The sequence below is a fragment of the Dryobates pubescens genome, chromosome 4 (assembly GCF_014839835.1).
Source record: "Dryobates pubescens isolate bDryPub1 chromosome 4, bDryPub1.pri, whole genome shotgun sequence".
NCBI lineage: Eukaryota > Metazoa > Chordata > Aves > Piciformes > Picidae > Dryobates > Dryobates pubescens.
Genome location: NC_071615.1, coordinates 3,123,987 through 3,262,361, shown reverse-complemented (window position 1 = coordinate 3,262,361; position 138,375 = coordinate 3,123,987). Strand labels below are relative to the sequence as shown.

At 52.2% G+C, this 138,375-nt stretch overlaps 4 protein-coding genes across 9 annotated transcripts in view; 2 read left to right on the top strand and 2 right to left on the bottom strand.

The window, feature by feature from the left end:
• MMD2 (monocyte to macrophage differentiation associated 2) overlaps positions 1 to 15,399 on the bottom strand; it is a 17,631-nt gene extending 2,232 nt beyond the window's left edge. Inside the window, exons 1-2 of the mRNA XM_009897674.2 lie at positions 14,944 to 15,399; positions 671 to 752 (exon numbers count right to left, since the gene is read on the bottom strand). Coding sequence (XP_009895976.1) covers positions 671 to 752; positions 14,944 to 14,990 — 129 coding nt within the window. The 5' untranslated portion in view covers positions 14,991 to 15,399. The remainder of the gene's footprint in view (positions 1 to 670; positions 753 to 14,943) is intronic.
• A 3,359-nt stretch (positions 15,400 to 18,758) lies between these two features.
• Positions 18,759 to 45,567, top strand: WIPI2 (WD repeat domain, phosphoinositide interacting 2). 2 transcript variants are annotated; one of them, XM_054180328.1, is made up of 12 exons: positions 18,759 to 19,020; positions 28,916 to 28,998; positions 33,560 to 33,729; positions 35,752 to 35,848; positions 36,464 to 36,561; positions 37,003 to 37,095; positions 37,897 to 37,967; positions 39,680 to 39,787; positions 40,767 to 40,931; positions 41,930 to 42,037; positions 43,547 to 43,644; positions 45,215 to 45,567. In XM_054180328.1, the coding sequence occupies exons 1-12, from the start codon at positions 18,947 to 18,949 to the stop codon at positions 45,325 to 45,327; spliced, it is 1,278 nt and encodes a 425-aa protein (XP_054036303.1). In that variant the 5' UTR covers positions 18,759 to 18,946; the 3' UTR covers positions 45,328 to 45,567. The 2 variants fall into 2 exon arrangements, with proteins under 2 accessions (XP_054036303.1, XP_054036302.1); XM_054180327.1 differs by having other exon boundaries at positions 43,547 to 43,677.
• Positions 45,568 to 59,223: 13,656 nt separating this feature from the next.
• Positions 59,224 to 70,661, top strand: SLC29A4 (solute carrier family 29 member 4). 3 transcript variants are annotated; one of them, XM_054180324.1, is made up of 11 exons: positions 59,224 to 59,255; positions 65,961 to 66,130; positions 66,788 to 66,919; positions 67,036 to 67,149; positions 67,230 to 67,358; positions 67,863 to 67,937; positions 68,269 to 68,534; positions 68,627 to 68,762; positions 68,962 to 69,149; positions 69,413 to 69,653; positions 69,729 to 70,661. In XM_054180324.1, exons 2-11 carry the CDS (start codon positions 65,971 to 65,973, stop codon positions 69,869 to 69,871), a joined length of 1,584 nt encoding a protein of 527 aa, XP_054036299.1. In that variant the 5' UTR covers positions 59,224 to 59,255; positions 65,961 to 65,970; the 3' UTR covers positions 69,872 to 70,661. The 3 variants fall into 3 exon arrangements, with proteins under 3 accessions (XP_054036299.1, XP_054036301.1, XP_054036298.1); XM_054180326.1 differs by lacking the exon at positions 59,224 to 59,255 and adding an exon at positions 62,813 to 62,905 and having other exon boundaries at positions 68,630 to 68,762; XM_054180323.1 differs by lacking the exon at positions 59,224 to 59,255 and adding an exon at positions 62,813 to 62,905.
• Positions 70,662 to 73,401: 2,740 nt separating this feature from the next.
• On the bottom strand, positions 73,402 to 132,730 carry TNRC18 (trinucleotide repeat containing 18). Of its 3 annotated transcripts, none has more exons than XM_054180320.1 (28): positions 132,468 to 132,730; positions 114,520 to 114,645; positions 112,293 to 114,092; positions 109,011 to 109,113; positions 108,311 to 108,516; positions 107,958 to 108,104; positions 107,271 to 107,455; positions 106,134 to 106,557; positions 104,673 to 105,620; positions 103,856 to 104,031; positions 102,904 to 103,040; positions 102,253 to 102,381; positions 100,188 to 100,362; positions 98,749 to 99,112; positions 95,888 to 96,172; positions 86,325 to 86,564; positions 83,617 to 84,059; positions 82,711 to 82,875; positions 81,738 to 81,879; positions 81,225 to 81,342; positions 80,853 to 80,928; positions 80,435 to 80,543; positions 79,439 to 79,555; positions 79,004 to 79,171; positions 77,170 to 78,470; positions 76,188 to 76,424; positions 76,015 to 76,089; positions 73,402 to 75,326 (listed from the first exon to the last, which is right to left on the bottom strand). In XM_054180320.1, exons 1-28 carry the CDS (start codon positions 132,667 to 132,669, stop codon positions 75,120 to 75,122), a joined length of 8,805 nt encoding a protein of 2,934 aa, XP_054036295.1. In that variant the 5' UTR covers positions 132,670 to 132,730; the 3' UTR covers positions 73,402 to 75,119. The 3 variants fall into 3 exon arrangements, with proteins under 3 accessions (XP_054036295.1, XP_054036296.1, XP_054036297.1); XM_054180321.1 differs by having other exon boundaries at positions 82,711 to 82,872; XM_054180322.1 differs by lacking the exon at positions 102,253 to 102,381.
• Between the last annotated feature and the right edge of the window lie 5,645 nt (positions 132,731 to 138,375).

Below are 138,375 nucleotides of genomic sequence, written 5' to 3'. Positions count from 1 at the left end.
GGAGAAGCAAATCTGCTGTTGACTCTCTGTGTTTCCACTGAGCAGCTACCATACAGTTTCTGCTTTTCCTTTCAGGTGTTTCTGGTCAAAGCTAGCAGCCAGAAGGGGCAGGTTGGCCACCTGCACTGGCCAGGCAGGGGTTTCTCACTGCATGCTCCAGCTCCAAAATCAGTTCTCCAGGAGGAGACAGTAAGGAGAAGGAAGGCACAAGGAAGAGTCTACCTCTGAGTCAGCTTCCAGGGCTTGGAGTGGAAGTTGCCAGCTCCTGAGGGAAACCCTGATGTGGGCAGTGTTCATTTCCCCTGCCACATAGGCAGCCCCATGGGTGCCTGCCACCATTCCTCCTGTGAAAAGCACTCCTTTTTCAGGGAGTTTTACAAAACACTCCTGCACCACTAAGCCCACAGCCAGCACCTCTGGGGACACAGGCCCATGGTGGGTGAGAGCAAGGGAGATGAACATCAGCTGCCCAAGGCAGGAAGAAGGCTTAAAGCATCCTGAGTCCCTGGGGAGCCCTTGGGGCACATCTGCCTCATCACAGCCCCAGCAGCCTCAGCAGCTGCTCCATGGCTGAACACAGGCATTTCAGGTGTTTGTTGAGATTCCTCAGGGGATCCTCAGAGAGCTGGACACCATCCTCCCTCTCCCTGGGCGGGGGACAGGGACTCACCGCGTGGGTGGCACAGTTGGCTGCGTGCTCGTACTCGGTTGGCTGGTACCTGCAGTTGGATGGGACACGGTGGTTCATAAACCTGCAGCAAGAAGCAGCAAGAGAAACACTCTCAGGGAACAGGGTGGGGGAAAGTCCTTTTGGAGGAGTCTGCACTGAACACCCACCAGCCCCCCAGAGTGGTCCCCACTTCAGCTCAGCTTTGCTCCAGCCGCCCTGCAGATGTGACCCCAGCACTGGACATGGCTTGCCCACCTGACTGGCCCTAAAAGCCAGGACCTCTGCTCTTGCTCAGCTGCATCTCAGGGTGAAGCTTTTCCCAGCAGCTGCTTGTTGAACAGAAGACAGGAGCCACCTCTGCCCACTGCTGCAAGCAGGAGAGGACAGGAGACAGCAGTGGTGGGAAGGGCCCCAGAAGTGGATGGAGGCACTTGGGGTACCACAGAATGACAAAATGGTAGGGGTTGGAAGGGACCTCCAGGGACCATCAAGTCCTACCCCCTGCCAAAGCAGGATCACCTAGGGCAGGTCACACAGAAACATGTCCAGATGGGGCTTGAAAGTCTAGAGAAGACTCCACAACCTCTCTGGGCAGCCTGCTCCAGTGCTCCATCACCCTCACAGTCAAGAAGTTTTCCCTCATGCTGAGATGGAGCTTCCTGTGTTCCAGTTTGCTTCCTTTGGCCCTTGTACTATCACAAGGGGTAGTGGAAGGACCTGCTGCCTGTCCCCAGTCCATCCAGCAGTGACAGCCTTATGTCACAGTAGCATCCCTGACTCCAACAACTGTATCCCTGCGATGTCTTTGATTTCTGGGTACCACCTGCATCTACCTCCTGCCAGCAGAGCCTGGTGCTGGGGGCACCTGCATCTTTATTTCTGTTTCTCTGTGGCATCAGCTTGCTCTTGGCACTCAGAGGAACATATTGATTGCCCCTGTCAGATCAACACACAGCAATGAAAAATGGTGTGGGCTTGGCTGGACACTGCTGGGTACATAATGCTCTATAAAGAGCCAAATTAAACGTGCATCCATGATAACAGGTTGGAGCTGAGTGCTGCCTTGTCCAGTGGCCTCTTTTGACAGGGGCCAGCCTTAGTGAAAGGGAGAAAGAAATGGGGAAATAGAGTGATCCTACCCTGGCTGCTCCTGGTGCTGAAGGGGTTGAAGGCTGCTGCTGTGGCTCAGATCAGGACAGCCAAGCTAAGTGGGCACTGATGGGGCTGTCCTGCAGGACCTGGGCTAATTGTTTCCTGACCTTGTTTGCTCTCACCCTGGCACCATCTGCAGCATGTTTCACAGCTGAGCTGTGCCCAGTGAAGGGGTTTGAGGTCTGGCAGGACCTTGCTGTTGGGCACAGAGTGACCCCTCAGTCTGGGACACTGAGAAGGGCAGCAGAAGTCCCTTCTCCCCATCCCCAAGCCACCCGCATCCATAGGGACTCCCCTGTCTCCCCTTGCATGCTCAGCCCCACCACCTGAGCCCCTCAGTCCATTGAAAGTGAGCCAGGATGGATTGAATCCTTCAAATGACGAGAGTTTGAGTGGAGAGGAGTGTGGCCACAGCAGGAAAAGGTGTGTGAGGTTCTCCCCAGCCAGTGACAACCCACACAGGCACCTCCCTGGTCCCTGCCCTGCCTGCTGCTGGGCCCTGGCGCTGCTGGACCCTGCACGGTCATCCTCACCCCAAATGTCTTGAATTCAGTTGGTGCAAGTAGAGAGGTCAAACTCCCCCTGCCCTGCAAATCAAGGGAAACCAAAGCTTAGCAAGGCTGCTGTGGCTGGGAAGCAGCCAGGCATCCCTGGGGATGTAGTGGTGCCCAGCATGCTGCCACCTCCATCCCAGGAGGCACCAGGGATGCCCTCCCCGGCCCGCCGGGAGAGCTGGCCACGCTCCCAGTGCTGAAGCCACGTCCCCCTGGCAGGAGAACATCGCCGTCCGCTGGGCTGCCGGGACACTGTCCCCAGCTCCCCTTCGCTTTCTGCTTCCCTTCCTTCTGCCCTTACCGATAAGGCGCTGGGGGGGGGGGGGCAGCCCCCCCGCGTGACGTCATGGTTGCTGAGGAAACCTGTTCCAGGCCTTTTCCTTCAATTTATTTGTTCTCACAAAGCCATGCATCATCTCCTCTCCAGCCTGCTGGGTGCTGTTCAGAGCAGTAATAGGGAGCAGCAGTGGGGCCAGCTTCCACCCCTCACCTCCCTCTTAGGAACAAGGAACACTCAGACCTTTTAGGAAGGGGTCCCTGGGGTGCAACTATGCTCCCTAGCTCTGGCACAGGCATGGAGAAGCCTGGAAGGGCCACCCCAGCTGTCTCCAAGGGATGCGGTCAAACAGCATGTGTGCCCCCAGGCCTGATACCTGCTTTTCCCAGGGGGAGAAGTAGCCTTCAGAAGGAAGGGTTTTTTCTGAGCTGGGGAAAAATCGTTCTGGTTTTCCAGCCCTGCTTTCTAATAAGCATCAGCCCATGAAGGATGGGAAATGGAGCATCACAGATGTGGGAGCTGGCTGGAAGTGCTGAGCCAGCCCAGGTACAGCAGGGCCCTCCAGGAGCAGCCCCATTTTGGGGCTAGTTGGACACATTTTTGTGGTCCTCTATGCTCAAGAGCAGTGCTGTGCAAGCAGGCACAGAGCAGCCAGTGTCTGCACATCTGGCAGGGCAGGATGAGTCCCTGGCTCCCTGCAGCCCCTCACTCCTAGGGGAGAGGAGGCAATCCTTTTCTCACCTTCTCTTCTCTCCTGAGATCTCAAATCCCAGACCATCCTAGGATGCCAAGTGACCATCCTGGGATGCCAAGTGACCATCCTGGGATGCCAAGTGACCACCCAGCTCATGTCATCCCTGTGCATGCTGGCATGGGTGCAGGGCAGAGTACAAGGAGTCCCAGCTTGCAGAAACTTTCCATATCAGTGTGTAAAATGAGCCTCAGACCTGAGCTCCTTCCCAGAGAGGTGGGACAGACACACTTGCAGAGGGCACCTGCAACTCTTATTAGAACTGATGAAAGCCAAGAGCCCTGGGAGTGGCTGCTGTGTGTTTCCCAGCCCCAGCCTTGTGTGACTGGGGTCGGGAGAAGGGGAATTGCTAGCAGCCAGGGAGAGCTCCAGGGGGTTTCAAAGCAGGAGAATAAGGAGAAAAAGGGATACACCTCTCCAAAAGTCTCCTCCATGGCTGGCTGAATTCATAACCATTGCCAGCTCTGTGTTGTGCTCATGTGCTTGGGGACACCTTGGCAACGTCCCTGGGGTGGGAGGGGACAAGAGCAACTTGTCCAAACAGCCTCCAGCCTATGCTGCCACCTGCCCAGGGACCAAGCAAAGCTATGGTGATGTGGCTCACTCAACACACTCCATCTGGGAAACCACAGGCAGCTGAGTGCTCCAAAGCATTGTGGAAGGTGCTCTAGGACTGCAAAGTCCAAAAGACACAGAGACTTTCAAACCCTCCTGCACATCAGGAGTGAAGCATCTTTGGAAGTCTCAAGCTGCACCAGGGGAGGTTTGAGCTGGATGTTAGGAAGAAATTCTTTGCAGACATATTTGCTACTGGAATGTGCTGCCCAGGGAGGTGGTGGAGTCACCATCCCTGGAAGTGTTTAAAGAGAGCCTGGCTGAGGCACTTGGTGCCATGGTTTAGTTGATTAGATGGTGTTGGGTGAGAGGTTGGACTGGATGATCTCAAAGGTCTCTTCCAACCTGGTTAATTCTGTATTCTGTAGAAGTGCTGTGTCCAGCTTTGGCCTCCTGAACACAAGGAACACACAGACCTGTTGGAACACATCTGGAGGAGGCCACAAAAACCAGCACAGAGCTGGAACCCCTCTGGTTGTGAGGCCAGGCTGAGAGAGTTGGGGTTGTTCAGCCTGGAGAAGAAAAGGCTCCAAGGAGACCTTCTGGTGGCCTCTCAGTACTTAAAGGGACCAGTAAGAAAGATGGGGACAGATTTTTCAGTAGGCCCTGTTGTGACAGAACAAGGGGTGATGGGTTTGAAGCGAAAGAGGGAGATTTAGACTAGATCTAAGGAAGGCATTTTTCACACTGAGGTTGGTGAGTCACTGTCCCAGGTGGCAGATGCCCCATCCAGGTGAGGTCATCTGGGGCTCTGAGCAACCTGCTCCAGCTGCAGATGTCCCTGCTGACAGCAGCAGGGTTGGTCTAGGTGACCTTTAAAGATTCCCTTCCAAGCCAAACCGCTCTGAGATTCTATGTTCATCTTCAGGGATGGTGCATGGGAAGCAGAGACCCAAGGAGCTCCCAGGCTCTCTCTCCCAGTGTTAGCTCTGGCAGCTGCTATACAGAGTGGCCATATGAAGGTGGGGGTCCAAGCAGGGGTTATTCACTGAAGCCCCAGGGTTTTTGCTGCCCTGCTTGTGCCTGATTCCCCCTGGCCCCTTTCCCAGGGAGAGAGACAGAAAAGGGCCAGTGCACCGGGCTCTGGCCAGGGAAACAAAGAGCCCCTTGTCCCAGGCAGCCAGGGCAAAGTGCAGAGCCAGCTTCCCAGGCTTGTTCCTTTCTCCTTCTCTCTCTCCCACCCTGGTTTTTGGTGGTTTCTTTTGGGTTTTGTTGGTTATTTGGGGGATTTTGTGGTTTTTTGTGACTTTGGGGTGGTGTTTTTTTAGAGTTGGGAGGTTCTTTAAGACTTTTATCCAAGAACAAAGTTCTGACCTCAAAAATCATGGAGATCTGCCTGGCTGATGCTTTGCCAGGGTAAGGCAGAAGAAGGTAAAAAGGGAAATACATTGAAGTATTCCTGGGAGTGGCCCATGTGTGAGCACCTGAGATGTCTTGGGGACACCAAGACAACCTCCATCATCCCTTCCCTGGGCACCAGGTACTCACATGGGCAGAGCCATTGGGGCACTTTGGAGGAAAGCTGTCCTCTACACACATGGAGGGGCAACAGGCCTGATGGGCACCCAGGCTAGTCTGCAGGTTGGGGGAGAGGGTGTTTAGTCCTACCTTCAATACCAACTCTCTGGGCTGGCCTTTGGCACATCAGTTCTCTCTTGCCCCCTTTCCTCTCCTCCAAGTGACATCCTTTAGGCAAGCCAGTGGAAGAATAATGTGAGGAAGGTGTAAAATCACCACTAAGGTATGGATGGAGAGGTGTGAGTCGGGCTCCCACTGAGCAGCTCCTCCCAGTCCTTGGAAAGAGCAGGTCCAACCCAACCATGCTATGAGTCAGGCCACACGTGGCTGTGTGTCTATGCATTGAGGAACTGAGCTCCCCCTGCACAGTGCTGAGGCTGTGGCCAGGGCCATGGCACTTGAAGAGACAACACATCCCCTTCACAACCCCTGAGGCACTAAATGCCAGAGCTGTGTGCTGCACCACAGGCTGGGTGCTGTGGGGACAAAGGAGCAGCTGGCACGGTGGTTAAGTAAGAGGAAACAGCATCATTGTGCACCAGGGGAGGTTTAGGTTGGACATTAGGAACAATTTCTTCCCCAGAAAGGTTGTCAAGCCCTGGAATAGGCTGCCCAGGGAAGTGGTGCAGTCCCCATCCATGGGGGGATTGAAAAGCTGTGTAGATGTGGTGCTGAGGGCCATGGTTTAATGGTGACCTGGCAGTGCTGGGTTAATGGTTGGACTCCACGAGCTGGAAGGTCTCTTCCAACCAAAACAATGCTGTGATTCTCCAGCCAAGGTTGCTCCCAGGTGATGTGAATCTCCCCAGGCCAGCTAATGGCTACAGGTTTCACCTGCAAATGGCTTATAAAAGTGCTGGGCTTGGCCAGCCTCTGCTTGTGTCTTTGCAGGGGGGTTGGTGACTTGTTGGGTGTCTACTCTCCTGCCCAGGAAGCTGAGGCACTTCCAGGCTGTGTTGCCCCCAAGGAATCTGACTGCAAAAGAAGAGGATTTCTCCTTCTCTTTGTGCCTGGGTGTCATAACTGCTTTTAGAGTAACAGAGAAGGATTGTATCCTCATGATGGTTATTGTCAGAGAGGAAGGAAGGAAGGAGAAAGCATTTGCTGGACGCTGACTGGCAGTGGGGGTAAGTTCTACTAGGGCCCTCTGGGCTGTTGCTTGGTAGAGCAAATGTTGTGATGCCTGAGGTGACAGTGATGGAGCAGATGTGTCCCTGCAGAGCAGGCTGGCTCCAGATCCCTCTCCAGGGCATGGTCTGGATTTGCCCTAATGAGCCCAGAGGCTGCACACACAGTGCAGATGCTGGGGCTTGGTCTTCAGGCTTGTGCTCACGTGTGAGCTGCTGTGGCAGCAGCAGCCCTCATCAGCTGGGGCTTGCTGTGTGCTCTGCCTCTGCCCCATGATCTGGTAATCTCCAGCTGTAGTCCCTGGTAGAAGCTTCCTCCCCTTGAGTTCCTCTGTGCTTTGTAATGCTCTCAGTCCCTGGGAGTGGGGTGTGGTGTTGTGGGGCAGGACCCAAAGTGTTGCTTACTCATGGGGGACAACCACAGGGGACAGAGTAGGGCCACTCAGGGTCCCCCCTCTAGTCCATCGTCAGTTATTCAATTTGCTAACATGGGAAAGGTTCATCAGCCCTTCCCTCTGTCCCCGTGGCTGCAGCTCCCAGTGCAGAGCCCTCAGGCTCCACAGTGCCCAAAAGCTGCCTTGTGAAGCTCAGGAGCACACAGGGAATTCTGTTTTTCCTTCCTCCCTGTTGGCAGGGGAGCATGTGCCCCTGGGAAGCAGAAATGCAGCAGCTCAGCTTGCTGCTGCCCAGCATTGCCATCTGCAGAGCCACCCCCACGGGCACGTGTGTGACTGTGTGGCACCCCAGTAGGAGCTGAAACCTCTCTTTCCATGCCTGCTGCTCAGGGCCCAAATGTTCCTACACAAACATATGGAGCTCCTGGTTTGGAAAGCCAAGCTGTGTGTGCTGTAAGCTCGTGGGTTGGCTTCCTGGGCTGAGGGAGAAGGGGCAGCTCTGGAGGTTTGCTCCTTTGACCCCAGCCCATCCCATTGAGAAGGAGCAGGAGGGCTGATGGAACAAGACAGGGTAGTGTCTTCTGCACTGCTCCCTGGCACTGTGCAAAGAGCTGGCAGCTTGGGTAGGGCACAGAATGTGAAAGGCTTCTCATCTAAACCCCATAGCACAAACCCTATGAGGAGAGGCTGAGGGAGCTGGGGTTGCTTAGCCTGGAGAAGAGGAGGCTCAGAGGAAACCTTACTGCTCTCTACAGCTACCTGAAGGGAGGTTGTAGCCAGGTGGGGGTTGGTCTCTTCTCCCAGGCAGCCAGCACCAGAACAAGAGAACACAGTCTCAAGCTGAGCCAGGGGAGGTTTAGGCTGGATGTTAGGAAGTTGTTCTTCCCAGAACGAGAGGTTGGCCATTGGAATGTGCTGCCCAGGGAGGTGGTGGAGTCACCATCACTGGAGGTGTTTAAAATAAGACTGGATGAGGCACTTGGTGCCATGGTTTAGTTGATTAGATGGTGTTGGGTGAAAGGTTGGACTGGATGATCTCATAGGTCTTTTCCAACTTGGTTAATTCTATTCTGTTCTTTCTTGTGGGTAAATCTTGCTTGGTGCCATGGTTTGGTGCTTGGTGCCATGGTTTGGTTGATTAGGTGGTGTTGGATGATAGGTTGGACTCAATGATCTTGAAGGTCTCTTCCAACCTGGTTTATCCTATTCTACATTAGCTGATCACCACACTTCTGGAGCAGCCTGCCCAGATGCTGCAGTGCAAGCCTTGCTTCCACAAGCATCATTCATCACCCTGATTGTGCTCATTCCCAGCACTCTAACATGTGGCAGCATCCTGGGCTGGCTGTAGACCATCCCCTGGCACTACACAGCCTCCATGCCATGAGAAATGCTGAATGAGTCTGCTTGCCAACTCAGAGATGCTCCAAGACAGGGACCATGTGCTCAGCTGCATCCATGCTGTACTTGGCTCTAAACTCCAGGCACAGATGTCCCCCATGGGAGGACAGGGAAGACATCCCCCCAGCACATCCTGCTGCCACAGGAGTTGGGTACACAAGGGGCCCAGCCTGGCAGGAGGCAATGTCACAGAATCCCAGCATGGTAGTTGTTGGAAGGGGCCCCTGGGGATCACTTAGTCTGATCTCTCTGCTAGAGCAGGGTCACCCAGAGCAGGTTGCCCAGGATCACATACAGGTCTTGAAAGTCTCTGGAGGAGACTCCACAGCCTCTGTGGGCAGCCTGTTCCAGTGTTCTGCTGTTTCCTTGACCATACCAAGGGCATAGCCCATTCCTGTTCCTTGCTTCTCAGCCTAGTAGAGACAGTGGGAGGCTCCAAGCCAGACTGGACGCAGGCACAGACCCTCTCTTCAGCCATGAGAGCCCATGTAGAGCTGGGGGGTGGAAACTCAGCAGGTAATTCCCAGCAGGGCCACAGCTGTCCACATTCCCATCCTTCATGAAGGGATATTTATTTTCCTTTCCAGCAGGCTTTCCACTTTGTCTGTAGATGGTATCTCTGACTCTTCCAAGACAACTACAGCAGAGCTGTTTGTTTATTCACAGCAGATGGGATTGGTGAGTGCTTCCCAAATTACTTTCTGAGCAGGGACTTCTTGTTTCCTTTGGTACTCATGAGACCTCCAACAGCAGCTGATTAGTCACAAAATGACTCTGATGTCCCAGGTGTTCCATTAATGTTAGGAGGCCTCTTTCCAGAACTAAAATGTCTCTGTTGTTCACTGTTTGCTTGCCTGGAATGTCATTGTGAATGTTCCTTGCTGCCTTCCCTGCATGGCCCTGAGCACTGAAGTTAGTGGCACAGATCCTGCCTGCTTAGACTCTGCCACCACCCAAGGTGGGCAGGAGTGAGCCTGACCAGCAGCCCCTCTGCCAGCTGGCTGAGGTTTTGGGGCTACAGCCTTCCCAGCCTCTACCCCTGGCTGCCACTGTGGCTGTAAAACTCCAGGGGCACATCACAGTTTTTGCAGGTCCATAAGGTCTTCCCATAGCATCCTCTGAGAGACAGAGCCAGGCTCTCCTTGGGGATTCCTGGATGCTGCTCAAGTACAAATGGTATTTGTAAATTATTCAGCAGATGTCTCTGGATCACAGAGGCACAGGAGGAGAACCATGGATTTCACCAGCCAGGCCAGCACATAGTAGGCTTTCCATTAGTATTACTTACAAGGGAGAGCAGAGCTGTGTCTGGAGCTGTGCTACCAGCTGGTGCTGCTCAGCACAGCAGAGGAGGTAGCTCCTTGCCCCTGGCTTACTGATTATTTCCTTGCATAAAATCCTTTCCTCAGCCACAGCAAGCCTGGCCTAGGAACTTGAACAGGAGCACAGACTTGGATCCAAACTCTCTTGAAAGTCAGCAGTGCCCAGCTCAGCTAACTGGCATCTGAAGCAAACATCAGGAATATGCTGCTTGTGGATTCATGTTAGTATGCTAGAGGTTGGAAGAGACCTCTGGAGGTTGACTCCAACCTTCCTGCCAAAGCAGGGTCACCTGCAGCAGACCACAAACTGTGTTCCAGATTGTGTCCATTGTCCCTCATCCTACTGCAGGGCACCACTGAAAACCACAAGAATCTGCAGTGCGTCATATTGAGTCCATCCAGATCTGGATCTTCACTGCATGAGAATGCTGAGGTTAAATTACACCTGGAAAACCCCAAAGGGAGACCTGAGCTCTGTGTCATTGGCCATGTCTTCTCTGCTTTGCTCAGCCCCTGCCCTAAGCATCCATGCCCTTGCAGCATCTCTCTGGGTACTCTACCAACCTCCTTCAGCAGCTGCAGCCAAGCACCCCCCAAGAGCAATGAACTGAAATAGCCATTGTGCTCTTGTCCTTTTCTTTCTGTAGGAGTTGTAGTTGGTCTGCATCTCTTTGTCTCACTGTGGAGCTGGGGCTGTGGGAAGAGAGGAGGAGGGAAGGCAAGCCTGGGAGCAGTGCTGGCAGAGCCCCACTTCGGGCATTCACTGACTGCCGCTCTGGGCAGCAGCTCGAGTTTCCCATGCATGGTGTTGGCTGATACCTCATGAAGCTGGCCACAGTGAACTGTGCCAAAGAATCACATCAGGCTGACATCCAACACCAGCTGAAGGAGGGAAAAGACCATGGTGTATCCATCTCCCAGCCAGCCAAGAGACTGTCCTTCCCCCAAAAGCACAGGACACAGGGCTTGGCTTGCCTGCTGCTGCACAGCTCCAATGTGGTGATCCCCATGTGAACCTGCCCTGCCAGGTCCTTCAACCCTCCCAAAGGAGGAAAAGGGGCAGTTTTAGCAAACATCCCACTGCAACTGATCTCAGAATACTTCCTGTCTTCTAAAGACCTGGTTCAAAAGAGAGCTGCCCCTGTGTGAGGTGAATCTTAAGAGGGTATCTGAGTCAACCTGACCCCACAGAGCAAACAACATGGAACTGGTCAGAGACATCAGATGATCCTGGTTTTCCCTAGGTATTTGGGGGGAAATACCATCTCCATCTGTTGGAGCAGCACCTTTTGTAGCAAAGGGTTCTGCTCAGCTGGAGGCAGCCTGGCAGGTCTTAGTGGGGATGATGGGAGGAACACAGTGAGGAGCCCCTGCCTCTTGAGCAGCTCTGAGCTGTAACATCAAGGCTTAAAAGCCTTTTCCTTCTCAGTGCTTCTTCCTACATGGGCTGTGGGGGAAGCAGAGCTCTTGGAAAGCATCTTGGCATGTGTGGGAGCAGGCAAGGGCTTTTTGTGCTTTCACTGCAAAGCAAATGGGGACCAGATCTCCCCAGTGGGGTACCTCTGTTCAGGCTGTCAACACAGTGTTGTTTTTCTTGTGTTTGGGGTTTGAACCTCCCAGTTTTCTCTCTTCCCTCCTATTCCAGTTGGTTCTCCTCTCCCTTTCTTGCCAGGAGATGCTGGAGGAGGAGTCAGCAAATGTCTCCTTGCTTAGTAATTGCAGGGAGCAACAAGGAAGGTCTGCCCAGCTGCCTTCCCCCAAACTCGGGAGCAAGTGTCGAGTTCAGATCTCCACACCTTTGTGCTGGTGAGGAGGTGGCAGCGTCTACACTGCAGATGCTGAGAAGGTGAGGATAAGCCTGGACCATGCACCTACAGAGACCTTTGCTCTCCATAACTGAGAAATGAATGTGGCTTTTCCTGGCTGCTCCAATCTGTTGCTCTGTGCAGGGCATGAGGAACAAATGCTTTAAGACTTGTAGCCTTTTACATGATCACATTGGGAGCTGTTATCAGTTTATTAGGATGATTCAGTGTCCTGTGCAGCCTGCAGTTGCCAGCAAACCCCTCTCCACCAGCTGTTCCAGAGCTGCTGAAGATGGCCAGACACAGTAGCTCCCCACTTAATCATGTTTCCTTTCAATTACAGGTCTGAGTGGCTGAAGTCTTGGGAGTATTTTGTGTTCTACAGGGAGGCTGGGGCTGAGCTGTAGCCTCACAGCAGCTGTGTGGGCAAGAGGCAGCAGACCACCTCTGAATAGAAAAGGAGGCAAAGCTGGTGGTTAGGTGAGGGAAAGGATCAGATACTGGCTTGGTGTAACCTGGATGATGAGTTTAAGTGATGAAGATGTTATGTACACCAGTCTGTGCTGTGGAGAAACCAGTATCAGTTTGGTGATCTGAGAGGAAAGGAGGAGGAGAAGAAAGAGTGGAGGAATAACTGCCCAGTAAGTGGATAAAGCAGGAGGAATTACATCTGCTTGCACCCTGGCACTGCTGCCAGCACCGTGGGTGAGTTTGGCCTGATGGGCAGGTGATGGATGTCACCTGCCATGGCGTGCAGGCTGTGAGTGACAGAGAAAGCCTTGCAGCAACTGTGCCTTTCAGCTCGCTTTCCCCGTGGTGGAAGAGTCTCTTGGACCCCACAGAAGAGGAGAAACCACCAAGAGCCTCATTTTTAGCCACAACCTACTCAAACAGCATTGCCATGCATCGCTCTCTCCACCCCAGGGACAGCCTCCTCTCCTTGCACTTTTCCCTTCTGCGTCAGCTATGATGCTCCATTCTCGAAGCCCAGCCAGGAGGAGGGGACACTTCAGTACCCTTCCAGCCCCAAGTTTTCTGCTGGCAGATCACAAAATGCTCCCACATTGATTGCTGCCTTTCATCTCTCTGTTCAAAGCCCAGTGCCTCTGCTGCAGCTTTCACACAAGAGGTCTTTCATCACCACCTCGTTTTATTTAGTCCTTTTGGTGGCTGCATGGCCAAGTTCCTCCTTTCTTGGTCCTCACTCAAAATTAGATAGAACAACATTAAAAGTGAAGCTGTTCCAGGCTTTTCTACCACAGGGTAAACTTTCTGCCTCCTCTTTATTTAAGAATGACCACAAGTAGGAGTTTCTCATCCTCTCAAAAGATATTGTACTATGCTTCTGATGCCTTGAAAGACATGTGCCACTGCAAGCCCCATGGCTCCTACTCACCCCAGTCCCCATCACAGAGCCTGGCTCCTATTTACTTGCAGTCCAGTTGAAGCAAAAGATCCTCCCCAGCACACAGGAAAGGGCAGCTTTTAGGGTTTCTTTTGGGATATGTCACAGCAGCAGAGCATTTCCTCAGGGATAAGAGCTGGTGTGTACAGGGTGCAGGGGGGACAGGGATTAGCAGCTGTTATTTTTAAGCACTAGGCTAAGAGGATCTCTGTGGTGATGTAGGAAGCTCTGGGTTGACATCACGTGCTGGCAACTGCCTTGGGGTGAAAGCCAAGGGAGTACCTGCCTTCTGCTCACTGTCCAGCCTTGGCACCCACTGAGGGGTGAAGGATGCCCAGGTGGACATGACCCTTCCCATGCCCTGCAGCCCCCACCCTGCACTCCCTAACACCTTGCCCCATTCAGCAAACCCCCAGAAAGGACCCTGACAAGGTTTGGATGTGCTGATTGGGGATAAATAAAGCAACAGGTTGGCAGATGGGTTCTGCTGGGTTAGAATTGAAGCAAAGAGGCAACCCCTGCTCTGCTGCCCAGCTCCCAGAAACCTTTGCCCCATGGCAGTGGTGCAGAGGCTATGGTTTTCCTCCTGCTCTGGGAGTGTAGAGCTCTGCCCAGCTCCATCTCCCCTGGCCCTGTCCTCTGTATGCCAGTGGGGAAATACAGTTCTGAATTCTGTTTTCATCAGTAGTTTTGCATCAGATGCATGGTGCAGTCTGGGTACCTCCTGCATCTCTCCCAGGCAAAGGTATTTAGGGAGCTACAGCATCAAAATAGTCCCTGAGCATGTGCCTACACATTTCAGGCAGCTTTTGGAGGTGCAAGTATGGATTCTTCCCATGGAACAGCTAGGAGGAGAGGAGATGCTAGCTTGTGGGGGTGGGAAAGAGGTCTTCTCCCCTTATCCAGCTCAGGCAAACATCCTTCAGGGATGCTCATGCCTGGAATAGGGAAGAAACACCATCACCACTTGTTTTCAAACAAGTTTTCCCTCTGCTATCTGCCTCTAACAGGACCACTGGGAGTCTGCAGCAGCAGAGCCAAGCGCCTCCAGGAGCTGCACCAGCCTGTGGGACCATCCACAGCCATGGAAATATCCCCACCACAATCATGGGGAGCTGTGAGTAAAGCCTGGTCCTGGTACACAACTGGCATGTCGTGTCGTCCCCCCTCCACCCCCCCCCCACCCCCAGCATTGCCTTCAGCCCTGTCTGGCCATGAAATGTCCAGCACTGTGTGATCTGACTCAGCCTCGGTCACCCAGCATGCTGGCGAGCTGCAGGCAGCTGTTGTCCCCACGTCACCCACCAGCTCCCTGCTAGAGGCCACATCTGATCCCGCAGCAGCTTGTGGCCGACTGATCTCTGACCTGTGCCTGGCGATCCTCAGGTTTCCCCCGCCCCGTGCAGGCAACATCGGGAGGTTCCTTAACGCACCTCGAGCTTTTAAGACAAGTCCCTGCCGCTGGAAAATCTCCCAGGGTAGTTCCTGGAAGGGCAGAAGGATCCACCACCCGTGCATCCCACGGGAAGCCCCATGGAGCTCCCAGGTCCAGGTTAGGACCCAGCCGGACGGTACTTCCCCTGGGTACGGTGGGACCTCGGACACAGAGGGACCCTCCAGGGAAGGTTTGCAACCAGCAGCGGGGTCTGTCCCCAAAAGGAGCTGGGTTCCTGGTCCTTCAGCAGTGGGTGAGCAAGGGTGACGTTAGACCCAGAGAAAGGCAGCGAGGGCTCCTGAGGATGCTCAGAATCCCTTAGGGATGCAGAAAAGCAGGTAACCTTCTCCCAGCAGACCAGCCCCGCACCTGCTCTGGGCTTTGGGGCACTCAGCAGGTTTTGAAGGTCCCTTTTGGGCTCCATCCCCGCCGGAGTCGAGGCAGGGGCTGGGGCTGTCCCGGGGCTCGGCAAGCCCCCGTGGAGGGCTCAGGGATCACCGGCACCGGGGGTTTTACCTGGCGTAACGAGTCTTCTGGAAATCCAGGAGTCGGGACACGAACATCGCGGCGGTGCCATGGGGGGTCCCGGGTTGGGGGGCGGTGGCTGCTCAGCCCCGGGCCGGGGAGGAAAGCAGCGCCCAGGGGAACCGCGCTAACTCCGCAGGCTCCGGCGGGGTGAGGAGAAGGGACGGCTGGTCCAGCCCAGCCCAGCCCAGCCTGGCCCCCTCCCACCCCGCCCCGGCTGCTCGAGAGAGCGACAAGGGAAAAACAAAGGCGACCTCCGGGATGGGGGGGCTAGCCCCGCTGCCGCCCTCAGATGTGCGAGGAGGAAGAAAAAGGGGAGGGGAGGGAGATCCCGTCCAACTCTGGCCGGCCACAGCAACCTGCACGATCTCCCGTAGTCTCCCCGGCAGCTCTAAGCTCAGCTAAAAATATTCCTCCCCCACTCCTCCCCGCCGCCACCCCCGGAGGATCAAATAGCAGCAGATTGGAATTGAGAATGTGATTAAAGACTTTGAGGGGGGGGAGGAAAGGGAGGGAGAGAGGGAGGGTGCAGGCAGCCTGCCCGCCCCTCTCTGGCGACGCTGCCCACGGCCGGGCCCCCCAGGAGGGGCACCGAGATCTCCCTGCCTGCATCCCTGCCTGCCCCAGGGCAGGGCCAGGCCACCCCGGCATCCCCAGGGAGCTGCTTTGTTTGGCTTAGCTTTTATTTATTTGATTTTAATGATTTTATTTTGTTTTCCATTATTTTCCAGGGGCCCTGGCAGGGGCGGGAGGCTCTGTCCTTGTCCCAGCGCTGTAGGGTGCCTGTGGGTAGGGAAACGGCTCCCACCAGCATGCCAGCATCCCTCCCTGCTCGGGAGATGCAGGAGGATAGTAAGGCGAGGACGGGAGACACCAGGATCCTCACCCTATCACCATCGTAAGTCTTCACCTCTCCATCCTCTACACCACCAGGGAAATGAGATCTCAACACACATCTGAGGTTAGACAGATCAGAGAGGGGATGTAAAGGATGATGAGAGCTTGTCTGCAGGCAGATGGGCATCATCCATGCCCATCCTGTGCCAAAGGCTGCAGGTACCTTCAGTGAGCAGCTAAGGGGCAAGAAAGGTGACGTAAGCCCAGCAGCAACTGAAGGAGGAGAGCCCCCGGGGGAGAGATCTCCCCAGTACAACCCCTTGCTGATGCTCTAATAAGGTTGGTGGGAAGAAGGTGGGAAAGCTGATGACGTCTCAGCACAAAGGGCCACGTTTCCATGGGAATTCTCACACACACATATCTTCCAAGAGCCAAAAGAGACCAAAAAATTAAGAACTCTTAATTCAAGAGGTGAATGAATCCTAGCACCCTTTGCAACCTCTTCCAGAAGCAGCTCATCCTCCCAGGGGATGGGAAAAGGGTGATGCTGCAGGTGCATGCTGCGTTGTGGAGTGTCCTCAAGAAGAATCCCAGTTCCCTGAGGCCAAGGGCTGGCAGCAGGATCAGCCTTCCTGCACACTTCCCATCGTGGATGGAAGATGGCTTCAGGAACCAGACTGGTGACAGTGGGATCCAGGAGGTGCAAGAGGAACCAAACCAACCCCACCTTTGGTAGGACCTTCCAGTCTATCTGGGACAGTGAAGCCCTGGCTGAAAGCAGCAGGTCCAGGCTGAGATGCAGAGTGAGATCATCTCCAAAACCCTCACCCACGCTCTGCCACTTAGCTGGGAAGATTGGGGGTTCTTTTCAAGTTCCTTCCCCAGCCTTCTAGATGATGAGGCTTTGGCAAAGGTTATTTCATGCTGCCTGTGTGCACCCTGCTTTACCTTTTCTCTGGGCCTAAATAGAGGAGGGAGAGAAAATGGCGATAAACCACTTATTTTAGCAGAATAACACCCTCAAAGCCCCCAGTCTGCAGCCAGGGGTGCTGGGGAGGGACACCTGAAGTGAACCATCAGTCCTGAAATAGATCTGTCTCAGAGGGCAAAAGGCAAATTGAATGAAAAATAAGTTACTATTTTTAAAGCCTGAATCCAGTTGTTATGGCAACCAAAGCCTCGCTCACGGTGCTGGGGGATGGCTCCAGCCCCAGTGCTGCCTCCAAACCCCGAGGCTGGAGAGCTGCAGGCAGCCAGGAGCAGCCAGAGAGAGAGGCAGAGATGTCCACGCTCCCACCACCTGTATCCCACTAGGACATGTGCCCTCCATGCATGGCATCTCCCTTCACACACTGGCTGGCCCCAAGCCTTGCTTTTCTTTCCTCCTCCTCCATTCCTGGTGCAAAGATCTGGGTAATTCTAGTGATGTTAAGGAGAGTTTCCAAGGTTCAGGGCAACCTGACTGCAATGACGTTTTTCTGACACCCAAAGGGGGCAGGAGGAGCTTGCAGAGTTTCTCTTTAAGAGGAGGAATGGGTCATGAAGCCCAGGACTGGTTCCTCCCCAAAATCTGCAAACTCCCAAACCCTGCACAAATTCCATAGCTGGAAATGCCTCTGTGTATTGTCTGCTACTCCCAGTCGTGGGTCCCATCTGGATCCCAGCTGTGAAGAGTGTGACTATTTGCACCTTGAGTGCTCTGAGCCCTGGCAGTGCCCACCCTGACTGCATTTCCCTAGGGAGAAAGGTTTCCCTGTGCATTAAGAGATAATTTGAGATAAAAACCTGCCCTGTCTTAGCAGGAAAAATACACCCCACAATAAAAGAAACTTTGGATGGATAGAAGGAGTTATGGGACACAGATGGGTTGGCAACAGCTGTTGTGGAGGCAGAGCTAGGCATGGGGGGCAGGACCAGCTGGGGTGTGGCTGTGGGCCACCATAGCAGGGTGGACAGAATCACAGAATGTAAGGGTTGGAAGGGACCTCTGGAGATCATCTGGTCCAACTCCCCTGCCAAAGCAGGTTCACCCAGGGCAGGTTGCACAGGAAGACAGACAGGCAGATTTTGTATGTCTGTTGAGAAGGAGACCCTGCAACCCCTCTGGGCAGCCTGTTCCAGTGATCTGCCCAGGCAGTGGGACAGCAGACACAAGGCAGTGCTGTGCTGGGCAGGGCTGCTTGGATTGAAGACATTTGGAGCAGCTAGAGAGTGGTTAAATGTGGGGGAGCCCAGAGCAGCAGACTGACGAGCTGAAGCTCCATCACTCCCCACCACTGCATGTGCATCACTCACGAACGCCCCCGGAGGTATGACCCCAAGCACCCTGGGCAGCTCATTTCCCCGAGACTAGCTGATTTCAGGACAAATCCCTTGATTTCCATCCTCTCCCCAGACATTCCTAACTGAGTTGCCTTGGGGTTTTCCCCTGCAATTTATATTCTCTCCTGACAAGCCGCCCCCTGCACTGGAGTTGTCTCTCGCCCATTCCCGGCTGTCCTGCAAGCTGGGGACACCCAGAGGCAGATGCTCCCCTGACCACCACCAGGCCTTTGCGCTCCGTTGCGAGCTGCGCCCGGGAGCGGAGCTGCGCCCGGGAGCAGAGCCGCGCTGCGCCATCTGCTGAGCCGTGGGGACCTCCCGTGGTACGAAGCGGAACTGCAGAGGTTGGTACGGCGCAGGCTTCGCTCCTGCCGCGCCTGGAGAGACCGTGACGGTAAGGCGGCAGTCACGCTCGAGGACAGCGGGGACGCGGCTGAGCTGGCGACCACCGCCCGCACTCTCCATCTCCCATCCAGTCGCCGACCCCAGCGGGCCCTGCTTAGCTTCAGACCCCCCGCTGCCCTCCCCCCTCCCAGCGCCCCGCCTCTCTCCGTCCGAGTTCGGCGCCACCAGGCGAGCGCACGCGCGGCCCCTCCCGCCCCGCGCGGCGGGCGCACGCGCAGCGGCGGTACGGTGGCCGGGAGGGGCGGGGCGGAGCGGCGCAGGCGCGGGGGTCCCTCCGATGCCCGCAGCGTAAACAAGGGGCTGGCGGGGATGAGGAGGCCGCGGGTGTGCGGCGGGGGCCAGGGCCGCCGAGGCTGAGGTGTGCGCTGCCTGCTGGAGGCGTTTCCTTCCTCCTCCCCCGCCGGACGGGGGTAGCGAGGGCCGTCCCGCCATGAACTTGGCCAGTCAGAGCGGCGACGCCGGCAGCGGCCATCTGCTCTTCGCCAACTTCAACCAGGACAACACGTAAGGGGGGCGGCGCCCGGCCTGAGGGCGAGCCTGGACTGACCGGGGGGGACCGGGCGTGGGAAGGGGGCTGCGGCTGGGAAGGGCCTGCCGAGGGACCCTGGGGAGGCCTGGGCCTTGGACTTGGGGAAGGGGGAGGGGGCGTGGCGGGATCTTCCCGCGTCCTCCCGCTGCCACCTATTCCCCCCATGTCCATCCCTTCCTAGGGTAGGCAGCGTTGTCGCAGTCTCTGCCCTCGCTGCCACGGAATAGGGCCGCGGTCATCCTCATCTCCGCAGCGAAGAGGAGCGGGAACAACCCTGCTCCCCCCTCCAGCTTCTGTGCGGAGCTGCATGGCGTGAGGCCGCGCTCGTAGGGACACGTAGCAGAGGGTTAATGGGCGGCTTGAGCTCTGATTGCAGCACATTGACTTCTCCCTCCCCCAGACTGGTGCCTTGGGGAGTTTCACCTTCTTGTGCTTGCGAGACATTGCTCGCTGTTGCCTTGGGAAAGGGAGGCAGGGCTGTTTCAGCTTCTCGATGTCTGGCTGTTAGGAGGGCCTGAGGTAACCTGAAGACCCAAGTCTTCCAGGAGGTGCAAAGACTTTATCTGAAAGCTCATTCTAGCTGTCTTTTCATAGAGCTTTTTTGTTTTCACTTGCTGCCTGTGTTAAACTTACACAGACAACAAAGGCATTATGCCTTTGGCTTAAAGGTATTTTTATGAGCCTATGCTTTCTTTTGATTTTGATTTTTTTTTTAAGAGGCCTTTCTCAGGTAGTCTGTGAAATTGCATTTATTCATGTTTCAGTTCCAGAAATGGTCAGATGGTTCATGCTGAACACCTTTCAAACAATTTAACTGCTGCAATGTGTTTAGTTTAGTGCATATACAGAGTATTGAAAAGCAGGGGGGAATTTCAGTTTAAGACATCTCTAATAGGGAAAATAGAGCACTAAAGACCCTTTAAAGAGGGATTTGACTGTGTTAAATGCCTAAAAGATGAAACTAAGGGGCAATAACCAAAAGAACTTGTACTTGAGAAAGGAGTAGTTTCTGTTTAGGAAGTGAGTAAGAGGAAATGATCTCAGATTGGCATCACACAGCATAACCCACGAGTGTGGTGGTGGTGGTTTTGCTTTTAACAACTTATTTATTTGTATGACATGCAACAATATCTTGTCCTCACAAGAGAGAGCTTTTGACTCTCTTCAGCATGTGCTGTAGCATATGGTAGCTGTGAAGAGGAGATGATTTGTGGAAACTGCCAGAACTGAGGAGTAAGGTCACATCACAGAAGGAAATACTCTGTTTGCTTTTGTAGGTTTTGTTGGGGTTCAGGAGGTTGAACAAGTGGAGCTGGATAGACTTGAGACAAGACACTTTAACAGTAACTTGCAGTAAATGATGAGGGGGAAGCAGTAGTGTTCTATGTATTTGTAAGTAAATCATTATCCATATGTTGATTCAAGCCAGAGACTTTTGCATCTACTCCTCACATTTTTGTCATCCAAGTACTGCCTAGAGCTCTCTCTGTCATTGTGCTCAGAAATGCTCATGTTGTGCTCAGCTGCCAGCCATTTTTTACCTTTTACTAGATAACACAAGTCATAATAACTCAGATATCTGTCACCTCTTTCTTCTGCAGCTTAGAAAGGTCATTATTTGAGGTTTTGAAATGGAACTGTGCTCTCCAACGTGGTAATCTAAAAGCATTGATATTTCTCCTCCTTTCAAGCAACTGCCTGGCTTCAGTTGCAGCTTAGCTTTGTGGAGAGCTGTGTAGAATTAAAGATCACTGAATAGTGACCAAAGAAAACTTCTTTTGAACAGGAGAGTTGCAGGCTTGACTTGAGAGCAAACCCAAGACAGAAGTAAAATGAAAGGAAATGCAATATTAATCTGTCTGGGACTTCTTTGGCTTGTCCACCTTGAAGTCTTTCTTGAGGAGAGAATCAGTTATGGTCCTTTTTAACTTTGTGGTTTATGAGGGGAAAAGCAGACAACTGACTAATGATTTTGTTTTTCCTCAACTGTGTAGTGCTGCTTTGCCTCTTTACCCATTTCATTTTCAGAACTATCAAAAGTGTCTTCTTCGTTTTCTGTGCTGTAGCTGAGTTTTGTGTGTGTTGGTATCCAGCATTCTAGTGTCCATTGTGCAGGTAGAGTAATTCCCTTTTTTTAGCATTATTTCTATCTATGCAAAGCACCTTGAGATTAGCAGGTTTCATAGGATCAGTCAGGGTTGGAAGGGACCACAAGGATCAGCTAGTTCCAAGCCTCCTGCCATGGGCAGGGACACCCCACACTAGATCAGGCTGGCCAGAGCCTCATCCAGCCTGCTCTTAAACACCCCCAGGGATGGGGCCTCAACCACCTCCCTGGACAACCCCATTCCAGGGCTTCACCACTCTCATGGGGAAGAACTTCCTCCTCACCTCCAGCCTGAATCTCCCCACCTCCAGCTTCATTCCATTCCCCCTAGTCTTATCACCACCTGATACCCTGATTTGGTCATGTGTCTTTACATGAGCCAGACCTGGCCCATGTGTCTCTGCAGTTTAGAGTCTTGGAATAGACATTTTTGCCTGTTCACATATCTATTGGAAAAACAATATAAATATAAACCAGGCTTCTGTTCATATTTTTGGTCTCAAAATGATGAGAATAGCTTTAAAGGCCAGTTACTTGGAGACAAATGAGATGGTTCAGATGATGTTGAGGAAATATCTTCTTCTTTCTCATAGAGTCTCAGAGGAATCTCTCTGAGAAAAGCAGTATAAAACCCCCCAAGTCTTGTTTGTAGATGTCTTTCCAAGCAGCTTCTTACCAAAACTCTGAGGTGGTATGTGACCAAAAAAACCCCAAGTTGCATTCTAGTTCTTAAACTGAGTAGAATTTAGTGGTTGTCTAAGTTCTTTAAACTGGAGTTAGAGGTGGTTGGGTTTCTGTCTTTCTCCCCCACCTGTAATCTCTCTTAGGTTCTTGTTTGAGCAGAGAAACAAGAAGGCAGCTCTCTGGATTTATTCCTACACTATTCTATATATCTAGAAGGTCACCATTTACCAGGTGAGAAGAGCTGCAGAGAGCTGGTTAGGAATGAATTACACTTTCCCATGCTGGCCCTCAGAGCACTTAACTTGCTTTCAACTTATATTACAAGTGGCTGGAATCCTTCTCCAGACAGGCAAGGTAAACAAATGCATATTCTGGCAGCCAGCATATGAAAGGCAAGCTATGTTTATGTCTTCCCAGTCAGTTTTAAGGTGTGCTTTGGTAATTAGAAAAGTTGCTGACAGTCAGAGCTGGAAAATAAATGACATGGGTGCATTGTTATTGCATTTAAAGCTTATAACCATAACTTAACAAGGGGCCAGCTCCACTCGTGCTCCGTGTGGCTTGCTTACCTGGACAGCAGAGCCAAGTGCCTTGTTTTAGGAAAAGATGGTACTTGTTGCTGGTAAAAATAGGTACAAGCTAGCCTTTCCTTGGCTTAATTAAGGGTTGATAATTAATTATTGTCTCCTATGGGAAGGAGATGATCTCTTAGCATTGGGAAATGAAATTGCTGGTAGTTAGAAGTGCGCTGTCAACGCAAGAGCTGCTGTTGCATTTCCAAGGTGCTGTTCCATTTCCCAGTTGCTGCAGTCCCTGGTGACTGAAGCAGATATCCTCTGTCTTGCCTGTAGTTGTTTGTTTTCCCCAGACATAACTCTCTTTTTAATTTATTTAAAGTTCATTCATGGATGCTGTATGTGGTGACGTTGCCTCTTGGAACAGTGTCTACGTTGTTGCAAGTGTTGTCTTGCCTCTTTATTCCACGTTGCCCTAAGCTTTATTTACATGAGAGTTTTGAGTTACTGGCTGGGACTGGAACTCTGCCTGAAAACACTCCACCTCTAATGCAGCAGAAGCAGTTGGTTTGTGGCTTCTCTTTGATATAGTGTGTTTTCATTAAGTAAAAACACAGGGAAGGTCGTTTTGAGAAGATGTTAGTGTCCTTGGTTTGGAGCTCGCCCTTTTCCCCAGTGAATCAGTCATTGCTCAACTCAGCATGACTGGCATTCTCTGATTGACAGGCAGAAGCTCCAGCCTGCAGAGAGCAGAGTAACTGATCAGAACTTGGGTATCCCAGCAAAATCATGCAGCAGAAGCTTGTGGGTGATTTCAGTGCTGGCTGTGTGTTAGCAGCTGGGTAACAACAGATAGTTGGTAAGATGTACTGCTTAAACCTGACTGCTGCTTATATTACTTCTGGGAGAACTACTGAGCACAGATACCTTAATGAAAAATTAAACTCTCCTCACAAGCTGATACAAGCTTTAAAACCCTTAAGGGAAAGGCAGGATGTGACAGAAGTTTGTAACTTTTTAAGCAAAGCATGACTTGCAGGATCTCAAAGCTTCTGTGTGTCTATAAAATAGGTAAAACTTTCAGTCTTTACATCTTCACACAAATACTTCCAGAGAAATGCCTTTGGAAGAACTTTGAAGCTTGGATGGGGTTCAGATTCAACTTACAAACACATAACAGAAGCACAACCCAAAGAACCTGCTTGTGAAACAGTGCTGGTGGGCAGACTGCAGAGAAGTTTTAATCACCTCTTTTTAAAACAAGTAATGGTGTAACAGCACTTGGAAACACAATAGTCACTGGACTCTTGGAGGAGACTGCTGATGGAAGGGCAAAAGGAAGCCTTGCCTTTGGACTTGGAATGAAAACACTGATGTGTGCCTTAATTGCAGGGTCTGCTTTAGACTCTGCTTTCATTTGTGTGTGGATTACAAGTGACAGGTGTAAGTTTGTGTCTGTTCTTTCTGATTTAATTCTGCCCTTTCCTGCCCCCCCCCCCCCCCCCCCCCCCCCCCCCCCCCCCCCCCTCCAAATCAATTTCATTCTGTTTTCTAAGCAGATGCTTTAAAGTTGTACAGCTGGAGAAGTTGTGTTCCAGTGCCTTTACTGTGTGATGTTTGGATCTCTGTGGTAAACTGTGTGTGAGGGGTTAAGTGCTGAGCATTCACTCCTCTGCCTTTATTTCTCCTGTGTTCAGGTGTCATTCACCCTATGTTCAGGAGTCATTCACCCATGATCCTTGAGGACAAGAGAGCTCTTGATTGCAAGGAGGCTTTAAAGCTAAATAGACACCAAAAAAAAAAAGGAAGGAAGGAGTGATTGTGAAGCTCTGGTGCTCAGGGAGGGTAGTGAAGAGGAGGAGTCCCACATGATGTTGCTTGCTGTTGTTGCAGTGGAGCTAGCAGCCAAGGTGGGCTTGCCAGAAGGATGTTCCTCAGCCTGTAACAACTTGCACAGGAATTTGGCCTGGAAATAGTGATACTTACTTGGATTATGAACTTTCTGTTGTCCCAGTTCATTGCTGCATGTTAAGTAATGGGCAAGTGAGGTCTCCCTTTGCTGTAGCAGATTTCTGGAGGTTTTCTTTTTAATATAAGAACAATGGGGGGGGAAAAATCTGTAGGCTGTCAGAGCATTGCTGACAAATGTGTTGAACTTGGGGCTTTCTGTATCTGGCTCTTGTCCAAAATTATGGCATCTTTGACCTTTTATTTATTAGATCTGTAAGATGTTGCAGCTTCAGTTTCAGCAGAGGTTTGGGAGGGGGGGGAGATGAAGCAAAGTGAAGTCCCTTAGCAATTCTTCTCTTAAGTCATTTCATTGATTTTTTTTTTTTTTCCTCTCATGTTTATTTTCCCCTTCTTCATCATAAGCCTTTGCTCACAAAATGTTTTGTCTTTGGAAATTTACATTGGTTTTGAAACCAGGTGGAACATCAGTGTAATGAGACTGGATCATAATGAAAGCAGGTTTAATTAACCAGTTACTTAAAGTAGTAATGACTTCAGGAGTCATGTTTATGCTGCAGCTGCAATTGATTTCAATCTTGGAGAGCGCTGCCCTCAGTAGGATATTTCTGATGAATAGTTAAGGGAAAAAGAAAGGGGGGGAAAAATGGTTTTCTTCCTTCTCTCTGTATAGTAAAGAAGGTAAAGAAAAGCTGTATGATTCTAACTCATCTGAAAAAAAACTTGTTTCTGAGAAGAGAGATTGAGAAGCAGCTGATTTCCCACTCTAGGTGAGTGCTGCTCACAGTGAGTGTCAGCATCCTGAAGCGAGGGGGTGAGACATCTCTTAAGACTGCTCACTTGATGAGGTTAGTTTTAATTATTTGACAGCTGCTCTTGGAAATACTCTCAGGATTTATGTAACCTTGATTCAGACTGCAGTGTTATCTTTGGGGGGGGAAAAAGTGGGTAAATAGAGTTGTATAAATCAGGGTGATACTGCTAATTCTGTACTGAGCAGCCGACCCTGCTGATGAAATAGCTCAAAGTCTAAGGTGTGTAATAGGGGCTACACATAACAGAGCTAAAAATCCATCTGTGTGTAGCATAATGCTAGAAGGGGGGGGGGGGGAAAGGCTGGGTTTTAGGGTATTGATTTTATTTTCAATTTGTGCCTCTCATCAGCTTCTGAAATTTGGTGATGATGAAGCCCAACACCCACGTTGTAAAAGGAGCTTCTGATAAAGTACAGCAGCTTCTCATTGGCCACTGTCTGTCAGAGCACTAGCTGAATGGCTTATTGATCATATTTCATCCCCATATGGCTGCACATTTCCCTTTCTGTTTTTCCAGAGGTGGGGTAACTTGGGCTGGAGACTTGTTTTGTGGATTTGGTCATTTAGCTATTGGGTGTCTCAAGGGCTTAAGTGTAACGTTGGTGTGGGGGGGAAGAGGAGGGATTTAAATCCCGGTGATTATGCTGGCAGAACTCAGCTTAGGGAGTTCTCTTCTTACATATGAAAAGCCTTTTCCCAATAGTTTCATAAGTAATTTGAGAGTACATTAAAAAAAAAAACCAAACAACAAACCAGGGCAAACAAAACAAAAAAACCCCAAAGAAAAACAAACCCTCCAAGCCAAGAATGCTGTCCTAGAAGCAGAATAGGTTGTTTTGCAGTTCTGCTTGGATGCTGAAATGGCTTTAATTACACTGACTTGAACTGCTCTGTGTAAACAAATGATTTGTGGCTTCATCACCTTGATCCTGAAAGAAATAACAAAAGGCAGTTGCCATGGATGGAAAGGTCTGTTCTGTGCTTCTTCATTTGGCTCCTACTCAGTCTAATGATTTTTATCTCCTACCCAGCTCGCCTTTGCCATTGTCTGAAGCTTATTTAGATGAGGGATGGGCTGTGGCCAGGGTAAGAAAAATGGGCTTTCTTCTGGGTGTCAGTGCCAGTCAGCCAAACAGTGATACAGCAATATTCTGTATTTAAAGCTGTAAGTACAATGCAGGAATCAATTCTGCCTAGTAATACACTCACCAATGGCTGCTGTGTGGAATTCTCAGTGAGGGAATCAGCCTGGGTCTTTTGTAGGTGGCTTATATTGCAAGGAGTCGTGTGACTCCATTTATTTTTAACTCAGGGTGCTTGTTTACCTTTGTGAAGTGACAGTTTTAATGTCCTTCTTTGCTAAACCTTCTGTTGAGGCAAGCAGCAGAACTCAACTCATTGCTTTTGTGTTTTGTTTTGTTCAGATTGCATTTTCTTCCTCCTTTTTTTCTTCAGCAAAATGTGGATTTTCACTGTGTTGTACAAAAGTAGTTGAGGAAAGACACTGAAGCTCTGTGGCCACTAATTAGATTCAGTCTGCTGAACACACTGGGTTTTGTCTGAAGTAAAATTAAATTCCCTATCTCTAAGGTGACTTAGAGGAGCAGCAACCAAATTTTGTTTTATAGTTGCCTCTCTCTCTACCCTTAATATGCTTTTTTTAATACCTTGGTGATTGAATCTGGGGAGACTTACATCTCCTGCCTGGATGGTGCATATTTTAATTTGAAGGTTTAAACCATCTCAAATAGAATTTCTTCACCAGATTGTGCCAGGGGGTTGGTTGGGGCATTTTTTCCTTCTAGAAGAGGAGGTCATACCATCATCCAGAAGCTGATTTTTAGAGCTGGGGATCTTCATCTCAGAGAATCAACCCCTGGAGGAATAATTTCTCATGCAGTGTGCCCAGGCAGCCAGGAGGGCCAATGGTATCCTGGCCTACAGCAGGAGCAGGGAGGTCATTCTGCCCCTGTACACTGCACTGGTTAGGCCACACCTCAAGTACTGTGTCCAGTTCTGGGCCCCTCAGTTTAGGAAGGATTTTGACTTGCTGGAGTGTGTCCAGAGAAGAGCAACAAAGTTGGTGAGGGTCTTGGAGCACAAGCCCTATGAGGAGAGACTGAGGGAGCTGGGGTTGCTTAGCCTGGAGAAGAGGAGGCTCAGGGGTGACCTTATTGCTCTCTACAACTACCTGAAGGGAGGTTGTAGACAGGCAGAGGTTGATCTCTTCTCCCAGGCAACCAGCACCAGAACAAGAGGACACACTCTCAGGCTGCACCAGGGGAGGTTTAGGCTGGAGGTTAGGAAGAAGTTTTACACAGAGAGAGTGAATGGCCATTGGAATGGGCTGCCTGAGGAGGTGGTGGAGTCACCATCACTGGAGGTGTTCAGGAGGAGACTTGATGGGGTGCTTGGTGCCATGGTTTAGTTGATGAGGTGGTGTTGGATGCTAGGTTGGACACAATGATTTTGAGGGTCTCTTCCAGCCTGGTTTATTCTATTCTGGGTACCTTAGGGTTTAAAAAGGACTCACTTTGGAGCCATGAGAGGAAAATACAGAAAAAGCAAGAAATCTAGGAAAATCTGTATTGCATTCTAAGTGCAGAACTAATTACCACTGCTTCTGAATTGCAGACAATGGTCTTGCTGAGCTCAGAAGGGCATTTTGGCAGGGCTGGGTTTGAGCCTTGCCACAATTTGGCATGTTGAAATACATTTTATTGGAGTTTAATTAGGTTTTCTTCATATGTCCTGGCAGCAAGAAATATCTGCACCAGAAGCAGACTAATACATTTCTGCACAACCCAGCTGACTGTTCATTTTCCTTTTTCTGTGGCATCAAATCATCCTCCTCGTGGGGGAGGGGGGAATAAGAATGTGCCATTGTCTGCTGCCTTGATGTGTAAAGACCAGCAAGACAAGCCTAAAGGTTTTTGGGGCTTAAAATTTAAGACCTGTCTTTGACTCTGACTGGAAAAGCAATTAAATGGTCTGTGAGCTAAGTGTGAAAATTGAGGAATGGAGGAAAGAAGGCTCTGTAGTCAGATTTTTAATGTTCTGCTTTTGTTAAGATCTGTTTAACAGCAGTGAGTGGCATTTTTAAGAGGGTGCCTCTGATCAAAGATTCAGCAGGAGTATTTGTAAGGCTGAGACCTAACAATGTTCTGAGGAGGTGCTAGAACATCATCAAATAAAACCATAGCAAAGCAGAGCTGGCAGTCTTTTAATGCCTTATTTCCCCCCCCCCCCCCATTTTCAATATGAAAGCCCTTTAGGGGTGGTTGAGGGGAAGGTTCCAGTACAAAGAGCAAATGAAATCCCCAGACAGCCCAGTTTAGAAGGTCTTGGAGGTCACCTCTAATGACCAGGCAGTGATGTAATTGGTTTGCATTACATTCTTCAAGTCATCATCTTCTTCCCCACACTAAAGCTTTGGGTTTGCCTGGAGAAATCCCCAGGAGGGATTGGGCAGCAGGCTCAGGTTAAGCTGTGAGCTCTTTGTTTCATCAGCGTTGGTATTCCACACCTGGGGTAGCTGAGAGGCTGGCTGCCCTTTTCCAGAGGTGAGGAAGCTCTCTGTATCTGGCCTGGCTTCTTGGTGCTTCTCTCACTGAGCTAACCCAACTCAGGACAGGTTGGACTTGATGATCCTTGGGGTCTCTTCCAACCTTAGTTACACTGTGATACTGTGAACTGGAGTTGTGGAATAGGGTAAGAACCTGTCAGAGGGTAATCACAGCTGGCTTGGTTTGTGTTCCTGACTGGCTTGTTTGTTTTGCAGGTCCCTTGCAGTTGGCAGTAAATCAGGCTACAAATTCTTCTCTCTTTCATCTGTGGACAAATTAGAGCAGATCTATGAATGCAGTGAGTATCTCTCCCTCTTTCTGTTTTGAAATCCCCTCAGCTGGCTTAATTTGGGAAGAATAAGAGACCTGCTTTGCTTTTTCACAGGCTGCTGGGAATTGACATGAGAGGAACCTTAAGTGTATGACGAAATATCACACCAATACAAAACAATTGATTGCTGGCAGGGTAAAGCTGTATATTGGTGTTCTGGATTGAAATTGAGCTGGAAAGGTTGTGACATTTGGTTAACAGCTGGGAGAACTCTTTGCTTTTCTAACTTTATCTCCAGCAGCCAGGTTCTGTAGCAAGTGGGCATTAAGAAAAACAAGTAAATTCCCTGATGTGAGAGTGTCTTTTGAGTTTTTACACTGAGTACTGTGGCAGGCAGCCACAAATACACCTTTGCCAAATAAGGAAGCAAAGCCTTTCTTAGGTTTTTCTTTACTCCTAAAGAAAAATGCTTTTAATGTGATAGTAACAGATTTACACCTCCAAAAGTTTGAAGGATACAAATTCCCAGTACTGATCACAGCTGAGCAGGACATGGGGTGAAATGGAGGGAAGTGATAGCCTCTGTGTTGCCACCAATTCAGACTTCCCCCTGTTTTGAGCAGCTAATAAGTGAACTATGAATGCTATGCAGAGTATCCTTGCTCTTGTGCAAACTCCATGTGAACAGGTGGTACCAATAGCTATGATGTCAGCACTTAGAGTAGGATCCTGGTGTACCATGCAGCACAGCAGAGCTGGCCTTGGACTCAACTCCTGAAGTGACCTGACCCTGTGATGTCTGGTGTTTGAAAATGGTGTGGCTCAGATCACTTCTTAACCTGTGGTGATAGCCTGCTTGTAGATACAGCCAATGGAGAGAAGTAATTGGGAGGTTCAAATTAGGCACCCGTGATCAGGTTAAATTGTGCTCCAGCTCCATCTGCCTGCCTGACTCATGGTCTGGTTGTACTGGTTAATAGGTGGCTTGAGCTCCATTTTATGCAGTTGAGTTTAGGTAGCTGACCTCTGTAGTATGTTAGGCACTTCCAGTATCTGCCCTGATCCCAGCCCAGGAGACTCAGTGAAGATGACTCCTGTTACACGAGACACTGACTAAACATACCAAGAGAGCCTCAACTGAAGCTTGCAGGACTGCTTCTTCTAGACAGTCCTTGAAAGAGCAGCTTGGATGAAGTGCTTTGCTCAGAATCTTGCAACAAACTGCTAAAGCAGGCCAGGTTGGAATTGGGACCTGCTGATTCCAGTCTTCAGACTGTTCTGGGATGCCTGCATGGGCTTAACCACTTTGATATTGTCAGCTTTCTTCCATGGCTCTGAAGTCTGTAACTAGAGAGCACAGAGCAGGGGGTAACAGTAGATTCAGTGGTCTGCCCTGTGTACAGCAGGCTGTCTTGACCTTTGCTCATGGGGCAGGCAATGTGCATATTTAATATTTAAGATATTAATTGTTCATTTTTTTTTCTTCTTGTATGAAGTTAAATAACTTTTCAGTCTTGGGCTCTCAAACCATGCCTGTTCAGAACCTGATATGCAGGTGGAGGGCTTCCTGTGTGCTGGGTGCCTCCTTTCTGCAAGGAAAGGTGTCTTGAAGCCTCCCAGATAGGTGCCACTGCTTCCAGTGGGTCTAAAGACTTGGTGTTGTTTTGAGTTGAGTGCTTTTAAGAACCCCTCCCTCTCTTCTGTAGGGTTGACTTGCCAGGTGTAAGTGTCTAAAGTGAACTACAGACTGTGCCCCAGCTGCCTGGTTGAGAGAGCAACTGAAACAGCCTGAGAGTTTCCTTTGTCTGCTCCCATCACTGACTTCTGTGGCTCTACCAATCTCTTAACTCCCTGCTCAGTTGATCCCCTGATGAAAAAATAACTATGAGACTGGAGGGTGCTCTAAAGCTTAATGAATGCTTCTAACATGCTTCATGTTCTTGGATTGAAAAGGGAGTAAGAGCACAGCTGATCATCAGCTGGCTGCTTCTAACCAGCTCCTGTCTGTGATGCTTCCTACCTGTGTTTATGCAGCTGTTAATCTTGTTATGGATTTGCTGTTCCCTCCTCACTGCTGATGCTTAACTCATTTTGTAGTTGTTCTTTCTGTGTTTTGAATCTGAGTTTCTGGCAGTGCTCACTTGTGTGGTATAAAGGAGAAAACACAAACAGCAATACTGTTAATCACAGGAGGGCTGGGGGTTTTTTTTCCCTGTAGGACTTATCTAGTGCTGGTCAAGATGATTAATTTGGGACAGGTGAGTGCAGGATGTACAGCACAGCCTGGTGTTGCACCCAAATGGTTGCTCCTTAGGAAGCCTGCATGACTTGGCAGCTGTGAAGTGATGTTATCACTGCTTCCTGCTGGGAGAAGACAAAGGAGCAGAGGTGCATCCTGTATTTTTAAAATGAATTTAATTAAAAGCCCATCACAATGCTTTTCTCTGAAGCTAACTGTATTAGAGTAAGCCTTTTTATTGTGAGGCTGAAGGATTTTCTATTCCTTTTAAGTGTTTTCCTGGCTGAAAGTTGTCTGGGTTTTGTTTTGTTGGGTTTTTTCCCTTCTGATTGCTTAGTTCTTGAAGTGCTCTTCCCTGTGTGCCTACACATCCTATCAGTGCAGCATGGGAGCAGCTCTTTTGCCATCTGAATATCTGCTGTTCCTCCTCTGAAATGCCAGCTCCTCTGCCTGCCTGGGAGAATAACAAATCCCAGAAGCTGTGTGGGGAATGAAGCTGTGCTCACCCAGAAGCAGGGAGCAGTCAGGCTGGGGGGTTTGGATCTCTGTGCAGGTCTTCTGAGCCTTGTAAAAAGATTCTATCATTATGAAGGACTCCAGGCTTAGATGGAAAGCTGATAAACCTACACTACAGAATATCTGAGAAGCTTTCATGTTAGTAGTCTGATTCAAAGAACACAGACCCCCTGCATTTGGGAGTCTATGCATGGATTTATGGAAGCAGAGTTTGTTTGTTTGTTTCCTTTTCATGTCTTGTGTGAGGCATCAGAAAAATGGAGGAGAATTCCTTGAAAACCAAGTCCTTGCTGAAATGCATTATCCCTCTTGTGTGAGCAAGCTGAGCCTTCAAAGCCTCTGTGAGCTGCTTTGTCTTCTCTGGAGAAGTACCACAGTAAATAGGAGATGTAGATAAAAGTCAGTTATGCTGAGTAGGACACTGAAAATGCTTAGTGTAAACCTGCTCCCTTCCCATAAGGAGGCTGTTCCTCTGTCTCTTTCTCATGGAGCATTAAATATTTTCTGGTCTTTCTTTCCCCCCCTCCTTGAAACAGCTGCCCAGAAAGAGCACTTTCAAAGCAGACAATGTCCCACAGCCGTGGCATTGTCGTATGCTGAGAATGTTGGACAGAACTGTTTTCAGGGAGTTTCTGTCCCTGGTGATGAGAACAGTGCCCATTACTTATTTAATGTCTCTTGGACAAAACAGAAGCCTTCAGAAATAAGCTTTATGGGTTTTTCCCCCCCCTGGCAGCTTTATGATTTGGATTGTATTAAGCACTGAGCTAATCCAGACACTGACTTCTGAAAAACTTGCTTGTTTTGATGGACCAAGGCCAGAGGCCCAGGCTGCTCGTCTTGATTCGGTCCTCTAATGTAAGGACAGGCATAACCAGTAGCTGTGGGAGAGCTGCAGAGTGTGGTAAAACTCTCCCCAGCTTCCTCCTGCTGTGCAAACTGTCCCCTGTGTCCCTGGGGTTTTTGGAGGGCAGCTGCAGGGTGTGGGGAGGGCAAAGCACACGTGCCCAGAGAAACTGGTGGGGAGACTTGGACTCCTCCCAGCTCGGTCCTGTACAGTACTCTCATCAAATGCTCTGAGAGTGCTGCTTTGCCAGAAATCCTGGGCTCTCCTCCCTCCTGCTGCCTTCCCCACATTTGGAATGGTGACATGTTCCTCCTTTTGCCTCCAGTGCTTCCCTAGTGGAACACTTGACAAAGTGAGGCTGGGTCGTGGCCGTGTGTACGTGCTGGGCTTCGTGGTTCCCCTACAGATGGGCTTTAGGGACTGTCAAGTCCTTTTCATAGTGTGTGTGCAAATGCTGCTTGCTCAGTGGCTGGAGCAGTTTTACAACAATGAGCTGCTTTGAGTGCAGCAGCCTGCCTTTCTTCATCAAAAGGTATGCAGAAACCCCAAGGTGTTTTGGTCATCTGAAAACTCTTCCATGCACAGTGGAGCTTGAAAAACAAATCAAACCCCCCACACAGGCAGAGCCCCAGAACTTCAAACCCCTTTGCTGGTCTAGATTTCTGCAGAGATCAGACTGTGCAGTTTTGGAGTTGGACAGTTTTTGTGTCTTTGTGCCTTTTTTCTTTCCTGTGGAATCTTGGGCAGGGGGAGCAGCTGCTCTGCTCTGAAGCACAGACTTGCAGGGCACCTCAGGGTGGGGGGAAGTCAGCATTCACTGTCTGCATTTCCTGCTTTAGAAACCTTCCCTCCAATCCCACTGGGAGCTGTTGTGCCAATGTTTGTGGCATTAGGCTCTTAGGGGTTTTTTAGGCAATATTTCCTACTTCTTGCCTGAAATCTCCCTCTGTGTTGTTTTTTTCCCCCTCCTTGTTGTGGTTCCTCAGCTGACACAGAGGATGTGTGCATTGTGGAGAGGCTCTTCTCCAGCAGCCTGGTGGCCATAGTTAGCCTTAAAGCTCCACGCAAGCTGAAGGTTTGTCACTTTAAGAAGGGGACAGAGATTTGCAACTACAGTTACTCCAACACCATCTTGGCTGTCAAGCTCAACAGACAGGTGAGTAGTAACTGTGACAAGGAAGTCAGACATGGGAAGGGATTGTGGATCTGACTCTGGCACTTGCTCTGCTGATTTTTGGTCTCTGGGTGACAGAATTGCTATTTGACATGAGCTTGTACTTTCCCACCTGTAGCTTCTGTATTCATAGTATCATAGTATCAGTCAGGGTTGGAAGGGACCACAAGGATCATCTAGATTGTATTGCCACCTCAGTGCTCATCTTTGGCTAAGTATTTTTGGTTCTCTGTTTGTGTAGCTGCTTAGGAAATTCCCAGAGTAAGCTGAGCTGGACTAGAGATCTCCCAAGGTCCCTTCCAGTGTGAATCATCCAGTGCTCCCAAGTGGGGAAGTTTGTGGAACTGGCAGTTTCTGTTCAGGCCTCAACTTAAAACTTATGTGTCCGCTTTCACATGTTTGAAATTGGAATTAGGGTTTCATTTTTGTTTTAAATCCCTGAACTGGTGAGGTTTTCAAACACCTGGAGCTATACTTTGCTGTGTCACTAATTCACTACTAGACTGCTGGGGGTTTTGGCAAGTACAACTGCCTTCAGCCAGTTCATTCAGAGTGAATGGCATTCAAAGGGTGGGGAGGGGGGAGAGAAATCATCTTAGTGTCCATCCCTGTGGGAGGATGAGACTTCTGTTTAAAATCCTAAGGGAAACAGTGGCTGATTTGATTTCTGGCATAGTGAGGTAGCATTAAATGAGTAACATCTTGTTAGTCTTCCAGATGTAGCCTACAGAAGTGTGAGTGAGATGCTGGAGGAGTCAGTTTAAAAGAAAATCCTACCCCCTGACAACTAATTCCAAGTAATAGGCTCTAGGGATGGTTAAAAGGCTCTTGTGTCTTTTTTCTCTGTTTAGCCAAAGCAAACAACTATTTCCACGTGTGAATTGGCCTCCCAAGGGGAGGAAGTGCGTAAGGGCAGGTACAGAATAAGAATGAAAAAGCCTTAAATGAAAGTCTCTGGCCTCAACCAGCAATGCAAATCATTTTCATTGAAATCAGTTTGCACTGGTGTGGATGAGACAAGCAAAAGTCAGCTCGAGTGACTGAGTGTAGTGTTGCCCTGTTAAAGCCCTTTCAAGAGGTGTTCCTTGTGTATCCTCTGTCAGACTCTCTTACTGCCTCCCATCATCTGGGTCGAGGCAATCCCAGGCACAAATCCAGGCTGGGCAGGGACTGGCTGGAAAGCAGCCCTGAGGAGAGGGACTTGGGGGTGCTGGTGGAGGAGAAGCTCACCACGAGCTCTCAGTGTGCACTTGCAGCCCAGAAAGCCAATCAGATCCTGGGCTGCAGCAAGAGAAGTGTGGCCAGCAGGGCAAGGGAGGTGATTCTCCCCTTCTGCTCAGCTCTGGTGAGACCCCACCTGGAGTACTGCCTCCAGTTCTGGAGCCCCTAGTACAAGAGGGATCTGGAGGTGCTGGAGTGTGTCCAGAGAAGGGCCACGAGGATGATCAGAGGGCTGGAGCACCTCTCCTATGAGGACAGGCTGAGGGAGTTGGGGCTGTTCAGTCTGGAGAAGAGAAGGCTCTGAGGTGACCTCATTGTGGCCTTCCAGTATCTGAAGGGGGCTCCAAGAAGGCTGGGGAGGGACTGCTCAGGATCTCAGGGAGTGATAGGACTGGGGGGAATGGAATGAAGCTGGAGGTGGGGAGATTCAGGCTGGAGGTGAGGAGGAAGTTCTTCCCCATGAGTGGTGAAGCCCTGGAATGGGTTGTCCAGGGAGGTGGTTGAGGCCCCATCCCTGGAGGTGTTTAAGCCCAGGCTGGATGAGGCTCTGGGCAGCCTGATCTAGTGTGAGGTGTCCCTGCCCATGGCAGGGGGGTTGGAACTAGCTGATCCTTGCGGTCCCTTCCAGCCCTGACTGATTCTATGTGGGCACCACCTTTTCTCTGTTGAGAGGCACCTACTGCACATTTTTTGTTGATCTAATGTTTTTTTTGTTTAGGATTGATTTAAATTAGTGTAAGCCCCAGTCTGATATCCACATCTCGTCCTCTTTCCCATGTCTAGAGGCTGATAGTATGTCTGGAGGAGTCTCTTTATATCCACAACATACGAGACATGAAGGTGTTACACACAATCAGGGAGACCCCTCCCAATCCTGCAGGTAAGTGTAGTGTCAGATGCCAGCCCAGCTCTGGGAAGTGCTTTCTGTGTCAGCTGTGACATCTCCTGCAGGGAGCTGTAAGGCTCTGAACTCCACTCTGAAACGAAAGTGACAAATGCATGAGTGTTGTCTTAAAGCCAGCCTGTTTAATCCAGGTGAGGGTTTGAAGAACAAATAGCAGCCTCTGCCTTAAACTGCATCTTCCCAGGGTTTCAGTCTCCTTGAGTGGATGTGTTGAGATGTCAAAGAAGCAGCAGAGGCACAAAAAGAAGTAGCAGAGACAAAAAGAAGCAGCAGGGACACAAACTGGATCTTGCCAGCACTTGGTCTGGTTGAAGGCTTTATCAGGCTTAGGAGAGAGCCAAGGGGAAATTCTGCTGCTTAATTAGTTGTTGTAGCTCTGTTGGTATTCCTTTCCTACTTTATATGAAACTTGAGTAGTTGAGTGTGTTGCAGATTGACTCTGAGATTACTCACCAGAGTTCTGTTTCTGCTGATGCCTTCTGAGGATCATTTGAGTTAGGTTTGTAATGCTCAAAGGTAGCATCAGAAGGTTTTGCTGTACAAGTCTTGGAAGTCTGCCCCTTTCCAATTCAGTTTCTGCTTCCCTTCTAGGCTTGTGTGCTTTGTCAATAAACAATGACAACTGCTACCTGGCCTATCCAGGAAGTGCAACTATTGGAGAAGTACAAGTCTTTGACACCATCAACCTGGTAAGGATCTTTGTGACTGCTGTTTCCCCTTCCAAAGCTGCAGGTTGGGGGAACTGCTTCAACCCCTCAGAGAAGAATTCTTAGAACTCAGTTAGGTTCCTCTGCATCAGTCTGCAGCATCCCTTACAGCCTGGCTTCACAGAAGGCTGGCAAAGGAAATGCAGACACTCAGATTTGATGAGTGGAGTTAGGCAAAGGAGCAGAGCAAAGTCATTCCTGTTCAGATTGTCTCTTAAGTATCCTTCTGCTACTTGTACTCTCCATGCACATGCTTCACTGATAATTTGATGTTCTTAACCTTTCCTGAAACAAATATTGAAGCTGTTTTCTCTAATGTAAGGCCCAGATTTGCCTTGAAAGCTCTTAAAGATGCAGTTTTGAGGTGCAGACACGTAGCTTTTTCATGTACTAAGGTTATCTTTTATTGCTTCACTCCTGCAGAGAGCTGCTAATATGATCCCAGCTCATGATAGCCCCTTGGCTGCTCTGGCATTTGATGCCAGTGGTACTAAACTTGCCACTGCATCGGAAAAGGTAAGGTGGCTTTTTACTGACTGTGATTTAAAACAAGAAAACAATGAAGTGTGTTTGTTTCTAAGCACTTTAAGCACACACAATTCCACACCCAAGTGCCAGAAGAGGCAGCTTGCAGATCTAAGTGAGGAGCTGGTAATGATCTTTAGCACCATTTCCATGCTGTGAATTGTTGGCTAACAAGGTTATTTTAATGAAGGCACTGGAATCTGGCAGTAATCAGGGCAATCCATTAAGTGCTGCTCCCTTTAATGCAGGATTCTTATTAGAAATTAGTTGCCTTGTTTTGATGCTGTCTTCCTAATGAAAACAAGGCAGTTAAAGGCAGAACAGAGAGCAGTGCCTTGCCAGCCCTTGGCACACAAGAACAAATTGCCCATCTAAATTCTATAGCTTAGAAACTCCGAAGCCTCAGCTGGTTGAGTCATAAGCTTAGATGAGAAAGGTGTAACTGATTGCATCTGATAATGGCACAAAGACCTCCAGATGGCTGTACTTGTGGCACTTGTCTGGTGTGGTCATTTTCATCATCAGAGATGATAAGAAGGGCTGTTCCTGATGCATAGCCTGTTCCCTGCATTAGGAGCTCCCACCTCTTGTTTTCTCTGCTCTTCAAACACATCCTACGAACGAGCTCCATAAATATTTCATGCCGGTGTGTGCTGTGCATCAGCAGCAATAAGTTAACAGCATAATGGTTGGCTGCTTGCACTTGTACTCTGCTCACTGGAGCTAATAGAATGAACAAACTGGGAAGGGAAAATTAATTCTTGGTTTTTTTTTTTCCCCCCCCACTTCCAGGGGACAGTAATAAGAGTGTTTTCCATTCCAGAGGGACAGAAACTCTTTGAATTCCGAAGGGGAGTGAAGAGGTAAAGTTCTACTGAGCCGGTTGTCTGAAGCACATTTCTTACTGGTGAAGGGCCTGGAGCACAGCCCTGTGAGGAGAGGCTGAGGGAGCTGGGGTTGTTTAGCCTGGAGAAGAGGAGACTCAGGGGAGACCTCATTGCTCTCTACAACTACCTGAAGGGAGGTTGTAGCCAGCTGGGGGTTAGTCTGTTCTCCCAGGCAACCAGCAACAGAATGAGGGAACACAGTCTCAAGTTGTGCCAGGGGAGGCTCAGGCTGGATATTAGGAAGAAGTTCTCCCCAGAGACAGCGATTTGCCATTGGAATGTGCTGCCCAGGGGAGTGGTGGAGTCGCCATCCCTGGAGATCTTCAAGAAAAGACTGGATGAGGCACTTAGTGCCATGGTCTAGCTGATTGGATAGGGCTGGGTGATAGGTTGGACTGGATGATCTTGGAGGTCTCTTCCAACCTGGTTGATTCTATGCTTATGGTAGATTTTGCAGTATGTTGGGCAGTTGAGCTGGCATCCTCATTTTTGCCTGTTTTCATCTTCATTTGCCCCTGCCTGTAGGCTTCTAACAGTTCCAGCTTGAGCAGCTTCCAGTTTTCACTCCTTTGGACTCAAGCTGTTCTATAAATCAACCCTGGTGGAACCATGCTGCCTCTTACTTTCCAAAATGCAGTAGTGAGAGAACTTGTTTCAAGTGGGCCACTTTCTGTAGGCTATATTGTAGTCTTAGGCCAATTGCAGGCAGTACCTCTGATATTCTGAGGGAGCTGGGGTTGTTTAGCCTGGAGAAGAGGAGGCTCAGGGGAGTCTGCAGTCTACAACTACCTGAAGGGAGGTTGTAGCCAGCTGGGGGTTGGTCTCTTCTCCCAGGCAACCAGCAATAGAATGAGGGGACACAGTCTTAAGCTGTGCCAGGGGAGGTTTAGGCTGGATGTTAGGAAGAAACTCTTCACAGAAAGAGTAATTTGTTATTGGAATGTGCTGCCCAGGGAGGTGGTGGAGGCACCATCCCTGTAAGTGTTTAAGAAGAGACTGGATGGGGCTCTTGGTGCCATGCTTTAGTGATTAGGTGGTGTTGAGTGATAGGTTGGACTCGATGATCTTGAAGGTCTTTCCCAATCTGGTTAATTCTGTATTCTCTCTCTCCTCTAAACCCTGCTAGTGCTGTGATCATTGATAGCCACTGTGAAAAATGGTACTGTGGTAGTAGTAACTCTGTAGTTGCTCTTGCTGCAGAGGTAAGACTGAGTTCAGATTGTTGCTGATTGCCTCCCCTATCTGGTATGCATCGTGTCCTTAGTGGAGATGTTGCTCTTGGGCTGCTGTAAGAAGGTATCAGAGAATTCAGAATGCTTACTGTGGAAATGTTCTTTTTTTCCTTCTTTGCAAAGCAGTGGTGACTGAGGAATCTGCTTAATTAATACTTGAGCCAAATTCTTTGGCTTAATTAAGAGTCACCTGCAATCTCTGACAGGAGAAGAGGAGCAGGTGGGTCTGCCATGCAGCCACAGCTCTCAGTGCAGCTCCTGCGTACAGCATGGAGCTCCTTAGGGGTGAATGTACAGGAAGGCCCCTGCCTATCAGAACAGGGAAGTAATGTTCTCATGGAAGCCAATTCCCATAAGCTGGTTAAGGCTGGCTTGCTTACACCACTTGGTGCAGTACTAGACTGTCAGAAAAGACATTTAATTGGTTTGCCTTTCTCTTTTCTCCACCCCCCCTAGGTGTGTGAGCATCTGTTCGTTGGCTTTCAGCATGGATGGCATGTTTCTGTCTGCATCCAGTAACACAGAGACAGTGCATATCTTCAAACTTGAGACTGTGAAAGAAAAGTAGGTTTCAGAGGTGCCTTAGACTTCTTTCTTTTTCCCAAGGAAAAGGCTTTAAAATTCATAGCACTCAACAAGATGAGTTCTTCAAAGCCTGGACTGACTTCCTTTGAACGCTTCTGTGAAGGGCAGAAGTCATTTATGAATCAACAATTGTAACTGAGCTGCACACTGTTCTCCCAGTGAATAGAAAAGATCCTGAGGAGAAACTGGCCATCCTCTGGAGAGGAATGTGGAGCAGTTTCAACTTGCAGTTGCATTTGTGTTTCACCTCTTCTGACACTCCTAATGGAAAGAGCTATCTCAGCACTGCCTCCCAGCTGCCTGTGGGGCTTCATAAGACACCAGGTTCTAAAATGTTTCTATTGATGATTGGAGAGGACAGTCTTACCTCACATTTCTGTTGGAAACAGTAATTTGTTTGGTGATAAACAGGGGAACAAAATGTTCCAAGTGTAGCTCTTTCCATGAGGTCTTGCTCTTGTATAACGAACCTTATGAAATGCAGTTTTATAAGCAGAAGTATCGGTTTACAATCAAACCTGCTTAAGTAACAGGCTGAGGGTATGGTAGGACACATGGTGCCCTGTAGCATAAAGGACATGCATTTAGAGTTCTCTAAGCTGCTGTGAACTGGAGAGAAGCAGATAGCTGCTTAATGTCTTTAGGCTGGAGGTGAGGAGAGAGCTCTTCACAGACAGAGTTGTTAGCCGCTGGACTGGGCTGCCCAGGTTGGTGGTGGAGTCACCGTCCCTGGAGGTGTTCAAGAGGGGATTGGATGTGGCACTTGGTGCCATGGTTTAGTAGTCATGAGGTGTTGGGTGACAGGTTGGACTTGATGGACTTTGAGGTCTTTTCCACCCTGACTGGTTCTATGTAAAACAAGAAGCCCTTTCAGAGTGGTGACACACCTTTCTCCAACGTGAAGGCAAAGTCAGTCACACGTGGTTTGGTTTTTTTTTTCTTTCCTTCTGACTCCTAGACCTCAGGAAGAGCCTACAACCTGGACAGGTTACTTTGGAAAAGTTCTGATGGCCTCCACAAGCTATCTGCCCTCTCAAGTGACAGAAATGTTCAACCAGGGCAGAGCCTTCGCTACAGTCCGCCTGCCCTTCTGCGGGCACAAGAACATCTGCGCGCTCGCCACGTGAGTGAAGAAACTGAGCCCGCGTCACCGCCCCGCTGGGGTGTCACCTTGGGCTGTGGAGAGGCTGCCACTGTAGAACATAACCCCAGCTGCCCCAGAGCAGTGCACAGAGCAGTGGATCACCTGTGATCGTTTCAAAGCCTCTCCCAGTTGAAGAGCAACGTGTTAGAGGCGCACTTCACCGTCAGGGGAGGGGAGAGGGGAAAGGCATAATATTTGGAGGGGGATAGACTCTCTCTTAAGTGTGTTTGTTTTGAAGGTTTTTGTTTAGTTTTGAAAGAAGAATGTTGAACAAACCCCTGGGATTGTGGCATTTGTTCCTGTCAGTGCTGGGGGCAGTGATGGCAGTGTGTTGTGTTTTAGTGAATAGCAGAACCCGGCAACCCAGACTAACCACTCAAGTAGGCAAGTTCGTGTAATGCTTGTCTCTAAACCAGCACAGCATGCATTGCAGTTGATTTTGAGGACTAAATCTGATCTTTATTCTGTCTTTAGCAAAGGCAGGTCCCACCTGGCACAGCTACCAAAGCCATAAGTTGAGTGCTAGTAAACTTCTTTGGGGAGGAGGGAAGGGGGTGTTAGAGGTTTTTATGCTAAATCAACTTGGTGTCACTCCTGATCTCAAAGCACCCTTTAAGCAATAGTGAAGCCTTGTCACATTGCTGAAATAAGGAAATGCTTCCTGTTAGAAATGTTTTGGCTCTGGAGTTGCACAGAGCCTGATGGCAGGATGGTAACTTCTTGATCTGTTGTGCTGGCTTATACAGAAGTTGCTTGATTGCTGTGGTGCTCCGTTACAGCCCCGGAGTGTGGTTCTGCTTTACTCTGGCTTGGTTTTATGCACAGGTCTTTTCTAGGTGCACTGTCTGCTAAGTGTTCCCTGTCTTACAAGCAAGAGTGTGGAAAATAATGGCTTAAAATCATGGGAGGGCAGCAGGGTGTGCTGAGACTGAACTGAAGTTCTTACTGATCTCTTGCTCTCCCCTAAACCTTTCTAGGATCCAGAAGATCCCTCGTTTATTGGTGGGAGCTGCTGATGGCTATCTCTACATGTACAACCTAGATCCCCAAGAAGGAGGAGAGTGCACACTAATGAAGCAGCACAAGTAAGCTCACATTAGCCTTAGGGCTGAGGTGCTTCTGCTTTGTTTTTGTCATCTTACTGCTGTTTTGTTGTAGTTTGGGTTTTGGTGTGTGGATTTGAAGGGTTCCCACCCCCAAATCCAATTTGTTCTTACACTTAGTTCTGTTCTGCAAAAGTCTAACTTAGAATAGTTCATTTCTTTAAATGAATCTTTTTCCAGACCCCTGACATGAATGAGTAACTTCAGAATCCCCCTGTGCCTGCCTTTCTAGTACCTACTGCACTGAGCACTGCTTTATCAGCAGGGACTTAACGGGGTCTGATTGCAGCGAAGGATCAATCGCTGTCAGCTCTCTGATCTTGGCTCCTCTTACTTGGCAGTTGGAGTTGAGTCACTTAGGGGAGAACCTGAAACGTCTGACACCATCCTCTTCATCAATAAATGAAGCAGTTAGAGAGAGAGAGAGATGATAAAGATGGTGCTCTGACTGAATTTTCTGTATTCTCTCTGTGCTGGTGTCCTTATTAAACCTCCTTGCATATAGGCCAGCCAGCTGATGCTCTCTAGCAGCACTGGAGAACACTTCAGGAAAATATGACAAGGCCCTGTTATTTTTTTTAATAAGGTTTGGCAGGCAGGGCTGGGGTAGTGCAGTTGAATTCCTTGCATGATCAGTTATGAATTAAAGCCAATAACTCTGATGATAATTCAGGCTTGCAGCCTTGGTCAGTCTGTACTGCTGCTCAGAAATCATGCCTTTATGGGAGTGTTTGAAGGTATGACCTCTGGTTTCGTTTGTAGGTGAAGTGAAGTCACAGAGGGAAGGCTTTTTTTGGTCAAGTTTTAATCTCTGAAATGCTCTGATACCTTCACTTGAGGGTTTTTAGTATATGTGGATCATAGAATTGTCAGGGTTGGAACCTCAGGGACCATCTAGTTCCAAGTCCCCTGCCATGGCCAGGGACACCTCACACTAGATCAGGTTGCTCAGAGCCACATCCAGCCTGGCTGCAAACACCTCCAGGGATGAGGCTTCTGCCACCTCCCTGGGCAACTTGTTCCAGTGTCTCACCACCCTCCTGGGGAAGAACTTCTTCCTAACATCCAACCTGAATCTACCCACATCTAGTTTTGCTCTGTTCCCCCTAGTCCTATCACTACCCAACCGAAGCAACTGCTTCTGTTGTTGACAGAGATCAAGAGACTATAGTATTGATAATGAATTTGTGGGGTTTTAATGACACTCTCGAGTCCTTTTTTCCCTTACATTAGCTGCTAGGATTTGGCTCCTGATGCCATGTCAGAGGCAAGCATGCTGCCAATGAGTCTCCAGTGTCAAACATGAAGTGCTGTCAGATGCCTTCTTGACAGTGCTCTGGAATGGAGGGACCAGGTCCCCCCTGTTGCATGTGTTATATATACATTATGTTTGCACCTCTAATGAGATCTTCTCCCATAGCTGTCAGCTAAAGCTGTATTACCCCCCAGGCAGGTTACCCTTCCAGCTAACCTCTTCCTTGTTCTTGCCAGGCTCGATGGCAGCATGGAGCCAGCCAACGAAATTCTGGAGTCCGCATCCCACGACCGGCCCTTGGTAGTGCAGACATACAGTGCTGCTGTGACTAAAGGTACATATGTGCCTTCCTCACCCACAAGGCATGGTAAGGAGAAGGCTGGAAACAGGGCAGAGGGCACCTCTGCCTGGTGCTTCATTCTAGATGGCTGACTGAGCTCGTCTGCTTCAGCGCTGAGCTTTGCAGGTTGTGATGTGGAGCGTTGGTGAGCAGTAGGAAAAGAGCACTTGTGATGTGCAGTAGCCTCCTTGAGACTGAGCATTCTTTTCTGCCACTTCCTGAGTAGAAGTTTGTCTCAGATTGTGGTTGATTAGTGAAAGTTGCAGTACCTGCCATGTGGTTCTTGAGGGGCCCTCACACAGTTATTTCATACAGGAGTTCTGTATCCAGACCTCCTTAGAGCATCTCACTTATAACCCCTTGGGTTTATTAATCAAGGTTTGGTAAGTACTCCTGTAGTTCCTTTCTGGGACCTTTTAGCCTGATTTGCTGCTCTGTTAAATTGAGAGGATGAGAATTGGAGAATTTACTTAATGCTGCAGCTGTTAGTGGAGCTTTTGCCATTGTTGCATGGCACTGAGGTCAGTGCTTCAGCTGCAGAGGAAGAACAGCCTGCACGTGTCGCAGCAGTGCTGCAGTTACACCTGGAGTGCATGGGTGGAGATGAAGAGGAGCATCAGCCTGCCTAAAGCACATGTTTATGCTGTGCACACACAGGGTATGGAATAGAATTAACCAGGTTGGAAAAGACCTTTGAAAAGACCTATCTAGTCAGCTAAACCATGGCACCAAGTGCCTCATTGTCTCCTCTTAAATGCCTCCAGTGCTGGTGCCTCCACCACCTCCCTGGGCAGCACATTCCAATGGCCAATCCCTCTTTCTGTGAATAACTTGTTCCTAACATCCAGCCTAAACCTCCCCTGGGACAGCTTGAGACTGTGTCCTCACAAAGTTGGTGAGGGGCTTGGGACACAAGCCTTATGAGGAGAGACTGAGGGAGCTGGGGTTGCTTAGCCTGGAGAAGAGGAGGCTCAGGGGAGACCTTATTGCTCTCTACAGCTACCTTAAGGAAGGTTGTAGACAGGCAAAGATTGAGCTCTTCTCCCAGGCAACCAGCACCAGAACAAGAGGACACACTCTCAGGCTGTGCCAGGGGAGGTTTAGGCTGGAGGTTAGGAGGAAGTTCTACACAGAGAGAGTGATTGCCCATTGGAATGGGCTGCTTGGGGAGGTGGTGGAGTCACCATCACTGGAGGTGTTCAGGAGGAGATTTGATAGGGTGCTTGATGCCATGGTTTAGTTGATGAGGTGGTGTTGGATGATAGGTTGGACACAATGATCTTGAGGGTCTCTTCCAACCTCGTCTGGTCTGATTCTATATTCTATTCTATATTCTATTCTATATTCTATTCTCTTGTTCTGGTGCTGGCTGCCTGGGAGGTAGTTGAATTCTGATCACAAACTGCTCTTGGCTTGGAGAAATGAGGTCATGATAAAAGCAGTCTCAGGGTGGCAGTGACACTGTTGCAAGCAGTGTTTGTTACTTCAGCCCTTATCGCTCTCTCTGGATCCAAGCCCTGGTCTGTACTGTTGGTCTCCCAACTGCTCCTTCCTTTCTCCCCAGCCTACTCTGATGACCTGGGTGCCGTGGGCGGAACCTGCCTGGAAGACGAAACCAACTCGCTGCGATTGGATGAGGACAGCGAGCACCCTCCCATGATCCTTCGGACAGACTGAGCCTTGCCCTGTGTGAACTCACTCCTGAAGCAGAGAACACTGGCTGGATGTTTCCTGAGGAATCTCGTGTTATGCTGCTATGAACTTTGACATGAGTTGGGAGAGAGGATGACAGACTCTTAACAGTTTTAAGTCGTAGCTGTAGTCCTAATTCTATACCATTGGAAAAATATATGGTTTTCAATTCAGTGGCTTTTAATCTTGCTTATCTCTTTTAGCTGTGGGTTCTTGGTTTTTTTCCCCCCCCCCCCCTCTTTGTTTTTGTTTTTGGGGTTTGGGGGTATTTTTGTTGCCAAAACCTGCTGTTTGTGCAGCCCTCAGAGCCTACCAGCTTTGCATGCATTCATGTGCCAAGCAAGCAGAGGAGGGGGGGGAGAGAGAGAGAGAGAGAGAGAAGCCACTTTATAACAAACCCAAGTTTGTATTTTTTTTATATATGTATATAATATTTAGCCTCTATAAAGGAAGGAGCAGAGAAGTGGTTCTGGAAGCTGAGAGGAGTTCTGCACTGACAAAGGTCCAAATGGTTTCCTGTGCATGGGCTTGCAGGCATTACCTGGCGACTGACATGCAACCTTTCAAATGCAGCAGCCTGGTTTATTTTTGGGGTGGTTTCTTTTTGGGTTGGGGTTGGTTTTTTTTTGGGGGGGGTGAGGGGGGAGGTTCCCCCCTGCCCTTTCCTGGACCATTTTGTTAATTAAAATTCCTTCTGAATGTTGTTGTGTATTTGTGGGACTGTTCTGTTGGTGGGGAGGGAAAACTGAAAGAGTTGCCCTGCATTAAGGATGTAGAATATAGAAAGTGCCTTTACAGGGAAGAAAAGGAGTTGCTGCAGGAAGAAAGCTGGAATGAAGGAAGGATTGTGAGGGACTCCTATGTGTGTGTGTGCACCTCTAGTGCTTGGGTGCCCAAAGTCCATACTGGCTGAGAAGCTTGTGGGGATTTCTTAGAGAAGACTTGGAATGCACTTTCTTTCTCTCCTGTAGATTGTCTGATTTCCTTGGCAGAGTAGCAATAACCTTTTTTTATACTTTTTTTAAAGTGGATTCTGTCAGGCTGGAGGGAAGGCCCTGCAGAGTGTGGCAGCCCTGCTCTTCACCCAGCCTGATGGCCCTCAGCTGGAAGGCTTAGCTCTCACTTCTTGCTTCCCTTCAGCGCGGGCCTGAGTGGACTGCTCTGAGAGTGAAGGTTGATGGTTTTGTTTTCCACATACCTATGTAAATAGAAACGATTCTGAAAGGTTAATTTTTCTTCTGGGTCTGTTCTGATGGATCATAGTGCTTTGCTTTTAATGTTTGCTTTGGGTTTTTTATTTCCCCTTTCATCCAAGTACCTCTTGTGATCCCCTCCAAGGACTGGTTGTCTCTTTGGCAGTTTTGGAATGAATCCTTAACTGCCCTGACCCTGGCGAGGGCTCACCAAGGCTGAGCAGTGCTGCAGACTATTTTTAGGGTTGTAATGTGCCTTCTCTTCACTCTTGGATAACAGTTAGCAAGTGATTATCAAAGTGCTTAGGGAGTGTTACTTTCCTTTGCCAAAATGAGCCTGCTTTGCCTTTTGGGTGGCAATGTGGTTTTTTCTTTCCCTCTACTGACTGCTTGCAAAGAAAGAAAAGCAAAAACAGGCAAGGAAATTGTGGCCCTTGAGAGGAGGACAGAAACTGTGTGAACCCCCTGCCACAACTAGGCACTGCTGTGCTTTTGGGGGTTGGTACTGTTGGCAGGTCTCCTGAGGAGAATAGCAGGCTGTGCTCTTTGTTCTCAAGGCCCTCTGTGGGCAGGTGGGATTCCCCTTCTCTAGAAGTACAGAAGCTTGTGGTAGCCCCTGCCAGGAGAGCTGCCTCTATTGGTGAAGCTCCTGTTAGACCATGTAAGTGGAAGATGCTTTTAGATTAGCACATATGGGAGAGAAGGGATCAGGCTTGTTTGTTCACTGAAAACCTTTGGCTGTCCAGAGCTGCCTGGAGTGGCTTATGGTGTCCTCTCCAGAGCCCAGCACATTCACAGCAAACCACTGAGCCATGCCAAAATCTCCTCCAGTCTCTTGACTTTGAGCTCTGGCTGACAACTAAATTCCACAGTCTGGAGTTAGGTTGGGGGGGTTGATGGGTTTTGTTTGATTGGACTTGGGTTTTTTTACTGCAAGTGCTATCAGCTTTGCTGTGGAGCTCCTCACTGCAGAGTAAAATGCAAGTCTCAAAGTAAATACAAGCTCAGTGAGCTTTGTTGGCAAACTGAACCACCCAGGAGCTGTTAGATGTCTGCTCCTTCCAGTCTAAAGTTGGTAACACTCCTGATAACATACTTGGAGGCTTGGCACAGACTCCACCAGCAGAGTTAGCAGTAAACACACATAAGCAGCACAGGTCTGATAAGCACACAGGTCTTACAACTCAGGTGTAACAAAGGCCAGGTTACACAGTGAGAGATAGCCCTTCCTGTAATCAACTTGAGATCAGTTATTGTGCTCATCTCACCCCCTTCTTAATTTTCCACACCTTACCTTCCACAGGTGAGCTGGAGATCCCATGGGCACTGTATTTGTCTCTTCCATATGCTGTAGCCTGTTCCTCAACCACTCACTGACTGGAACTGCTGTGCCCTGCTTGGTTCACTCTTAAGTGGAAGCTGGAAACCAGCTGAAGCAGCTTTTTGTTGTTGTAACTGGGGGCAAAAAAGGTCTGTAGAGAGCAAAACTGATGAATATTCTGGGACTAGTGACCAGCATGGAGCCAGTAGGGTGAAGTAAGTGGCTTCTGGTCCCCACTGACAGGGCAGGTAAGAGTAGTGACAGTAGCTTGTCTTAAGTTCATTGCATGAGGATATGAACTTCTTCTCAGATAAAATATGACTAATACCATTTCCCTCTGATGGCCTTAGGCCCTCAGTAACCACCCTCTTGTGGTATGCTACCAAAGTTGGAAGCCTTTCAGGTTGGGATTTCATCCCAGTAACACAAAGATGTTTGCTTGGGTTTGGTTTCTTTGGGTTTTGTTTTGTTTTTTAAACACAGCAGAAGTGCTGTTTGCAGCTGCATCCTCACCTGAGTATGGAGCAGATAATTGCACTGTTACACTCTGAGGATTGATCAGGTGGTGGTGAAACTTTTCTCTCCTGATGGTCTAACAGCCCTGGACTCCCCAGGGGAAGCCAGGGAGGCTGTGGCCATGGGCTTCCAATCAGGATATGGGAACACCTCTAAAGCCCCTCTGGTTTTAGACTGACCTTCCTTGGAAGGACAGCGTTTGTTCTGTGACTCTGTCTCTCTCCAGGTACAGATTGTACTTCTCCATAGCTTTTTAAGCTTTGTAGAGGGTCTGGGGCAGAGATAGACAACTCAAACAACCAAAGCTGGGGAGGGAGGAAGTGCTTACAAACTTGGAATCCTAAACTCAGGTCTTAGATTGCAGTGGGATCTGTTCCCAGCGAGTTCCATAGGGAAGGAGCTGTTTCTCTTGATGTGCAAATAGGTAGCAAACGTGCTGCTGTCTCGACATCTGTTTACCCTACTTCATGCTTCCAGTTCAGAGGCAGAAAGCTTTTATCTGCCCTGGTCTCATGTCACTGTTTCCAAAACACGAGTGATAGATACAAATCTAGCAGTTAAAAGGCTGGGCCTGGCGGAGGAGGAGGAGAAGGAAGTGAAAAGCATAAAGAGGTTCGTAAAAGCTGGGCCTTCTGGGGCCCTGCTCAGCCAGACCTCGGTGCGAGTGCTCCCTCTGGGATCAGATCTGTGCATGCACCTGGCTGCTGCCGGTCCTACACCAGTGAGTCTTGGGCTGGTTGCTGCCCAGGGTTGCTGTAAAGGTTGTGGCTTTTCAAATCTGCCTGAATAGAGGTAAATATCTGAGAGGACTCTCAATACAGTAACAGATGTCTCCACAGAGGGAACTCGCACCTGACCTGCCTGTAACAGCAAAAAGGGAGGAACGAAGTGAAGAGCCAGCAGCTCAGTGAGCAGGTTAGCACAGAGGCCCGAGAAGCTGAGCAGCAGAGCACGCTGCTGCAGCCCCTGCTGTGCTTCTTGGCTCTCATAATGGCATTAGCAGCAGAGCAAGGTGCAGTCAGATGCAGAATTTCTTTCCTCGTAGCTGGCTGAGCCGTTCGGTGTGCCAGGTGTGCCTGCGGATGCTCCGCTGCTGCCTGCAGAGCCGCAGGTGCCTGCCCACGGCCTTGGTGGGAGCTAATCACTGCAGAGGGCTTGGAGGGGTTTGTTCTGTGCTCCAGCTGTGTTGAGGCTGACAGTCACCCTGATTTAACCTGTTAACATCTGGGGGCAAGGCAGAGTGTCCTCTCCACACGTGCAGAGCAGGCCTTTCTTCTTGTGGAACCGGCTGCACCACGCGAGGCTTGCAGTGAAGTCAGCAAGGCTCCGGCTGTAAATAAATCTCTTCAGATTCCAGCTGCACAACCAAAGGAATTCAGCCAATTCCTTGGTTTTCTAACCATGACATGCCTTCATGTTAGCACTCTTCAAATTGGCAAATCTCATCTTACATTGCCTTGAAAAATAAAGGCCAAGAACCTTTTATTCTGGCTTGCAAAGAGCTCCTGCTGTGCCGGCTCCAGATGTCTCAGTGCTGCGGCTTGCTGCAGCCACCTGTATGCTGCCTCCCCTGCACTGCCTCTGCATGTGTCCAATGCCTTTCTCAGGAGTGGGGACTTGTTCCTGAGCCTGTAGCTCTGGGTTTCTGGGAGGTGTTGACTCAACCCTTTGTCTAACCTGGATCTCTTTGCTCTTGTGTTTGCTTCCCCACCCAGAATCAACCCCCCTGCATCCTGCAGTGCTCACTTAACTCTGGTCAATATCTGTGCTGATAAGTGGGAAGATCTGTCTTTAACATTCCACCTCACCAAGTGTCCAGCTCTCACTGCTAGCCCATCGCTCTTTGTAATTTTATAACTGCCTAAGAAATTAAATCTGTGTTGTGATAAGTATCCTGTGTCCTCTTCCTTTTGTTTGCTGCTTGGAGATGGGGCTGGATAAGAGCAGGGTGGTGCTTGGTGCGTTCTAGCCACTCTGGCCCAAACCCAGCAGTAATGAGCCCTCGGTCTGAGCTGTGCTTGGTAGCTCCTCTCAACAGGCACTGTCAGCTGGGCTTTGCAGGGATCAGGAAAAGAGAAGCTGAGTTTATCCTGGCACATCTGGCTTGCAGATGTAGTTTTCCCTCTTGTTCCTCCTTAAAGCTGCTTTTTTCAGGACTTGCATTCATGCATTTTTCTCCTGCTCCTCAGGTGAGTTCAGATAACTTGCTTTACACTCTCTTTCATGGGTTGCAGCTGAAGCAGTGCTTTCACAGACACCTCACTGTGCTGTCACTCCAAGCTTGCTGCTTCTCAGATTCAAGCCCCAGGAGTGAGCCCATGCAGATGAGTGAGGAGGCATCTCCTGCTTCTGTGTCCCCCCTTCCTTTTGCAAAGCCAAGACAAACACTTTGAGGTGGATGAAGAAAAAGCCTTTTTGCTTTTGCTGGCAATGGTGGAGCACACAGTGAGGAGGCTCTCCTTGTTCTCCTGCCTGCTGTTTCAGAGAGAGGTCACAGCTGTGAAGCTGCAGACGACTACTCTCCTGATCTAGCTCTGGAGGGCAATGCTGCCCTGCCGGTGCCGTTTGTGTGCCTCCGGTTGCTTCAGGCAAAATTGGCTGTGTTAGCTCAGATGAGTGTCTCTAAACTGTTCATTGGGCTGCTGGTGACATTTGCCATCTTCTGCCTGGAGCAAACTCAGGATCTCAGAGGAGCTGCTGGGTAGGTTTGGTAAGTGGCAGCAGCTCCCGGCCGCGGTGGTGATGCCAACAGCTCTGTCCCCCACACCCGGAATGGATGTGGTCATCCACACCCACTGACGTGGGGAGGGTCTTAGTGCTCCTCTTCTGCCCTAGGAGAGCAAAGCAGAGTGCTCCCTGGTAAGCATGGGGGTGGGAACATTGTCAATATTGAGTCAGGCCCAGCCCTGCTGTGTCCAGACTGGCAGCCTCATGTGTCTGCTGTTCCTGAGTGGCCCATTCAGCCTTGATTTCCCAGGCAAGGGACTGGGAAGTCTCATCTCCAGTTATTTATCTTATTACAAGTGTAGACATGGACCCATGCCCATCTTCCTTCCCAGGGTCCTCTTGGCAGTGGGTGGGCTTTGGGCTTTAGCTGTGCTGTGGTTGCCTACCAAATGATCATGCACTGAGACCCTTTGCTATGCAGGGCTCGAGTCCAAGATGAAATTACTTGGAACAAGAGCCCAACTCTGATGTAAGCAACCCAATTTCATGGGCTGTGGCTGTGCTGAGCATGCTGCAGGGAGGGGACTTGCCCCCACCTCAGCCTTGTTGGTCTGCAGCAGGCCTCCTTTGGTGCAGCATCACTGATTTCTTTTGTTTGTGGGGGTTTTGTTTGTTGTTGGGTGGGTTTGTTGTTGTTTGTGGATTTTGTTTGGGCTTGGGGGTTTGCTGGGGGGTGGGTTCATTTGGTTTTGCTTGGTTTAGAGCAAACAGATAGAAAACAGCTGCTGGGGCAGTGCTGAGGGAGCAACAGGCACAGGTAAGCACCAGCACTTCCCTGCTCCTCTATTTGGGAGCAGCTTGTTCTCCTGCAGCACCCATGCCTGGCTGAATGTTCCCTTGTCCTTGGGCATGCACTTCTCCCAGCTGACCTGGCCCTGGAAAAGTGGCAGCCAGGCCCTTGGCAGAGTAGTAATCACTAATTAATGGCATGATGTGAGCTAATGAGGCCTTGCTGCCCAGCCCACTGGAGTTGAGGAAATTGATCCCTGCTGTTCCAGCATCTAGTTATGGCTTGGGTTTGGTTTTTTTCAGCAGTGAGTTTGATTAAGTTAAAGGCTGTAATAAAGGATTCAGAGATGGCTAAGTGCAGGTAAGGCCATGAAGCAGGCTGGAGGGCTGTGACAGGGTTTAGATGTTCTGGATACTGTTTTGCAGGGGCAAGGAAGATGCTGAGAGAGAGAGAGACTTGTTATTTGTGATGGGGCTGTGCTGAGAGACATAGGGGAACAGATCTACCTTGTCCCCACCACGGCTGCAGCCTGGCACCTTTAGGTGCCAGTGTGACATGCACCTGCTCAGCATTTCCCTTGGCACCGCCTTCCCTTCCTGGCTGCTCAGGGCCGCAGAACCTGGTGCTTTGCTGTCGTTCCTCGGCAGCTCCGGCTCATGGAAGCGGGATCGATGTCCCTGTGGCAGCCTGAGCCTCCCGAGTGCGGGTGAGGGGCCCCGGGGGGCCGCGCTCCGCCGCCGCGCAGCCGCTAGATGGTGGTGCGAGGCGTCCCTGCTCCCCGGCGGCATCCCGGCCGCCTGCCCCTGCCACATCCATCTCATTTCCTGCCCTCCCTGAGCCTATCTCAGCCTCTTTTCCCCCGCGGAGCATCCCTACTCCTTCCCTGGCAGCATCCCAGTCTTCTTCCCCTGGAATATCCATCTTCTTTCCTCCCTTGCCTGGGACCATTCCAGCTTTCTGCACCCGGAGCATCCTCGCTTCTTCCCCGGCAGCATTCCAGCCTTCTTCCTGTGGAACATCTATGTTGTTAACTCCCTTCCCTGGGGCCATCCCAGCGTTCTCCCCTCAGAGCGTCCCTGCTCCTTGCCTGCAGCATCCTGGCTGTCTGCCTCTAGAACATCCATCTTCTTTCCTCCCTTCTCAGGACCATCTCAGCCTTCTGTCCCCAGAACATCCCTGCTGCTCTTCCAGCAGCATCCCAGCCTTCTGCCCCTGAAGCAACCCTGATCCTTCTCCACTAGCATCCCAGCTATTTTCCCCCACCACGAACATCCCTCTGGCTACTTCTGCAGCAGAGACCTTCGGTGCATGCTCAGGGCACCTTCTCCGCACTGCTGCTCCGTGACTCAGAGCAGAACAAGACAGCAAAACAATAATCATGGTCTGTGTCTGCCCTCACCCAGCCACTGAGCCAAAGCTGCTTGGGAAGGCAGAGGGCTCTTGGCTGCCACAAGCCTCTTGTGTGGGAAAGCTGCTGAGAGGCTGAAGAAGGAGCCTTATCTGCAGCTCTGCTGAGCTGGTGGGACTGGTGGGGCCGGGCCATAGCAGAGAGGTGGTGGTTTCAGCTGTGTCTTTAAGCCAGTGACTCCACCACTCCTCTGCCCTGTTCTCCTGAACAAATCATATTGCAGCTGTTGAAACAGTGTCCAAAAATTGAGTCCTAGAAAAAGGCAGCAAAACGCTGGGCTTCACCTGTCCCCACAGCTCCGAAGTCTGGAGCAGGTCTGGTTTGTAGGGAAATACAAACCCTGTGCTGTGACCCCTCCCTGGGTGCCATCTGGGTACAGGTGCTTCTGGGGAGCCCCTTGGCCTTCCAGTGCCCTGTGCTTGCTCTGTGTGGGGCAGCAAGCCCAGGGAAATCACAGAGAGCATCTCTCCTCTCCTCTCCTCAAAACAATGTTGAAAATGAAAGCAGGAGGCAGAGCCAGGAGATGTTATCTCGCTGCTTTGTAGCGTTTCAGATAGGACCCAGCCCTTCATCTCTCTCCCAGGCTGAAAGGCAATTTGCATTTCAAGAGGTCAGGACGTACCTATTTCTTTTTACCATTTGAAATGAGGTATTAGAAGTCTATTGGAAACAAAACATGGCACACGTGAAAGATGGCCTCTGCAGGCTCAAGTTAACTGCTCCTGTCAGCCCTGATTTCCCTGGCTGCCCGCTGGAGGATGCTGAGGGGAGGGCACTGCTGCAGAGATGCAAAGGGTGCAAAACCAGGAGCTCTAGGGCTCCTGGAGCTGCAGCTGTGCTAAGAGGGACAGGGATGTCCCCTGGGAATTAGGGGGGCTTTGCACCCCATTGCCATAGGCAAGCTGGGCTCTAGAAGGGGAGCTGCAGTGAGGATAACTCAATAACCACCTCCCTGCTCCCTGCCAGCTCCCACACTCGCCCAGGAGCGGGACCTCCGCCTGGCCCCAGCCAATTCAATTCTGCCTAATAAAAAGCCTCTGGCAGCCCCAAGCTTGGCCTGGGTTGGGGTTTGCTGGGCACTGCTGGCTTTGTTTTCTCAGCTGCTGCCTCTGCCCTCCCTGAGCTCACCGCTGCCTCTTATTTATATTGGAGTTTGCATTAGCAGATGCACTCTGGGATATTCAATTACTTAGAGCTGCAGCAGCACAAGCCTGTGCCGGAGCCATCAAGGGGGTTGGGGGTTTGCTTTTTATCTTGGTTTTGGGTATTGTTGGTGGTGGTTGGTTGGATTTGTGCTGGTTTATGTCGGGGTTAGGGGGGGGTTGTTGTTGGTTTTGGTTGGGGTTTTGTTTGTTTGTCTGTTTGTTTGTTTAACTGGCTTTTAAGAGAGCTGTGGGGATGGGTGAAGTGGTGGTGGTGGTGGATCAAGTGATGATAAATTAAAACAAAACAACAACAAAAAAACCCAACCCCAAACGAGTGAAAAGTAGAGTAAAATGAGGAAGAAATAAATAAATAATCCTGTTTATGGAATGAAAACAGCCGGGTAAAAAATGAGCTCCGGGAAGGAGGCAGCTCCCGGGGCTATTCTTAGCTCTTTTGTTTCTTTCTCTTCCCCCTCTCTCCGCCCCATGCGGGCTGTGGGTTCGGTGCATGTCAGTCCTGCTGTTCTCCCTCACCTCCTGACTGCCAGGTGATGCTTGCTTCGTTTCTTTATTTATTTATTTAATCTTATTTATAGCAATGGAGGCAGGGGGGGAAGGGCAGCAGCGGGCAGGAGAGGCCGTGCCGGCGTCACTCTCAGCCCTAGCTGGGGTGCAAGATGGGGGCCGTACAGGACCTGTGTCAGCAGTGGTGGTAACCCTGAGCTGGACATGGGCTCCTCTTTGCTTCTCAGCAGCTCCAGGAGCTGCTGTAACCACCTCCTAAATGCCCTTTGCCTGGATCCTGAGTGGCTGCAGTTGCTGTGCTCTCTGCATCTTCAGGGCAGGAGTCCCATTTGGGGTGGTTTCATCCTCTGCGAGCCCAGCGCCGCTGCAGCCGCCAAGGTTGGAGGAGCCCTGGAGATCCATCCCATCTTATTCCTTCCCCTGAGCACCATCATTCCTCAACTGCTCCCAGCAGAGCTTTTCCCCCACTGCCCCCACAGGCACTGCAGCCTTCCCCAGACATGCCTCCCATTGCTGTCAGCCTTGGGTTTCCCATCGCCTCCCTCCCGGATGGTGCTGCCTCAGGACGCCTTTCGCGGCATCTCCTCTGCCTCCAGCTCCCCCGTAGCAAGCACTCTCGTGGGCTCCCATCTTGGCGCCTTTATGGGAGAAATACAGACTTCTTTTATTATTCAATTAGGAATTTAACACACAATCAGGTGATCGCTTTAAGAGGATTTCCTATAAGGCAGGATTTGTATAACTGGGCGACGAGTAATATATTCCCTTAACTGGTTTATTCCTTTATCAGATTTCCCCCCCCACCCCCCTCCCCTAAGCACTTTAATGCATTTACTTTCCCATTGTCGACACTTTTCTCGGCACTCTTCCTCCCTCCCCGAGCTTATGCAAATCCCCCGTAAGGCGTTTAACGAGCCCTGCGTGTCAATGGTGCCCAAATCTTCACCACCGCATTAGGCTTCATGCATGCCCTGCCTGATTAAGAGGGGTGGCGGGGCCAGCCTGCTTTGCCCCAGCCCCCTCCCCGCTTTTCAGCCCTTGCCATGGGGCCAGGGAAGGGGCCCCCAGGCTGGGAGCTGCATTTTTCTACTGAAAAGGCTGGAGCTGAAAGTAGCTCTTTTCTTTTACACGGCGAGCCGTGAATGGGGAGCGCAGGGCTGACCTGTCTGCTGCTGTTTGCTGCTCTGTCGCTCAGCTTTTGGGGTGCTGGGGGTGTGTGTGGAGGTGTTAAACTGGGGGGGGGGGGTTCTCTGTGTGGAATGTTGGCAAAGGAGCAGTGAGATAGTATGAGAATCAATTTGCTTGCATGTCACCTGCCCACAGGGCACTGGGTGTGCTGGGTGCAGTGCTCCTGGGTGCCCACCCACTCCCCATAACCCTGCGGGAACAATTCTGCACATCACTGGCAGGAAAAGTAGAGGTTTTCCTGTTAGTTTTGCCACTCAGGGCTTAGGTCAGCTCTGCCTATTGCCATGGTGCTGGGTGATGCTACTTGGACTCCCTTGCACCACTGGGTTGCTGTTGGAGGAGATAGCACTTTGCAGGCAGGAACAGCTTGCTGTTCTCTGAGCCTTGTTTTGGGGGGTGGGGGGTTAGCAGCTTTCATGGCTACAGGGTTCTAATGTACCCAGGGGTGGGGGAGGGTCTTGGAGCACTAGCTCTTGGCGGGTTGGGAACTAGGTGACAGCTAGGGTCCCTTCCAACCCAAACCATTCTAGGACTCTCTGCAGAGTGGTTCAGGCTTTGTGGAAGCCCTTTTGGAACCCAGCATGTGAGGGAAGAGCCCCATCCAAGGGTGGCTGTCACCATATTCTCCTTCCACAGCAAAAAAAAAAAAAGAAGAAGAAATTATCTCTTCTCTCAACCTGAGTCTTTAAATAGCCCAGTGAGTGGGAGCGAGCTGCACTGGCCCTGCCCGGCCCTTCTCTGCTCTGCAGCCGCTGCTGATTGTCTCCTTTTTTTATCCCATCCTGCCTGTGCGTGCAGCAATTATGCAAAGTTGCAATCAAGGAGCTGAATTAGCAGCTCATCTTGGATTAATTAGTGACGGATGCAAATCTCTTCCAACAAAGAAATGGAGTTGGGGGGGAGGAAATGCAAAGGCTGTGGGTATCCTCTCCGGGTTTCTCCAGCTCTCCCAGGCTGCTTTAGCTGGTGTGGAAAGCTGGAGGGATGCACGGAGCAAGCCCCAGCAGGAAAAATCGAAGCATCCACGTGGAAGAACTTGGTTCTTGGCCTTGGGTTGAAGGCTGGGTGTCCCAAAGCTGGTGCTTTTCTCAGCCTCTGCATCTCCCTGCAGCGTTTCAAGCCAGTGCTTTGGGCTAGGAGGGACTTCTCCTCCCACTCCAGTGCTGGTGCAAAGCCTAGGGAAAGCCCAGTTAATCCCCACGGCCTCCAGGGCCGAGCCCCAGCCCCCACCAGGGATTTCTGTCTGCCTGCAATCCGATTGCAGCAAACCCCTCCACTTGCACTGGACAAATTCCCTGGCCGCTGCACACCTCTCATGGGCCCTGATAATCCCCCAAGTGTGACTCCAGCCAAGAGACAACATCCCTGGTTAATCCCCACCCTCTGTGAGCAAAGCCAGCGCTGCTGAGGATGCTCCCGGTGCTGGCAGCACAGCCTGGGAAGGGCTGTGGAGCCTACTGTGCTGTTTAAAGAAGCTTTTCCAAAGGGAATTGCAGACTTGGGAATGGCCTCTTCTTCCCATGAAGCAGAAAAGATGGATGTGCAGAGCTTACAGGGAATACACCTTGAGTCCTGTGTCCAGTTCTGGGCCCCTCACTTCAAGAAAGGTGTTGAGATGCTGGAAGGTGTCCAGAGAAAGGCAACAAAGCTGGGGAGGGGTCTGTGAGGAGCAGCTGAGGGAGCTGGGGTTGTTTAGCCTGGAGAAGAGGAGGCTCAGGGGAGACCTTCTTGCTGTCTACAACTACCTGAAGGGTGGTTGTAACTGGGTGGGGGTTGGTCTCTTCTCTCTGGCAACCAGCACCAGAACAAGAGGACACAGTCTCAAGCTGTGCCAGGGGAGTTTAGGCTGGAAGTTAGGAAGAAATTCTTCCCAGCAAGAGAGATTGGCCACTGGGATGTGCTGCCCAGGGAGGTGGTGGAGTCACCATCACTGGAGGTGTTTAAAATAAGACTGGATGAGGCACTTAGTGCTGTGACTTAGTTGATTAGATGGTGCTGGGTGATCTTCTTGATCATCTCAAAGGTCTTCTCCTGGCTGATTCTGTGAGTGTGGGAGCAGGGGGCTCATCCCTTTGCCTGGTCCTTGCTGCTCAGCAGTCACAGGTAAGATGTCACCAACCCTGTCTGGTGCAGAGAGGACATGGCATTGGGCACACTTAGAATCACAGAATTGCAGAGTGGGTTTGCTTGGATAACATCTCTGAGATCATTGAGCCCAACTATTAACCCAGCACTGCCAGGTCACCACTAAACCATGTCCCTCAGCACCACATCTGCACAGCATTTCAATCCCTCCAGGGATGGGGACTTCAACACTGCTCTGGGCAGCCTCTTCCAGGGCTTGACAACTTTGGGGGGAAAGAAATTGTTCTTCATGTCCAACTTAAACTTCCCCTGGTGCAACTTGAGACCTCTTGGCTTTTAACATGGGAGAAGAGTCTGCTTCTCACATGGCTCCAACCTTCTTTCAGGGAGTTTGAGAGCCAGGAGGTCTCCCCCAAGCCTCCTCTTCTCCAGGCTAAGCAGCTTCAATTTCCTTGCTCCTCACAAGACTGTTCTCCAGACCCTTCACCAGCTTTGCTGCTTTTCACTGGACTGCCTCCATCACCTCAAATAGCTTTTTGGAGTGAGGGGCCCAAAACTGAACCCAGTATTCAAGCTGTGGCTTTACCAGTGCTGTATCCAGGGGGCCACACTATTCCTGATGCAATACAGGATGCTATTGGCCTTCTTGGCCACCTGGGCACATGCTGGCTCATGTTCAGCTGGCTGTCAACCAGCAGCTCCAGGTCCTTTTCCACCAGGCAGCTTCCTAGCCACTTCTCAACAAGCCTGTAGCATCACATGGGGTTGTTGTGACTCAGGTGCAGAACCCATCCCTTGGCCTTGTTGACCCTCATCCCCTTGGCTTCCTGCACTCCCCAAGAGTTTCATACAATGCCTCAAGGTTTGTCAGGCACCTGAAAGGTCTTTCCTTCCTCTCACCTCCACAGCAGCAACAACTAATAAAACCTGACTCTGCTGGAAGGAGAACAACAACCCCACTACAGGAGCTTTCTGGAGCCCACCCTAACCTGACCTCTCTGAGCCAAAGGAATCATCAGTGCCTCACTCCAGCAGCAGGACTCCTCAGCGTTCCACCAGCCTCCAGGAAAGCAAGGTAAGGCTCTGCATAGCAAGAAGCTGTGGCAAGGCAGCCTCAGGGTGTTAGCCAGTTCATGGAGCTGAACAAATCCTTCCTCACAATCCAGCAAATGCCACTGGGATGCACCAGCTTGTGCTGGGAGCTGTGGGAGAGGCAGGAAAAGGAAAAGCTGTGGTTTGGGTGAGGGATGCTCTGTGGTCCATGCTGTTGGATGTCAGTGTGCAAGGGGAGATTTCAGGATGGGGTTTGTGTGGGGGGGATGTCCTTCCTGCCGTGGAGACTGGGGTGCCTGGGCCAGCTTTGTCCCTGCAGATGTAGAGCACCGTGCCTGGCAGGTTCTCGTGGCTGTCAAAGTGGGTCAAGCAGAAACCCAAGGAGCAGCCAAGCTCACCAACCTCGAGCCAGCTACATCAAAGCTGAATTATTCAGGGCCAGCTTAAAAAATTGAAGAGCCCAGCAAAACTCAGGGAGAGCCCAGCTCGAGGGACCACCCCTCCATGCCCCATTGGGCAGAGGTGGCTCAGCCTGCCTGTGCTCAGGGGGCACCTTGGGCATCTTGAGAAGGTGAACAGTGCCATTTGGGTCCAATACTGCCCTTGGGGATTGGGAAAGCAGAGGGAAAGAACTTGGAGAAGATCATTCCAATGGATTCGTCTCCCTGTGGTTCCCTCATAGCCCTCCAAGCCGTAGCACGTACCCCAGCATGCTGCCATTGCACCCACAGCAGAACTGGCAGACAGGGAGCCCCCTTGCTCCCCAACCTGGGGATCAAGAGGTGGTGTGATTTTAGACAGGGCTGTGAAAATCAGTTGCTCTTCAGTGTGAGGTGTTTGGCTGCAGCATCTCCCTCTGCTCAGAGAACACCAAGCACATTTGAGATCTGAGCTGTTCCTCATGTTCCCCTGAGTTCAGCTGGTTTAAAAAGACACACACACCCCCAACAGCCCCATCCCTTTGGGATGAGGAAGATCAGCTGATGGGGAGAATCCCTGTGGAAGGAGCTGGCTAACGCTGCCTGCTGAGCGCCAAAGCAGCAGAGCTTCGCTGGCAAGCTGTGAGAAGGCAATTGCACAGATGCTGCAGCTTCTCCTGCTCCCTTGGCACAGCAATCCCACCCTCTAGGTGCCAAGCAGCAGCAGGCACTGTCAGGGGACCCCCTCCAGAGTAACCCCTTTCCCATACAACTTCAGGGTCCCTGGCAGGGCATGACAGTCCTTGGCATAGGGCTAAGGGGCATACCCCAAGAGAAGTGAGGTGCTTGGAGATGGTTTCAGTGGCACTGTCAAATTCAGGCTGAACAGGCAGCTCAAAAAGTGCCCCTTGCAGCAGTGCATGGAGCTGTGCAGGTGCTCAGTCCAGGGAGCAGCAGAGGAAGCTGAGCCCCTGGCTCAGGGCAGAGCTCGGCACAGAGCCTGGTTTGCTCTGAGCCAAACTCAGACCAGCTCAGCCAAGGAGAAGAGATGGAAATTTCCACCTGGCCTGTCCTCCTCCCTGCAATGGATTTGCAGGGGACCCTTGGCCCAGCCCTGCTTCCAGCAGGAGGTGGTTGAAGAGGTACAGCCACTCTGGGCTCTGATTTCCTCTGGCGTGAGTGGCTGCATCCCACCGGCCCCATGCTGCTCGCTACAACCCAGTGGTTATCGACTGCCAGGAGATTGTCATTCACAGCCCAGTGCCTTGCAGCCAGGGTGTGTGAGCAGGGATGCTGCTGGGAAGGCAGACTGAGGGAGTTGGGGCTGTTCAGTCTGGAGAAGAGAAGGCTCTGAGGAGACCTAATTGTGTCCTTCCAGTCCCTTAAGGGAGGGACGTTTTAGGGTGTCAGGAAGTGATAGGACTGGGGGGAATAGAACAAAACTAGAAATGGGTAGATCCAGATTGGATGTTTGGAAGAAGTTCTTCCCCATGAGGCTGGTGAGACACTGGCACAGGTTGCCCAGGGAGGTGGTGGAAGCCTCATCCCTGGAGGTTTTTAAAGCCAGGCTGGATGTGGCTCTGGGCAGCTTAATCTGGGGTGAGGTGTCCCTGCCCATAGCAGTGGGGTTGCAATTAGATGATCCTTGAGGTCCCTTCCAACCCTGGCAATTCTATGATTCTCCTCCTTCCCACTGCTGACATCCTCCTCTGCTCTGCAAGGCCTGGCTCCCCAGGACCCTCAGCCCAGCTCAGTGGGAGCTGGCTTTGCTCCTTCTGCAAGAAAACCCTCTTGCATCATTTTGATTGTCCCTTTGTACTTGGCATAGTGAGGCTGCTGCTTGAGTTTTGGGTCCCTCGCTTCAAGGAGGGCATTGAGGTGCTGGAGTGGGTCCAGAGAAAGGCAACAAAGTTGGTGAAGGGTCTAGAGAACAAGTTTTTTGAGTTGCAGCTGAGGGAACTGGAGTTGTTTAGCCTGGAAAAAAGGAGGCTGAAAGGAGGTTGGAGCCAGGTAGGAGTCCGTCTCTTCTCCTGAGGAACAAGTGATAGGACAAGAGGAAGGTAGCTTCAAGCTGCACCAGAGGAAGTTTAGGTTGGACATTAGGATCAATTGTTTTTCCCCCAAAATGATTGTCAAGCCCTGGAACAGGCTGCCCAGGGCAGTGTTGAAGTCCCTGCTCCTGGAGGGATTGTAGAGCCGTATACATCATGTTGAGGGAGGTTGTTTAGTGGTGGACTTGTTAGAAGTGTTGGCTTAGTGGTTGGACTAAGTGATCTGGAAGGCCTCTTCCAACCCAAAGGATTCTATGATTCTCAAAATCTCTGTGATGTTGCCTGCAGCCTTGGCCAGCTCACCCAGCTCAGGAAGGGTGGGCAAAGATGGTGTCCCTGTCCTTGTCTGTCCCTTCAGGCAGTGTCCTGCCTCGAGCACCTTCCTCAGGGATATGCATCCACTCCCTGGACAGATATCCCCACTGCCCCATGCTGCTGCTTGTTTTCCTCCCTCCCCTGGTTATGCTGGGGAGCAGAGCCTTCCCTCTTGCTTCTCTAAAATGCTGAGGGATTGCTGCACCCTGCTAGCCAGAGCTTCCTTCCTTCCATCCATCCATCCATCCATCCATCCATCCATCCATCCTTCTGACCATCCATTTATTCTTCAGTTGTTCCTTCCTCCTTCCTCCTTCCATCCATCCATGGGACAGCTCCTGCTGACCCCATCGGTCCTTCTGATGCCAAAAGCATTTGCAGGGTATAATCTCTCCCTGCAATGCTCGTGTCCTAAATGCAAGTCCCTAATTAATTTCTCCTTGCAATTAGCTCCAGGCGCCCCAAATCCCCCTGAAGTACCTATAGGCAGTACCTACAGGCAGGGGGATGATCGTTCTGTGTTGGTTGGACTAACCCTTCCCGCGGCCCCCGGGGCTAACCCAGCCCCCTCCACCGAGCCGGGGCTGGTGGAGTGAGAGGATGCTCGGAACGCCCCGGGGTTGGCGGGGAGGGAGGACCGGGAGGGAGCTCGGGAGGAGGGGAAGCGGGAGGAGGCGGGGGGACGGGAGGCAGAGCCGAGATCGCCTCCGCTGCTCGCCGGCAGCCGCCGCACTCAGCTCCGTGCCCACCCCCCTATCCCCCCCCCCGCCCCCCAATCCCGCTCCCCGGGCATGGCGGGGCCGGGGGCTGGCGGCCGGCGGGGCTGAGCGGGGCGGAGCGGGCGCAGCGCCGGGGCCGGTGCCGCAGAGCAGCCGCCGCGGAGGGAGGTAAGAACCGCCGCGACCTGTTGTTGGACACGGATGGGAGCGGGGAGACGCCTCCCCTCCAGCCCCCCCTGCCCTCCCCGGCTCCGAGCATCCTTCCCGCGGGCGCGGCCGGGGGCCGGGCTCCCTCCCCGCTGCATCCAGCGAGGAGCCCGGGGACCGGGGGTGTTGAATTCCCCCCGTTTATTGCAACTTCGCTGCTTGCAAGATGTCGGGTACCCTTTTGCCGGGGGGGAAATCGTTTCTCTGCCCTGACAGGGTGGCGGGGCTCCTGCGCTGCTTGGGGATCTGCAGTGCACGGGGAGGCTGCACTGCCTGGGGGCCCTTAGGAACTTGGGGTTCCCCTGCAGGTGCCCTGTCCCCGTGTGAGACTCCCCACACTAGCTCTGATGGAGGGATCTCTTCCTCTTTCTTACGGCTTCAACTTGCACTGGAGGAGGTTTGCATTGGAGATTAGGAACAATTTCTTCACCCAAAGGGGTACTGAGCACTGGAACAGACTGCCCAGGGAAGTGGTGGAGTCACCATCCCTGGAGGTGTTCAAAAGACGTTTAGATGCAGGGCTGAGGGACATGGGCTAACAGTTGTGTACAGGGAGATGCTAGGTTATGGTTGGACTCAACGATCTTAAGGTCTTTTCCAATCAGGTGATTCTGTGGTTCTCTCCCACCCTGGGACCCAAATCCCCCCTTGTGTGGAGGGGTGTCTAGTCCAAAGGGAGGGCATAATTTGATTGACCCTGGCACAGGGATGCTGGAGCAAGGGCTGGTCCAGCACCCAGGCTGTGCAGAGCATCCCAGGGGCCCCAAGGAGTCTGGGGTGCAGCGAGTGTGGGGTATCTCCAGCCAGTTTATACTGTCTGTTTAAACTTGTCTAATCTCACCTCCCTGGGGCTTGCAGCTGTTTTTTGAAACCCTCCATGGCAAGCCATGGCATCTGCTTCCCCCCAAATGCAGAGTGTACTAACCATCATAAACACAGGCTGCCCAAAACTAGTTGAGGGGTTAGAGTGAGAGGAAACAGCCTCAAGCTGCACCACAGGAGGTTTAGGTTGCACATGAGGAACAATTTCTTCCCCACAAATGCCAAGCTGTGGAACAGGTTGCCCAGGGCAGTGAGTGGAGTCTTCAGCCCTGGAGGGATTAAGCTGTGCAGATGTGGTGCTGAGGGACATGGTCAGTGCTGAGTTAATGCTAGGACCTGATGATCTTAAAGGTCTTTTCCAACTTAAACGATTTTGTGATTCCATCTTCTCCAGCTGGGATCTCTGCTGTGGAAAAGCCCTGCAACAGGCTTTCCCAGCATCCCAGAAGGTGCTTCCACGCTGGGTTTGATTGCCTGGGGGTAGCATCAGGAGCGAGGCAGTGCTCAGTGAAGAGGATCACATCCAGTTCCCCTACAAGCAATGGGATGGAGCAGTGTCCCTAGCCAAAATATGCCCCACTGGGTTGTCCTGCCTGCGGTGCTCTGGGCTGGGGGTCTTGGGACCCATCCCAGCATGGTGTAGGGTGGGGACCCCAGCCTGGCCGTGTCCAGGCCTCTGCACAGCCTGGAGGCCGTGGCAGGTCTGCTCTGTTTCCACCAGTCCCTGCAGCAAGCAGGGGCTTAGGCTCCATGTTTGCACTCTCAGACTCTGTGGCCACCATATCTGCCGCCCACCCCAGGGCCCCCCCAGCATCCAGCCCATCCTGGCAGCCAGAGAGATGCTGGAAAATCTCTGCTCCTGCAAACGCCACTCCTGGCAGGGAAACCAGACAAATCACTGCCATTGATTTTTTGCTCCCTTGCCTGCCTCACCCTGCTGCCTTGGAGGAGGGTTTCTTATGCCCCCCACCCCCCAGCCAGATGGGTGGTCTGCAGGTGGTGGGCACAGAGCCCCGCTGGCATCTACTGACTGCCACCGGTAATACAGAGCAGACCTATCCTGCCCCAGCCTGGGTTGAGCTGTCCCCAGAAGAGATTGGGGTGGCTCTGAGGAGGGTCACTGGAGGGTGCTCAGATGTTTGAGGAGCTCATTTTGGGATGCATGTGGTGCTAACTCTCATGGGTAGCTGCTGAGCACCTTCCTGTGTGCCACGGTGCCTGGAAGACCTTAAAAGTCTGAGTGCATCCTGTCCCCTCCCTGAAAAGGCTGCAGGAGCGTTGTCAGCCCAGGCTTGGTGGCTCTGCCCCAGCCCTGAGCAGCAGAGATGCTGAGAGAGGCCATAAATCAGAGCAGGCGTGTGCTGCCTGCTGAGAGCGAGGGCTTCCCGAGGCAGCTGGGATCTTCCCCAGCAGCTGCCCACCCTGGGTGGCTTTCAGCCCTTCATTGCTCTAATTGCTTCTGGAAATCACAGTGGTGTTTGGAGGTGCCATCATCCCAGTGAGGTGCTGAGCTGAGCTGGGGTGAGTGCTGTGCCTCGTGGTGGCTCAGGCAGACTACCCTCCCCAGATTGCTGCTCAGCACCTCGAGTCCAAGGGACCCTGCTGCCAGCAGGGAGAGCATCTTCCCAGGTGGAAAAAGCACAGGAGGGGACTGGGACATCTACCTTAGAAGGAAAGGCTGAGAAAGCTGGGGCTGGTTAGCCTGGAGGAGAGGAGACTGGGCGGGGGGAGGATCTTCTCAGTGCTGATCAACAGCCAGAATAAGCAGCAGGAGGATGGAGCCAGGCTCTTTGTAGTGGTGTCCAGTGACAAGGGGCAATGGGCACAAGCTGGAACGCAGGAGGGCCCAGGTAAACCTAAGGAAGATTCCTCACTTTGAGGGTGACAGAGCACTGGAACAGGTTGCCCAGAGAGGTTGTCAAGCATCCATCTCCATTCCAAACCTACCTTGATGTGCTCCTGGGTGATCTCCTCTGGATGACCCTGCTCTAGCAGGGGGGTTGGACTGCATGACTTTTGGAGGTCCTTTCCAGCCCCCACATTTCTGTGACTCTGTGAACATGGCAGGGGGAAGGCTCTGAGCTGCCTGTGTGCTTGTGGACCCCTGGCCGTACCTGGGGGACGATCCCCAGGAGGGAACACAGGAGCTGTGCCCTGCCTGTGTGTCCCAGGGGTGTCCCCCTCTCCCTCCCAGGTCGGCCACGATGGGCTCGGTGGGAGCTGAGCGCTTCAAGGAGCTGAGCCCGGTGGGGACCCCAGAGGGCAATGTGGTGATGAGCTTCAGCTTCGACAGCTACCAGCTGGAGGAGGACGAGCTGCAGCGGGGCAGCCAGGCCAAGGGTGTCCTCACCTTCATGGAGCCAGGTGAGGGCAGGCACAGCCCCAGCCCACAGCCAGGTTCCCTGCTGGTTTCCCACTCTGTTTTAGGAGCTTCCTGAGATGAGTTTCATGGCCACAAATGGCCTGAAATGACCTTAAATTGCCTTTTTTGGGGACCTATTTGTGCCCATGTGAGCCACCACAGCATCCATGGTGGTGGGCTCTGCAGGTTGCAAAGGAGTTGAGGGTCCATGCCCTGAATCTCACCCCCAGCCTGCAGCTCTTTCCCACAAAGGGCTCAGGAATGCTCCTGGGATTTACCCCAGCCCTGAGCTACATCCTGGGGCAGCCTTGCTCAACTCCAGCCTCCCCTCAACCTCTCCTGCACCCTGACTTTGGCTGTTTGGTTGTTCAACTGCAACTAAAACTCATCAGCCCCCAAAGCTCTGGGTGTTTTCCTGCCTCTTGGGTCTCTCTTTGGGATGCCTTTATCTAGGGAGGGTGTTACTCAGGGCTGGGGTTATTTATTTGTGAGACTGTAGGATACTGAGCCACTTGCTGTGGGTGGAACACCTCCCTCATGTACCATAAAAGATAAGGAAGCACCATTCATCTCCCTAAGGCTGGCCTCTGCTGCAGGTCCCATGGGTGCAGCAGTGCCACTCTCACGTCTTTTTCTCTTTCTTTCCTCTCCTGGGGCAGTTTCTGAGGATCCTGAGCCCCAAGATCGATACCATGGGATCTACTTTGCCATGCTGCTGGCTGGGGTGGGATTTCTCCTGCCATACAACAGCTTCATCACTGATGTGGACTACCTGCACCATAAATACCCAGGTAGCTCTCCAGCAGTTACAGCATCCCAGACACCCCAAAGCTGGGGGACAGCTTGGCCCCAGTTCCAGAGCAGCTGGGCCCCTGCCACCCCACCCCATCACCTGCCTCTCTTCAAGGGACCTCCATTGTCTTTGACATGAGCCTCACCTACATCCTGGTGGCTTTGGTGGCCGTCATCCTCAACAACGCGCTGGTGGAGCTGCTGAGTTTGCACACCCGGATCTCCGTGGGTGAGTGGAGGTCCCCCTGCCCCTCAGCAGTGCCAGCCCCTGCCTTCCCACCACCACCTGCCTCCATTTCCCACTTGCAGGCTACCTCTTTGCCCTGGGGCCCCTGCTCTTTGTCAGCATCTGCGATGTGTGGCTGGAGCTCTTCAGCCGCAGACAAGCCTATGCCATCAACCTGGTGGCCGTCGGGGTGGTGGCCTTTGGCTGCACAGGTATGTGAGACAGCTGCTGGCACTCTGGCAAGCACAGCCCACCACACAGGGGCTGGGAAAACAGCCCCATCCCCAAGAGCCTTGGGGTCCTGGGACAATTCGTTGCTCTGATCACTATAAGCTGCCCCTCACAACCCTGCTCCATCCCTTCCACCTACGTCTGGGCACTGCATGGCTGGACAAGGGCACCAGCACCGAGCTGTGCATTTGCCCCAGACACCACCCATCAGGGCCACCACGATGGCTTTGCTATGTGGGCTACCATGATGGCTTCTCAAGTCTCTGCTCCTGGTGGCCACTCTTGGCGGGAGTAGCCATAGCAGGGCAAAGAGCTTTTGGGGCAGGGCAGCCTCATGTGCTGCAGCAGCAGCTCATGAAGGGCACAGCTCCCAGATGGCACAGCATGGGGGGGGGGGGGGGTGTCCTCCAGGCTCTCTTCCCCTTCCCTGGTGTTTCACCTGCAGCAATAATTCCTCCTTCTCCCCCTGGCACATGCTCCTGAAGTGCAGCAATCCAGCTTCTACGGCTACACAGGGCTGCTGCCCAAGCGCTACACCCAGGGAGTGATGACAGGAGAGAGTAAGTACCTGTGGCAGCGCCCAGCCACGTGGGCTTGCATGGGGCAGGGAGGGGGTCACTCCTTCACCTCCCCCTGGGGGCCCAGTGACTCACACCCAGAGCCCTGCTGTCCCCAGCACAGATCAGGGAGACCTCAGGGTGCTCCCCAGCAAAATGGTTTCTAAATCGCTTGCAACACTTGCTGCCAAGATGGGGTGGGGACGTCAGCCAGGAGCTGCCTTCATTGCCCCCAAACTGCTGCTAGTAGCTCCTCCATACCTGGAGGCACAGGGGACCCTGAGCTGCGGGGCTCAGCAGGACCCAGTCCCAGCAGCTCTCCCATGGCCCTCAGGCACCGCTGGGGTCATCATCTCGCTCAGCCGGATCTTCACCAAGCTGCTGCTGTCGGACGAGAAGGAGAACACGGTCATCTTCTTCTTCATCTCCATCGGCATGGAGCTGACCTGCTTCATCCTGCACCTGCTGGTGAAGCGCACTCGCTTCGTTCGCTACTACACAGCCTGCCCCCGCCAGGGCCTCCCCGAGGGGCGGGGGGCCGGCGACCCCGGGACCGGCTACCGCGTCCACCACGACGTCACTGCCGAGGACATCCGATTTGTAAGCCGAGGGCCAGGGCCTCCCCGCTGGCCCCCGTGGTGCCTCTCGCTGCTGGAGCTCAGCACTGGTGTCCCCTCTCTCCCCCCACCCAGGAGAGCCGGCAGCGAGGGCAGCCAAGCTCTCCCCGGGGCAGCCCAGGCGCCGAAGCTGAGCTGGCTGGCAGCGGCACCTACGTGCGCTTCGACGTCCCTCGGCCCAAGATCAAGAGGAGCTGGCCCAGCTTCAGAGGTGAGTGCTGGGCTTGGAGGGGCCAACCCTGCCAGCAGGGCAGCACTGAGCATCTTGCAGGCAGGAGCAGTTGCTGGCCCAGGGCTTTGGCGAAGGGTCAACCCTTCCTGCCTGTGCCCCAACCCATGGGGCAGTCCCATCTCTGGAAGCAAGGGAGGGCTGCAGGCTGGGGCTGAGCGGAGCCGCCTGTCCCCACCAGACATGCTGCTGCACCGCTACGTCGTGTCCCGCCTCATCTGGGCCTACATGCTCTCCATCGCCATGACCTACTTCATCACCCTGTGCCTCTTTCCTGGGCTGGAGTCGGAGATCCACAACTGCACCCTGGGGGAGTGGCTCCCCATCCTCATCATGGCCATCTTCAACCTCTCCGACTTTGTTGGCAAGGTAGGAGAAAGGCCAACACAGTGCAGGGTGGGCTTGGCTCCTTTTGTGTCCCCTTTCAAAGCCACCCTCCACCAAGGATAAGCTCTCCCCCCCTTGGTATCTTAACCAGTGTGAGGTTGCTCACTGGCATAGCCCAAGTTGGGCTCCTGCAGCAGTTGGTCCTCCCACCATCTCGCCTCCTCCTTGCTGCTCAGTGTCGAGCACCAAGGTGCCCTCCCCAGCCTTCTCAGCCACTCCAGGATGATCTCTGCTCCCTGCTGCAGATCCTGGCTGCCCTGCCCTACGACTGGAGAGGGACCCACCTCCTCATCTATTCCTGTGTCCGTGTGGTCTTCATCCCCCTCTTCATCATGTGTGTCTACCCCAACGGGAAGCCCACCTTCGGCCACCCCGCCTGGCCCTGCATCTTCTCCCTCCTCATGGGCATCACCAACGGCTACTTTGGCAGCGTGCCCATGATCCTGGCTGCTGGCAAAGTGAGCCCTGAGCAGCGGGAGCTGGCAGGTAAGACTGAGCCCTCCCTGGGAATCCCGTGCTGGGTGGCCAGAGCAGCCTGACACCCCGTGTCCCTTCCCCCAGGGAACACCATGACTGTGTCCTACATGACAGGCTTGACGCTGGGCTCCGCCGTGGCCTATTTTGCCTACAGCCTCACCAGTACGTCCCACAGCAGCTGTTTCTACACCGAAATCTCCAACGGCTCCTTCACGTCAGGGTACTGAGACCTGGGGTGGGGTGATGGGGACAAGATGGGACCTGCTTCCCACTCTGGTTCCCCACCGCCCCTCTTGGCCCACATCCCTCCTAGAGGAGGGAGCCTGGAGCCAGAAAGCTGTCCTGGGGTGGACAGGGACCGGCACTGTGTTGGCATAGGGCTGTGGCATCTCAACACAGCCCATGCTGCCCAGGCAGATGCTGCGCAGGGATGCTTCTCTTGGTGCCATTCCTCCCCCATTGGGAGACGGCCCTGCTGCTCTTGGGGGGCTCCCCATAAGCCATGTGCAGCTGTTCAGTAGAGGCAGGGGGGGTCTTCTCCTCTGTGTGCCAAGCCATCGCCAGGAGCAAGAAAACACTGCCAAATCCCAAAGGGCAGAGGACCTGTGCTGGGGAGAAGGGTGGTGGAGGGGTAGTGAGGAAGAGCAAGAGAGGAAGGAAGCAGACCTTTGAAGGATGAGCCTCAGCTTTCACCAGCGGTGCTGTAGGTTTTCAGCAGGTCTGGCTTGAAATGATGATCTTCCCCAAATATGCCAAAAAAGACCCAACTCACTTTTGCTGATTGGAAAAAAGTCTCTTTTGCTTGTGTCTTGTTTTTACCCTGCCCCTGACTGCAAGTGAGGCAGGGTCTTGGCTTCCCCAACCTCACACTGTGGATCATCACAATGGGGCAGAGGGGAGAGGGGCTTTTGAGGCCACAGCAGGGCAGATGCCTCCCATAGATCACTGCTGGGCTTCAGAATTTATTGCAAGGGACATAAATGAGGCTGATGCCACATGAAATGTCCTTGCAGTGCTGCTTGGCTTATGGCATGGGCCTGGCACTGAAAGCACTTGGCTGCTGGCACCAGGCTAGGCTGGCAAATACACACAAGGTGATGCCTGCTGATTGTCCTGTGGGGTTTTGGGGTGTTCCTTGTCCTGCTCCCCATCTCCAGAGTCCCCACTGTCACCTGAGATGGCTGGACTTGTCACCAGGTCCCATCAAACCCCTGCCAGCCTGCAAACTGCTGCTCAAGTGCAACACTTCTGCGGGCAGCAAGCGGGAGAGGGATTGGGCTGAGCGGAGCAGAAATCAGCTCAAGAATGTGCCAACAGCAGAGGCTGCTGCTGGTTGGGACTGGCTGCACCTCACTGTGCCAGGAGATGGTGGGTGCCACTTCCCAAGGGAAAAAAGCCTAAGGGCTGGAGGTGATGGGAGCAGGAAGCAGCAGGCACCAAGGCTTGGCAATCCTGAGCTGGCTCCACCAGCACCAGCGAGCCTCACCCTGCTGAGCTCCCAGCTGGTTGAACTGCAGCTCACACCCAAAGGAGTAAACCCAGCATTTCACCCTCAACACAACATCCATGCAGGATTCAAGGAGCTGCCGCGAGTGTGGTCCCAGGGACAGACTTGCACCTTCTACCCCCCCATGCCCCAGTGAGCAGAGGCCTCTGCTCCAGGAGGAGCACCCATCATCCATCTCATCCATCAGTGCCACCCCACAAAGGGACCGTCAGAGAGATGAGGTCTCCCCGAAGAGCCACACAGAGCCTGGCTTGGCTCCCAAGCCACAAAGGGATCACTCAACCTGCTCTGGGAGGGGGTTTGGCCTAGATACACAATGCAGAATGAACCAGGTTGGAAAAGACCTTTGAGCTCATCGAGCCCAACCCATCACCCACCACCATCTGATCAACCAAACCATGGCACTGAGTGCCTCATCCAGGCTGGAAAAGACCTTTGAGCTCATCGAGCCCAACCCATCACCCACCACCATCTGATCAACCAAACCATGGCACTGAGAGCCTCATCCAGGCTGGAAAAGACCTTTGAGCTCATCGAGCCCAACCCATCACCCACCACCATCTGATCAACCAAACCAGGGCACTGAGTGCCTCATCCAGGCTCTTCAGCTCACCTCCAGAGCTCCCTTCCACACCCTCCACCCTTCTGTGATCCTGTTGCCACCAGGAGAAGGAGGGGAAATATAACCCCAGAAGTCACCACAGGTGAAGACAAAGAGGGGGTGGGGAGGAAAAGAAGAAGGACTTCATTGGGTTGCTTTTTTTTTTTTTTTTTCAATTAATGTTTTTTTTGTTTGTTTGTTTGTTTGGGTTTTTTTCTTTTTTTTTTTCCTTTTTTTTTCTTTTTTTTCTCTTTTTTTATGAAAAAAAATGATCACACAGAGTTCTCCAACAAACAGAAGAATGCCAAAAGAAGAAGAAGAAGAAAACAAAACAAAACAAAAAAAAACAACCAAACAATAAAACCAAACCAAAAGACAACAACAACAACAACAAAAATAAAAACAACCCAAACCAAAATTGGGGTTAAACAAAATGGAAACACACGCTCTCCCCCCCACCCCCCCCTCTCTCCCCCAGGGAAGGAAAAAACAAAACAAAACAAAACAAAACCAAAACAAAACAGAACAAAACAAACAAACAAACAAACAAAAAAAGAAAGACAAAAACCTGGCTCTCCTTTCCTCTCGATTGTCTGAAATATCCTTGTGTTCCATAGAAGGCAGTGGGTTTTAAGTGCTTTCTATTTAACATTTTTAGCATAAAATCTTTTCTCTTTCTTTCTTTCTCTCTCTCTCTCTCTCCATCTCTCAGTCTCTCTCTCTCTCTCTCTCTCTCTCTCCTCTTAAAATAAGCTCACACGAAATTTCGCTTCTAGAAGTACAGGACAGGACACTTTTGAGCGTGGGGGTGGGGAGGGAGGAAGGGGCTTGGAGGGAGGAGGGTTGGGGGGGGTGTGGGGGATGGGTGGGCGTGGGGGTGTGTGTATGTGGGGGGTGTGGGGTGTGTGCCTGTTCCCAGATCATTTACAATCACAATCCAACAGGAAATAAAAAATAAGGTTCTAAGAGTCAGACTGTGTGTTCCTCTCTGCCGGCCCTGTTTTGCCTTCTTTTGTGTTGTTTTGGGGGGGGGGGGTCTGCTGTTGTGGTGTTGCTGCTGTTTTGCTGTTGTGGTTTTGCTGTTGTTGCTGTTTTGGTGGTTTTGCTGTTCTGTCTCTGCTGTTTTGGTGGTTTTGCTGTTCTGTCTCTGCTGTTTTGGTGGTTTTGCTGTTCTGTCGCTGCTGTTTTTGTTGGTTTTGCTGTTTTCTCGCTGCTGTTTTGTTGGTTTTGCTGTTCTGTCGCTGCTGTTTTTGTTGGTTTTGCTGTTCTGTCGCTGCTGTTTTGCTGTTGCCGTTTTGCTGTTGCCATTTTGCTTTGCTGTTGCCGTTCTGTTGTTCACACACACACACACATATATATATATTTTTTTGTTTGTTTGTTTGTGGTATTTTGGTGGCTGTTTGTTGGATTTCTATTTGTGGTGGTTTGTCTCTTTTTCTTTCTTTTTTTTTTTTTTTTCCTTTTCCTCTCCTCCTTTTTTTCTGTATAATTTGATAATTTTTTTTTTCACAGTTTTAAAAAGTTTATATTTATATATATATATTTATATTTATATTTATAATTAAAAAGTTGAATCCTTTTTTTTTTTTTCCTCTCCTTTTTTTCTTTCCTCTTTTTTTTTTTTGTTTGTTTGTTTGGTGGTGGTTGGTTTGTTTGTTTTTTTTAAAGACTTATAATACAGGAAGGGGCTTCAAAGAGTCTTTTGGTACATTAAAACTGTACAGGCTTAGAACCGTTTGCTATCCGCTGGGGCCCCGAGGGCTGGAGATGATGGTAGGAGCTCAGCACCATGTGGTTCATTTGAAGGACGAGGGGTAGCTCTGCAAGGTGGGTGTCCCTCTCCCCTGAGCCCTGGCCTCCAGTCTCTGGTACTCAGCAGGTACCAGGGCGGATAGCTTCCGATCTGTCCTTGTCTCTCCCCACCGAAGCCTGGGGCCGTGGCTCCCGGCCGAGCCGGGCCCTGCTCCGCGTCCCAGCGAGCTGTAGTGCCAGTCGGTAGTTGCAAAGATCAGTGCGTCTCTTGGAGGTTTTTTTTTTGTGTGTTAAGTGCAAGGATGTTGCATCATTGCCTGGTTCTCCTCTGGTGTCCCCACCAGCCATGGGCAACCTTGGTGAGGCGGTGGTGGTGGTGGCGATGCCATGGCTTCGGTGTGCGCCCAGCGGGAGCGAGACAGCAGCAGGTCAGCTCCACGAGAGGGAGGGAAGGAGGGAGGAGGTGAAGGTGGTGGCTCTCCAGGAGCCACAGGGGTAGTTGGCTGGATGGAAGGAGTGAGCTAAATGGTCCCCTCCCTGAGCCCAAGGTGGCAGTGGGGCTCTGGCTGTGGAAATGCTGCAGGTGGGCACAGCCAAGCTTCACACTCTGTCCTCGCTCCCATCAAACGGTGGGTGAGGACTCCACAGCAGCTCCACAGCTCTGCTGCAGGCAAAGCATAGGGGGTTAAGCTGGGTGAGGAATGGCACAATCCAATGGCCTGTGGTCTCCTATGCTCCAAGCACTGAGCAGCAGTTTCTCCCAGTCATTTCCTGGCCCCTTTCACTGCACACTCCAAGTCCTTGCTTCCCTCACTCTGCCACAGGCTTGCTCCTCCAGTACCTTTCCAGGGCAGGAGTCACACAGAGTGACAGGGAGGTGGGCTCAGGCTGCTCATTTGAGGCAGTGGGAAGGCACCATCCTAGACTGGATGTTGACTCATCTTCCACCCAGCTCCTCCCAGCCCGGAGGACTACTTCTACCATCTCTGTGCTGGGGCCAGCTCTGCCCCTTTATGTTCCACACTCCCAGCTGGGGGTCTCCACGGAAAGGGAACCACAAAAAGCGCTGAGAGGATCGAGACGAGGCGCTGAGAGAGACTCATCTCCTTTCTCTTTCACCCTGTCCTTCCTAAAGGGTCATGCGAAACTAAGCAGGAAAGGGAATCTAAGGACGGAGAAGAAGGCTAGCAGGTAGCCTTCCATGTACAGGTGGCTTCCAAGGTACTGATGGGGGCAAATGACACAAAAGGGATCCCTCCTGCTGGGGGGGGGTCCCGCTGGTGAAATGATCACAAGACCCATGTGCTTTCCTGGACCAAAAGGAGGAAGGGGGAAGTCAGACAAACATTGCCTTGCTTGAAGCCACTTCCAGAAGAAGCCTCGGGGTTCGAGCGTCAGCACCCCACAACGGCATCTTCCTCAAGTCCTGTCTGTAAGTGCTTCTCCAACCCCTTTCTTCAGCCCTCCCCTTCCTCCTCGTGTCGCTCACGCTCTCCTCTCTGTAGTGTGACACAGAAGTGATGAGCATTGAAAGAAACAATCATGTCGTCTGAACAGGCACGTCCTCAGGCTTGTCCCGGCCCTTCCCCGGGGGTGGCACGCGTCCCCGGGGCCATCAGCAGATGACAGGGACCCCGTCCGTGTTGAAGATCATGCCCGTAGTGGGCTCATAGGTCCCTGCAAGGTAGTAGAGGTCCTCACTGTCTTGGTATTTCTTTGTCTTTAGCATCTGCTCGTACTGATCCAGACCGACGACAAGACACTTGTGTGAGATGGTCTGGACATCGTTCTCGTCCACGTGAGAGGACTGGTAGAGGGCTCGCTGCGTTACGGGAACAGAGGGAGGGAGAGGGAAACAAACAGAGCAATTAGGTCTCGATGCTTACAGCATCAGCTTCAATATGCAGCAAAAATGGCCACCACAGCTGGCCTGGGCTTGTGCTCACGCTTAGGCACAACTCCCAGCTCATCCCCCAGTGCCAGCCCAGGGCCCTGCAGCAGGCTCCCCTGGGAGGTTGTGGAGTCGTCCTTCTCTGAAGATTTTCAAGACCTATCTGGGTCTTGATACATTCCTGTGCAACCTATATATCTATATCTATGGTCCTGCTCTGGCAGGGAGGTTGGACTCAAAGGTCTCCAGAGGTCCCTTCCAGCCCCTAACATACTGGGACACAATCTGTCCCATGCACTGAACCTGAACCCTTGCTTCCACTCAGCTCCCTGCTGATGGGAATGCCACAGCTGCCAAGATAGGAATATGGAGACCAGGAGTTTTGTCATCCACACTTCAAAGATGTACATGGAAGGCTGGATGCTGGACACCAACCCTTTCTTCCTTCCAGCATCTGCAGCACTCCCTCCCAGAAACACCCATCCAAACTCCCAGGCACTGAAGACTCAGCAGCCGAGGCAAAGAGCAAAAGCCAGAGAAGCTTGGGAGGCATTTCTCCAGCAGCATTTGTTACAGAGTTCCCAGCATCCCCTCCTGTACCTCCCCCAAGCTCACCAACCTCCATAAAGTCCTTCCTCTGGTTGGATGCCTGCAAAGCTGTGGACAGACTCCTGCCTGATTTCTGATCCCAGCGCTGTGCCCAAGGGTGAGAGAAAAAAAGAGAAAGGTGGGTTTGGGAACAGAAGAGAGCAAGCAGTTTCTCAGCCCCCTCAGCAAAGGTGCCCTGCCTACCTTGCCTTCGTTGAGTTTCTTCCCAGGGTTGGTTTCTTCAGGGTGATAGAACCATTTGACTCTGACCACCATGTTGTTCCCCCAGGACTCCCACATGCTCTGGATGCGGCCGATGTAGGGCAGGTTGGGGCGGCCGGCCGAGAGGAAGACCGCGCAGTCTCCGATGCGGATGATCTCCTTGCCCCGGACAATGGCCTTGTAGAAGAGCTTCCTGGCCTTCCCTTTCATTCCTCGCCTCTGCCAAGAGAGGATTGCACAGGTGAGCAGCCAGGGGTCACCAGGCTCTGCCCCATCACTCCTTGCCTTGTCCTGCATCCCATCCTTTGCTGTCAGGACAGCCACGGCATCCATCGGCATTCCCACGGGGAACTGGGCAGGGGGATGCAGCCAACCCCAATCTCATCCCCAACTGGAGACCTCGGCCAGAGACACACCACGCCAACAGGATGATGAAGGGACTGGAGCACTGCCCTATGAGGAGAGGCTGAGGGCCCTGGGGCTTTTTAGTCTGGAGAAGAGAAGACTGAGAGGGGATTTAATCAATGTTTATAAATATCTGAGGGCTGGGGGGTCAAGAGGGAGGGGACAGGCTCTGCTCACTTGCACCCTCTGACAGGACAAGAGGCAATGGATGTAAACCACAGCACAGGAGGCTCCACCTCAACATGAGGAAGAACTTCTTTACTGTGAGAATCGCAGAGCACTGGAACAGGCTCCCCAGAAAGGTTGTGGAGTCTCCTTCTCTGGAGACTTTCAAGACCCACAGCTCCTGTGTGACCTGTGCTAGATTCTACGGTCCTGCTATGGCAGGGGGGTTGGACTTGATGATCTCCAAAGATCCCTTCCAACCCCTAACATCCTATGATCCTATGAACAGAGTTTCACCCCCTGCCAGGAGAAGGCAAAGGGCACAGGTGAAGAGGCACCACCAGGCAAAGGCCAGCGCCGAGCGCTACAGAGCGGTGGGAGAGGCGCCGCTTACCTGCGTGGGTTTCCCAAACCACTTCCAGAGCTGCCGTGCGGGGAGGAAGGCAGCGATCTTGGGCCGGTTCTCCACGGAGGGCAGGCGCTGGCGCTTGGCCAGCTCCTTGGTGGTGGGCAGGTGGATGCCCTCGCGCTTTTTGGGCCTGCTCTTGTTGCCGCTCTGCTGCGGCGCCGGCTGCTGCGGTGCCGGCTGCTGCGCCGGCTGCTTCTGGCTCTGGGGGTGGGAGGAGGCACGGGACTTCCCTGCCTGCTTGGTTTGCTTGGCTGGGAGGCTTTGCTGCACCGAGGAACTTGGCTGGGCCTCAGCTACTTCGTCGTCGGAGCTACAGGAGGAGTCTTCATCTGTAGTAGAGGAAGAAGAGGAGCTGGAGCTTGATGAAGAAGAGGTTGATGAGGCTGAGGAAGAGGAAGAAGAGGAGGAGGAGGAAGAGGAGCTGCTGCTAGAAGAGGAGGAGGATGATGAGTTGGAGGAAGAGAGAGGGGTGGATGCTCTCGAGCTGGCTGAGCTGCTGTCCTGAGCTTCCCCTCGGTTCTTCTCAGCCTCCTCTTCTCCTTCTGACTCGGAGCTGCTGTCACTGCTGTTGCTTTCGGACTCCTCCACGGCTGCTGGAGCCGCTGCCTTTTCTTCCTGGTCCTTCGAAGCAGTGAGGGTCTCCACTGAGCCATCAAACTTTCCTCCAAAGCTAGCAGGGGAAGGGTCTCCCTCAGCTGCTTTGGCTCGGGAAGATTTCTGCTTTCCCTCTGCACCCACTGCAGGGGAATAGCCCAGCCCCAGCAGACTCTTGCCATCCCTGCGACTGGTCAGGTTCGAGTCCTCCAACATCCTCATTGCCTCCTTCATTTTCTTTGTCTTTGGAGACATCACACCCTCGTGGTCCAGCTTGATGAGGATTTCGCTGTCATGCTTCCTCTGAGCCTTGACCATGGTGCCAAACTCCTGTGTCTCCTCCGTGGGCCGCCCTTTCTTGGCCTTGGCTTTCGACACCACAGCATCGCTGGAGCCAAAGGCTGCCAGTGTCCCTGGGAGGTCACCATAGGCTTCTGTGCCAAGGATGCTGCTGAACACAGCAGGCTGGTAGGTGGGTTGTGGGGGATTATGCAACTTAGTGGTAATCTTCATTTTGCTGGCTTTTGACCTCTTTTCCTCTGGTGGGGCAGGAGAGCCTCCAGTTGACAGTGGTTGTGATTTTCGTGAGCCCTTCATGCTTGGCTTGCCCAAGCAGGCTGGCTTCTCCGTGACTGAAGAGCTAACAGGTGAAGACTCAACTTGATCCTTCTCTTCTGGCAAAGCAGCCTCTTCTGCAGAGGGGAGAAAACACAAAGGCATGATGGTATACATCCAGGTGGGCTTTATTACCTCAGACACAGACACCAGTGTTGAGCTGTCTCTAGGGGTGGCTTGTTCTAGACTGCTTAGGTACCCTCAAAGAGGCAGAGGCCTTCACTGAACAGCCTGGCCTGGCACCAGTGCCTGTGAGCAGCTGATGGGCAATGCCCAGCAATGCTGCTTCAACTGCAAGGGAACCAAACTGCACATTTCCTGCATCTTTTGGGCATACTGATGACTGCTGAGATGCTCAGCTGAACAAGAGACCCTGCTCTGCAGTCTTGACTGAGAGAAGAAGGCTCTTGTAACACAGGACAGCTTCTGTAGCATACTTCAATCCCCACAAGCTTCTGAGGCAGCCTCTTGTAAGCTGTAGCCACAGCAGAGCAAGCTGATGCATCTGCACTTCCTCCTCCAAATCCTGCCCCAAGCAAGAGCTCTTACATGGTGAGAGCAGGAGGGGACTGAACAGGGAAGTCCAGGTTTGGCAGTGGTGACAACCTACCAGCTTTTGCCTTGACACTTGGTTTTCTCCCTCGCCCTTTGCCCTTTGCCACAGGCTCCTCTGACCCCAGTGCAGCTCCTCCCTCTTTTCCTTCTCCAGTGTCCTTGCTGGATTTACGGCTACGGCGCTTAGTGCTGGGCACCAGGAGGGCTGGGGAAGGCTCAGCACCTAGAACAGGTGAAAGAGAGGGTCAAATGCAGTCAAGTAAGACACACAACAGAGATGGGATATGGGGAATGTGTCCCTAGCAATTCTGCAACGAGGACTGGGCCATTTCCCTGTGGGCTGTATCCCACCCCAGCTCTGCACATCCATAATTGATGGTGCAGGACCTTTTGACTGAAAGCCTGCAAATGCACCCCAACATTTCAGAGGCAGGTGGCCTAAAACTCTTTGGTTTTCACAGTGGGAAGTGTCATGCAAAGCAAGACTCACACTGGATCTTGTAGTCAGGTGGGAGAAGCCGGATGTGAGACAGTGGGATACGGCCTGTGTCCCCATCATCAAACTCTACTGTGATGAGATCACCATCTTCCTCCAGATCCAGAGCTCCTGTGGGTTTGGGGGAGCAGAAGATGGGATTAGGGACAAACACCAGAATACAAACCCCTTGTCAGAGAAGTGGGGACCTGGGGGAAGACAGGGCTCTGCACCATTCTGCTCACACCTTTCCTAGGATGCGCAGGGAGAGCACAGAAGGCTTGCTCTGCAGCAGTGTCCCTGGCAAGACCAAACCACTGCACCTAGTGTAAAATCTCCCAGCCAGCAGAACTGCTCCAAGAACATAACCACCATTCCAATCTGACTTCCCACCTCTTTCCCCTGTTTACCTCTACCCTTGCCAAAATCCACTTCTCTGTTTTCACCACAGTATCTTTTTGACCTGCATTTGGTAACTGCTCTCAGCCACCACAAGCTGCTGCTTTTCACCTTCTCTCCAAGAGCAGTAAGCTGTGTTCCAACCCTCTCTTCTTGCAGCAGCATCCCTGAGCTACAACTCATAAATAATTCTCTCCTTACACACGTGCAGTGCAACCCAGAGCAAGACCAGACACAGTAGAACTGTCCAGGGCTCTTAAATGGGACCAGGCTGATGTGTCAGAGGCAAAGCTGTGAGTGTGCAGGTGGTTTAGAAACCACCACAACCACAGCAAGCTTTGATACCTGGAGTTAATTCTGGGTTTTTTTGAAGTGTGTTGAATTTCCCTACTATTTTAAGCTCCTAATTGGCTCAGACTTCTTCCTATGACAGCACATCTCCTGGACCAACAGAAGCGTCGGGTCTGAGCTGGGCATGACCCACAGTAAAGGGCGAGGCTCTGACTTCCACAGGAGAGCTCAGGGCTTCCCCAGACAAGGCTGACAGCCCTCAGGACATGCAGGTCTGAGACACCCCTGGCTGACAGTGCAGAGCAGTCAGTGTGGACTTACCTCGGACAACTGTGCCTGGGTAGAGGCAGCGATACTGCTGGCTCCAGTAGGCTGCGATCCTGGTGCCCTCGGGCAGGAACCTCACGGAAGGTGGTTTCACATCGATGATCTGGTTGGGACAAGAGGGAGGCAATCACTGACACTCTCAGCACCAGCACAGAACATCCCACCACACTTGGCATGCAGCAAAGCAGCTCTGCAGAAGGCCAGGGAAGGTTTCCCTACTGGGAAATGACCTCCTGTCTGCCCACAGCACAGCGTGAAAGCTGCTTTGTGCCCACTGCTAGTGGGGTAGCTCAACCACATGGCAGTGACCCACATCAAGGGGAGTTCTGCCCAGACTGGCCATGAAGGCAGGACCAAGGCACCCCTGCAGGCCCAAAACAGGGCTCAGACATTAAGGATAGGTCTCACATACCGCTTCCTGCAAGAGCTGCTCCAGGCAGTAAATATGAGGTCGGTTTCCCCTCTCACCTTCCACCACCACACGGTATCTGAAACACAAAGGCCTGGTCAGACACAGTGCATGGAAGACATCACCCCCATCAGCTCACACCTCCCTCTGAGCCCTACCATCAGTTCAGTTGAGAGCAGTTAATGAGAGGGAATGGGATTTTCCTCAGTGCTGATAAACCAGAGTGAACTCACCTTCCCTCCCTGCCAGATTCTGTCAGCTTCTCTCCAGCCAGCTCTGCACAACCCCAAATCAATCCCTGCATCAGCTGGGATCCCCATCCCACATCCCCATTCCTGACAGACCCTGGGCGGACAGTATAGCCCCTCAACTCACATGTCTGGTGAATGCACTGTCTTAACATGCCCAGCATAGAGCAGCTTGTCATCCATGGGGATGAGGACACGGAGGCCGTCTTTCAGCTCATCCTTGTCAATTATGCAGGAACGGGGAGCTGTGAAGTATTGGAGCAAGGTGGGGATTAGTGAGCAGCATGCATGAAGAAGTGACAGCAAGGGGAGAAGGAAACCTCATACCCCCAGCACCATCCTCCCCCAGGAAAAGGCCAGGAAGTTCTTTGCAGAAAGGGCTTACTGCCCGCGGTGAGTTCCAGGCAGAGGAAAGTTTTCCCTCCTTGGTAATAATAAGTCCCCTCTCTTGGTAATAATAATATGCAATAATAATTTTGGCAAGCCAAATTGTCTGGAAAAGTGGTATCTGCACCCCAAGGACCCATGGCTTTGGATGAGGAATGTGTAAAGGTAGCAAAGATCTCTGCTGAGCAGCTCTGGGAAACCTGCCCAGCTCCTCTACCTGTACAACTAGTCCCAAAGCTCCTCCTGCCCTCACCTGGTGTGGACGGTCGCTCAACCAGCATGCTCAGTGGAATGTTCTCATCCTCTGAGAAGCTGCTGTCTTGGTTGGGTTCAAAATCTTCTTCTGCTGCCATGCTCTCCATGAGCTTGCTGACAGCTCCTCCTTTGCCTCGGTTCTGCAGAAGAGCAAGCGGCATGTCAGAGGCAAGAGTCTGATCCCATCTCACCTTCGCCCAGCAAAAACCAGCCTGAGGATACTGGGGCAAACCTGTCTCCATCCTCAACTCTGTTATCACACAGAATTCAGCAAATGCACCCAAACTTGTTTGTTTGGTTGAACAAGGACCTTTGTTTGTCTGTGTTTACCCCAAGCACCACTGACAGCTGGCCAAAAGCTATTTCACATTAGCCACATCCTTCTCAGGGAAGGTAGGGCAGATCTGTGCAGTAGACAGCAGTAGCTCTGCATTCACCACCTCTCTGCACAGTGCTCCTGACATCCTGACTTCACTAAGCAGGCAGGAGGCACTGCTCCTCTTCTCAAGCACCCTGATCCACTTCTGGCTCTGTCACAGACAGACACTAGGTTCAGAAGTGATGTGAGAAGACAGTAATATGTGCTATGAGAGAAGACAGGCTACAGCAAGGGAGCAGAAACCAGCTGTGATCTGGCTCAGCCAGTGCTGAGCAAGGCAAGTCCATCACCATCTCCTTGGTCCTTGCTATCCATGAAAGCTCTTCCCTCCACCCTGTGGCAGCCTTAGAGAAAATCCTGCCTGCTCATTAATAATTTGGGGGATGAAGGGAAACGAACACCAGATGGTAGCAGCAGGTACTACCTGAGATGACTTCCTTGCACTTGAAGCTTCTCAAATCAGCACTTTCTTTAACACGCCCAGCAAAACCTGCCCATCTGTATTCCCCCCTCACACTGCAACAGTGCAGGAAAGGAGCAGGGGTTCTGCCAGCCATCCTCGAGTTCACCAAGACTAGAACCAGCCTCTCACCTCTTTTTTCACCTCCTTGGCTTTCACCTTGGCTTTGCTCTTCTTGGTGGAGCTCAGGGCATTTGCCAGGCTGACACGAACATCAGATGGGGAGCTAGGGATGCCAGGAGGAGACATGGAGGAGGAGGAGGAGCAGCAAGGGGTTTCTTTACCTTTCTTGCGCTGCTGAAATTAAAAACATTCCCATCAGTAAAGAGAGGATTGGCAAAGGTCTGGGCCCAGAGAGAGGGAAAAGGTGGAGCAGAGCAGGCTGTGCACAGGTAGGATGGCATTCAGCTGGCAGTTATTTCACTGACCACACCACATCCTTCCTCTTCTAGCTCTGCTTTCAGGCTTCGTTTTGGGAAGAGTTTTTCCACTACTTTGGAGAGCAATTCCTGCCCATCAAATCTTCCCCCAGAGAGCTCCAAGAAGATCCCAGCTGGGCCTCATGTCACAACTAACTTGTCTAACTCTCCCCACAATCATTACTCCTCTGTATCAGTGTTATGAACTGAGCTGGAGGAAGCTAAGCTTTCAGTGAGCAACCCAGAGATCACTGCCACCACCGGCCAGAGACAGCCCTTGGAAGACACAGCCTGAAAGGCCACAGCTCAGCGTGCAGATAAGGTCATGCAGAATGGGAGAGAGATTTGATGGTTTACTGCAGGATTGTCCACTCTGGCCAATCCAAGATGGATACATTTGGAGGGTGACAGGAATAACCTGTCCTGTTCAAACACTCTACTGCCTGCGAGTCAGAGCCAAGCCTGACAGCTCCCCCAGCCCATGTGGGGCTGCAAGGGGCAGTCAAGTAGCACTGGGGCAACTGCTGAGACAGGACTCAACTGTCCTCTGCCCATGGGGAGTTAGTCACCCTCCCGTCACCCTCAGCTCCCACATCGATTCTGCCAGCACATTCCTCACCTTGCTTAGCTCCTTCCTGTCCTTCCCCTTGCTGCCTTCCTTTTTGGGGCTCATGGGTGCCCCCTTGCCGCAGCGCCCAGGCTTAGAGACGGGAGTGGAGCTGGGGGGCGCCGCAGGGGTCAGCATGGCCGAGGCCATGGTGGCATCGTGGAGGAAGATCCGCTCGCTGCGGCGCCGGTTCCACAGGTCATCGTCGCTGGCCTCCAGCCCGAACTCGAAGCTCAGGTCCTTGGGGGATTTGAACTTCTTCAGCTTGCGGCCTTTCTCAGAGCCCAGCTTGGCTTTGTCGGCGCTCCCGGCTCCAGAGTCCAGGCTGCTGGGGGCCTGGCTTGCTGGGATGCTGCTTCCCTCCAGCGGTCCCTTCTTGCCCCGCAGCAGCCCTGAAGGAGACTTCTTCCTGATCTTGATCTCGCTCTCGGAGTCAGTGTATTCAAACTCTGTCCCTAGGGGCAAGATTCAACCATCGGTCAAAGCCCTGGCTGAGCCAAGAGGGTCCACATCCCACTGGGAGCTTCAGGACTCCACAGGAGATGCCGTGCTTGTTCAATAGAGCCCCTTGCTTGCTCCCCTTTCCAATCTGTACTTCCCTCAGATCTGCATTTCTGCCCCATGAAACACTGACTTCCTTGAAGAAAAGCCCACAAGTCTCCCCTGTTCCGAACCAGAGCCCAACCCATTCAGGCAGTGTGGTTCAGTATGTTCCCTGCCTCCACTTTTTGCCTTCTGCCATAACCCAAACCCTGCTCTTAAGAGAAAAGATACTCTAACACTTGTCTCTCCACAGAAAGAAGATGCTCAGCTGAAGCCAAGCAAGAATCCTGCAGGCTGAGCTTTCCACCCCCTCCCAGTAGGAGTCTTCTCCAGCCTCACCTTAGTTTCAGGAGAACAATTTCTTTAACAAATTGAATAAACCCATATTTGAAGCTGATTTTTTTTCCCATTGGCCACGAGACACTACAGATCTTTTCATTGGCTCAGGCAATCACCCTGGAGTCAAGAGAGGATCTTTTGTGTGTGGCAAATGGAAATCCCCTCACATTGGCCTCTGCTCAGCATCCTGGGCACAGTAGCAGCCAGAGGCCTGAAACCTTGTAGTGATGCCAAGATGTTCACTACCTTCCCTGTGTTCCCCAGAACCTGATGAAGCAGAGCAAGGTCACGTTTCCAGGGGCAGAAGGGAAACTGAGGCAGGACCCACAGACCCAGCAACATGGGCCGGAGGCAGGCAAAGCACTGGATACAAATAGCCAGGAAGAACCTCACCCAAGGTCACACAGTAAGTCTGTGTCAGAACAGGAGACTGAGCCCATTTTGTAAATGATTTATTATCCAGGGCACTGGACCTCCTGAGGTGGCACAGCACTCCTGATGATGTGTACAAACATCAGCAGAACCTGGTTCTCCCTCTACAAAAAAGAGCATCAGTCAAAGGTCCTCCTCCAATCTGCAGTGGATCTGCACAGCTCTGCCTTCAGACCAGTAAGACCTGAGATCAAGCCTTGCTTCAAGCCAGAGAGGCTGACAGAAACTCTTCTCAAGCCCGATGGTGAAGAGCCCCTGCTGTGATACCCTCAGTGTGCAGGAGACCCTTGAGAAAGGACACAAAGGACTGAACAACATCCATTTGGGAAAATGAAAATGTACAAGCATGGAGAGCATCTCCTCCCAGTCCTCCTCTTTCAAATATGTCACCTCCCTGAGTTCATTCGATCTGCAGGAACCTGCTCTCATCTTCTACCCAAACCTCTTCCCCTGAGACAGTCCCAGCACTAACAGGAAAAGAGCAAGGCTGTCAAAATTAAAGCTGGCAAGGTTCAAAATGAAAAACCCATTGGAAATTACAACATTCCTTCTCCTCTCCAACTGAGAGGCAATTTCTAGATGCTTCCAGTTTCAAGGAGGGCAGGTTACAAGGTGATAAATTCTTAACAGAGGCTGTTGGAACAAGCTGGCAAAAGCCTAATATAGCATGGAAACAGTGCTAAAACAAGCCAGGCTCCCTTGAAGACATCATTTTCCATTCTAAAGCATGCTATAAATTCCATTATCACTTAATAAATATTAATAGAGAATTTATAAATGGAGCCCACATAGACCTGTCTGACCAAGAGCAATGCCACCAATGGGCACTCGTGCAGCAGAGCACTGGGAGGGGAAGAAATGAAACTCAATGATTTGTAAAACTGAGAGAGGGACAGAAACACAGGGTCCAGAGCACTGCAGACACAAACAGAGGAAGGGTGCTCGTTCCAGGTCTCACTGTCCTGTTTCTAGGAGGAAGCTGATGGGCTGGCTTGACTGAAGGGGTACATCTTCTGCTTGGGTGTCTCTGCTCTCTTGGGTATCAAAGATCAGCTGCGTTTGGCACCTGCTTCCTTCCCTACAATGTAACAGCACTGCCCTGCCTCCAGTGCTCTGTCCATGGGGACACAGTACCCCGTCACTGGCCTTTCCAGCATGAATGCTAAGGATTCACCAGGTTGGAAAAGAGGGAACTTTGAGGAAGCCTCCAGAGAAACCATGTCTGCATCTGCTAAACCTGCCATACTCATGACTGGCTCTCGTGCTCCTGCTGGGCAATTCCACCCGCCTTCCACCACCAGGGCAAGACAGCGTCTGGGTCACAACCTGCTCTCTGGTACCACAGCTGAGACCTTCTCAACTTTCCACCTTGCCTCCACGCCACTAACCCTGACCACAGAACTCACCCATCAAGCTCTGCCGCTCCTCCTTCTTCTTTGCCTTCTGCTTGGCCTCCAGCTGGATGATGGAAAGCGGAGGGGGCACGATGGGGCTGGGCATCGCGCTGGCAGCAAACCTCGCCAGGAGGCCCAGGCCGCTCTCATCAAGGGCAGAGGATGAAAGCCTGTCGGTGCCGTCTGTCCCATAGTCCTCTGCTTCCTCCTCTTCCTCTTCATCCTCCTCTTCCTCCTCCTCTGAGCTAGAATCTAGCACGCAGAAAAGAGGAAGCCCATTACACATCTCATGGAGCTGCGCATCAGCCACATTTCCACCCTGAACTCGTAACCCTCCTGCTGCTCTGAGCCACCCATGAGCTGAGCCAGAGGATGCTGGCCACGGACACACAAGTGCCTGCAGCCATATATCTGGCATCACCCTGCCTACCACCACCCCTGAAGGACACATCAATCCAGGGAATGACAAAGAGGACCCACTGAAGGCGAGGCAGGGAAGAGCAGGGTGTTGGCAGAGATTTGAAAAGGATGCCATGCACCCCTTCCCTGCAGCTTTCAGGAAGAATTAAAAGCTTAATTCCTTTGAAAATCCCAACCTTGGAGCTGTGGGATTCCCCTCCCTCCCACCACCTCTTCCTCCATAATGAAATCCATTAGTGTAATCAGAACCAGCGATCAGCACGGAAGGGGAATACCAGAGACCAGCCTGTGCCACGGCGGGAGGCAAGGAAGACACAGAGAGGAGAAGGGGCAGGAGGCAAAAATGCAGAGGAGGGGGAGGAAATAATAATTTGAAAGCAATGGAATTGGAATGCATCAGGGGCGAAGGTGTAGGTAGTGTTGGAGACAAGGAGGAGTGTTTAAACACTCTGCCTCTAAACTCTTCCGTGCCTTTCGCTTCCCTCTCTACAGCTCTGGCTAGGGAAGCCCAGCTCAGCACAGGCAAGAAGAGCTGCCCACAACCAAAGACTTCTCTACAGCTCTGGCTAGGGAAGCCCAGCTCAGCACAGGCAGGAAGAGCTGCCCACAACCAAAGACTTCTCTACAGCTCTGGCTAGGGAAGCCCAGCTCAGCACAGGCAAGAAGAGCTGCCCACAACCAAAGACTTCTCTACAGCTCTGGCTAGGGAAGCCCAGCTCAGCACAGGCAAGAAGAGCTGCCCACAACCAAAGACTTCTCTACAGCTCTGGCTAGGGAAGCCCAGCTCAGCACAGGCAGGAAGAGCTACCCACAACCAAAGACTTCTCTACAGCTCTGGCTAGGGAAGCCCAGCTCAGCACAGGCAAGAAGAGCTGCCCACAACCAAAGACTTCTCTACAGCTCTGGCTAGGGAAGCCCAGCTCAGCACAGGCAGGAAGAGCTGCCCACAACCAAAGTCTAATTCTGGCAAAGGCATCAGCCTTGCTCCTGCCACGGCTGACACCCACCTAGAGCAGTGGGCTGGGGTTTTCCTCTCTGGTGTGTATACAGCAGGTATTTTAGGGGTAGAAGCTCTGAGAGTGGCACCTCTCTCCTTTCCTGCAGCACTTCCCAAGAGTCTGTCATCAGCTCAGAGGCAATTAATTTTAACAGCACCCCATCCAGGCAGCGCTGTGAGCAAGAGGCACTACACAAACGCACGTGCACCACACACACACACACATATATGAGCACATATACTCATCTATATATAGATGTATATATTTAACTGCAAAAAGTGGGTCTGGAAAAAGGTATTTCATTTCTCTTGAAATTGAAGGCTTAAGTAGGATCATCAAGGTTGCTGGAAAAAAATCACCACCACTAGCAGGAGCTCTGCTCTCCCTGCCTGAGCCCACTCAGCTCCCCACCAGCCCCTGCAGCTGAAAGCCAGCCAAATGAGAAGCCAGATCCCTTCAAAATGAGTTGGAATGAACATGAAAATCCTTTTCTTTTCATGTATGCCCTCTGGGATAGATAACAAAACATCCTCAACTCTTGGTTGCTAAATATATATATGTATGTGTGTATGTATTACAGTAACACAAGAGTTATTTTTCCACTTTGGATTACTCTTCTGTGACATTAGAAATAACAGGAATATCAAAACCCAGTGCTCTCAGCCTTGCATTTTACCAGCAGAAGTAATGGCCAGCTACTTTTATTTACATAGATATAGATAGATACAGATATAGATATATTTCCCCCCCCTTCAACAAGGAGATCTTATCTCCACAGCATACATCAGACTGTCACTAATTTTTAGCTGCATAAAAATCCTTTCCACGTTTCAGTTGCTCAGGCTGGCTCCCTGTGATACAAAAAAATGCTGCTTAAACCTACAGCTCTGCAGTAAATACCAAGAAACCCACAGCCCTGCTCACTACTTGCATAAAAACCACATGCAAAAAGGAAAAAAGTAAAATAAAATCCACAGCAAATTAGGATCAGATTCCTCCCCCTAGCAGATAAAGTGGCACAACTGCTGTTTTTCTGCTGAGTTTTGCCAAGATGAAAACAAATCCAGATGAACTCAGCTACTCTGAGATGTGGAAACCACCTGCCTGAAAAGTAGCCAAACTATGCCTGAGCTCAACAACACACCACAGGGTGTTGAGACACCACCACCACCCCTTCCACACATCCCATTTGGTCCCAAAATTCAGCAGTTCTCAGCAAAACCAGAAAAAAAAAAAAGGGAGGAAAATCAATCAATCAATCAATCAATCAATCATCCTGGACAGCCCCTCCTCAATGCTCCTCTGCAGAAAGTCTCGCTGAGCAGCTGGGGGAGGACAACAGGCCAAAAAAAAAGGGGAAAGCTTGCAGGAAAATTCATGACCTGCCCCATGAATCATAGCATCGTTAGGGTTGGAAGGGACCTCAGGGATCAGGCAGTTCCAACCCCCCCCGCCATAGGCAGGGACACCTCACACCACAGCAGGTTGCTCACAGCCACATCCAGCCTGGCTGCAAAAACCTCCAGGCATGAGGCTTCCACCACCTCCCTGGGCAACCTGTGCCAGTGCTTCATCACCCTCATGGGGAAGAGCTTATTCCTAACATCCACTCTGAATCTATCCCTTTCTGGTTTTTTCCCATTCCCCCCCAGTCCTATCATTCCAAGACACCCTCAAAAGTCCCTCCCCAGCTTTCTTGTAGCCTCCTTCAGATACTGGAAGGCTACAACTAGGTCACCTCGGAGCCTTCTCTTGTCCAGACTGAACAGCCCCAACTCCCTCAGTCTGTCCTCATAGCAGAGCAGCTCCAGCCCTCTGCTCATCCTCGTGGCCCTCCTCTGGACACCTTCCAGCACCTCCAGATCCTCCCTGTACTAGGGGCTCCAGAACTGGAGGCAGTACTCCAGGTGGGGTCTCACCAGATCCGAGCAGAGGGGGACAGTCACCTCCCTCGACCTGCTGGCTATTCCCAAGAACTTAAGGACTGTGCACTTGAGAGGGCAAAAAGGTGCCCAGCAGCTACAGTATTTCAAGTGCACCAAGGTGAAACAGATTTAAAAGGCAGGATGAAAGTGGCTATTACTCACACCACAGCAAGCACGCAATACAATAACACACCTGGCAGTTATTCTAACCTCCTGCAAATATATGGTGTCACACCATGGAAAAGACAACTGAAGGGAGTCTCTTGTCAGCATTTTTACCAAAACACCTTTTTTTTTTTTTTTTTTTAACTGCATGAGGGATACAATTTGCAGCCTGAAATAAACACATTTTAACACATTCACAGATCTCTCCTCCTCCACCTCTCTCATGGCGAGGGCGCAGATCTTGCCAACTCCACTCTGTGCGCACAGCACAATCCCTGCTCTTCTCCCTCCTGATCTTCTAAGGGACAAAAGCTAACAAAGAAAAGGTGGTGGTGGGGGGGGGGGAAAGAACACATTTGAGGTTCTGCTCTGAAATCCACATGCTTCTGATCTAAGCCCCCAGATTTATGGTCAGGGTGGCAAGTAAGCTGCGGGTGCTCTACGGCCATCTGCACAGCTTCTTGGAGAGACTCCTGGTGCCTGTGTTTAATGCGAAGCAGGAGTTTTACTCCTGCTGTACCCAAAAATATGCGTGGGTTTAAAATGCAGCATGAACAGATGCCTTTACACAACTGAAACCTCTTTTCCCCCCTCCCCTGAAAAAGTGATCTTCAGTTAACAATGGGGAGAAAAAAAAAGACATTAAAAAGAAAACCAACCCCCACCCCCCCACATAATCCACTTTTTTTCCCCCTTCAACAGTAATTGGGAGGGGAAACCCAAAATTCCAAGTTAAAAATACCTCTCCTAATTGCTATTTTTAAGAGCATGTATATGTGCATATATGCCCACACACTCAACCACACATGTGCATACAACTCCACAGCCAAAACAAACAACAAATCCACATTTAAATGCTACTGATGCCAGATAAACTGAAGTCAAAGAAGGGTTTGGGTTGTTTTTTTTCGTTTGGGTTTCTTGTTGTTGTTGGTTTTTTTCCCCTTGTAATTCTTACCTGCATTAAATTAAAATCCCAACCCATTTAAACCCACTAAATTCTCTCATTGCTCTGAGCACCTAACCTGCCGTGGTTATTTTGCTGTAGGAGAGCAGCAAATGAAGATTTGTTAATGATGAACTGAAACTGGTTAAGCAATTTGGTTTACAGAGACCGATGGAACAAGATGGATTGAGGAGGGTGTGGAAAGGAAAGGCTTGGGAAGGGGGGAGGGGAGAGGGAGGAGGGGGGAGGAGTAAAAAACACACACTTGAAAAACAGTCATTTCACATTGTAAAAAAAAATAGCATGATTTTCTCATAACACCAAGCAGGCCTACAGCATACAAAGCAGGCTAAGTACAGGCAGACTTTAGACAGCTACTGGGTCATTTGACATCTGAGTTGTGAAATCTGTCCAAATTCTGGAAGTTACTTAAGTTTTGAATGTCCAATTTCAGATTGGTTTGGGGTTTTGGGTTTTTTTTTGGACTGATTGGTTTGGTTTGTTGTTTTGTTGTTGTTTGGGGTTTTTTTTAAACAAGCCAATTGTCATTGGAAGATTTGGGGTGGTTTTTTTTTTCTCCCCTTCCCCATATGTGCTGTGCTGCTGACTCCAGAAGTACTTATCAAAAATTAAAAACATGACAACTATCACATGGGAATAACTGCAGGGAACCAGTTGTCCCTCACTGTTTGCCTTTTGTGGTGGTTGTTTTTTTTCAGTGGGGTAAAATCATCTTCCAGGTCAGGGAACAGAAAGCAGGGAAGAAGGCACTGATTTCTTAAGGAAAACAAGAGTGTGGAAGAAGAGGAACTATGGGTCTTCAGAAAGGTCAAGGTGTTGCCTATCTTGATGGTTTTCTAAAGTCCTATGTGGCTGTGGACCTCTCCAGGGTCACTGGGTGGAAACCCACAAGCTCTGCCTGTTATCAGAACAGCAAGGCTGTGTTTGGTCTGTAAGAAAGGGCATGTGCCTGCCTCTTCTGTCTCAAACCAGGGGAAATCAGGTCTTCCTGCAGCTGCTTCTACCTCTGACACAGATACTGGCACGGCCACGGGCAGGCATTTACCCTGCAGTCTGCACTGCAGCTCAGAAACCTTTAAGGCTAGTGGCAGAGCCTCTGTAGGCAGTGCCAAGGCTTCTCATCTTGGACCCATCTGCAAAGCCTTTCGCTGGGGCAAGGGATTCTCCACGAGACGGCGTGCAAGCAGCAAAGCATTTCTGGAGTCCTCAAACACATACACAGAGGCCAACCTTCCGTGCAAGACTCTTCATGGACAGAAGAAAAGTCAACAAGTGGACAGCAATCATCTTCAAAATTAAAATAACCGAGAATGCAAAGAGCTACGTGTCATTATTCATGGAGGCAACAGCGAAACGTCTGAGGCTGACAGATGACAGAAAGAAAAGTTATTTTGCCTACCTACATAACAATGGTCAAGGTTCAGGTTCATGGCTAGTGACCCTCGCTGAGAAGTGTCTGCCCTACAACCAGCCAACCACTTTGCTTCTTTAGTGCAGCGTGAGAGCAAATGCAAGAGACCGACACAGACATTCAAAGCATCATGGATAGGGGCAGGGGTGAAAGGGTTGGTCAAGCAGCTGCAAGGAGAAAGCCAGCACTTCTAGAAAAGCTGAGGTTATTAATCGGTTTAGTATCAGGGAAAGCCATTAGAAAACCCTATTACCCAAATATCCCTTCAAATAATTGCTTCTGAGAAAGAACAACTTCAAACAAACAAAACCAAAACAAAACAGGAAAAAAAAAAAGGAAAATAAAAAAAAGGAAAATAAAACAGCAACAACAAAATTGGGGGGGTGGGGGGAAATAAACCAAACCAAAAATAAACACCCCCCCCCAAAAAAAATCAAAACAGTAACCAATAATCCCTCCCAGCCTCCCCCTTCCAAGCCCACCTCCCACCCCAGGAGGTTTTGCATCTTTGGTTTCCCCACCATTAAATGACACCTCAGAGGGAGTTACAATGCATTTCCCCATTTGTTCCAGATTCCCCAACCTCCTCCCTTGTCCCCTCCCAGGCTTTATCCCAGAAAACTGGGATTTTTTTTAATTGACTTAATTTTGTTGGTTTGTTTGTTTGTTTTTTTTTTTAAAGCAGACAGGTTACTTGAATAGAGACAAAGCCAATTTAGGGCCAAGTCACCTATCTGCTTACCTGGAGCAAAACCAAAAAGCAAATCCCAAAACCCCCTCAAGAGCTGAGCAGCTAAAAGGGATTGATATCCTCAAAATTTCCAACAGCAGCAAAAAAATTAAACGAAGGAAAGATGCAGGAAGGAACAGGGAAGGGAAGAATGGAAGTTAACACAGACTCTTCATGGAAATGTGGCAATCTCACCCTCTCAGAAAATCCACTATCCCCAGAACTTGGTGGGTTTCTCTACAGAGTAATTTTTATGGCTGTGTTTGGTTGGTTGGTTGGTTGGTTGTTTTTTTCAAGCATGCCTTTCGCTTTTGGCTTTTCTTTGAAAATGCTTTGGTTGGGTCCAGGCCAGAGCCACATCAAACCGAATCAGCATCCTGTATCTTTCTGCTGTGTTTGGTAAAATTTGTATTTGTTTATTTATTTATTTATTTTTGTTTAGTTATTTTTTTTCAGTTGAAATTATCTTTCTGTGGAGGTTGGGTTTGGAGGGAAGGAAAACGAACAAAGAAAGAAAGAAACAAAGAGGTGAGCGAAGGAAATTAACGTCACAAAACCAAAACCAAACTAAGCAAAAGAGAAAAGAAAACAAACAAACAAAAAAAAAGCAGAAGTATCCAGCCCCATTTTCAATTAACAGCCCTCTGAGCAGTGCAAAATACTGAAGGGCTTGTTCTGTGCTACATCCAGGCCTGCCATGCAACTCAGATGATAACTACTGGGGATGCTCTTGCTTAGCATTCAGCCCAGACGAGCTACTTTCTTTTGGGAGCTGAGGGCTCATTAAAATGACCTTTCCCCATGATTATTATTTAATGAGTGAGCTCTAAAACAGAAACCCCTTGTGTCTCTGGAGGAAAAGTCTCAAGTAATCTCCTTTCCCACTGAAGTACTAATGACAGGCTGACAAAAAAATAAGCTGCAAGGAAAAAAAAAACAAAAAACCCACAACCTGGGGTGAGGGAGGGAAACTGCAGAGTCAAATTTAATGCAGTAATTGCCACATCCTTGAACACCATGGGCTACATCTAAGCATCTGAAAAAAGAAAATTTACCACCCCAAAAAGCTTGCCAGTGAAAAAAAAAAATGAATCATTTCTGGCTGTTAAACTGATGGGGACTTTACACCCAGCACCCTCCTGCAGCAGCAACTAGGACCAAGTGCCTCCTGTCTTATCTACCTGCCTCGAGACAGTCTATCAACAGAGAAAATAAACTGAACAAGAAAAGAAGAACAAAACAAAAATGAAATTAAAGGGGTTGGGGGAGGGTGGGGGTTTGGGGAGGGAAGGCCTAGGCTTTATCTGGACAAAGGCAGCAGGGATATTTGAATAATAGAGAGTACCCCAGACTAGGTTAATTCCAGTTCTACTCATGGGGAGTGGGAGCAGGAGGGGGATGCAGAGCAGGATGAAGTGAAGCGGTAACCTAATTGCCTGATAAGAGACACAGCAAGAGAGACAAGGTACACAGGTTTAGTTAAAAATGAACTTGATATGTTTAATAAAGCTTGGTATACCAAATCGCAGTACAAACATCAAGTCACACGGCCACACAACAGTATCCCGGTAGTAAAAAAGAAACCAAACCAAACAAAACACACACAAAGAAAGGAAAAAACAAAACAAAACAAAAAGGAAAAAGAAGAAAGGAAGGTGGGGGGGGGGGAAGTAATTTAAAAAAAAAAAAAAGAAAAAAGACTTAAAAAAAGGAAAAAGAAGAAAGAAAAAAGTAATTAAAAAAGGAAAGAAAAAGTAATTACAAAGGAAGGAAAAAATAATTAAAAAAGGAAGGAAAAAGTAATTTTAAAAGGAAGGAAAAAGTAATTAAAAAAGGAAGGAAAAAGAAAAAGAAGAAAAGGGGGGAAAGAAAATTTAAAAATGGAAAGGAGAAAGTAATAAAAAAAGGAAAGGAAAAAGAAGAAAAAAGGAATGAAAAACGTAATAGAAAAGAAAGGAAAAAGAAGAAAGAAAAAAGTAAAGGGAAAAAAGTAATTAAAAAAGGAAAGAAACAAGTAATAAAGGAAAAAGGAAAAGAAGAAAGAAGGAAAAATGTAATTACAAAAAGGAAAGAAAAATGGAACAAAAAAAGAAAGGAAAAAGGAAAAGAAGAAAGAAGGAAAAATGTAATTACAAAAAGGAAAGAAAAATGGAACAAAAAAAGAAAGGAAAAAGAAAAAGAAGAAAGAAGGAAAAATGTAATTACAAAAAGGAAAGAAAAATGGAACAAAAAAAGAAAGGAAAAAGAAAAAGAAGAAAGAAAGGGGAGAAAGTAATTTTAAAAAAAGGAAAAGGAAAAAGTAATAAAAAAAGAAAGGAAAAAGAAGAAAGAAAAAAGTAATTTAAAAAAGGAAAGGGAAAAAAGTAATTCAAAAAGGAAAGAAAAAAGTAATTTAAAAAAGGAAAAAGAAAAAGAAGAAAGAAAAAATTAATTAACAAATGAAAGAAAAAAGTAATTAAAAAAAAATTCAAGTAATTAAAGAAAAAAAACAAGAAAGAAAAGGATAAAAAGCACCTTCCAAACCTCTACAAGGCTCATGCCAAAAATAAAAGAATTAAGAAAGAAAATAATAATAATAATAATAGTAATAATAATAATAATAATAATATAATGGTGGTGGTGGTAGCAAGGAAGAAAGTGAGGGAAAAACTGAAGGGAGGAAGGGAATAGGAAAGCAGGGAGAGGTGGACACTAAAACCCAGTTGATATAAAAGCTCCAAAAGAGCCAGCCAGTAATAATATCACAATGATACAGGTACAAAAAAAAGGATAAAAACTTCACCGTCGGGCTGATACAGCAGGCTACGCTGCCAAGAACAAAGATGGCCGCCCTGGCTCCGACCATCAAAATGGCTGACCCCGACCCGCCTGGCCCCTCGCTCGGCCCCTGCCCCGCCCGCTCCCGCACAGCCATGGCAGAGGGGTGCGTGTGGGGTTGCGTTTGCTATAAGCTAGTAACCTTGATCGAACGAGTCCTCCGAGGAGTCGCTGAAGGAAGATCCTGCCTCAGCCTCGCGCAGCAGCAGGCAGAAGGGCTGCTTCCGGCCCGCCGCCGCCTTTGGCTTCAGCGGCCGCCCAGCCGCCGCGCTGCGAGGGGCTGCCTTGGGGCCACCAGCCACCCGGCCACCCTTCCTGGCCACCGCCGCGCTGTAGAGACTGGGCGGCCGCGGTTTGGGGGCGGACGGGGGCTGCGCCGGCCACTCGTCCCTCAGGGATCCCTCCTCCTCCTCCTCTGAGTCCGTATCTGCGGTCAAAGCGGGTGGGAAGAGCGTTACATCAGGGAGTAAGGGGTTAGGGGGTTTGAAGTGGGGTTTTTTGGGGGGGTGCTTTGGTGTGTTTCTTTGTGAAGAGGTGGTAAAAAACGAGAAGGGAAAATGGCTGCAGGAGGGGCTGTGTGCCACTACTTTCCACAGCCCTCACAGGTCCCTCCATCACAAGTCTTGGTCTCAGCAAGTGGCAGCTGAATCAACACAGCAATAGGTATCTTCTTCTTTTGGTCAGAAACAGGCACTCTCCACCTATGCTGAATGACTCCTGTCCTCCTTTCAGACAAGATCTAAGAAGCATTTTTAGCTCAGGAGCAAAGAAACCAGAGTAGATGTTTCCACCGTGAAGATGTCCACCAAAGGCACAGCAAAGCCAACAAGCAGACGTTGGCTTGAATTAAGTCTTAACCACGGTTACGTTCAGTGCTGTGTCCTAAGTCTCCTCCTCTCCGTGAACCAATTCTTCCACAGGGTTTTCACCATGGGCAGCCAGCGCAAGCCCAGCTGCCAAGCAGGCAACATGTCTAACTCCAAATGTCCAATTCCAACATGCCACCTCAGATGTGCAATACACAGGGCACTGAAATGGAGCAGGGACCAAACCACTCCTTATCTGTGAGCTACAGCTTTACAAAGCTGCCAAGCCCCATGGGTGGTGAGAATTATCCACGGGTCCCCTCTGGCATCTGATGTGTGGAACAAAAAGCATATGGTACCCTGGATGCAATAAAAGCAAGCATGAACTGTCACCTCTCTGCTTGTGGGTGCACCATCAACCACAATGTTATGGACGTTGTGGCGAGGACTGTTTGTGCCTATGAGCAGCAGCAGATGCTCTCCAGTGTCAGCCCAGGTCGAGCATCGCTCCTCCCTTCGACTGCATTGGTTGTGAAGAGGAAGAAATGAGGAAGTTTAGAGGGCCCAAAGCCCAAATATGCAAATGATTCTGGGCATCTGATTTCTGTTAGAATCTGTCGGAATAGGATGCTCAGTTTGCCTTTGGATCTATGCCCAAGGTTTTCAGGGCTCCAGCTAGAAAACCATGAGGTTAGGAGGCAGAATGACTTGGCCCCAGTCCCGCTTCTCCTCCTCCACAAGAGCAGCCCCACCAGTCATGGGAGGTGCTGCCATATGCTCGACCTGCCTCCCCAAATCCATCACGCCTGAGTGACCAAATGACAGGCTAAAGCCCTTGCTTTGAACCTGCACACAGCTGAAAAACCACACGCCAAAGCTGAGCCATTTCAGAGTCAGTTCTTCAGCGACAACAATCCTACTGAGCTGGCAAAGGATCCACTAGGAGACTTGCTGCAGAGGAGAGGGCTCAGATAGGAGCTCCCTTGGGTCCAGAACCGAGTTTTTGGCTTGGAAGACATAGTACCAAGTGCAAGGGCACTGCAAAATCTCCCTCTGCCATAAGCCAAAGCTTTTAGCTCTGGCAACAGCCCTTGCTTCCTCTTCCCGCTAGCTCCAGAGTTTAGGAGCCATGTGTCTGTCTTCGGGAGCGAAGCAGAATCAAGAACAGAACTGTTGGGTGGTGTATACAGCACAATCAGCCAAAGGCTGTGTTCAAGTCCATTGGACACAAGAGCTCCTATTTGGCCATGTAAATGGCTCATTTCATGCCAAGCATTTGTTCCGTTGGAGAATCCCTAGCTCATCATCTTCCCCATCAGTGACATTTCTAAACTGGTTCTGCACCGAGAAATGTATTTGCTATGCACACAAACACCCCACAAGGGCTTGAATAGCTGCAAGCCAAGGAAGAGATGTGCAAGCAAGTGAGCTAAGACAATTATGCAACCAGACCTCAGACCATAAACTCCACGTCCCTCACATGATCTCTGCCCCACTGTCTACACGAACCATTAAAGATTCTTCTACCTCTGGTTCTGCTGTCTTCCTGACACCACCTGCAGTTCAGATTTGCCCTTCTGTTGCAGGGGTCCCTAGCTCTGCTCGGTGGCAGAAGCCTTTGCCTCAGGTGCACTTTGGGTTCAGACATGACAATCATTACACAGGATGCTGGGATGGAGATGAACATTGATGAGACAGATGGGAAGGCTGAGCACAGTCAGCCAGGAACCACTGAAGGGCAGGAAAATGCTCATGAACATCAGTGCCCTCTGGCAGGCTTTGCCTTCTCCAACTGACTCCACCGCATAATACTAAAGCCAATTCCACACAACTCGACAAGGACTTCAAAAGTCAATTGTTAACCACCTCCTGGAGCAGAGGCTGTGAGTTCTGACAGGTAGGAGGAGAGTGTCTGTTCCTACCAAAAGCAAGAACGTGGGGCAACTTCTTTTTTAAACCATTTTTCCTCATTGATCACAGGCCAGGAAGAGACACACTGATACTGGCTGCCTCTTAGACACCAAGTTGGGGGCACAACTCATGCTGATCCCAAAGATTCAGTAGCATTGATTAGCCACCTTTCCACTCATGAGCAAAAGCAGATCCATCTCCAAGACCCAGAAACCACCACCACAAGCCCCCCCTTCTGCCCCCAACATATTGCACTGTGAGAAGAGACAAATGAGGAGTTACTTACTATAGGAGTAGCTGCTAACTTCAGATATTGCTGGTGAATGGGAAACCTTCAGCTGGTTTTTGACTTTTAACCCCACCTCCATCTTCTTCATTTTGGCAGCCACTTTGTTTTTACCTTCCTTGGTGGTTTTCAGTGACAGGCCCAGGTTCTTGGCCATGCTTTTCTTGTCCTCCTTGCTCGGCAGAGCCTCGTGGGGTGGAAGATACCTGCTTCCACCTCCACTAGTTTTTGGCTTTCCCCCAGAGCTGTCAGCAAACTTGAAGGGGGATTTCAGCTTGTCTTGTTTGGTGAGGGACAGGGCCTTGTCAAGCTTGCTGGCCAGCTGCTCCTGATCTGATGGCACCTTCTTCTTTTTGAGCTTTAACTGCCGAGGTGAAAGGAAGACACATAGGTGAATATCGACAGAATATCATGGCAGACCTGAGGGATTTTCCTAGCCCTCAGACTGGTCTCTCATACACATTAGTTAATAAGGCCTCAAAATTATGGTCTTAAGCCCCAGTTGCCATAACCCACCGTGGCTCTAGGGAGGAAGAAGAGGAAGACATCAGTAAACAGCATGGTTTCACCCTTATTGAGCACCACAAAATCACAAGCTTAACTTAGAAAAGATTGAATTTTCTTCCAGAGGAAGTAAGTTCCATCAAACAGCATGTTTTGGAGTTCTTTTTCCTCACCACCTTCTGGTTTTGAGGATAGGTTTGGGTTGGTTTTACAAGCTTTACTCCAAATCACGAGGATTAAAAAATCTTCTTTACCCAAAACCCCAGCCAAATAAATAAGGATTTCCACGTAATCAACTAGCTCCAGAGGCTGGGATGCCTAAAAGACCCAAATACCTCTCAGCAAGAGCATCAGCAGCACTGCATTACAGCTGTTACATCCTTTTCAGCATTTTCTTGCTTCTTGAAAAAAAGCAAATATACTTTACATGTGCTACAGCCAGATAACAGCAGCTGTAACTCAGGACTTTGCCTGCATGCATTTAGGATTTCATCAGCAGCTTAAAGCTCCAGTAAATATCTCATTGCCTCAACAGGAGCAGAAGAAAACCCTGCATTTAAAATAGCAAGGTTGTGCTCCCTTTCCTCCCTCGCTTCAGGAAATCCATTCCCTTCCACTATCTCATCAGGCAAAGGGGTAAGGCAAGCATTACTCTGGATACAGAGCTAGTACAACGCTGCAATGCTCTGGTTGGCTTGGAGGCTCTCCACTGCCTACCAAACAGGTTCAACCTCCATCAGCCAGCCTTAGCCTTTGCAAACACCCCTCTGCTGCACAGACAGTCAGTCCTCTCAGGAGGAGCTTCTAAACCCATATGAACTGAAAGCAGATGCTCTAAGATCAGGAGTAGTTGTCCAGTGCAAGTCAACACTACCAAAGCAGGAAAGAGATGTGCATCTGGCCCATGGCTCCATGTTCCCCATGAGGGCACTGACCTCATTTGAGAAGCTGGGAGCCGCATCGTGCTCTTCCCAGCTCTGGTTCCTCCCTTTCATCTTGCCACTGCAGCTCTCCATATCCTCATCCTCTTCCGGGAGAGCCCCTTTGTGCCTCTTCTTCATGCCCTCACCAGTCTCAGAGTCTTCAGAGAGCAACAAGGACTTGCTCAGTCTGCAAGCCAAGGACAGGAGGGGTCAAGGTGGGGAGGCTTTCCTCCTTGTGATCCCCATCAAGCTCAAAAGTGAGGTTAAATGCTTCCTAGGACAGTGGGGATCCTCAGTGGGAGCCAAGGCCACTGCGAAATGACAGCACTTTGGACAAGGTTTTCCACCAAACAGGAGAGCCAAGGATTCCATCTTGCACACTCTTGGCCACCAGCACAGACGAGGGTGCCTGAAATCAGACACCTTGCAAGGTGGTCTCTGAAAGGAAGTTTATTTGGTGTCCTGAGTAACAGCCACCCAAAAGTGCCTGACTTGGCACAGAGCAGCAGAGGGAAGCACAGACAGCTGAGCTGGCACTGTAGGTCTTTTCCCACCTCTACTTTCATGGACTCTGTAGGTGCAGAGATTCCTGGGCCCCAGGGAGGTGCTTCACTGCCCAGACACTTGCTCTGGTTGCTCAGAGGTATGAGCAAGGAGATGGTAATAAACTGCCACACAAGGTGACAGGGAGGGACAAGGGCAGTGTAGGAACTGGCTTGCCCAAAGGAGAGGCAATGTGCTTTACAAGCCTGGCCCTCACGTGAGAGGCATTTGTGACCTACATCTTCAGTCTTGCTTTGGGATTTGGGGGAAAGGGAGAGAGTGAATAAGTAACTTATAAAAAAATCAAAAAAAATGAAGTAGGTGAGACTAAAGCACATCTTTCGTAGCTCTCCAGCTGCCTCCAGTAACTATCCAATGGATGGTCAGTAAACACCTCAAGACCTCTACCAAGCCTCCACTAAAAGCTCTCACATGCCACCTCCTTCACACTAAGCCTGCTGGCCCAGGTCATATCACCACCACAAAGCCTCTAACACTGAGCAGCCTCCTCAGCTTCCAGGCACTTCTCCTCCCTTCCATCCTCTCCACTGATCTCCACAGACAGCTAAACCAACACCTCAAGTCCTGGATGTTGGCTGAGGTTGTATCTCCACCTCCTACACCAGGCCGCCCAAGCGTTCCTGTGAAGCAGGGACATGCACACGCAACACGAGCATGCACGCACACATGCACAACTCCAGCCACCTCTAGATGCCTCCAGCCTTGTCCAGCCATCCAAACACAAAGAGCAAAACACAGAGTCACCAAGAGGACAGGGTTTCAGAAGCGCATGGTCAGTGGGAGCTGGGCACCTGACTCTGATTTGTTCTCCTGAAAGGATGTTTGCAAAAATACGCAGCACATGGGGAAGTCAGCTGGGAGATGCCTTCCCATTGCAGAGACCTGGCCATCTAAAGATGGTCAGATGGCAAATGATGGCGAGATCCAGGCATCCAAATGAGAGCAGCTGGACTCACGAGAGAGAAAAAAGCAGAAGACAGAAAGATCCAGAGACCTGAAAGAGACAAGTCAGGTGAAACCAACTCCCACTGATGAAGGGAACAGAGATGAAGAGCAGAAACACAGGAGGAAGTCCTACAAAGTAGATAACCTGGCACAGCAGTGTCCTTCCAGGTTCTGACACCGACATCCCTGCAACCAGCTCGGCAACACCCGCTTGCACCGTCCGCTCTCCTGAAGACACACGAGGACTCACTCCCCGGCACCAAGAGCTCACCTCCAGGACCCTGCCCAGCCAGCTGCTTCCTATCACCTTCACTGCTGCTCACCTCAGCCTGTCCTACTCGCACCCAACACCACAGACACATGCTCTACCGGCGGGGAGGGAGAAGGCTGGCACCGTATTCCCACTGGCAGGACACGCTCACGGCCAGCTCACGCGCTGCCAGAGCCTGGCCTGCCAATGCAACACCACGGCAAGCCCCCGCTGCATCTGAGATGCTCTCCCCAAGTCAGAGCCTGGTGCAGCGACCCTGTCATTTTTTTGCCCATCTTCCCCAAATTCCAGCCTTACTTTCCACTTTTGCTGTCACTCTTCCCTCTCTCCTTAATGGGTGACAGAGCGCTTGATCCAAGTTTCCTCTTCCTGGGCCTTCCAGGGCCTCTTCTCGCCAAGCTTCTACTTTTCTCGTCATGCTTTTCCCTTTAAAAAAACCACACGCTTCACTGTTAACCAAGGCAACAAAAAGAAATAAAAAAACAAAGCAAAGAAAAGGAAAAGGAAAGAAAAAAAAAAAAAAGGCAAAAAAGCAAATTTTGCAACCAAAAAAAAGCAAAACAAACAGAGAGGGGGAAAAAAAAAAAGGTAAAAAAAAAGGCAAATAAATCCAAAATGAAGGGGGAAAAAAAAACCAAAAGAAAGCAAGCAAGAACGGGAGGCAACCCAGAACCTTCTCCTGCCACCAAACTGCTAAACTGAGCTGCTGAAGCCAAGGTTGACTCTACCACGGCCTCCCAGCCGCCTTCACCAGTGACCAGGTTGTCTCGGCACACAGCCTAGGAGTGTGTTGTGCAAAGCTCTGGCGGGATGTACCAGAAGAAGAGGAGAGGAGACAGGGAGAGATGGAGGGCTGCTGTCTCTCCTGGAGTGAGAGGCAGTGAAAGTGCCCAGCTGGAAGGGAAAAAAAAAACAACCACAAGGCCAAGTGAGCAGCCAGCGACTTACTCGGAGTCCCTGCGGCGCTGCAGCTTCACCAGCTCCCGCTGCTTCTCCTTGTAGCGCCGCTGCAGCTCCGCCAGCCTCATCCTGTAGTCCAGCTCCATCGCGTCCATGTTCTCGATGGCAGACTTGATGGAGTACATCTGGGGTGGAGAGGCAAGAGCGGGAGACAAGGTCAGCACATGCCCAGACCCTCGCCCAGACCGATGTGGTGTGCACCTGGGGTGACCTGCAAAAGGCCAAGATCTGCAGCCCAGCAGAGACGCCCTCCGTGCTTACAGTGGAGCAGAGCACCCTTGCCCACAACAAGCATTTGACCAAGTTGAAGATGTCCCTGCTCACTGCAGGAGCTGTGAACTAGATGATCTTCAAAGGTCCCTTTCAACCCAAATCATTCTAGGATTCTACGAAGCACAGCAGTACCTAAGCAAAACCAGCTGAGTGAAGATGTTCGGTGGCTTATGCACAGGATGGTATCAGCTTTGAGGTAGAGCAACCCTGGGAAAGAGCCTGCAGAATTAAATACACCCATGGAGTCTCTTTTCCCTTATTTAAAAAGGAACATCAAAATATTCCCTGTCTTGGAACGCTTAGTTGCTGGGTACAAAATAATTTGTCAGTCTCTCCCATGGGGAAGAGTCAGCAAAGATAAAAACAAGGAAGAACCCTCCTGCCACTATCTTTTTTAATCCCTCCCTGTCAAAGCACTAACACAGGAGTTCTTGCTGGCTTTGTATTACCAACATCACTTCTGGGGCTGCCAAAGGTCCTGCTGAACTCAACAGTGTTGATTCCCAAGCAAGGGAGAAAGCTGTATCGCCCCACACAGACTCCTGCCCAGCTACAGACATGAGCAGAAGGGCAGCAGAAGCTGGTGGCAAGCTGGGGCTGAAGAGCAGGCGGTGGTGAGGGGATGTGCTGCGGCTTCACAGGCTCTGCCACGCTAAGAGCTACTTACAGGTTCATCTTTCTTCTGCATCCAGCTGTACTTTTTGTTGGGATTCAGCTCTCGAGGCAGACGGATGGTTTTCAGACTTTCCATGAAAGGGGTGGAAAGTACTTCCATGAGCATGTGGGTGCTGGCAGCCAGCAAACTCTCCAGTGTTGGCCGGACAGGGAAACTCTCTGGACCTGCTGTGAGGGACAGAAAAAAAATAAAAGTCTATAGAGGTTCACCTTCCAACCTTGCTCCTCCAGGAGGCACAAGGAGATGTTGATGTCCCTTTCTGGACCATGGCAGCAAAACGAGCGGCCCAGCCACCCTTGGCCTTGACTTGAGCTCTCGTGTTGTACCCAGCCATGGTGCAACTGGCAGTTCCCATCACGTCTCGCCTCAGGAAGTTACTGGAAGGTGAGATCTTTTCAGGACCTGCCAAGCTCTTGGAAAGCATCATCTGGAGCTACTGGGGCCTCTTGTGCCAAACCCCGACAGACTGCAGACTCAGTGCCTGCCAGAGGGTGTTACCCTGGCAGCTCTCGGCAAGTGGGGCTCCGCTTCCGCTACGCATACCACAAACTGTCTAGACATGGTGAGGGCCTTTGGAAGGGGAGAGCAGTACAAAAGCCACACGTACCTCAGCCTACTGCAACAAAAACCCTGCCCCAACCCCATCCAAAGTACCAGCCGCTCCTGCAAGTCATGGCAACGCTCTCCTCGCCGCCTGAGGTGGCAGGAGATCCCACCCCGTGCCTCTGCTCCTCTGTCCGCACAGAGACCATACGCAGAGAGACCCAACCTGCCCAAAGCTGGCCAGACTCTGCACCCAACGACCTACTTTGCATTTCTTGCTTCCGTTTCTCCAGCTCCATTTCTGCAATTTCACTCAACAAAGTGATCCCTTGCAGGAAGGAGTGCTCCAAAGCCTGGTCAGGTAACACCTCCACCTTCATCTGGGAAGGAGTGACACTGGGGGCAGTCAACAAGGAACAAGCTTGAGGCATTTCTGTGGCAGCCACCAAAGCATTCATCCCAGCCAGCGGGTCGCCCGGTTTGATGTCCAGGGCTGGGATTTGGCAAGAAATTGCCTCTTCTGTGTAAGAAGAGATCTCTGGCTCCTGCTCCCCTTCCTCGGTGGGCAGGTTGGGAAAATCCCCTCCCCGGGGCACATCGGCACTCTGCAGATCCATGGCTACAGAGGCCTCCTCCCGCTGGGGTGTCAGGTCCATCTCAGGTGGCTCGTTCTCTGCGTGCACCAGTGAGCCTTCATAGTCCATATGCATGGAGCAGGCTTCTGCTCCACTCCTCGTCTCTGCCTGAGGCTCTGCTTCTGCAGGGCAGGGCACAACCTGGTAAGGAGGTGGACAGCTCTGGAGGTCTTCCTGGTCCTGCTCCATAGCACCCAGGGTTTCACCTTGATGCAACAGGAGATTGCAACTGTCCACGCTCTGCACCGGGACGGCTGCAGAGGCCGTGATGTTCAGAGTCCCCATGTCCTGCTCACAGATGCCTTCTGGGCTTTCCTCCATCTGCACCTCTGATTTCACCCTCTCTTCCAAAGACTCCTCTTCTGCTGTTGCTGGGATGGGTTCCAGCATCTTGGACGGAGACAGGTGGATGGGCTTGACCTCTGGGGAAAGCTCCATGTGCTCAGAGCCTTCGGCAGGCAGGGGGACGTCAGGAGCCAGGCCATCTGCATCAGATGCTGCAGTGGGCTGGAGGAGGTAGGGATAGTGTCTTCCAAAGGAGGGAGGCAGGGACTGGAATGGATATCCTGGGGGGATCTCTGCAAAACATCAGAAGGAACAGGCTGTGTAATGGCTATGCCTTCAAAGCTCCTTCTCTCACTCTCTAAGGCACACAGATGGATTCCCTTTGCTTCCATCATCTCTCTGATCTTCCCATTCTCAAGCAGTAGCTGTTTTGGGCACCTCTCTCCTGGCCAAGCTGCCACCGGCAGCAGTACCCCAGAGGTCCCTTCTGCACCTCTCTAGCTCTTTCCTGCGACTGGAGAGAGATCTGCTTCTTGCATCCTCCTCCCACTGAGACTTCGCCCCTGGAGGAACCAACCCAGGCTCAACCCAAGGGAAGAAGAAAGCCTACACAGCCCCAGGTGCCCCTATGTCCCAGGCATTGATGCCAGTCCATCACACCACCCCTGGTCCTTGCCTCTACCCTGCCTTTTAGAGGAGATACATGGTTTTCTCTAGGGGAAGGGATGGAAGCAGGAAAGAGATGAGGAGAAAAAGGGAGGCAGGCACAAACACAAGGGGACTCTGTCAAAGCAGGGCTCTCTTACCTGGGAACAAGGCCTGATACGGACCAGCAGCCTCTTTTTCCAGCTCCAGGTCTTTCTTCTCCACAGTCTCAGGTGCCTCTTCCTTTGGAGGGATGGCAGGGGCAGGGGGTGGAGAGGCAGGGGGTGGGCTGGAAGGATGGGAGCTGGGGGTGGCAGGGTAGGAGTAGGCTGGCTGCGAAGGTGGCTCCTCCATCTTTTGGATCACCTCAGCTTTGAGCACAGACACGGGTGAAGCCCTGGGAGAGAGGGGAGGTGGACTCACAGACTTGCTGTAGGACGTGGAGGCGCTGGGAGACAGCACAGGCGGCTTTCGGTGCACCAGTCCCGGGGCAGAGGAGGTAAGGCCTGATTTGGCACTGTCCAGGCTCCTTTTTGTCACCTTCTCTTCCATATCCACACGCTGCTCGCTCGCCTTCAATCTCTCCTACAACAAGAACAGAGCAAAATTCAGCAAGGCATCTCTGCTTCTCCTGGAAAAAAGACCTGCCACCAAGCAAGACCAAGACATGGTCGTAGCAAATGTGCACTGGAATAAGGTGGACATTCCCCACTGCAACACCATTTTAGGGTGACACTCATCTGTGATTAGCTTCCTTTACCAGTTCCCAGTTCCAGGGGTCATGTGAGGGGTGGGTCACTTGCAAGCAGAACAAACCATTTCTATTTCCAAGCCTCCAGCCTAGCAAGCCCCGATGTAAAATGAAGGCTGAAAACCAGACGACCACTATAAAAATTAAATGGGTGTAAAAACACCCAAATGAAAGCTCATGACCTCCAAGATGGTTTGGTGAGTGGGAGCTGGCTCCAGGATTGCCCCCAGTATTGTAGCTGCTTCACTGAGCCACTCAGGAGGTGACCAGGGACGACCCCTTTCAACTACACTGAGACATCCTTAAGGAAGGAACCAAACTGTCACTGGGCAGCTCCCCTCACACTGCTCAATGGCTTTACACCAAAACCCACCCCAGCTGTGCAGGATTCACCAAATGCCTCATATCCCAGGGACCAGGGTAGGATCACTCAATGTATCCACATCCTTGAGACACACTTGCCACACCGGCACAGCTGCTTTTCCCCCTCACACATCCCAACTTCAGGCTTGTTTCACATCCAAACAAGAAGCTCCTGAACACCTACCACAAGCTGGGCACTCCTCTGTAGCTCCATGGCGTGGGCTGCTTGCTGCTGCAGGATGTACAGCTCATGCTGCCGCAGCAGCTGCTGATGAGAAAGGAGCTGGAGCTGGTGAGCATGCTGGAGGGAGCTCCTGGTTGGGGGGTACATGGCAGGCCACAGTGGGGGTGCCCGGTCCATCAGCTCCGCTGGGGAATGAGCAGAGATGCAGTCAGCAGGATGGGAATGGCTGGAGGACTCAGCATCATTCAAGTGTCTCTACCTCAGTCCCAGGGTGAGGGATGCTAAACACTGGGCTAGGCAGAAATGCAACCAGAAATGCAGAGGGGAAACATGCTGGCTTCCCCTTAGCAGTACCACCCCCAGCACCCCATGGGTCCTGGGGCTGTCTGACTCGCTTTGCTCTCTTGGCACCCATGGTTTGACTTGCCCTGGATGAGCCCATGAGCAGATTCTCCCAGCCAAAGATTCAAATTCTACAGGGCCATGCTGGGAATGAGGAGCCACTGCTGAAAATTAAACATTTCCTTCTGTGAAACACACCTAAGGAGGTCAGCTCACATCCACAGCAGAGCTGTGGCAGCTGGCCCCACAGCTATGGACATTCCTGTCTCTATCTAGCCCCCTTCAAAGCCTGTTTCACCCACAGCTGTCGAAGCATGGTCCTCAGGGACACACTCACATCCTTACCAAAGTGTGGTAAGTGCTCGCTGGGGATCACAACAAGCTGCCCTGACTGTGGGTCTCTGGCAAACTGGTAAGCAGAAGGGATTGCTCCCCCCATGGCAGGAGGGAAGCCTGGAGTCATGCCCTGGTGCAGGGAAGGGTGACCGAGACCTGGAAGAAGAAAGACACAGTCACAACACAAGGGGTGCAGACCACACGTGCCCACATGAGAAGCTGTCTGCCATCTGATTGCTCCAAAGTATCTGCTTCCCCTGGGACCAGGCAGGAGCCTCACTGGGCACTCAGCACCCTCTCTCCCTGCACCGCACGGGTGTGGGCACGCCACAGCCACGCCGCTGCCCAGCCGGGGCACTCACCGTAGGGATGGCTGGCCAGCCACATGGAGGGGCTCCCCGTCCTGGGGAGCCAGGGGTGGGCTGCCAAGTGCGAAGCTGGGTCTGCAGACCAGCGCCCAGAGCCCGCCAGGCCTGGGCCTCCTGTCACCATCAGGTTGGAGTTCAAACCGTTCGTGGCGCAGCCGGAGGGGTGTATCCGGGCAAAATCTGCCAGCTCCTTGCTCTCTCTGGGGATGGAGGGGAGAGTGAGAGATGGTCCAGGTGCTGCAGGTCACTACATGCTTGCAAACCAGGGTCAGACACCCAAGGAGAGCCACCATGGAGGTGGTTAACATCATGTCCACAACAAACATCTCATCTCTCCAGCCCTTTGGAGCAGGTATGGATTTGCAGTAGTCAAACACAGTTGCTCTGCTGTGGATTCAGGATCTGCCTGTAAGCCCTTGGTATTCCACTCAGAATCACAGAGTGGTGGGGGACTGGAAGGGAGCTCTGGACATTCTCATCAACCTGCTAATACAGGTTCACCCAGAGAAGACTGCATGGGACTGCATCCTGGTAGCTTCTGTCTATCTCCATACAATCTAATTCCTCTCCAGCAAGGCTGGTGCCAGCAGCTACACTGGCATGGATGCAACCCTGTCCCTTTCTCCAAACAGGCTGTCCCTGAGCAGGACTTGTGGCACTGTGGCAAGAGAGGTCATCTCCTTCCCATCCTCACCTGAGTAGTTTCTCCTGATCCCGCTCCAAGCGCCCTGCCAGGAGGTGGCTGTCCCGGTGGCGACTCCTCTCATCCCCACAGTCATCTTCTGAGCGTCCGTGCCCTAAGAGACAACCCAGCACCATCAGACACAGGAAGCAGTCTGGGGAAAGCTTTCCCCTCTCCTCCGGGCATGGAGAGGAGGGAGACAGCACACCCAAAGCTGTCCCCAAGCCTGTATCAAGCTCAAGTCCTAAAGCAAGGCTGATCAAGATGCTCTCACTAAGGTGGCTTCTAGTAGCACCCACATGTAGGTGGTTTGAGGTTTGTGTCTCCAGACCACCAAGGCACCCACTCTCCAGGCTAGGCCAGCCTCCCAGGACAGGACAGCCACCAGCTTTGGAGCAACAGGACCAAAGGCACCATTTTTGCTGAAGGCCAGATCTCCCATCTCAGAAGGAGATAAGTCCAGCTAAATCCCTGCATCAGATCACACAGTCCTACTTAGCACATCCCACAGGGTGGGGATTTTATCTCTGCACCTTCTGCAGCACCTTCTGCTCTTGTAAAGCAGCCTGGGAGCCCTGGGTATGTCTGCAACGGGCAGAACAGGCACTGCAGACCCTCACAACCAGCATGCTCCGCTCTGCAATCAAACTGTTAGAGGGAATCTGAATCCTTGCCCTGAGCCATGCAACAAGAAAGGGTCTGGTGAGGAAGGGACACATATGGCAGGTAAGGCCAAGACTCCAAAAAAGGGGGCTGGATGTTTAGCTGGAGAAATGGCCTGTCCAGAATCAGAACAGCTCGTGCAAATACAGCCTGGCACAGCAGTAACTGTGTCTGTGAGAGGTTACGAAGCACCCTCACAGGAGTGAAGAGCAGCACCTTGCCCAGCACTGCCAGGACCAGGTACTGGAGCCACCTTTCTCTTATTTCATCCAAAGCCTCTCCCACAGCTGCCTGCCTTTAAGGCTTGCTTTTCCCTAGCTTCTTTCTTACACATGCATTTTTTCCACACTCCCCCACTGCTTCTCTCCATGCTGCGTTTTGGTGACATGATCCAACCCTAAATCTCAGCCCTGCTGCTTGCAGTGACCAGCTGGCCAGTGTTAAGGGGCCACAGGGAAGGTGTTTGCTTTCCCTCTCTGCTTCCATGCCTGAGCAACGTTCTGCACCCCACAGGGCTCACCAGTGCAGCACGGCTTTGTACGGCTGCACCCTGGCTTCCTGGGACAGCCCTTCCCAGTGCCCTCGCTCTCCTGCCTGGCTAAGGTTTGGCACACAGGAAAGCATCTCAGAATATCAAGTCTACTCTGCTGACAGGAAGGCTTTTCAAGAAGGGCTCCACTGGGTATTGCCACAAACCTGGACAGCCCATGGGGTTTTTTTTGCTGTCAAGTCTCCAATTCCCTCAGCTTTTACTGTCAGAAGGAATCCAGGAACAAGACAACATCTCTCCCAGCTCCTCTCCCCAAGGCTCCTTCCACAGGCTTCAGGCACAAGAGCAAAGTTGCTTTAAAACCTGGCACACACCTCTCGCTCCCAAAGGACTTTCCAGGGTCACTACATTGCCCTTGCACCCTGCCAGGACACGGCATGCAGTGGCTGTCCCCAGACAGTCCCTCCCTGACTCAAAGAATGATGCCCCACACAGCTTCTGGGGCTCATTAAAGCTACACAGCCTCCACAGAACAATGCACAGGGGCTCACAAATCCCTCTGGAGCCCCAGTATCCCTCCCTGCCTCTCTGCCAGCACCCCCACTCACTGACCAACTCCCTTCCACCCTCCAGCCTAGGATTTCCACCCTGCAGCCTCTTTTCCTTATTTAATTTCCCCAGCTGAAGCCCAACTGCCTCTTCAGCGCCAGCCACACGGAACAAGCCCTTGTGGAGCTCACAGCACCAACCCCCCCCCCCAGCTCCCTTCCTTGGCACAAGGTGAGCTGCCAGCCTCCTCCAGCCTTTTCTTAGAAACACATTATTTTGTTATTTCACCTCCCTTCCTCCCTCTCCCATCCGCATCACTCTCACTCCGTTATTTATAGCCGGCCTTTATCATCATTTTCTCATCCCTCACCCAAACACACACACCACACACACACACACTTTTCTTACTCCTCTAACTCCTGCCTAGCCCCCACCCCACCGACTGGCCCAGTCCCTCTTCTGTACAGACCGATGATTGTCCGGACACTGAATGATCATTTTGTCTCTCTATATGAACATGACGCACGGCCTGCATAGAAAAATTCAATCAGTTATGCATGGAGGAAAGGCTTAGGGCCGTCTCCCTGACAACCAATGCCCAGCACTAAATACTTGCCTTTTACTTGCCAAATACTACAGATTAGCCAACTAAAGCCTGCTTTCTCCTTCTTAAAAGGTCTAAACATTCAAGCACCGTCCACTCGGCGCAAGCAAGCTAATGTTATTAGACGAATATCTCCTGGCACGCAAAGTGGGGAGGGGGGCGGGCAGCGTTTGGGGGGGCGAGAGGAGGAGAAAAGCAGTCTTGTTTTCTGTCTGAAAGCCAACTGCATCACTTAGCAACCGGCCCCCAGGCCTGCCAGAATCCAACCCTTGTTTGCAGCCTTTTAGTTCGGCTCAGTAAATTACATTTAATGCAAGCTGGGAGGGTCTGGGACGATTGAAGGGCTGAACAAACAGCTCCCTGTGCTGCCCACGAGGGTCCTCGGTCGGCTCCCGCCCGGCCGTAGCGAGGGCGATGGGAATGGGGAGAGAGGAGCTGCTGGCTGGGAGAAAGTCCCTCTGGCTGCTGAGCTTTGGGAGAGGAAGGCAAAGGCAGCAAAATGGGAATGGTGAAGGCTGAAGATGCAAAGCCAAGCGTTGCTCACCAGGCACTTGCACTGGCATTGCTCCTCGGGAACACCACAGCTGAGCCCTCCCCAGGATGGGCAGTCCCCAGATGTCATCTTGCTACACAAGCCAAGGAGAGCACCAAAAAACTCACCAGAGCCATCCCCCTCCTGCCAGCACGGGCTGAAATCAAACCCATGCAATTATAAACACCAGAAAGGTGGATTCAGGGGTTCCTCTGTCACTCCCTTTGCTAACTGGGATCAAACACATGGAGAGGGGTTGTCCTCAGAGATGAAGATGGGAAAGGGGAACTCTCTTTGTGGAGTCTTGCAGTTTACAACTTGCTCTTGGCTGGTAAGGGCAGGCAGAGAGCTGAGGATGCCAAATTCAGCTCACGCCACACAGCCTGCACTGAGTGGCTGCTCTCCCTAGGGCACAGATCCCACAGAGACGTCCTGAGACAGTTCTGGGGAACCTACCTTTGATGCTGCTGAGAGACAGGGAGCGATCCCGGTCTGCCAGGCTGGCTCCCAGTTTGCTGCTGCTGCTGCTGTTGTCCTTCTGCCTGGCCACAGCCACAGCAATGCCAACGGGCAAGTGCCTCACCTCCACCTCGCCTTGGGAGCCAATGCTCTCACGGCCAAAGGATTTGGCACTCTCAGGTCTCTCAGGGTCCCTCTTCAGTTGCTTTGCTGGCTGCTGCAACAGCAGCTGCTGCACTTTGGAGGCACCAAGCTGCGACGAGTCCAACTTCACGTTGCCCAAGCCACCAAAGGGGCTCTTCTTGCCACAGCTCTGCCGGGATGTGGTCTCCTTGGCAAAGCTGCCACTGTACTTGATGAGGCTCTGCATGGCTGAGCCTTCACCATGGGAAGCAGGGTGGAGGACGTCTGCAGCACCCCGTGAGCCCACCACCGAAGACCGTGGCAAGCCGCTGGGGTCTAGGTAGACCTTCTTGGCTTCCTCCTCTGCCCGGCTGACGTGGTTGTGCTGCGCGGCCAGCACCGCCATCTGCGTGGTGGCAAAGTTGCCCATCTCAAAGGGCTTCCACTTCTGCTCGGGCGGTTTCAGCTGACCGTGGTCCAGGTGCTGCCGGGAGGAGTCCAAAGTGCCATAGACCTTAGCTGCTTCTTTGGAGCCGGATCGCTGGAAGCGGTCCCGCTCGCAGGGGCGATGCTCTGCCTCTGGACTCGGTTTGAGCAAGTCCTTGGAGGCCAGGAACTCCCTGCTCTCCGGAGAGCCCAGCCCTGGCCGGTTGAGGAAGGGTTCCGAAGCGACCTGTCTCTTCAGTGCCATGGAGTTTGCCCTTATCACTGAGCCCTTCTCCCTCAAAGCCTCCATCCTTTTGGCATCACTGTGGCAAGAGAAGTCCTGGGACAAGAGTGTGCGGGAGGCATCCGCAAGGCACCGTTCCGTGGGCGATTGCAGCACCCCCACCTTGCCGAGGTCCTTGTCCTTGGCCTTGTTGTCACGGGCCTGGGAGGCGATCTGGATGGGCCCGCTCCTCTCGTCGTAGGCTTCCACCGAAGGCACAAAGGTGGGGGCGATGACTTTGTGCTCCCTCCCCAGCTCCTTGGCCGGTGGGAAGATGGTGTACATGCTGGAATGGACGGGCTGAGGAGGGAATGTCGTGGCCGGCGTCATCTTGCCCGGCTGCGAGGGGTGCGGGGACGGGCAGCTGCAGGAGACGTGCAAAGCGCCCATGGAGGGCAGGAGGGGCTCCCCCCGCTTCAGCCGCTCGGCGTGGGCGTGCGCGGAAGGCCTCATGTTCTCGTCGTGCCGCGCGGGGTCCTTGGCACAGCGGTCCTGATCGGCACCCAGCACCTTCAGCATGGGGTCCCCGCCGCCGTTGCAGTTACTAAGGGAAGAGCTCTGTAGAGGGTTCTTGGACTTGGGTTCCCCCCCACCCACTCCCCGAGCTGGCATGTGCTCGGCTAGGAAGGGCGAGAGGCGCTCGCCAACCTTCGCCGCCTTCTCCACCACGCTCACTTTCCGGTCGCTGTCGGGCTTGGTGTCCTGCGTGAGGTCCACCACGCTGCGGGGCCGGGGCTCCTCCTTCGGCTTGCTCTCCTTCTTGGCAAAGGGCAGGGACAGGTCGCTCCGGCATGCCCGCTCCTTCCCACCAGGGTCTTTCAGGCCTTCTTTTGAGCTCTTGTGCAGCTGCCCAAGGTCCTTCTCCCGGAGCAAAGTGCTCGACGTGTGGTTGCCTGCGGTCCTTGAGAGGGGAGGTTGTGGGTGCAAAGTGGACTGGCCCGCATGGCTGGGCAGGTAGAACCCATCTGCAGAGCAAAAGCAAACAAAATGACCATGGGCTTCCTACCCCTTCAGTCCTACACAGACAGGTGAGAGGTGGCAAACTGGGACAGAATGGGTTTCAAGGGTTTCTCAGACATGGCCAGGAAGGACCAGGACAGAAGAGACCAGGTGGGATGCAGAATAGCCCTGTCTTGCATGCATGCTGAGCCTTGTCATGTGGGGGATTCAAGAAGGGACCTATCTGGGCTCCCTTTAGCACAGCCACATCCAAGAGCCTGGTGCTGCTAAAACCAGGAAACATCCCTGGATGATAACCCCAAGGGGTTCCTGCTCTTCAACGGAGTTCCTCAACATCCCAGCATCCAGCAGCTCCAGCAGACAAAGCAAGCCCAACAGACAGGGCAAGCACCCAGGGGTGACGGAGGGGAAAGGCACACCAGCCAGACTCACCTTTCTGCGACTCAAAGAGGCTGTGCTGACCCAACTGGGCCAGAAGAGGACTGCCGGCACTGGGGGGCTCGAGGTGGCTCAGGGGAATGTATGAGGGGTAGAGTCCGTTAGGCAGATGGGAAAAGCCTGCAGGAAATGGGAAGAGAAGAGGGAAACACGTTTCAGCCCGAGCAGCACGCTGCCTTGGAACAAGCCCCTCAGGAGCACAGACTGTTGTGGCTGTCGGTCCCTCACGCGCCAAGCGCGACGGCTGCGGGGACGCAAGCGGCGACGCACACCATGAGGAGCCCAGGGTGGGGCAACGCTGCCTGGGGACCCCCTTTCAGGTACAGATCCCCTATTGCAGTTCCCCCAGCTCAGCCCTTGCATCACTGCAGGGCTCTTGCTTTGCAGCAGGTGGATCTGGAGGTGCTGGAACTTGTCTAGAGAAGGGCCATGGGGATGAGAAGAGGGCTGGAGCTCCTCTCCTATGGAGACCTAATTGTGGCCTTCCAGTATCTTAAGGGGGCCTACAAGAAAGCTGGGGAGGGACCTTTTAGGGTGTCAAGGAGTGATAGTACTAGGGGTGAACGGAGCACAACTAGAAATGGGTAGATTCAGACTGGATGTTTAGAAGAAATTCCTCCCCATGAGGCTGGTGAGACACTGGCACAGGTTGTCCAGGGAGGTGGTGGAAGCCTCATCCCTGGAGGTTTTGAAGGCCAGGCTGGATGTGTCTCTGAGCAACCTGATGTAGTGTGAGGAGTCCCTGCCCATGGCAAGGAGGGTTGGAACTGGATGATCCTTGGGGTCCCTTCCAACCCTAACAATTCTGTGATTCGATGACTGCACAGGGATTGTGCTGCTTTCTGAGCAGAGCCTTAAATCTGCAGGCTGAATGACCGCCCCATCTGGCTGATAAGCTGTTTTATCACAAGTACAGTGACCAGTGGGCAAGGCCCCTCCCCAGCACGCTTCCCCAGCAGCAGTAAGATCCTCTTGCCAGCACGGCTTTGCCAACACAGCCCAGCCCTGCTGCAGCTGCCCAGCTCCAGCTGCAGGCTTTGGGAAAACGCAAGAGCATCAAATCATCGAATCGGTTGGGTTGGAAGGGACCTTTAAAGGTCATCTAGTCCAACCCCCCTGCAGCGAGCAGGGCTATCTTCCACTAGAGAAGGTTGCTCAGAGCCCCACCCAACCTGGCCCTGAATGTTTCCAGGGATGAGGCTTCTACCATCTCTCTGGGCAGCCTGTTAAGCATCTTCCCCAGCAGCTCACACAAAACATAGTTTCACATACCCAAACCCAGCATTTTATCCCAGAGGAAAGCAAAACAGAGCAGAAAATCTGCCACTCATCCACAAGCTGAAATGAAAGCAGCACATCCCTAAGGCCCTGCTGCCAGTGGTCTGGATTATGTCCTGCACACTGGGGGCCTCCTTCAAGAATGAAGCCCCCAGCAACGCAAACAATCAGCAGCAGCATTTCATCAGCGGACACAAATCACCACAGCAGCGCTAACAACTCGAGCGCCTGGCTACAGGCAGCAACTCCTCTGCAGCACTGCCACCAAGCGGCGCACACGCAGCACTACAGACCGCAACGCTCTGCCAGAACCAGCATCCGTCCCAGTTGGTGCCGTCAATTATAAAACCAATAAAAGCCATCAGCAGAGTCTGAAGGAGCCAGTCAAGCCCTCCGCTACGCTCCTCCCTCCCCCTCAGACCCCCATTAGCCACCAACTTCCCCAAAATTCAACGATCCCACCGACAGCGACTGGGCAACAGGTCTGTCAAGGAGTCCAGCATCCAAAGCAACATCACACCCAAAACCCAGGAGGAAACAAGAGAAGTTTGGTCCCCAAAGCTGCACGTGGAGCACCATCTGCGAGAGCTAGTCAATATTTCACATTATTTAGACAGCCAGGATCTCTTTCGCATACATGTTTGCATCCCGGCATATGTGCCTCACCGACGTGGTGCTCCGCACAGCTCCTGGCCAGGATCCATCACCCAACAGCTCCCATCACCCGCAGACACCACTCAGGACCAGGGAAAACTGCTGTGCCCATGACATGCAAGGCAAAGCCCACTGCCAGCAGGTAAAAACTCGCCATTTAATCTTGTGCAGGCTGCTGTAAAGGCACTGAGCGTACACACACACACCTTCACACCTCTCCTTGGTAACCCCAAAACCTTCAGGTTGGAGCATTTCCAAGCAATTTTTCTTATTCCAGGGCTGCAGAGCACTGAGTAGCACCCAGCAGCACCTACTCCAGCTTAGCTGTGAGCAGCTCCACTCCCCAGCCTGTTTGCCTCAGCCATGCCACCTCCACCGCACTGCTTCAGCACGGCTGGGCTGGCGAGGAGCCAGCATCTGGAGCAGGAGCAACACATTTCCGAGGGAACACGAGTCCCATCTGGCAGAGCACATGGCTGCAGCACGGTAAAACCCCCTGGAGCACCCTGTGCCACACCAGCCTGGCAGTCCCAGACATTCCCACGCGAGCCTCTTCCCCAGCCAGACCTCGATCCCAGCTGTAGCCACTCCAGCAAGTGAGAGCACCGGCATGGAATCATGGAAAGACACATCCCACACTGCAGACACCACCGAGCACGGATGCCTATGGCAGGTTCCTTCTTGCACATGGTGCAAGGACATGAAGACACCTGCAGAGCTCCAGGAAGGGGACACGATCCAGTCCTGCCATCCATCACAGGGACACCTGCACACAGCTTAAGCTACAGGCACTCAAAGGAGCATTTTGGTACCGGTTGCACTCCTGGTCCCACTGGGGCAGCTCCCTGTCCGTAGTATCTTATCCTACCCAGGGACAATGTAGGGTCAGCCTCAGTCCCAAATACTCTGCAGTTTCCTTCACAATCAGAACTATCACAGCCCACCACAGGGAATCAGCCCCAGCCCTGGCCTGTCAGGAGGAGAAGGAGCAGAGGGAAGGTTGGATGAGGAGCTGTGGGCTTAGAGTGTCCGAAGGGCAGATGAAATTCCTTCCAGCTGCCTAGTGTAAGACAAGCTGTCATGGAGGCTTTCCAGCTGCAGTGCTGAAGCAGGAAGCACAGTGCTAACAAGCAGCTTTACACACAGTCTGAGCTAGAGACAGGTTCAGATGGACAGGTTGGGGACCCTGCAGGGCAGGGTCACCACCCCAGCTGGTCAGCAGCAGCAGAATTGAGCTGATGCCATCAGCCAGGCCCCAGAGCCACCTGGCACCAGACAGCCCTTCCTGGTGCCACAGCAGCAGTGCTGCTCACGGTAGAGATGTAAGCCCAGCATGGGGGCTCAAAGCACATCCCAAAGCTTTGCAGGTGGAGAAACTGAGACATGGGCAAGTACAGAGACTTCCCTGCATCACCCAGCTGTCCAGCAGCAAAGGCAGAGAGACACTTGAACCTCAGCACTGGGTTTACCAGCAGCAACGCTTTCTCTTGCTAACTGCTTGGAGAAGCTGCCTGGGCTGTGTTTACCTGGTCTCTTCCCTGTCAGGAACCAGAGCCAGGGCAGGGAGGAGAGATTCAAGCCACAGCCTTCCTGAGGATGAACCCAATGCAAATTCAACCTGGCGGCACTGCCAGAGCATTCCTTCCTCCATGCAGCCCTGCAGGAGCAATGCTGATGGGCTGGCTTAAGCCTCGTACACAGCCCAAAACTCGCTGCCCTGCTGCCCTGGGCAGGACCTGGAGCTGAAGCTGCTCCTCTGAGCAACAAGCAGCTGCGTTTGCAGGAGGAGGCCGCGGGCAAGTCACTCCCTCTTTGGATCTCTGTGCCAGAAAGTGATGCCAAGGGGAGAAATTCTACTGCAGTGAGCAAGGCACGGCTCACCCCAACCATGGGCTTCTGCCAGCAGAAAGGGAGGGGAAAGGGGGAAACCACAACCATCTCCATCTGCCCGGGGCCAGAGCGTTTGCTGAACCAGCGCAAGATCTGCTTCACCCAGGGACACGCCAACAGGTCCCAGCAGGCTGAGCCACGCTCCTCCAGCCGACTGCTTGCCTGGAGGTGTGCTGGCACCACAGCACAGGCAGGGAGGTGCAAGCTGGCAGCGCTGCCAGCACCAGACCTGCTGTACCCCCTTCCCTTCCCTGCCACACCAAGCAAGTGTGCCCAGCAGTACAGCCACTGGCCGCCCGGGCAAGGTCCCACCAACATGAGCCGCATGCAAGCACTTTGCCAGCACGGGCACACACCACCCAAAGCAGCCCAGTTCGGAGGTTAAAAAGCTTCAGGGGCCAGCACGTCCCTGCTCCCATCCCCCTGTGATGCTCCAGTGAGTGCAGAGGATGGGCATGGAGAGGGGGTGCACACTTGTCCCCCTCCTTCCCAGCTCCAACACAACCAAACGTACCTGCTTGGCACCACTGAGACATAAATCACTGAGCGCTGTTGGGAGAGGAACTTGGCGGGTGCAGATGTGTCAGCTCAGTGGAAAACATCTTCATCTCTGCTCAGCTCTCCAAAATGGCACGGGCAAGGGAAGAGGTATGGCAGAGTGACTCACCACTGAGAGGGGATGTGACTGATGGGGAGGTGAGATACCAGCAACCACACAAACCACACACCAAACGTCTGGAGGCCGAAGGCCTCGCCAGAGGAAGCAGGAGGGAAACGAGCCCCACGTGCTCAGCCTGCTGGGGGTTTGCCCAAAACTCCCTGGGAGGAGGGAGCCACCAGAAAACATTGCCTGGCCAAAGTGATGAAGGTGGGTGGGTGGATTTGCCCATAGGGGAGCAGGTTGCTGCATGCCACCAGTCACTCATAACCTGCAGGATCTCTCCATCTCAGCTCCCCTGGTCCCCAGGCCTGAAACCCAGCCCCAGCTGGATGAGTTGGCTAAGGCTGCATTGTGAAAGAGCCAGACACGATAGGGCTGAGCACATCTCCCCCCCCATGGACACAGCACTGGCCAATGAGCCAGCCTGCCTGCCTGCCTGGTGCAACACTGGTGTGCACCAGGGCTGGGAAAGCTGCTCCACACCAGCTTGGCTGCAGGCGACCAGGCGGCACCTTCACAGCATTGCCGTGCTGCCATCCATGCTGACTGCCAACCCGGCACAGAGGTGATGGCTCACTCGGGCACCCACGAAGGGTGAAGGACAGCAAGTGGGAGGTGACAGAGAGACACCACTCAATGCAGAATTCACTCCCTCAGTTCAGTGTCCCGAACCAGCTGGCAGCACCGACACAGCGGGGAGAAGCAGCATCCACGAAGTCTCTGCTCATGTGGAGAGCACCTCCACCTCACAGGGATCCACACAATGGGACCCAGCTGTGTGACAGCGCTGGTGGCCTGGGCAGGCAGGAAGCTGGCCACGTGTGGTGCCAGTTGCAAAGCACACCCCAAAGCCGAGCCTTGGGCACGAGCCATCTTTGCCTGAGAAGCCACAGCCCCGTCACCACAGCACTGACAGCCTCCAGCAGCCCACGAGAGGTGAAGTAACTCTCCCCCATCAGCCCCATCTGCCCGTTACAGGTTTCTGACTCTTATGAAATACTTCCAACCGCCAGCATCTCACCCCCTCCTCCCTGGGCCATGATGGATAGACACACTGCCAGGAAGCAGGCATGCCACCACGCAGCGCTGGGCAAGGGGCTGTGGCAGCAGAGGGGCCCAAGCTGAAAAGCCTGGCCCCAAAGTCTCTCTGGTCTGAGCCCAGCGGGGCTGGGAAACACAAGCAGGGAGGCTTTGGGTTTATTTCCATGGGATGCTTTCAGCCCTAGACACCCAAGGGAGATTTGCAGCCCCATCGCAGCCAGGGTCTCAGCCGGCTGCTGGGCTCTGGCATGGAGCAGGAGCTGCAGCCGCCCTTGGCCGGGAGCACAGTCACCTCTTCCCCCATTCAGCTCTCAGAGCCTTACAGGCAGCCAACTGGGACACCAGTCCATGCCACAAACAGCTGGATAAATGCTTTTGTCCTCCTGAGTTCCCTTTCCCTGGCGGAGAACTAGAAGCCCAAGCACAGCAAGTACCCACTGGCTGCCAACCCCCACAGGGCTCCCCTCCCGCTTCTGGCAGGATGGCTGCCACACCAGTACCAGCACCAGTACCATCTGTCCCATGCTCACTATCCCCAGTGCATCCCTGATTCTCTCCCTGCAGAAGCAGCTTCCCAAAGGGGACTCTTTCAGGGACCCCTCCTGCAGCACACAGCTTCCCAGCCCTGCCCCACGACACAGGGGCACACAGCACAGCAGGGTACAGCCACAGCTCTTTCTCCTGCACAACTTCATGTCTGCAAGCAGCTGAGCTCCAGGAGTGCTGACAGGGTGAATCTTTGCCTGCTGGGGCAGCTCTAGTGACACCGGAGCTGCCTTGACTCGGTGCCACGCACGAGGCACACATTGACACAAGCCCTCCAAACACACCAGGACACAACCAAGGCACCTGGACCACAGCCTCACCAGTGCAAAGTACAGAGGTAAAACTGACACCTCCTCCCAGATCCAGAACAGTCAGACTGATTTAACTCCCCATTTCATCTGCTAAGAGCCACAGTGAGCTCGGGGAGAGCATCCTCCAGCGGGAGGTCCACACTCCTGGCCCTTGCCAGCTCAAACACCACCGTGCTGCTTTCCTTCAGCTGCAGGCATCACCACCTTAAAAGCCAAGGCGAGTTCTCCTCCCAGCTCAGTGCAGCTCCCCATTGTTTCCTCTAATTTTATTTTCTTCCACGTGGGAATCTGTGTTCAGGCTCCTTTATTTTTAAGTGGCTCTTGCTCAATATTTACTACTGCTCACAGCTGTGTCAGCACAGGAACGCTGTGCTGGGTTTGCAGCAAGCCCTCCTGCTGGTGCCTTGCCATGATTTCAGTGCCCTGCTACCCTCCTGGTGAAGCACCACGATGCCAGGCTCCTGCAGCCTAGGGACACCAAAGGGCAGGGTGCACGCACAGAGCAAGGGGGGTTCCCTGCCTCTGGGGAAATAAATGTCATCAGGCCAAGCCCTACTGCTCACCTCCTCCTCATCTGAGAGCTGAAACAGCCCCAGTGCCCTGGAGATGGTGGAGGAGGAGAAAATGAGAAGTAGTGGCTGCAAGGGTTCAAGGGATAGGTGCTCCTGCCCCAGCTCTGGCCCCAGCATCCTGCAGACTCAGTTTCCATCGTGCAACAAAGCAAATGCAATCTCAGGTGCATCAGTGCCTCAGGGCTTGGGGCCACAGAAGGACATCACTGAAATGCCCTGAAGATCAAAGAATCCCAGCATGGTGGGGGGTCAGAAGGCACCTCTGGAGATCATCCAGTCCAACCCCCCTGCCAAAACAGGATCACCCACAGCAGGTTGCCCAGGATCATCAGGCAGGTTTGGAATCTCTCCAGAGACGGAGACTCCACAATATCTCTGGGCAGCCTGCTCCAGGGCTCCAGCACCCTCACAGCAAAGGTTTTCCTCATGTTCAGATGGAACCTCTTGCTTCCAGTTTGTGCCCACTGCACCTTGCCCTGTCACTGGGCATCACTTTAAAGAGCTGGCCCATACTCTTGCCCCCCACCCTTTAGCTCTTGCTGAGCATAGAGAAGATGCCCTCTCTTCTCTAGGCTAAAGAGCCCCAGGTCTCTCAGCCTTTCCTCCTCACACAGATGTTCCAGGCCCTTCAAGACCTTTGCAGCCCTCCATTGAACTCCTTCCAGTAGTTCCTTGTCTCTCTTGAACTGGAGAGCCCACAAGGTTACCCACCACCTCCCTGCTGGCAGCATCTTCATGGAGGACAGTGAGAAGTTACCAAGGTAGGAACATAAATCCCTCTGGCAGATGATTTTTCCTCCCACTGGAGGGGCCAGGACAGAAACCATCTCCCTGGGACCCTGATATGATGAGCAGCCAGCCCAAAACAGGCAGTCTGGGAAGCACCAAGCCAGTCCCACATTAAGCCTGATGCAAAAACACTCCAACCACTGTGAACACCCCTGGGCCACTGCTGGCTGCTGCAGCAGAAGCTTCTGCTCTGTGTCCCCAGCCTGAAATCCCCCACACCACGTTGGCTGTCTCTCTTTCTGCTGGCATGATTAAACCTGACACCCCAACAGGGGTCCACCAAAACCTCCAGGCTCTCACTACACTTACACAGCAAGAACCAACTCAGTGGGCTCTTCAGCTCCATGTTTACTAAGATGCTGTATGGAAATTAATAAAGAGTCATTTTAACACTCAAACTGATTAGCAGAACCCTCAGGAATGCAGAAGGTGGCTGCTAGACTGTAGTCTTGCCTTCATTCCTCTCCTGATTTTCTAGGGCAGCATCCAAATGTTTTTTCTCTGGCCCATTCTTCACCACAGTGAAGACCCTCCAGCTACTGGTGGCCAGCACAGGGGGCCTGAGGATGAATCTGCTCCCAGCACCAGCCACACATCTTCACTGCAGGTGCTTCTACTCCTTCCTATGCACAGAAATTTGACACCCCCCCCATTTTTATGGCTCTGAGCTGCTGTCCTGTGCCTTTGTTAGCAAAGAGCTCAGAGCTCCTTACCCATCATTGGCAGGGCCCTGAGAGCTACAGGCACTCGGGAGGGGGAGGTTGTTGTGGGATGGCACCGGGGTACTGGTCCCCACATCACCTGCACCAAGTGCCTGCCAGCAGCAATTAAATCAGCCTTCAAAGAGAGATCCCAGCTTTCCCAGCGCCATTAGCCGTGCCCTGGAGGGAACACGTTCTATTTTCAGCCACAATGACTTAAGACCAGGTCACCAGCAGGTTAAATGGGACTGTGCAGCATTATCTCCCTGCCCTCCCATTGAGAAATTAAACACCGCTGCGTGACGGGCAGCAGCCAGCCCTGCGGACACACGCCGGGATGCCCACTGAAAGGGAAATGCCACCTGCTCGCCTCTCCCCTCAGCTTCCCACGGCTGGCCTGGTCACCCACTGCCCTGGCTGCCTCCCTTCTGCGTGGGGGGCCACCGTGAGATCACCCCGAGGTTTATCCCTGCTTGACCTCCTGCCCAGCATGGTGAAGGTTCACAGCCGGGACAGTCCCCACCAGGCCCCAGATCAGGAGCGCTAGAAGGAGTCCGGGCACCCCCATTCTGCAAACCCAAGTCCACACAGTGCCAAACCAGGACTCGTATCTCACTCCTTCTTCCAGAAATCAGCTGGCTCAATTGCAAGTCCCCAAGCTGGAGGCTGCCCCACACCACTGGTTTCACCAAAGCCACCAGAGAGGTGGCATCTCCCCATAGCAGCTCGATCTGCTCTCTCAGTAGAACCCAACAAGTCACCACACCACCAGCATCTGGTGGGGAGGTGACATCTGGATGTGGGTTTGTTTTGTTGCCCAGGCCCCTGCCAGGCACAATCAGCACGAGCCAGGAAGGCTCCAAGCCCTGGGAGCTGCAGCCTCTCTCCATCGCTGCTTATTTTAAAGTCTCTTCGCAAAGCACCTGTCACAGCTCAGCACCCCTTGGGCAGCTGGCATTGCAAAGGGAAACTGAGGCACAGAGTGTCCCAGCACCCTGTTCAGACCTGAACACCACAATGCCAACATGTGCACGCTCAGCACGCAGCCAGCAAGCAGCCCCCACACAAACACAGGCAGCACGAGAGGACTGGCTGCAAGGAACGCCCCAGCACTGGAGTGAAGGCATTGCCATGTCCCCACCGTACTTGATGGGCTCTGGCTTCACAATTCCCACTTGGACACAGCATGGCTAGGATGGCATAAGTGCAAGGTGCCGCCAGAGGTGCCCACATGTACTGCTCTAAGTGCCTTGTGGGCAATGCATCCCTCTCCCAGAGTATACTACTGACCTCCATGGTACAGGGACCAGAACCACCCCAGGAGAAATGCAGCAATGTGCTGTGGACTCCTGGCTATGGAAGAGTAAGATCCAAAGACGAAGCACGATCCCATAAGCCTCTTTAGGAAAACTTTCCCTCCAACCCTGCATTCAGCCTATTTTCTTTCCAGAGGCTCCTGCCCTCTTCACATCCTCCTGACCACCAGCCCACACCACCTTTTTTGCACCAACACAGCACCAAACCATGAGGCAAAGGGGTTCCTGTGGACCACAAATGCCCAACACCACACACCTCGGCCGGTAGCAGGAGATAAACACAGAGGCAAACATTATGGTGGTGCAGTTTAACTCCTGATGAATTATGCAAATCTGTATTCAAACAAGCACAGCCCTTGGGCTATTGACAGATTGCCAACCTGGCCCCAAGTTCACAAGGCAGGGACAGCCACCCCCCTCCCTCAGATGAAGCACTAGATGGTTGTCCTACGCACGTATAGATACACACACCTAGGTCTTTGCACATCTCAACGAGGGAGACCAAAGGGCACCTGCAAGAACCCTTCAAGAGTGACCTCTGCATTTCTCCTTCCTCTCAGCAGCGTTCAGCCTGACCAGGGAAGGACACAGAGCTCTCAGGTCCTCCACAAGATGGAAGCAGCTCGGGTTGATGGTGAGATTCAAGGTAGGGATTCAAGTTAAAATACACCAGGGCTGGGGCTGGGAAGGAGTGTAAGCAGAGGGGAGCAGGAAAGCGAAGCCTGAAACGCTTGTGCCAGTATGAATGTCAGCCCTGAAGCTGACCTGTCCACAAACTGCTCACAGAGAGGGCTCATCTGATGAAAACAGGAACTTCCAATCCCACACGAACCTGAACACCCATTAAAAGCAGCAGAAGAACTGCCACTTTGTGTCACTGATCTCATTAATGAGAAAGCCCCACGGCAGCACGGGGATTGCAAAGGGAAACCCCAGCAGGGCACACTGTGCACACCAGGAGCCTGGCACGGTGTGCCAGCCCAGCTCCCAGTGTGCCTACCCAGCTTCTGGTGTGCCTTCTCGGCTCCTGCTGTGCCTGCCTGGTTCCTGGCGTTCCTGCCTAGCTTCTGGCGTGCTGGACTTTCACCCACAGCCCGGGAAGGCGCCTGCACCCATCTGTACTCGCCTGCCCAGATCTTTACTCGCTGGAGTACTACCCATTTAGCCTGCATGTGACATGGCATGTGGGACGCCTCCCCACCCAGACCAGGACACAACACACCAGGATGACACACACTGCGTGGAGATAACACAGGGCTGTTCCATTCACACGCTGCTACCAGCACCGCCTGCAAGCCAGCCAGGAGCTGAATCCCTGCAAAGCCACTGCCATTTCTTTTATTTTTTTTTTTAATTATTAAAAGCAATTAAACTTAACATATTAAAAGCATGTTCAAGCCACAGGGAATTCTGCTGAGAAGAGACCGGGGGCAGAAAGGGAAGCACGGGCAATATATCTAACCACCAAACGTAAAAAGGGCTCTTGGCTGGCAGTAACACGGCAGGGGAAGATGGATGGCAGCAGAAGCAAGAACAACCTTTGCAGAAGTTGCTGGGGATAGAGACCCAGACAGATGGGGTCGAGTGCCTTAAAAAAATCTCTGATATTCCCCTAAAAGGGCATATTTCCCCCCACCCCCAACCATACCACATCAAGCCCACCATATTCAGCTTGCCTGCCTGCATCCAGCCTCCTTCAAAATGGCTCTTTGGCCACTGCTCCGCTGGCAACAGAATTTATTCCCAAGGTCAGTCCAATCCTTTTGCTGTTATTTCAGGTCTGGCTGGATTTAAACAAAACCCAGCCTCAGATAAACTGAGCCCTCCCTCAACCGCCCATCACCTCCCTGATTTAGAGATACCAAACTCTCAACTACCTTTTCGCTTCCCATCACCGTCAGGGACAACAACTGGAGAGGGAAAGCAGAGAGCATATTGTGCACCCAACAGCTGATCCCCGCGGCATGGGGAGAGAGCCCAACTGGCAGCGCCTCGGCAGCGCCGTGCGGCGCGGCTCCCGCTGCCCCGGCCAGCGCCCACGAGGCTGGGTACAAGGGTTTGGTGTGGTTGCTGTCCCCTTGGTGCTTTAAGAGCTGGGGAGTGGGGAATAATAAGCAAAGCAAATAAATAGCAGAGCGAGAAGAGGGTTTCCCCCAGAGTCAGCATGCCTGCAGACATCCAGCTGTGCCATCCCGGAGCAAAGCTAGCCAGGAGCATGGGGATAGGAGGAAACCCCCAAATCATCACAGCCACACTGGAGCACTCCCCTCCCAAACTTTGCCTGTTTAAGAGCATCCCCACCTGGAAAAGCCAGCGAGAGGCTGCCACAGTTGGACGCAGTGCTTGTCCCTCACCACAGCCCCGCAGGTAGGGAGCTCAGAGCTGCCCTCGGCTCCCTGCCCACCCCAACCCCGCCTGCGTTTTGGGGTCGGTTCAGGGCCCGCTGCGCTCTCCATTTCAGCGGTGAGGCAGAACAAAGCACTCCCTTGTCCTCAGCACCTTGAACAGGCAATGCTGGATCGCGTTACCCAACCCAGACCAACATCTCCTCGTCCCGGCAAGGCAGCTTTCGTGTCAGCACATGCCAGGCTGGCCCCGATTGCCTGCACCACCTCCCGCCCCAAGCTTTAACTGGACCAGTTCAGTAGACGCTGAAAACACACAGGGCCTTGTTTCAACTCGTCGGGCGCTAACCCCAGTTAAAGGAGGTGATCCGACAGCCTCCTGCCGGTCGCAGCCCCGGCCGAGCCGCGAGGCTCACCTGGAAGGCTGCCGTGAGGACGTTAATTCCTCTTAACAATGTTCATTTCCATATTCATCAGAAGATGGTGAAATGACAAGATGGGGGGTTATTTGCTATATAATTATAAACTAATTTCAGCTTTACCCTGGGTTATCCTAAGAAGGAGATCTAAAATTTCCCTTACGAAAGCCCTGCTCTGCTAACCACGTCTGCAGGAAGATTAATTCCCGGTGATTTCCATCTCTCCAACAGCTGCTGTGCTGGGAAAGAGCAGGAGCCTGTCCCCCAGCACCAGGGACCTGCTTGGTGCCCCATGCTACCCCCAGCTAGAATTTCTAGCACTAGTACATCCTCCAGATCAAATTTTCCCTGGCACACCATCAGTCAGGGCTAGGAACGGTGGTTGTCCAACCCCACCAAGGAGACTCATTGCTGAGTGGGGGGCAGGAGAAGGGCTGCCAGAACCCATGCTGATAAAACACATCTTTACCAGCATCACATATCAGGGGCAGGGCCAGGTTCTTGCCTATTCAGCTGGGAAAGGTATTAGAAACCCTAACAAAGTGGAGGATCCCGCAGGACCTTGCTCTGAGCAAGTTTACGTCACCACATTGGCCCTTGGGCTCTCGTCCGCAGTCCAAGCCCAGCGTCTCTGACACCAGTTACCACTAGTTATAATGAGAACTTCAATGGGTGCTGGAAAAGAGACTACAAAGTCCTTCCCACCTGTCCTGAGGGATGGAGATGCCACCCCGCAACCCATCCAACCAGCAGGACCTTGGGAAAACACCAGCATACGAGAGAAACCGTGCTCCCAGCATTCCAGGAGCACACACTAGATGACTCCCATAAAATACCTAAGTCCCATTTTTCCTCCCATTTAATCCCCAGAGCAAAACCGAAGAGGCTGCTCCTGCCTTGCTCACGGAATTGGCTGCAGGCCCGTGGGAGCTGCAGGGGCATCACTTAATGGCCGAGCGCTTCCTCCGCCCCCGGGGATGCCTGGTGTAAACGGGAGAGTGTGACGGGTCCAAGCACAACATCCCCGCCCGGCACAGGCCAGCATCACCTCCCCGAGCACTGCCGGACAAGCACGCTCGCTGCTCTGCTTGAAAACACATATCAAAAAGCATCTAATTTCACCAGGGCCCCAAGGGAGGAGGGGAAAAAAAAACCCACCGCAGGCAGGTCTCTGGCCGCGGCCGCATTCCTGCCGGTGTTACGCAGAGAGCGCCCCTGCCCCAAAGAGCCCCCCGCGCTCAGCCCCTCGCACCACCCCCTGGGCGGGCAGGGATGGGGGGGGAACCGCGATTTCAAGGGCCATTAAACACCGATGGTATTTTCCTTGCAGCATCAAAACGTGACCAAAAAGAGCCGCGTCAAACCACAGCCAAAAATCCCATCACTGGTACGGGAGCCTTGCTGCTGCGCCCCAGCCCCGGGCAGGGCTCGGTCCAGCACGGTGTCAGCGCTATCCCGGGGTCTCCTACCAGCCAAGAGATTTTAGCATGGATGCAGTTTCATGAGCAAATTGTGCTTCTGCTGGCACTGCCGACGGCAAAGCCTCCTCTGCAAAATCTGCAGGCTCAGCAGAAGCACCATTTTGCCATTATAAGGATGGCTACAGTGGGATTTTGCTGGCACAGCAAAGCTACCCTTGAGGGGGGCGGGGAAGGGTATTTTGGATTATATTTTTTTCCCCTACGCTGCTACCCGACCCAGATATCTGGAAAACTTCTCCCTGGGCACTGCAGGCCTGAAAGCAGGGATGGTCCTCAACCCACTTTAAATCCCTGCATCTGAATGCAATACTAATGTGGAAGCAGGAAAGCTAGCGAACCCAAACCTCTCCCCTCCGCCTGACCGATTTCCTTCCAGCCGGCACTCCCGAGCTCCATTTAACAACACAAAGTCAGCTCTGCTCATACAGGTGTGCCCCTTTTCCCGGGCCCTGGAAAGCATTTCTGAAACGGGTTTGAATGGAAGACGCTGGGCATCCTTTTATCCAAACACAGACCCGCTCCAGTAGCCCTCCCTGTACATATCCCAACCCAAGGAAGGATACCTCAGTATGCAGCAAAAAAAAAAATAAACGGCAGATTTTTGTTATTATCATTTTAACCTCAGTCTTTTTGGCACACGAATGCTGTTTGCTCGCACACAGACCCGCTGCTTGGCAGGGACATGGTCCCACAGCAGCCCTTCACGATTACATCCGAGGGAGTCTTTTCACCTCCCCCAAAACACAGAAGCTGCCAAGAACATCGCAACCGCCGCAGGATGGAGCCGAGCCCAGGACACTCACTTGGACCCAAAGACGGTGGGGCAGGGAAAGAGCACAATAATGAACCCCCCGTATTTTGAGCTGCAAGCTGCAGAGCAGGGCGAGCTTCTGCTTTAATGCACTCGGCCGCCCGACTCCATCGACTGCAGCCTCTTTTTAGGCAAGGGCTTCCTGGCGACCGCTGCCAGGGACGAAATTCCATTTCAAACAGTCACTTTCCTCCCACGACAGAGTCCGTTGGGAGCACCCTGCTGCTCCCCAGCCCCCTGAGCCCCACTGCCTGCCTTAGAGATGGGGAGATGGCAATGGGTGAGAGCACAGAGTGGGGCACTTCAACCTCTGTGTGCTTCCAACAAAGGGGCTTCTGTCCCCATCCCCTCGGCATGCATGGCGGCGTATGAAACGCTACCACAGACTAGAAACCCCCCAGAGAGAAACCAAGGGTCTGGGGGTCACCAGACATAGCCCAGTGCCTGTGTTTTGGCGCTGGGGCAGAGCCTGGACTGGCATCATGAGCAGAGGGTCTGAGAAAAACAAGAAGCTGGTGCTGGAGATAGCAGGATTCTCAAATATGGCCAATCCTGCTATTTTTACAGGGGCTTATTTATTTTAGGAGAATGCTGGGACAGATTCAACAGCCTCTTTCTTCAGCCCAGTTGGTATTTAAAGATCAGTTTGAACTGACTCTATTTAAAGGCTTTGCCTCCTGCCCACTTTTCTTAACCCCCTTGCACAAGCCTTTGCTTTCCACCCTTCCAAACCCCTCCTTAAAACAAAACAAGAGAATAAAAACCACCACCACAACAACAAAAAACTCCATACGGCAACATCGACGCTGCAAATGCAAACCTACAAAGGGCCCCTCCTAGCAGAAAACAATCCCCATTTCAAACAATGCTGCTGAAGCTCTACAAAAAGTACTATTAATAATCCCAGCCTATCCCACTGCTGGGGTATAATGGGAATTTTGATTAATTGTAAGGATCTTTCTATGGTAGTTTCACCCTGTTGTGAATTGGAAGCCGCTGGCACCAAGCAAGCTTTGGGAGCAATCATCCCAGGGAGCACGCAGAGAGAGATGGGCACCCGGAGGAGCTGTCAGGCGTAAGGGAGGATTTTCCAAAGAGTTCAGAGAAGTAGAAATTAAAAATAATACATTAATAAATGTTGGAGAGATCTGAAAACTCCTTCCCCTGTGTGTGAGGCCCCGAATCTGAGGCTCGCTCCTAGCCCAAGAGCTCACGGACGGCAGCACGGAGCAGGGCTTTGTGGGCTTGGCTGGAGCTTGTCGCTTCCCTGCAGGACTGCCTGGAATTCAGGGAAGCACCAGAGAAGGAAAGTTTGGGAGGAGAAATAAAAAGAAGAAAAAAAAATAGGCAAAGGGGAAAAAAATAAACAACAAAACCCCAACAAAAATCAGCAAAAAAACATTACAACAACCCATGCTCAGTTTGGCTTGAGATTGTCCAGACAGATTTTTGCAGTGATTGCATTCAGCTTTAGCAGGAGGGGGAGGAAGGGAGGCAAAAATACCCAGGGAAAAAAAAAAAAAGGGAGGAGGGAAGAAAAAAAAGACAAAAGGGAAGGAAAAAAAAGGTGTTTGCCCATGTGCTTGGCTTCATAGCCGTTCTCTTTACACCTCTCCTCCTAGCACCTGGAAAATTGGCACTGCCACCTAGCTTAAAACTAATAAATCTTTTTCCCTCGATTCGGGCTGCTTCCTTCTCTGCAGATGTTGGCAATCAGGTTTGCAAATTTCAAAGTCATTCATCCCGGGCGGCTGGGAGAAAAGCAGGTTTATTATTGCAAAACCTGTCACCCTCCCAACGCCTAAAGTAAACTCCGAGTCACCTCTCCACGCCCAGGGGAAAGAAAAGGAGAAAAAAAAAAAAAAAATAAAATAGCCAGCGAGGGAAATCAAACGGTCAGAAATCCCTTGCGTCCTCCTCGGGAGAGCCCGGCGGCAGCTCGGCAGCTGCCCGGCAACACAGCGGGCAGCGGAGTGGGCAGAGCCCAGCCTGCCAGCCGCTGGGAAAGGGAGCTTGGAAACGGGTTAAAAACAAAATAACCCCTCACAAATTAAAAAAAAAAAAGAAAAGAAAAAAAAGACACCACAAACAACACCGCAGTGGAGGCAAATAAATAAAAAGCTGACTGTGGGAAAAATAATAATAATAATAAACCTCGTGCATTCCGATGTCTGGTTTTGTTTTTGAAACGGAGAGGCGGCCGTGGGACTGCCCGGAGACGGAGCGCGGCGAAAAGGGAGGAAAAAAGAAACAGGAGGAGGGAGCAGTCCCTGCACACAAGTTTGTTTGCAGGCTTAAAAAATAATCAGCGAAGGGAGGGGGGGGAAAAAAAAAAAAAGAAAGAAAGAAAAGAAAGAAAAAAGGCACAACACCAAAATTCTCCCTGCCGGCAGCGCTCCCGGGGCTGGCGGGGACTGCGCCCGGGCTTGGGAGCAGCAGCTCAGCTCCGCGGAGCTAAAAATCACCCAAACTACCCTGTTTTGCCCCATTTCCCAGCCCGCGGGGATGGTTTTGTGCCCAGCCGTGAGGCACCCAGTGGAGCAGAGCAGCCTCTTCCCCTCCGCACCCCGATCGGACCAGCTTTCCCGAAAATTCCCATTTATCCCCAGGATTTATTCCACAAAACACCCGCAGCCGCCTCGGCAGGGATCTTCCTCGGTGCCAACAAGACCTTGCGCTGCGAAGGGGGAATTTTATCGGCTAGGCGTGATTTTTCCCCCCCGTTGCCCTATTTTTTTTTTCCTTATTCCCTTACTTTTCCCCCAATTCCTCTACTTTTTTCATATTTTCCTCCATTTCCCTATTTTTCCTCTAGCCCTCTCTTCTCTTTCCCGTTCCGTAGTTTTCCTCTCGTTCTCCATTTTTCCCCTATGCTCCAGTTTTCCTCCCGTTCCCTTATTTTTTTTCCAACCAAGACAGGCGAAGCACAAAACCCGTGGGGAAAACACACGAAAAAGCAGCAAGCAGACATCCAAATATATATTTTCTTTCTTTGTGTTTTGCGTTTGAAGCCCCGCCGGTCCCGGGAGTCCGCAGCACAAGCGGAGAAAAGGGGAAGGAAGGCAAAGGGTGGACGTGGGGGTCTGCCGGGGCGGGGGGGGGGGGGGGAGGGTCCGCGGAGCCTTACCCGGGTGGGAGTGGAGGCTGATGCCCGATGCGAGGAACTTGCCGGGCTGGAGGGCGGCGGGAAGCCCGGCGGCCATGGGACCGGCGGCGGGAGCCAGGCGGCCGGTGACTCCCAGTCGGTGACTCTCCATGGCCAGCCCGGAGAGCAGCGGAGGGGGGCCGTGAACCGAACGGGGGGGCCCGAAATCTCGGCCATCCATCATCCACTCGCCGGCTTCAAGGAATCTCCCGGATCGCTGTCGGTGCCCGCCACCGCCTTCCCCCCCACCCTCCCCTCCCGCCCCCCACCCCCCTCCTCCTCCTCCTCCCCCGAAAAAATCAGATGGTTTTCAAAAATAAGGCGTCCAAGCGTCCCATGGCGCGGTGCAGGGAGCCAGCCCCGGCGCGGCGGTCTCGGTGCTGCCTGCAAGAGAGAAGTAGGGGGGTGGTGAGAACCGACCCGCCTCGACCCCCCCCAAAAAAACATCCTTCAAAACCCACCCGGCACCTTCCCCACCGGGGCGGAGGAAGGGGAGAAGGGGGAGGTAACAATAATCCACGGAAAACTTGTGGGAAAGGACCCCGGGGGGGGGGGGGAGGGAAAGTATAAGTATTTTTTTAAGTTTGGGGTTTTTTTCTAAAGAGGTGTTAAATTTGTGTCCCCCGACTAAAGCGGGGAGAGCCCACGGCGGCGCCCGCAGCCCGGCTCCGGCGGGACGAACCCGGCGGGGATGCGGCACGGCATTCCTCCCCGGAGCGCAGGAAAACAAACCGAAAAAAAACCCCAACCACCACCCCTCAAAAATCATAAGAGCCCCTCCACTTTGCCACTTTCCACCCCCTCTTTAATTTTCTTTTCTTCGTGGAGCTGTTTTACTCCTCCAAAGGCCTCACCCGGGAGCGGGGAACTGGCGGTGGCACTCGCCGGGAAGGAAGCTCCGGCGGCGGCATCGCTTCCCCAGCCCCGGTTCTCGCCTCTTTTCCCCCTGTTCCCAAGACTCCAAACCCTTGGAATGTGGGGTTTTTTTGGGGGGTGTTTTTGGATTATTTCCTCCCCCCTCCTTTTATGTATTTTTTTGTTTTCCCAGAGCCGCTCCCGCTCAGGAAAACAAACTACTTGTTTCCCAAAAGACTGGAAAAAGAAAAGATTTTAAATTATCTCTAGTTGTACTTGCAGACTGATGAAGCGATTCCCCCGCCCGTCGGGTTTTACATCAGGACAGTGAAAAATAATAAACACGGCGAAGAATAAAGGGGGGGGGGAGGTGGTGTTTCTCTGCCTGTCCCCCCCACCTCCGCCCCGTCCAGCGGCTCCCGAGCCCCGGGAGCTGCCGCTCCGCTCCGCCCCGGCCCCGACGCCCTTCCCCGGCTGCTCGCCGGCCGTTGCCAGCACGGGAAGGGGGGGGGGGGGGGGGGGGGGAGCAGGGGGGGAGAAAGGGGTTGCCGTCCAAGAAATGATTAACAACAAGCACCCACCCCACCCCCCTCGACAAAAAAGAAGCCTGAAGAGGAGAGAAAAATGTAATTTCTAAAGCCAGACCAAAGCGGTGGGATTTTTTTTCTGGTTTATTTGGGTGGAATTTAGGAATTGAATTAAATTGAACGCTGCCTGCGTGGCTGAGCGGGGCGAGTCGCACCCCGGGGCGGCCGGATCCCGCTTGGAAACTACTAAAATGCGAGGAGGGAAAAAACCGGCTTTAAAAAAAAGAGGTTAAAAAAGCGGGTTGAGGGAGAAGGAAGCGGGTATCCGGAGAGAGAGGCCGGCGGGAGACGCGACGTTCCCCGCCTGAGACCTCGGCCGGGCTTCCCCGGTGGGGAGGGAAGCGGCTCCTACCTCGGCGCGGTCAGGCCGCCTGATCGCGGGGCATGGCGGCGGTGCGGGGCTGGGGCGGGGGGTGCCGGCTCGCCGCCCTGCCCGCCGCCCGGCTCCGCTCCGCTCCGCTCCTCAGGGGCAGCAGCGCGGGAGCAGCAGCAGCGGCGGCGACGAGGAGGAGGAGGAGGAGAAGGAGGAGGAGGCGGCAGCGGCGGCCGCGCCATGGAGCGGCGGGGCCCCGCCGAGCTGCAGCATCGCCTCCACCCTCCCCCCCCCCCAACACACACCAACCTCCCCCCCCCGCTCCCCGGGCTGGCCCCGCGCGCGGCTCGGCGGCGCTTAAAAAAAAATTTTAAAAATTAGAAAGGGGAAAAAAAAAAAAAAAAAAACAAAAAAAAAAGGCGCGGGGCGGGAGGGAGGAAAAAAAAAGAAACAAGGGGAGGAAAAAAAAACGGCGGCGCCGGGGCCATGAAACACGCATTGTTCTCCGCGCGCCTGGGGCAGGTCCACCGCACCTTCGCGCCGCTCCATTGGTCAGCCGCGCCGTCACTCATCCGCGGGTAAACAGGCGGCGGTTTCCAGGCTCCCCGCGGCCCCTCCCCTGGCGGTCTCGCTCCCGCTGCCGTTTCCAGGCTCCCCCTTCCCCAGCTCCCCTCAGCGCTCTCCCGCTCGTAGCTGGCGGCGGTTGGCTTGGGAAGCGGCTTCGGGTTGTGTGTGTGTGTGTGTCCCCTCCCGCTCTGGGGAAGCTGCTGGGGGTGTGAGTAGAAGGGGAAGGGGGGGGGGGGAAGGAGGGAAGCCGCCCCACGACCCCCTTTATTATCTGCGGAGTTTCAATCGTTCTCCTCCCCGCCGGGCCCCGGGCGGAGGGATGTGAAGGTTTTCTCCCCTCCTCGGGAAAAGCTGAGGGGGAAGTGCCGGCGGGCCCTCTCCCACGGCCCCGCCGCGGACAAAGCGGCCTTTCAGGCAGAGGGGGAGCGGGGGCGGGGAGGGTCCCCCCCCGCCTTTCCCTCCCTCCGAGCCCCGCCCCCCCAAAATTTAAAAATAGGGTGAATAGGCTGGAGGAGGAGCCCACCACACACACACCCCCCTCCAGATTTAACCAAAATTCTGTTTTTTCCAGCTGGGTTTAGCGCTAGAAACAGGCGGGAGAAGCCGCCCGCGGGGAGGGATGGGGGGTGGCGGGGGGAGGGCACTCGGCTGCCCGCCAGGCCTTGAGCTCTTCCCCGCCGTCCAGCCCAACTTTTACTTTTCCCTATTCTGTCATTTCGCTCTTCCACACTCGGCCCGGCGCAGCACCACCGGGCACCTTGGGGGAGGGGTGCCAACACCACCCCCCAAGCTTCCCAATCCACCGCTGCGCTGATTTACTCAATCAAAAATCGGCTTTCGGGAGGCGGGCGGGGAGGGAGGATCGTTAATTTCATCATGGTATAATTTTTTGTTTGTTTGTTTATAATAAACACCCCCCAGGAGAGGAGCGTTGCGAGGTGTCCGCCGTGGTATAGACAAGAAAAACAGCTCTAGAAGGGGAGAAACAACTCTAAAAGAAGAAAAACCTAGCCCTAGAAGTGAGAAACTGCCCCAAAAGGGGAGAAATAGCCCCCAAAGGGGAGAACGAGCCCCAAATAAGGAACAATATTGCCCCATAGGGGAGAAATCGCCTCAAAAGGGGAAGAATGAGACCCAAATAGGGGAAAATGTTGCCCCATTGGGGAGAAACAGCCCCAAAAGGGGAGAATGAGCTCAAAAGGGAAGAAAAACCTAGCCCTAAAAAGCGGAGAATGAGCCCCAAATAGGGAGCAATATTCCCTCATAGGAGAGGCTCAGCCCCCGGAGGGGAGGCTGGAAGCGCTTGCGGTCCCCGCGCATCTCGGCACCCCCGGGTACCGCCGCCCACCTCCCCGGCACTTTCTTGCTTGGTTTTTAATCGTTTTAAGCAAACCGGCGGCGTGTTCCCGAAGAAGCTCTCACGCTCCGAAAGCTGCTGTGTTTAACATGGGGAAAGAAAGAAAGAAAATTTATATATATCTATGTATGTGTTTTTATTTATATCTTAAGAGCAAAACGCGGCTGCGTCAGAGGCGAGGGCTCAAAGCCCGCCGCTTCCAGGGGGAGGGTTGTTTTCCCTATCTCTTTTAGTAAACGAAAAAAAAAAAAACATTGAAGAGGGGGGGAAGGGGGGGGCGAAATTGGGGAAGGAGGAGGCAAAAAAAAAAAAAAATTAATGGTTTGATGGCTTTTATGTGGCTTTAAAAGCATATTTTATAAATGTTTAATGCCTTCACGCCCGGACCTCCCCGCCGCTGTCCCCGGGCCGGGGGGTTGGCATGCCATAAATCAGCGAAATGCTAATAAAAACCCCGGGTGTGGCGGGGGGGTGGGGGTGGTGGCAGGGACTCCCCCCTTCCCCCCTCCCCTCGCCGCCCCCTCCCCCCCCTTTCTCCCCCGCGGCTCTGGACCTTCCTCCTTCTCCTCCTCTTCCTCCTCCTCCCCCGATCGGGAGCCATCTTGTAGCAGGAGCTGCGGGCTGGGAGAGAAGAGCTGCTGCAAAGCACCGAGCTACCTCCCTCCCACCCATCCCCCCCCTCCACCAACCCCCCCCCCTCCCCCAAAAAAAAGGAACCCAAGCTTCCCCCCCCCCCCCCCCCCCGTATATCTATATCATATCTGTACATCCACATGTTGATGATGATTTTGTTCCCTCCCAGGCGGAATGCTGCTGTTGCCGCTGCCCTGGGCGCAGCCACCATTTTTCCACCATTTTCCCCTATTACCCATTCCACCCCCCCCCCCCCCCCCCCGTTTGTTTCCCCCAGTTATTTCCTCAAGAGGACACCCCCTCCCCTCGCTGCAGCTGACCCCCCGAGAGGGGAAGGGGTCAACATCATTAAAAGGGGGGGGGGACCCCGCGAAACTCCCAAGAAAGTTGGGGGAGGTGGCGGCCGCTCTCCCATCTCCCCCTCACAGCTGTAGAGCGAAGGCCTTTTTCTCTAAAAATACCTACTTTTAATTAAAAAACGATCGCGGAGGGGTTGGGGCGGAGGGGTTGGGAAGGTCGGAAGCAGTAGTGCGTTGCCCCCCACCCACCCTCTGTCCCCGGTGCCGATGCCCCGGGCTCCAGGCTGGTTCCCACGGTGCCGCCCGCCCCCGGGCCGTCCCCCGCCCCGGTGAGGGGGCACCCCCGCCCGCCATCCCTCCCCCTGCGTTCCTTCATTTTCTTTATTTTTGCCTTTTTTCTTCCTTTTTTTCTCTTTTACTCTTATTTTCCTTTTTTTACCTTTGCCCCCTTTCCCATTTCCCCCATTTTTAATTACTTTTTCTCCTCGTTTTTCCTTTTCCCTCCCCCCCCCCTTTTTTTTTCCCGTTTTTATTTTTTTTTTCCTCTTTATTCCCACTTTCTCCTCTCCCCCGCCATCGCCGGGCGAACACGGAAGCCTCCGGGCCGGCCCCTCCTTTCCCCGTCGCCGCTAAAGCGGAGGGGAACGGGCAGAAGCCAGTGGAACGGAGCGGAGCTCACTGCCCCACACCGGGCACTGCCTCCCCCCGATCCCCACAACCCTGGGGACTCAGGTAGGACGCGGGGGAGGGCTGAGGATTTGGGGTGGAACCTTCCTGGGGACTTGGAAGGCAAAGAAAAGTGGTGAGTCGCCCCCACCCCAATACATCATCCCCCGTTTTGGGAGGCTGCTGAAGTCTGGGGCGGGGGGCACGACAAGACCCGTGTGGAAATTTGAGGCAAAGCAAACTGATGCCCCCCAGCCACCCAAAGTGCATCTTGCCCCGTTTTGGGGTGGCATGCTAAAGTTTCAGGGCGGGGAACAACCTGTCTGGAGACTTGGGATGCACAGATGCACCTCCGTTTGGGGGGGCTGCCAAGGTTTAGGGGGCACACACTTCCCCTTTTACTGCAAAGCCAGCGCTGGACTTTGCACACACACCCCCACACACCCGTCTTAAAAACAGAACAGAGTGTGACAGCAGGGTCCCCTTCCCACCCCCACCCCCCAAATAAAACCCTGTGAGGGCAGAGGTGGGATTTAAAGGCAAGGGGCTCCCTGCTGGGATTTATCCCCATGGATCCTGGGGGATTTATTCATCAAGGAGGGGTCAGTTGATT

Bases quoted from the DNA above. Each gene is read 5' to 3' on its own strand.
- SLC29A4 (XM_054180324.1), top strand. From the start codon at position 65,971: ATGGGCTCGGTGGGAGCTGAGCGCTTCAAGGAGCTGAGCCCGGTGGGG. The intron at 66,920-67,035 runs GTAGCTCTCCAG...CCTCTCTTCAAG, and splicing joins CCTGCACCATAAATACCCAG to GGACCTCCATTGTCTTTGAC. The intron at 68,763-68,961 runs GTGAGTGCTGGG...TGTCCCCACCAG, and splicing joins GAGCTGGCCCAGCTTCAGAG to ACATGCTGCTGCACCGCTAC.
- TNRC18 (XM_054180320.1), bottom strand. From the start codon at position 132,669: ATGATGGATGGCCGAGATTTCGGGCCCCCCCGTTCGGTTCACGGCCCC. The intron at 114,093-114,519 runs GTGAGTCTGGCT...TTTGCTCTGCAG, and splicing joins CCTCTTTGAGTCGCAGAAAG to ATGGGTTCTACCTGCCCAGC. The intron at 79,556-80,434 runs GTAAGTCCACAC...CCAAACCCACAG, and splicing joins CCCAGGCACAGTTGTCCGAG to GAGCTCTGGATCTGGAGGAA.
- WIPI2 (XM_054180327.1), top strand. From the start codon at position 18,947: ATGAACTTGGCCAGTCAGAGCGGCGACGCCGGCAGCGGCCATCTGCTC. The intron at 19,021-28,915 runs GTAAGGGGGGCG...TTTGTTTTGCAG, and splicing joins AACTTCAACCAGGACAACAC to GTCCCTTGCAGTTGGCAGTA. The intron at 37,096-37,896 runs GTAAGGTGGCTT...CCCCACTTCCAG, and splicing joins TTGCCACTGCATCGGAAAAG to GGGACAGTAATAAGAGTGTT.